The 106,056-nt window shown below is 40.4% G+C and overlaps 2 protein-coding genes, 1 long non-coding RNA gene and 1 other non-coding gene across 5 annotated transcripts; all 4 read left to right on the top strand.

The window, feature by feature from the left end:
* Nucleotides 1-22,453: 22,453 nt before the first annotated feature.
* Nucleotides 22,454-70,755, top strand: LOC113007639 (SH3 domain-binding protein 4). 2 transcript variants are annotated; one of them, XM_026144366.2, is made up of 5 exons: nucleotides 22,454-22,591; nucleotides 45,565-45,786; nucleotides 46,563-48,919; nucleotides 67,425-67,613; nucleotides 68,029-70,755. In XM_026144366.2, exons 2-5 carry the CDS (start codon nucleotides 45,663-45,665, stop codon nucleotides 68,251-68,253), a joined length of 2,895 nt encoding a protein of 964 aa, XP_026000151.2. In that variant the 5' UTR covers nucleotides 22,454-22,591; nucleotides 45,565-45,662; the 3' UTR covers nucleotides 68,254-70,755. The 2 variants fall into 2 exon arrangements, with proteins under 2 accessions (XP_026000151.2, XP_026000152.1); XM_026144367.2 differs by lacking the exons at nucleotides 67,425-67,613; nucleotides 68,029-70,755 and adding an exon at nucleotides 49,150-49,288.
* On the top strand, nucleotides 34,227-34,328 carry LOC113008544 (U6 spliceosomal RNA). The gene has a single exon (XR_003270036.2). It is a non-coding gene; the product is annotated as a U6 spliceosomal RNA (small nuclear RNA).
* A 12,483-nt stretch (nucleotides 70,756-83,238) lies between the features above and the next one.
* On the top strand, nucleotides 83,239-83,836 carry LOC145421154 (uncharacterized). The gene is made up of 2 exons (XR_013902469.1): nucleotides 83,239-83,355; nucleotides 83,558-83,836. It is a non-coding gene; the product is annotated as an uncharacterized LOC145421154 (long non-coding RNA).
* Nucleotides 83,837-102,603: 18,767 nt separating this feature from the next.
* Nucleotides 102,604-104,278, top strand: LOC113008406 (ADP-ribosylation factor-like protein 4C). The gene has a single exon (XM_026145781.2). It carries the CDS (start codon nucleotides 103,054-103,056, stop codon nucleotides 103,630-103,632), a length of 579 nt encoding a protein of 192 aa, XP_026001566.1. The 5' UTR covers nucleotides 102,604-103,053; the 3' UTR covers nucleotides 103,633-104,278.
* Nucleotides 104,279-106,056: the final 1,778 nt, after the last annotated feature.

Here is a 106,056-nt window from a genome sequence, read left to right as displayed (position 1 = left end):
GTGTAATAAATGTCGACCTGAATCAGCAGAATTTCCCCAAAAAGCTTCTGTGAATAAGTAAGTTTCACTTTCTGAGTTCAAAGGGTCAATTTAATGGTTTACAACAGCCTTTGAAGTCTGGCCAAGTTCATTCTAATTGGGAGTACAATTCTGATGGCAGCGGTTGCCAGCAGAGGGGCCTGTGTCAGACCATACTTTTGCCAACTTAATTTAATCAAGTGGCATAGGGTCTATCAGGGTCTCAGATCGCTTTTTGAAATTCCTAAATCTACTGTATGTTTTGGCAGACTTGCACTGATGCGTTGACTGGTTTTACTGATCCCAGAGTGGAAATTAGGTTACTGCAGCATCCAACATGCAGGGATGTAGTTTGTGACAAAGTCAAAAATAAGAGTGATGAAAAAAGACGCATAATAAAATATACTTGCTATCTAATCTCTGTAGATAGTAATGTACATCTGTGTTATGTGTTGTGTATATGTGTTGAAGCAATAGTGCGTATGTTTGTTTGTTTTTTAACTACTAATTTTGTACAACTGTCCGAAACAGCACAGGTAGTAGCTGAAATTTCAGTGAACCTCATTAACCAAAGTAAGTGTGCTATTTAATAGGACACAGGTTTAAATTGCAGTCACTTTTACCACTGTCTATTTCCCTATATCCAGATCATTGGGTCCAGTTCACTTCACCTCACCTAATGACATAAAGCAGCAGTTCCTCTGCTGAAAGAGTAATCAGTTCCATCACTGCCATGGCAGGAATGAGAAGAGGAAAAAAGCAGAAGATGCAAAAGAAGAAGAAGCTGAAAAAATATCACTGTTTCTGTGTTCTAGCACGTGTTCTCAATATCACCCTACATTTAGTCGTTTTGTATTTATCCTATTTCACTTCTCTCTCCTCAGCAAACTCAGTATGTTGGTTTGGCTTGATCAAGAATCATTTCAAAATCAGAAACTTCTATTAGAAACATGTAGCAAACTAAACCAATTGAAAACTGATGGGAAATTTAGCTCCACTGATTTTGGATGAGTTTTAATTCAGTGTGTAGCAAAGGTGAAGCTGAGGAAATGCAAGGACTGACCTCGAGCTTCTCAGGACCTGTGCTAGCCAGGTGTGTGTGTTCCTGACAACCTGACTCTGTTTCACATCGCTTCACTTAGCACCAGTTCATATAACAGTTACCTCAAGGTGCCTCAAGGTGCTTTATTTAGTGAAGTGAACAACCATATTAGAGGAAAAACCCCAACAATAACTGGGCAACAGTGGGGAAAAACTTCCTTTTTCCCCACTGTTGCCCAGGGCAGCCATCTATAATGACTAGTTGGGGAGGTTTGGGGAAAGAGAAGAGAAAAAATGAGAACATGGGGAGAAACAACAAAACTCAAACTTTAAGAGAGAGGAGACAAAAGTTAATGAATGTTGTAGTGGAGCATAAACACATGGGAGTGAAAACCAGTACCTTCATCACATCACATGTGATGCCATGGCAGGACCACAGGTGAAAATACCAACCTCATCTTTTAAGTGGATGATGTAATCATCTGCATGCTTGGATGTATTAGTGATGGGCTGGAGGAGAAGTACAGAACACTATTTGGTTATTATTTTTTGAGTAGTCTTGAAGAACTCATGACATGGTGATCAATTTCAGAAAGAAGAGCAAGCCTCTGAGGTCTGTACTTTGGGCCATTGCAGCACCTTGGCTCTTCTCTTTTTCAACTTGTTGCTGTGGTTGGGATCTTTGTTCTGCTACGTGAGCCAGCTTAGGCCAAACTTCAGCTGTTAAACAGCTAAATATTGCATTGAAATAAAGAGGAGTTTGTTGTTGACACAGTAACTGTGAGGTTCCCAGGCCACGAGGCTGCAAAATAAAAAGAACCCAAATTAAACTACTGTGCCTGACAGCTGGTATGAGGTGCTGATGTTGGTTTGGTTTTCTCCACATGTAGTGTTATGGATTATGTCCAAACATCTCCATTTTGGTCTCATTTGTCCAAAGGACATGGTAAATGGTAAATGGAGCGGTTCTTAGCTAATCTTAGCACTTAAAACACTTCATTGTCTCACCCATTCACACTAATTCATACAAGCACTTTTTCTGAGCTTTTTCTATGTAAGTGTTTTCCATTTACCATTCACAAGCATTTATACTCCAATGATGCATTAAAGAACAACTTGGGGTTAGTATCTTGCTCAGCGATATTTGCCATGCAGACTGGAGCAGATGGGGATTGAGCCATCAACCTTTTGATCACCTGCTCTGCCTCCCGAGCTACAGCCATCCCTCGTTTACCAATATGTGTGTGGAAACATTTTTAGTCTGTGCAAAAAATGAGTTTTCATGAAAAATTACTGTCAGATTTATGACGTATGCACCAGGCAATTTTGTTCTTACCGCAGTGCATACGTTGGCAACTCAGACTCATTTTAAATCAGCAGGCTCATGCTTGCTGCCTGCAGTTCGAATATCACCACCTCCATACATCCATTTCTCTGTATAAGTTTACCTCCAGGTGAGTGAGAAAAAGTGGTGAAGTTACAAAAATGTGGCGAGTAAAAGAAAGCAAAGTTTTAAACACCTTTACTACTGAAGAAATCGAAACAATCGTCTCTGAGGTGGAAGCAAAAAAAAGTTTTCCATACTTTTCAAAAGTGTTTCTGCAGGTGTGACGATGGTAAAGAAAAATGAAGCTTGGGCTACAATAACAGAGACAGTTACCATTGTATCCTCTGAGACGCAGACTGTGGCTCAAGTTAAAAAGAAATGGTTTAACGTTAAAGCCAATTCAAAACAGACACAGCTAGAGTACAAGGGCCATCTGATGTGTCAGACATAAATGAGAGACCTCCAGCATTTATTGGGCAATCATACACAGTGGGATATCACCCAGACATAAGGAGGAAAGTGGTGACAAAGACTTTCATCCACAGGCAACTTTTTCCTCATTTGCGATCTCCAATTATTATTTTTTGTGTAAATAATGATCAAAATTCAAAGACATGCAGTCAGTGGGGACAGGTTAATTGGTAACTCTAAATTGCCCATAAGTGTGAATGTGAATGCAAATGGCTTTCTGTCTCTATGTGTTAGCCCTGCGGCAGATTGGCAGCCAGGGTGTACTGCCTCTCGGTCTGTTAGGAAACATATATTTTCTAGCGCTTATTTGCTGTGTATTTTGTTTTATGCATTTAATAACAGGCCAGTATATTAAAGGCCACCTTTGAGTTATAAAATGTGTCATAGGTCATTAGATTGTTTTGCAAGACTGAAAACTGAAAACATTTAAAGGATTTAAGATATCTCTCAGTTCTTTGTTTGCAGGATTATCTTTCTGTCAATTTATGTCCTTTACATGACTCAAGTGACGTTGGGGGAACACATGCCTACAAATGGCTGTCCTTCAGTGGGACGTGGATAATGTCAACTTGGGTATTTCACACAGGCTCTTATTCATGTTTAGCTTTCGTCTGCTAACCTTGGAGGTCACTTGTCCAAATGAAACCTCTTGATGTAGTTAAAACTTGACAGCTGAGGACGGACAAATGACATCTGAGTGGTAGGAACTTGGTAGAAAGCCTGGTAGAAAACTTGATTAAACCCAAAGGGACTTTACCATCAAAAGGGGAGAAAACAAAAAAGTCCACAGTGAGTCCAGTTTATAGTGTACAATTAAAGACTAATGCCCTCAAACTCACATTCATTGAGCTGGAATATCGACTGAGGTACCTCTGAACGGTCTGAGAAACAGCTAAGAAAAAACCTCAAAAACATTCAGCTCCACTGCGCAAACATCCTTCGTCTAAAAGAGAACTATCACTCCTCACTCCATACAATAAAACTTATAAATATTTCAGCAATGCTGGATTCATTGTTCCTTCATGAATTTTTGAGTTAAACATCATATTGATCCAGAAAATATTTTAACAATGACCTGATGGATTTCTGTGAAATTTGTTTCTCGCAGGGTAACACACTGCTAACCTATAACGCTCTGTTGCTTTTTCCTATTTGGAGTTTAACGTGTTGTATTGATCTGTATCACAGTGAGTATGATTTGCCATTTCTGTTTTCTTTTCCCCAGAAGTAGATTAACCAGTGTGTCCAAACCGGCATATTAGTCACTCTTCTCATTTTTAGGTTTGATTCCATTTGAACAGCAAATATTAAAATTTCTTTGATCGAAAAAGCAATGAAACTGGCCATGAAGAGATTACAGTTGCTGGGCGGAGTGGTAGGGTATTTACACAAGTACTTTTGGCTGTGCTCTTATTTCCCCACAGGTTTTCACGGTAGATGGATGCAGGCAGTTGATGTGGCACAGATTTTATGCTTGATGCATTTCCTGATGTTACCCTCACGTTTCTCTGAGCTTGGGGTCAGTACTGGGAACACACTAGCTTATGACCCCCCCAAGGCTGGCTTTGTGTCTCTGAACCAGGAATCTTCTGCATGTAAGTGATAAATAAATTCTGCATGAAATCCAGATATTCAGAATCTTCTTATGTTTACATGTAGACTCAAAGGGATAAGTACTGAACAAATCAAATCAAACTCATGGATATATGGTCAAGTTAGTTCTATTAAATGTGCACATTAAAAAAAATCATATTAACAGATGAAAGATGTTGACTCTGTCTGTTTCCATTAAATGGACCTTCTTAGACGTCCTACACAGTGTGTGATGCTGAGACATGGCAAACTGGGATAGTAAGATCTTAACTGTTGCTTCAATTATTTAAGTGAGCTGGCCTTGAGAATGAAACTCGGGGTAAAAACTGGCTCCGGTTCCTTCCACATAGCAGTTATTATAGCATCCAAAAGAAGACACGTATACATATGCAACACATTCTCACATCCGGTGTTATGACTGTGCTAATGCTGGATGGCCATTGTGGAAACAACTATGCAAGAAGAAAGTAGTTTAAAAAGATCATCAGGAGCTATCAGAGAATGACTCCTGCTGGTTATGTGAATGAAGGGCCTGTCTCACTGTTGACGCTCACCATTTCTGTTCTTTATATGGGCTAATGGTGTGACTAATGCCATCAAACTGAGAGGGAGGAAAAGGGCCTGCCACACTGAGGTTCATAATAATTGGATTTTGAATAGAGTCTTCTGGTTTGTTGCTGAAAGAGAATGTTATTCACTGTTTCATCACCCATACTTAATCCTCATTGCTCACAAACAAAGTGGTGCACCTGCACAGAAATTACGCTCATCAGGGTAAAATGGGAATAGGAAAGCGTTGAACTGGAATTCATAGAAAATTAATGTACTTTTGCTCAAAAAGAAATTGTGTATTTTTCATCACCTCTCAGTGGAAAATCTACCTAATGAAGATTTAGGGACCTCAGCCAGAATGAGCTGTACTACAAGAAAGACTCCCGTACATATTCTTGTATTGATACATTTATTTATGTCCTGCACAGTAAGCACAACTAGGTTACATAGAATGGGCACTGGGCTGATTTATATTCCTTGTCCTCCAGCCTGTTTTATTATCTTCTGGCATGACACTCTTTTCTTTTGACATCAGCTATACTGGTGTTTCAAACAAACAAGAAAGACAACAATGCCAATACAGAAATAACCAACTGGTGGATCCAGTATCTAATAAGAGTAGGGAAACCACGAATGAGTATTCCCTTTTCTGACACTTAAAATCATTAAAATTTACAAAATGGGTTAATTTTTTTAATTCGACTTGACCCAAAATGAGTGATCTAGCCCAAAAACTAATGAAACTATTTGAAACTCTAAAGAAAGTGTTTGCTGAATTCAGGGCTGACAGTTGTTTCCCCATAGATTTCTATTTCATAGATGTCTTATTGCAACTACAGCCATCACCCCCTGGTGGCTACTAAAGAGAATGCTGCCTTGTCTTCACATTTCAGACCTGTAAGTTATATTCATCTTTTATACTGTCTATGCTCATCATACTCTGTTTCAAAATACCAAGATAGTGTGTGTAAAAATTCTTATTGCAAGGCTTCATAATGGGACATAAGCAACAGATTGCTACATCTTTACTGTCTGTGGCTGGGAAAGATGCTGTTTACCAGTAATATAGAGTGTGGGTGCCGGGGTATTAATCAGACTGGATCATAGTTGATGTCAAATCAGAAGCTCAACAGAAGATTTGTAGGAAAGTAAGCCACAGTGTTGGGAAAGTTACTTTTAAAATGTATTCCATTACAGATTACAGAATACATGCCCCAAAATGTATTCTGTAACGTATTCCGTTACGTTACTCAATGAAAGTAATGTATTCTGAATACTTTGGATTACTTAATACATTATCATGCTTTTTACAACTACGTGAATGCACTATTGCTGTGATTTATGAAGGGCTCCGAACCCGTAGTAAAGGGACCTCTGACTAATACGTCGGATTCCGTGTCGGGCTCGTAGCCGAAAAATAGCTTTACTTTGTTGTGTGGGTCAACTTTGCTTGCGAGAGACAGAGAGAGGCGTTGAAAGGCTGCTCCAACGGAACTTATTGTTTCGGAGGAAAACACGAACACAGCCTACAGTCGAGTCTTAATAGCTTACTTACAACTGGGCTCGTCAGGCACTCTTCTTGGCTGCAGTGGTTATTATTATATTTACATGCTTCCAGCTCCCGTTTTTCCTCGATGACAGCTCGTACCTTTCCACTCGCCTTTTTCTCCCTCCTCACGGTCACAGACACATAACGTGTATGGCAGTCCATTCTCCCTGCAGCACGGACTACACTGCCCATGATGCTACATTCTTTATAGTAGCATTCTGCCTATTAGCTTAGCACAACAACAACAAAAAGCCGCTCTCTCACCCAGGAAACACTCAGAGAAAGAGCGTCACCCTGTAACCATGGCAACCGTAACGCTGCCACCTGGAACGAAAGAACGTAGCTGTCAAACAAAACCCAAACAGTCCTGACCCGCGACAAAATGAAAGAGGAAAGTACCGCAGTGTAATCCATTTATCTCAACAAAGTAACTGTATTCTAAATACCACCTTTTTAAACGGTAACTGTAACGGAATACAGTTACTCATATTTTGTATTTTAAATACGTAATGCCGGTACATGTATTCCGTTACTCCCCAACACTGGTAAGCCATCAGTAAGTATTATGACACTGGCAGCAGTGATGACATATCAAAGCTAGGCTAATTGTCTGCCTGCCACCCTAACGTTAATCAGAACAAGAAGCCTTTTCTGCAAAGTTAGTAGCCTGATGTGGTTGTTATTTAATTAGTTTCAGTCTGTTTATACTGAGCTTTTGCACACATGTTACCGCTAATCATGTGACGTTAATTTGTCTGCCATTTTGGATGAGTGACAATCGTGGTGACATAGGATCAAGTGAATAAAGCCCCAGTCATGCAGACCTACGGACTGATCTGTGGAAACCACATGAGTGGAAAATGAGTGCTCCCCAACCTGTTGCGATTGGTTGCTGCAGGTTAATCGTGGTCACTGAGAAAATCATTTTCAAAGCCCATAAAACCACCTGCAGACTAGTCACTGGCCCATTGTACCCACCTGCTGGTTGGAAAAAGACTCCTTGTGACTGCTTTGGTCACCAGCATATGTTGTCATAGTTTGAATGGAAGTGATGGACTTGTCTACAAACACTGGCCAGCTACGTTCCAGTGTGACACACACTGGAAATGGAGACCGTTTGCCTTCAAAGTAACAATTGTGCCCTTTGAAACCTGTGGGATGCAAAGCTGAGGTACCAGTCTTTCTATGAAGGTGAATCATTTCTGGTTTACATCATACTTTAATCAAGATGTATTAGTGCTCAGTAGTAGGTAGGGAGTATTTGCTGATTTCATCCAGCAAGAGTTAGCAACCTCCAAGAACCATTGCCAACCAGTGGGGAAAGACACAAATTTTGTCTAGCAGCTGGTGGTTGTATCACTTCCACTATGGCAGACAACTTTCGAGCAATGTGCCTCAATATAAGGTTCCATTAGAGTATTTTATCTTATTATCTTATGCAAAGAATTTGTAAAGACACATTCAGTCGTACCAAATCGAGACCTTAACTCAAATGTGTGTCATAGTGTCCTCCTTTATTTTGAGGTGCATTTAGAGTAGTGCCTTTTGGCTACCTGGGCTACAAATGTCTTGTTGTCTTTTAAGAGAAACAGAAACATCAGCATGTCTGTGAGAATATGTTGCCATGTTTGTGATTGAATGTGCACAGCATGCAAGCAGAAATGCATTTGTGCACACACGTGTGTCTGAGCATACCTGTTGTGTTCAGAGGAGAGAAAGAAAAAGAATCTGTCTCTGTCTCCGCTGAGAGCACTTGAACTCCGGTGCTTTCTGTTGCTCTTCAGATTCACCTGTGAGCTGAATTTTAATGCCTTGCAGTCTGGTGCTAAGCTCCCAGGCATGTGTCATATCACCATTCAGCATGCTTATAAGTTTAGAATGAAGAGATTCTTGTGGGAGTAGTGGCTGTAATGGGTATATGGTGGATACAGAAGATATGTGCATTTACAGACAGACTGAGATTTTATATTGAGGGTCATGTTGAATTGCATTTCTGATGGGAATAGATGACACCTTCATGACAGAGAAGTCTGACATTAACATGCTGCAAAGCCCATCTGTTTTATGCTCCAAGAATACAGTGGATTTTCTCATTAATCTCCTTAATCAAATATTTATTATCTTTCTCTTACTTGCTCAAGTCCCTCGCGAAATGGAGAGAAGGAGTCATAAGCAGCTGATTGAATTTGTAATTTAGTTTCTATCTTGAAAATTTGATACGCCTGTGCAGTATTTCGGACTGTGTTAATGCAATGAAAATATGCAGCATCTCCCCCAGAGTGTTTGCAAGTTCTCCTAATAGATGATCTGTTTGTTTCTGCCGTGCATGTGTGGACAAAATAACTGAATACATCTTTATGGTGACAGGGCAAGATGTGGTCGTCAAACCTGCTATTTCTTTAGATTTTCTGATTCCCTGTTTCGTGTTCTTATGCTGATCATAAATCAATACTTTTTCCCAACATTTATGGGTGAAAAAAGTTTAAAAAGAGTTCAATTTCGGTAGGTTTCCTGACAATTTCTTTTCACCTTAAGGGTTAGGGTTAAACCCAGACAAGGATTTGGGTAATGAATCAAATCAAGAGAAAAGTCAACCTAGTGTTTGCTACTTACTTATCTGCACTGTGTAGGACAGTAGCATGCTTCCTTGCCTTGCATCTTTGCACCCTTCAGAACAGGTTTGAGCAGCCACCCAGCCCAAGTGACCAGCATAAGTCCTGTTATTTACACATTTAACCCTATAGTATACTTTAAAGAAATTTTAAAGAAATGCAAACATTTTTTGTCTCGAAAAACGTCAACAGTTTTTAATGTGCCATAGAATAATTGCAAGTTTTTATTTTCTAATTAAAAACGTTTATTTTCTCACCAGTTATTATTTTTTATTTCATTCTGACTTTTTCTTAGTTAAGTTTCATTTACTTTCCACAGTGAGTTCTCTTGTTTCAGTTTAGTTTTACTTTAGTTTTTGTTAGCTTTAGTGTTAGTTTTAACATTTTTTATTTTCATAACTTTGACTCACAAACTTGTAGACATCCAGGTCTCAAAAAAGCATCCATCAATTCCTTTTTAGCTACAAGTTAACCAAATGTTTTTCACCCTGTTTAACAGGCTAATGAGGTATCGGATACACAACTTTGTAAATGCAATAACTCGAGAACGAGCCGACGTAGGATTTTGAAATTGATACCATACTCAAAATCTTGGACAAGGTCAAGGTCAGAGGTCAAGTTTTCTTAAAATCTTGTGAATGTTATATGTCAAGTAGAAACTTACATAGGTTCTTTTCACATTTATACCATGGGTAGATCTACTGGGAGGCTGCTGGGTAGTTACGTTTTAGTTAACTGTAACAATCTCGCTGAGAGGTCAGCAATGTGGTGATGACCACAGACAAGGGTCAGGATTACAGAAGTGGCAGTTTTTACATCTACAGTGTATTTCATTATATGTAAACTCAGTGTGCTTACAATAGAAAATGTAAACATAAAAACCTGTGTAGGTTTACAAGTCCAAGCAGAATAAAACCTTACACACACACCTGTGCGAACAAACAGATTTTTAGTGCGTTTTTGAGAGCTGGCACAGAATTATTCCACACATGCACGAGAGGGACAAAACCGACAGAAGCTGGCAGCGGACAGAAAAGAAAGATGATGTTTTCTCCTGAAGCATGGGGAGAGCTACGACAGAAATAAATACCCTAAAGTTTTCAAAAATTACACACTGTCAGGTTGGATTTTAGGGCAGTGCGCAAAACACGACAAGGCATTCAGAAAATGAATGATGCAGCCATAAAACAAATCTCAGGGGGCAACAGGATGATACTGTGCACTGATGTTATTGCACATGATGATTTTTCTCATCTTCAAGCTGCATAAGAAGGAATTAAAGAAAGTACCTGAATACAACAGTGAGGGGTTAATTGCGGAGAAGTGCAAGTCAACTGCACTTTAAACTAATCAAACAGTGATTTCTCTGCCTGTTTTCTGTGTGCAGACGTGGGCCACTGCTGAATAAGGAGACCTTAAACTGAATGCTCAACAAGACACATGCCTGCTGCTTCCTCAGGTGGTGTTTGGTTGTAAGCAGCGGGTGTTTTCTGTCTCCTGTCTGATGGCGAGGACAGAATATCAATCATTTGGTTGAGGAGTGAAGCAGCGTGTTTGATAAGCTACAGAAAAGCTGATGTATGAAATGCAAAAAAGGTGAAACCAGCAGCTAGAATATACAGAGAAGAGAAGGAGAGTTTCATCTCTGCTTTACAAGTGTAAAACATAGCTGTGAAATAAGTGGGAAAAGTCCTGAAATGTTCAGCAGGTTTCTTTATTAAACTTTATTTTTGTGATATTTTTATTTATGACATTCTCATTTAAACAATAAAACAAATAGCAAAAAGAACTAAAAAGTAAAAAATTGAGAATCTAATAATAATTTTACAAAGACTGGGACCCAACACGCAGTTTTAGGAGTGTTTATTAACGCTGCACACATATAGTTTTCATGTTCATGCTCACGTTTCATGTTCATGGCACCTCGTCCACCAATGTTCCAGCTGACTGTACGCACTCCTCCTATCTGGTCTTCACTATAAAACAGCAAAAGCCCCCTTGAGCTCATTGCACCACCCCTCCCCTGCAGCTGAGTCAGGGACCACACCTCCGCCACAAATTTATACCCAGATAACTCACATTTACTCTGTTAGTTCTTCCTCATTAAAAATAAATAAATAACTAAATGCCTTAATCCTCTGAGTTGGCGATGGCCCTAACCTCCTAACCTTCACTCTAACCGTATATTTTGGAGAAGGGGAAAATGGCCATGGGAAAGAGTTTTTGATCTATTTCAGTTATAATAATTTTCTTCTTTTTATTTATTTATTTATTTTATTTTCTTCTTCTTTTTATTTATTTATTATTTAATTGTATTCTTAATGAATAATCTAAAAAACATAAATTACATATTATGATAGTTTATGGTTAGAGTTCTTTTTCCAAGTGTTTGTTCTGGAAAACCACCTTCAGGCATGTTTTAGAAATGTAACATTGTCTTCTCTGCTTTTGAGATTTCTACATTGATCAAAGAGCTGATGCTTCTGGTAGTGTTTACATTTGTGTTGTTCAGGCTGTAAGCATGATAGCTTGAGAAATGTTGAATGAATTCTAATAAAACTGTAGGGGTGTGGAGTGGGGTCATGTTAACAATCCATTCAAATTTGCCTTAAATCCATCAAAGTCTTTAAGGTCCACTTTACAATTTATTGGATAAAAAATGGCAAAAAGCCATAGAAGTGTGGCGTGTACTGTCAACATATAGAAAGTACTTATAAAGATTTAAAATATCATGCCATATTTGACCTCTGACCTCTCCTTAAACATTAATAAATTGATCTGAAGGCCAAAGTGATAATGCGATATAGAGATATTCAAAACTATGTTACTTACTACCATTGATTGTATTGTATTGATAACACATAGGGAATGATATGTGTGGACTCTAAATATCTTTGCATTATGCCTTTATTATGTACATTAAGAGGCTATGACCATTTATAGCAAAGAAAAATGTTCACTTTATAATTATTACTAAAGATTTAAACAATGAAATTAATGCCACTCATGTAGTGTATACACATATATTAAAAAAAACCCTCTAACTATACTTTATACTAATACGACGTATCTTAAGAACTTTCGTTTCTCTAAAGATAAGCTGAGGATATAATACAGCACCAAGTGATGCCCTTACTCGGCCAGTGTTTAAATGATAGATTCAGCTGAGCTTGTTTAAAGCTGACAGAGTTCTTTGCACGAGATGCCTAAAGACACAACAGCCCAACTAGCTCATTTATCCAAATAATTATTTGAAGCTTTTTATCTCCCAAATATTGTTTGGCTATCAGGCCTTTGTTTTGACACATATAGTTTATGGTATAGATGGATGTATCCACGAAGATGGAACAGTGAAGCCGGAACAGTACCACTAAGGTCCTGGCTGCTGTGGTTTCATATTCAAACAGCATCTGCTTCTCTCAGGAAGTAAGTTTTTAAGATTGTTTCCTAGCCTGATGAGAGATCGGGCTAGGGTTCGTTTTTGAAAAGAAAGCCCCACCAATTAAATATTAGTATTCAAATAGAGGTTTCCCAAATCAGCTTTGGAGTTCTACTCATGAGACCCACACTTTTGTCCAAACAAGGTGGCGAGGGCAAGGGCTTTTTTTGTTGCAGTGAAGTGAACCACCACTGGGACAAATCTGCCAGAGGGGCATTTTAAAGATGTTTTTTGTCCTTTTAGAGTAACACATTCACTGGGACTAATTACTGAGGCACAGTGGATGTGTGTTCAGCAAGAAAACACTTAAATGTTCCACAGAATGTACTGCATTTGTGCAGCATCAGTCCCCGTAAGGGAAGAAATTTACATTGCTATTCATCATTATCTCTCCCTAACTTAAAACCAAAGGCTGAGACTGATCGACCTTCAAGTCAGGCTGATTTCACTGTCTTTTAGGCCCATTATCAGCGGTTTTAAAATACCAACTTGGCTCTTATCTCCAACTTTCACAAGCGCTGCAGCTCCGTGTACACTTATAACTGGTATTTTTTGATGTCATACAGTAACTGCTGTGCAAGCATTTTTTTCTGGAAGCTACATAAATCTTAAGCATGACTGCATGAATTACAAGAAGAGACAATATGAAAGCAGGGCTGTAATTTTGCTCTCTGACACCACGGGGATGATTGCTTGTGCCGGTTGACCTTTGAGAGACCATCTAATTTGGTGCAGTACAGTTCAGAGTAAACAGCAGCGTGGTCAGCTAGACTACATGCTTTGAACACTTTGGTATGAGACACAGAAGTTTTTTGGGGTTTTTTTGTCACAGCACACATTTGGATTTGTCACGCACAGGTATAACTAACACTATCAATGACTGCTTTCTCTTTTCACCTTACGCTTTCAAGGACATTGCATTGTACCAGCTGGCTCAGTGTTATCACTGCTTACACCTGTGCTTCAGCTGCTGGGGTAAGTCAGCATGTGTGCTGTGAGAATTCATGGCAATTTTAGCGATTTCCAGGAAAAATGATTCAATTCGAAAGTTTGTTCAGCAGTCAGAGCCAATGTTTAGCATCAGCGCACCAAAGAGGACTTTGCATCCAAGCAGCTTGTTTTCTTTCGCAGCTTTTGTCTCTGAAAGCACACTGTGTCTGTTTCCAGCTTGCATTATGCTTTTTCAGTTTTCATTGCACACATTGGACAACGGGACAATGAATAATGAAATCGCTGTTTTCACCAAAGGTGACCCAAAGAAGGTGTTTTAACTTTGTTATTGAAGAATGACTGTTGTCAGTATTTATATTTGCATAAGTAGCCATTATACAACTGCAAACCAACAGTGGACCAGGAGAAGAATTTACCTACAGGTCGGTCCATAGGCTTTTTTATTTATTTGTAAAATGACATTTTTTAATAATAATTTTTGCCTCTGCTCACCAACACAAAGGATTTTTAACCAGCATGCAGGATGTGATTGCAGATGATCAGTTTTAATTGAAAGGGATTAACAAAAGCATTTTTTATTTTTTATGAAATACCCACATTTTTATACATAGCCCCCACTGTCAGAGGCTCAAAAGTAGGGCCTGCCCCCTCATTATTTCATGGCAAATTAAGCAATTCTAAGATCTGGAGCTGATTCCAAGTGAATCATTAAGTTGTATTTGTTGGTAGTTGTTCACTGGAGCTCTCAATAAGAGATGTCAGTGCAAGTGAAGGAGAGCACCGTAATACTGAAAGACCAGAATAAACCTATCAGACAGGAAAACTTTAGAAGCGACCAAATCAATAGTCTGATACTTTGTTAAAAAGAATGAATGCACTGACCAGCTCACAGACGACAACTCAAGTTTGAAGAACAATCTTGCGTAGGTGCGCACATCCTTTTCAAGGTCTGCAATCAAGAGATGTCTTCACGAATGCAACAAGGTCCAAACAAAAGGTTACGCTCAAGCCCAGAAAGGCCTGGTGAGATTGAACCAGAAAACATCTAACACATTAATTTGGAGCCTCTGACAGTGACTGACTATGTAAACCTGTGGGTAATTCATAAACAATTAATGCAATACTGCTGTTAAACTGAACATCGGCATGCCAGTCACATCTTGCTTGTCTGGTTTAAGATCTGCTGTGTTAGTGTACAGATGCAAAATTAGAGAAACATAACAAAAATGTATGTAAGTCATCCACGTGTTGCTCTTTCTTTCTGTGTCTACCCAGATCTTATGATCATAGGTGACAACAGAACAAAACTGGTAAAGTCAGACACTCTTTATAAAAATCAACCTGACTCTTCGTGTCGGTCAACCCAATAAGAGATTCGTAAATTCGAGCCTAATCTGCCGGTGTTTTTTTCTTAATTTGTCAAAAATACAAACATTAATAATTAGTCAGACTTTCTGTTTTGACAACAGTGAGTGGTCGACTTCAATCAAAACATTAATCGGATCTTTAGAGAGAAAAAAAAGAGTCTTTAGGCCTGTTCTTCACCCACGCTGTGAGTGAACGGGAGTCTCAGAGTGTGTTTACACTTCCTTTACCCGACAACAGCAAGACTGATGGCTCAAAGATGATTCGTTAAATATTTGATGCTGTTTTCAGAACGTTCCCTTTCATGCAGACATGCCGGCTGTACTTGCCGCTGTGATGAGAAGTTCATCTGTGGAGTCCTGTCTCAATTAAAGTTTTTACACAGCCTCCCAACTGCAGGGTTATTACAGTCTAAGTTTTTCCTCACAGGAATCACTGCTTTGATCCAGAGTATGTACTTGTCTGTCCTACAGCTATGCTAGTTTGTCTCTTAACTTAGTGTGAGGATTTAAACCCAATGCTACCATCAAGTCAGCTGATATTAGTATTTCAGAGTCATTTTTTTCTAATTGAGCTGAAGAGAAGAATTTCTCCTTTATAGTCAGAAGAAATTGCAGTCTTACGTACAACAAGGTGCCTTCAACATTAGATGTAGATGACAGATTACTTTTTGACTTTACAGCTTAAAAGTTGTATCAGAATTCTCTGATAGAGTAAATTTCACATAAAGGATCTTTGCTGTGCCCTATTTACTGTGCAGGAAACTGTTCTGACAGGTGAAGAGCTGGTGAGCCCGAGGCAAAATCTTCTTCCTGGACAGGGACTGAAGAAAACCACAGAGCCCTGGAAGGGACATAGAGGAAATAATTATAAATGTCAAGAAAAAGAAAAGCACTCTTTATCTCACAACAATATAATAACAACTCTCTAAAGTCAGGTACCATATGGTAGGGCTACACAGCCCAGTATAATGAGACAGGATGTGGAGCTGCAACTCTTTCATATCCATCCATCAGCCCAGTGTTCATTTCCTGGACAAAAGCTGACCCACATGAAGCCAAGAGTAAATACAAACGGATGTTGTAGTTTGTCAAGAAGCCGAAGGATGGCTTAACAATCTCTATTGGTGACACCATTCGAACAGCAGACACATGTTAGGAAATGAGCTCTAATTCAGGTTTGGTGGGAAGTGGAGGTAAACAAAGTTTGTTACATGTCAATAGTTGCTCAGAGGTTGGTTTTCCTTCTTTTGTTCAGCTACTTCCAGCATTTCTTCTAGAGCGACAGCTGGAATTAACATCTCATGGAGAGTAGGAGCTGTGCTGCACTCTGGCGAACCGCAGATTAATTTGCTAGTAATGACCGGGTTAAATGACTTACTTAGTTTAATGTTCATCTCTTAGTAATAGTCAGACTCCAGACGTTTAAGACCCCTAACCCTAAATGGAGCCATGAGACACCAAGAGGAAACAAACAGGCTTTCCAACAGTATGAGATTTATTGCCAAGAAGCACTGTTACAACAAAGAAATAAACCACCAAACACAGTTTTCCTTACTTTTGGTATTACATTTAGACCAAGGATAGTTACCTCTACATACCACAAGATAAAACTCATATTGTGTCGTGTGGTTCAGGATAAATGAGTTTATGGATAAACCTCAAACAGGTCTTGTAACCAAACTTGCAATAATCAGAAAATAAATAGTTATATTGCACCCTGTATCTTTGAAAGTGCACTACTTCACCTCAGTGCACTTTGCAATATAAAATGAACAAATGATCAGACGCCTCCTCTATGGTATTAGTAACGGCTATGAATTTAAACATCCAAAGTGCCCAAAACTTTTGCACAGCAAGTTCTGTATATAATAAAAGCTAATGCATTTTTTCAGTTCTACCACTGAATATAATTAAAGGGATTTTTTTGGTTTTACTCTTGCTGCTCACTCATAGTGAAGCTGTTTGTGTGTTTGCAGAGATAGAAGTCCGCTTATTTTCAGGTCTGTGAAACATAACACAATTTGTCAGGTGTTGTTAGCGATTATGTAGATCAGCTGTCAGCTCTATCGTGCTGAGTGTAATGTAATCTACTTTCATAGGCATGCTTTGGCTGCCTGCTTTTGTCAGGATGTGGCGACAGATAGGAACCCAGACTTTGATATATTGCAGACAGGAGCCTTACATTTCCACTTTGTCTTTAATCGCATTAATTGAAAGACTTATATTGACAATAAATACGTTATTTTTTAAAGCATAATAATAGCACTATTTTAGGGATGGCAGTGTTGGTCTGCTGTTGGTCCAGACAGAAACCTCTGTCGAAGCTAAAGTAAAGATTTCTCACCTTTTCTCCTCCAATCATAAATTATTCTTTCAGGCTTTTGGAATCTGTATCTGTACTTAGTGTCAATGTCAGACTTCCTTACAATTCTGTACAATGTGATGGTACTACAGTATATGGCTAACATTCAGGCTTGTCTGCTTTGTGCATTATGTCAATTAAAGTCATAGATGCTGATGCAATTGAACTTAAGATAGAAGCTGCAGTGCACCTTACAGTCTAGACTGTGATCTGTGGACTGGCACACTGTACGAAACATGATGCCAATACGTTTTTAAACCATGGGACTGATCAACTTTTGATTTTTATTTGAATCTGTGCTGGTCATTCCATGTTTTCAAGCTTACCATCTTGTTCTTTTTTCCTGATGCAGTTCTGGCATAGCTGGGACTTGTGTTTTAGGTCATTATCCTGCTGTAGGATGAACCCCTGACCAACTAGGCGCATACTAGAGGGTATTGCATGGCGCTGCAGAATACTGTGGTAGCCATTTTGGTTCAGGGTGCCTCTCACTCTGTACAAGTCACTGATCCCGGATCCAGTAAAACAGACACAGACCACCACACTTTCCTTCATGTTTGACAGTTGATGGCACACACTCTGGAACCATCCTTTCGCCTACTCAACTGTGTAAAAAGATCCTGAACCAAAGATTTCAAATTTTGATTCATCAGTCCATAATACTAGTCTTCAGTAGTCCAATGGTGGTGTTTCATGGTCCGGCAAGCCTCTTTGTCTTATTCTGATGTCTTAGTAATGACTTTCTTGCTGCAACTAGTCCTGTCAAACTTGCAGCTCGAAGTCTTCTCTTCACAGTCGAAGCTTAGACTTTCTTACTAAGACCACTATTAAGCAGTGATTGCTGTTGTCCTGTGAGCCGCCTATCAGGCAAGTTGTTAACTCTCAGAAACTTGACCTCTGATTCAGTTGTGGCTTTGGACCTGCCAAACCTCTTCCTGTCAGAGTTTAGTCCAGTTTCTGAGTGCCTTGTGATATAGTGAAGGAAACTGTACTCACTGACACCTTGACTTTCTTTCAAATTTCTTTGTAGGAAAGACCTCCATTGCTGCAGAACAGTTTTAAATTGTTAACCCATTTTGTGGTCCCTGACAAAGGCCTTCTTGTTCATTCTGAAATGTACGTTATTTTTCTGTTTTAGGTAACCTTACCCTTTTTCAACCTCTGGCAGTTCACCATTTACCTTTTTTACCATTTCAAGCTATTCATTGGACTTAAATGACTTGAATTGGAATAAATAACTGGGAAAATTGGGGTTTTCTAAAACATTTGACCGCTAGTCTGTATATACATTTTAGTTGTGTCCTACTTAAAATGATTATTTCATGTTTATTGAGGGTGAAAATCATATTTGAGTGCAATTATGGACGGTGAATTTGTCACGGCTGCGCTGGCAGCCCATGCAGATGAGGGAAAGGAGCACCCAAATGCAGGACTCTTCAATGCAAGCAGTACATTTATTTACAGTGACGTAAATAATACACAACAATAAATCCCCGTGCGCCCCAGACTCCCATGCTGTGTCTTCCTCCCAGTGTCCGTGCCCTGTGTCCTCGTTTCCAAGTGTCCATGCACCCCGTGCTTGCTGCCCTTTCGTTTCCAGTCTCCTCCTGGGAAATAACAGAGGCAGACGTTAGACACTTTCCAACTGCGGCAGGATTGCTCTTACTGATATGTTGAAAACACTGACGGGTAGTCACATAATGATCTAGCGTTGGCGAGAGCTCCACCACACTCCTAAGTAGCTCCTCCGATGAGGCTTGATCAGCTGTGGTGTGTGATGATCTTCAGGTGTGACCAACCACCTGGCAGGGCCACACCCACCAGGCCTGAAGGTGCCTGTCACAGCCGCACCCACACAAGCACACACACCTGCCTATATACACACAAGCGTGAACAACAGGGACAGCAGCACAGAGCAGCAAAAACACATGTAATGTGACACAAGTCCATAAGTGCTCAGTGACCCTGGGTTGCTCAGATCCAGGTCCCTGACAGAGTTAAAGAACAACAATTAATTGCTACTATCACGTTTAGATGCATATAATTTTTTTTCTAATCTTTTTAATTGATCTGAATTAATTTAAACCTCTGAATAGGTTATAGGTGATCAGTTTGAGTCTTGTTTGAGTCTAGCTTATACTCTGCTTGCCTTTTGGCAAAAGCACAAAGAGGAATTCAAATGAGGTCAATTCAATTCCAATCACAACAACAGTCACCTCAAGGCAATAATAGTAAAGAACCTGCAAGTGAGGAGGAGGGATGGATAGAGAGAATAGGAGAGAAAGAGGCCAGATCACACATGGATGGATCTCCAGCTTCCTCTTACAGTGGTTTGCAAGTGTTCGACCCCCTTGAACTTTTCCACATTTTGTCACATTACAGCCACAAACATGAATCAATTTTATTGGAATTTCACGTGAAAGACCAACACAAAGTGGTGCACACGTGAGAAGTGGAACGGAATCATACATGATTTCAACAATATTTACAAATAAATAACTGCAAAGTGGTGTGTGCGTAATTATTCAGTCCCATTTGGTCTGAGTGCAGTCAGTTGCACATAGACATTGCCTGATGAGTGCTAATGACTAAATAGAGTGCACCTGTGTGTAATCTAATGTCAGTACAAATACAGCTGCTCTGTGACGGCCTCAGAGGTTGTCTAAGAGAATAATGGGAGCAACAACACCATGAAGTCTAAAGAACACACCAGACAGGTCAGGGATAAAGTTATTGAGAAATTTAAAGCAGGCTTAGGCTACAAAAAGATTTCCCAAGGTGGGCGAATCTGTCCATGGGACAACTATTAGTCGTGCACTGCACAAAGTTGGCCTTTATGGAAGAGTGGCAACAAGAAAGCCATTGTTAACAGAAAACCATAAGAAGTCCCGTTTGCAGTTTGCCACAAGCCATGTGGGGGACACAGCAAACATGTGGAAGAAGGTGCTCTGGTCAGATGAGACCAAAATGCAAAACGCTATGTGTGGCGGAAAACTAACACTGCACATCACTCTGAACACACCATCCCTACTATCAAATATGGTGGTGGCAGCATCATGCTCTGGGGGTGCTTCTCTTCAGCAGGGACAGGGAAGCTGGTCAGAGTTGATGGGAAGATGGATGGAGCCAAATACGAGGCAATCTTGGAAGAAAACCTCTTGGAGTCTGCAAAAGACTTGAGACTGGGATGGAGGTTCACGTTCCAGCAGGACAACAACCCTAAACATAAAGCCAGGGCAACAATGGAGTAGTTTAAAACAAAACATATCCATGTGTTAGAATGACCCAGTCAAAGTCCAGATCTAAATCCAATCGAGAGTCTGTGGCAAGATCTGAAAACAGCTCCAGCTCAGTCAGATTAGATGGACAGCGTTTGTGAACAGCAAAGAAGAATGGGCAAGGACTTCAGTCCCTAGATGTGCAAGGCTGGTAGAGACATATCCTAAAACACTGGCAGCTGTAATTGCAGCAAAAGGTGGTTCTACAAAGTATTGACTCAGGGGGCTGAATAATTACGCACACCCCACTTTGCAGTTATTTATTTGTAAAATAATTTTGGAATCATGTATGATTTTCGTTCCACTTCTCACGTGTGCACCACTTTGTGTTGGTCTTTCACGTGGAATTCCAATAAAATTGATTCATGTTTGTGGCTGTAATGTGACAAAATGTGGGAAAGTTCAAGGGGGCCGAATACTTTTGCAAGCCACTGTACTTTTGCTTTCAATACACAAATACTTGTTTGCTTTATTTATTATCAGATTGCATGTTACAATCTGGTTTAATACAGTCTATGTGTGGCTGACCAGAGGTGGCTGGACACACACTTAATTGAAAGAAAGTAAACAGGAAGTCAAAGCTCAAGAGTTATAATTCTTTTTTCGCCATATCGACTGTGTGAACGGCAAAACTAATCTGAATACTGTAACTAATAAGAGTATTGATACATTATCAGAAACTGTTGCATAAATTTGATTGTGCTGTCGTTAACGGCAATCTGTTTTGGTTTGTTTTGTTTTGGATGTTGCAGAGAAAGACAATACTGCAAAGAAGAGAGGCAAAGCTACGCAGAGAGACAGCAGAGATCACACCCAAGAGATGAAACTGAGGCACTTGTTGCCACAGTAGCAAAGCACATCAAACTAGGGAAAAAAGAAAAACAGTGTCTGCGATGTAAAAGAGAATGTTTGTGACCCAAACTGAGAGAAGTTGTCCCAAAAATCCTCAGTGCAACTTTGGATTTAATAGTGATCCTTCAACTCTAACTGGCTTAGAAGCTTTTGTGGTTGGAATCCACATCTAGAGATGCAGCTTTTCGTTTTTCATTTAGGATGTTTTTGGCAACAGCACTTTGTAAAAAACTGGCCAAACACTTAAGCAGAAAAAAATAAACACCTGTGTATAAATCAAACATTTTTTGTGGGCACAGTTTTAAATTCAGAACAGCAAGAAATCAAATTCAATGCTGTTGCTGAACAGTAATACTCTGAAATGTCACAGACAGAAGAGTATATTAGTCACAATGTGAATATCACACAATTCTTAGATATGCAAAATATTTCCTGGTCACGATGTATCATTGCAGCCATAATCAGACAAATGTTCTAGTGCATCAAACTACTCTTCCAGTCCTCTTCACACATTATATTTATCACCTCCATCTGAAAATGGGGGAAACCACAGATATTGTCAGTGAATAATAAAGAGGCAGGGATTTTTCCAGGTGATGAAGACACTGAGTATTTTTATGTGTTAAGTTTGGCTTAAGTCAGCTATAATAACCTAAAAGTCCTTTTAAAATATTCAAAGACAGACAACGTCATAGTTTGATGTAACAATACTAACTCCGAGTTAAAGACAGCATCAGTGACGCTAAAAGTAAGCAACAAGCATATAATATCAACACTACATATATACATGAAGATAAAAGCATAAAGTGACACAACAACAGTCACAACAGTTTTTTAACAACAGTTAAAAAAGCACTTGGGCTTAGCCGTTTATTGACTCTAACACTGAATGCTGAATGTGGCTGTAGATGTCATTGTTGCTTCTTGCTGCTCTAGAAGAGTCATTTAAAGCAGCAACATCGTGACATCATGTCCTTATGGAAATGTCTCCCGGTGAGGCCCCTCCCTGTCCGGGTGACATCAGCCGGAGCTCGGCTGCTTTCCTCCAGGAGTCCTCGGTGTAACCGCACATACACGTCCAGCGCTGCCACCGGGAGAGCTCGACGGAAAGGGCGCCTGCTCGGCTTTTCTAACCGCTTTTCTTCATGGGACAAAACAATATTAATACTCCCCTGCCAGGTAAGCTTCCATCTTTCTTTCGTCTTCGTTTGCCTCCGCGTCAGTTAGAAATGATTTTTAAGAGACAATTATGCTCTACCTGAGGGCGGCAGTTTAAAAGCAGCAACTTTTTCTTCTTCTTTTTTTATGAACCTCAGCGTGGAGAGTGGTGCTTACATTTGGGCTGTTAGGGGAGAAAACGGCACTTTCTAGCTGGGTTTTAATTCCAAAATGTTCTCACTTAAACAGTTACACGGCTTTATTTGGCTTGTTCTCCCCGTCTCGCTGTTTCCTATCTGTGAGTGCAACTCTATCATACCTGCCTAATAACTACAGTAACGGGTCTTTCCGCCGTTCATGTAGCGGTTCTTTTGCCTCGTTTGCGCTGCTAAAAGTCATGTGTGACTCGTCTTCAAGTGTAAATCCGTCTGAAACACAGCTAAAGCCTCGGTAAGCTGTAATAACTGTCGGATAGTGAGCTGTAGCAGTGTTACAACCTGATAGTCTCACTGTATGCTAATGTTTAGTTCCTAGCTCAAATAGGGCTGTGGGTGCGTGTACTGTGGGTGGTGGTGGTGGTGGTGAGGGGGTCACACTGGTTTCCATGACAACACATTAACCACAACACTGATTGCGACTGAAGATTTGACACCAGCACCTCCACCACAATCATCATCCTCACAATAACTACAAGTTGCAGTTTTCTGGGTCAGAGCTTTCACACAATGCACACTGGGTCATCAGCCTTGCTCCTGCATTGGCGTCCCTGACCTCCAGGGCCCTACGTGCCCCATGTATCATTCCTCCACCTACTCACCACCTGGACCAGTAGATCAGAGCTTTACTGGCCCCCTTAATTTTCACTGGCCCAAGGGGAGAAAAATCCACCCCATCACTACAGAAAACATTTGACTGTAATGCAGTCCTAGCACTAGCCCCACTCTAGAGCTCCCATGGGTCATTAGAAACTCTTTTGTTTGTATAATTTTGTTGTATAAAATGTAAAAATGCTGCGTTTAAGAAAAGCTCATCACCAGTAGGATTCATTTTATTTATTTATTTAATTTTTAGAAAGAGGGGCAATACATATTAATGAACATTTTAACAAATGTAAATATGCCACATTATAGCCTTGGGCTAATTTCCATCTGCAGACCCTCTGGCAGGTTGGTGTTAAACACAAGTTAGTAAAAACATACAGAGACACTATTTACAGGTCATGTGACAAGGACAAAACCAGTGATCACATTATACTAGAACAAACAATGACAAGGAGAGTGGACGCATAGGACAGTATAGATAACAATAACGGAAACACATCAATTATATTGCACAAACCCCAGTATTGTACATGCCCTGACCATCGTGATATTGCGTTCACCCATTGCACTAACAGTTGTTTCCCTTTTTGTAATACACTAACTCTTTTTCCCTTCCAATATAAAACATGATTATTAAACATGATTACATGTTTGTGTGTCCCTCAGCCGCCCTTTTAAGTGACTCTTAAAGATGGGTAGACTTGTACTTTCCCTCACTGACAGTGGAAGACTATTCCAGAAGCTCACTCCCTGATATGACAGAGCATTCTGTGAAAAGGTGGTCCGCCTGAATGCCAGTTCACAATCACCTCTAACAGTGGCTCGAGTCAGTCGAGACCCGGCAACACTGCTAGACTTTTGTTTAATAAAATCACTCATTGGTGGAGGCGCCAGACCATGTATAACTTTGTATATTAGACAGGCAGATTTAAATAATTTGAAATTAGTAAAATTTAAAAACTTGTATTTTTCTAAAATTTGACAATGGTGATATGAAAAAGGTTTTTTATCTAATATTTTCAATGCTCTTTTGTAGCATTTGTACAGGTTTTAAAGCTATGGCAGTTTCTAGATACTTGCTCAATGTTGTCACCCTTTTGTTATCTGCATCTAGTGAAGCCAGTAGGTTCTAGGACACATACAGGCAAAATATGTCCTGTGCAAATCTCAGTCTGATGTCCAATGGAACAAAAATGAACAACCCACAAAAACATTAGGTGAAAAGCAGAGTTATGTTATCTGAATTCCAACAGAATTTAGATAACATAGTGCTGAATTCCCCACTTGTGTGTTTCATAAAGTACTTTATTTATACAGTAATGCAAGTCCATCCTGCAGTGGATCCTACACAAGTAAAAACAGTTTGACTGAAGTATTACAGCAGTAATAACAAAACAGAAAATAACTGGAGTTCATTCATATATGTACAGTATAAAGGATGGGTGTAGTTTCTGGGTATTAAAAGTAAAAACAATATGAAAGTGCCTTTTTAATTGCCAGCCGGGCCATGGGCTGTGGTTGTTTTAGTTCTCTATGCGTCTCTATGATGGACCTCAGCCCTGACTAGCGTAACCTCATTTTTTGTGGTCACCATTATTTCCGATCATCTTAAATAAAATGTGTCAACACTTGTTGAGCATCACTTCGAAGCTGTTTGGGAGTCATCTTGTTCTTTCAAAAATGCAGTTCGAATAAAATGCTTCTCGGGGAGTCCAAGGTTAGCTTAAGTTATTTAGCATCACAGGTGACTTTGTGATCATAACTGGTAGAATAATTGCTAACTTTACACATATTTTATGATCTCTTTGCTACATTGGGGCATTTGTTATCTGGAACCCAGCCCTTACCACCCCAGGTAAAAGTAGCCTAATCTTAATCTTGAGAAATATGTAAAGAATCTTGAGATAATTTAATATGCCAACAAAAACAGCATGCTAGCTTTTTCTGATCTCGAATCTGTATAGTATTAGTGAAAGACTGATCATCACTCACTCAAGACAGCTGAACAGACTTAATTGTCACAAAAATAAGAGATCTGTTTCTGACAGCTTAGACAATTACATGAAAAATAGATTCAGCGCTAAAAAATAAGCAACTACAGTTTACTAGCTCATACTTTAATAGTTAATAAAATAATTAAACTTTGGCAAATATGCATCCCAAAAGTCTCTGTAGAGAATTATTTTTGTTTTTGTCATTTTCTCCGTGTATACACAGTATATGAGAGCATATAAGGTGGCATGGTGTGTGATGTGTACATATATAAATGCACTGAGTGTGTAAATATTGAGCTCTCTGAGCTGATTATTTAAGCACACCTGGTGTGTAATGGGTTGATGTGGCACAGTGTGCTATTTACTTCTCTGTGCTGAGAGTCCGATCAGCTATTTACATTTCCAGAGTCACTTTGTCTGTGTGGTGTACTGGTGGTGGCTCCTTGACGTTCTTAACAAATGCCACTTTGTAGAATCACTCTCTTTTTTTTTTTGCATCTTTAGTGCTTTTCCCTTTTTGTCAATAGGAAGGCTGTTTTTTTTTTGTCAGTGAGTCATGTTTCAAATGAAATCAGATGATTCTTTTACTGGGTTGAAAAATCGCTACAAATGAATTAACGCCCACTTTGGATTTAAATAACACTTCAGAGCAGTCTTTCTAATGTTCTTTTGTAATCACTTGTACGTCACGTCTCAAAGCGCAAATAGTGTTTTACTCTGAGTGTGATTTCCTTGTCATCTGTTGACATCATGAAAATATAGTCAAATTTCATTCACATCTCTATTGCTTTGAGCGTCATACCTGCTGATAAGTTGATATAAAAATAGAGCATGAAAAGATCAACAGATTAAAAGAAGTCCGCAGAATAGCTCTGTTACGAAAGCTTGTTTTCTTTTTTACATATTTGGTTAATCTGTGAGCTGCTGGTACATGGATTTTAAAGCCAGTTGCCTCCTGTCTCCTGCTGTAATGTTCTCTGTGTAAGGAAGGGAAGAGGGTAAGTTTATTTACAAGTAAGGTTACAAGTTATAGTTTTTACACAGCTGAATAAACGTCAAGCAGACAGCTGATTATCAGAAGTGTGAGATGCTCGAGAATATACTCCGGTGTCCTGTTATATTTTAGATAGCAAGGAGTTTATTAAACCGAAACAATCTGCAAATTTCATTAAAATTTAATAAACTATCATCTTGTCTTTATTTTTAGTTAGCACATACCTTAAACACTTAAAGCTGTAAGCTAATGATAGTTATATAAGAGCAGATGCTGCTGGTGCAATAAGCTGTACGCTGTACGTCCAATGGATGCATGATCTGATTAGTCGACTAATCGCAAAAGTAATCGGTGACTAGTCAACTATCAAAATAATCGTTTGTGGCAGCCCTATTTACAAGTGCATTACATATTGCATTAAAACAAAAATTGCCCAAAAATATGAACTTTTTTTAGGACTGATGTTAGTTTACGAGACAGTGTTCATTGGGGCAGATGGGTTCCCCTCCCTGAACTGGGATCTGCTGGAGGTTTCTTCCTGCTAAAAGGGTTTTTTTCTTCCCCACGGTCGCCAAAGTGGTTGCTCACAGTGGATTGTTTCATTGTTATGGGTTTCTCTGTATTATTGTAGGCTCTTTATGTTACAAAATAAAGTGCTTTGAGGCAGCTGTTGTTGTGATTTGGTGCTATATAAATAAAATTGAATTGAATTATTCAGACTGCTACAATGTTTGAAGTTTTCTTTTTTTTTTCTCCATAGTTAACAAGTACAATGAAAGCACAGAATCCAACAGCGTATCAGTCCATCTTTAAATAGTCACTGACTACACTGCCCTGTCTGTAACTTTCCACTCCAAGCATACCACTTTCCCCTTATACACATTTCTCAGAGCACAATATAAAACCTTTATAAATATATAAAGCCAAATGATCTTTGTTGCTTTGATGAGAATATCTACCATTTTACTGGGGACTATTTTGAGTGAGGGATTAATGCATCTTTGTGACAACACGATGGGGTATGTGTGATTAAGTCAGAATAACTACTCTGTGTGTGTGTGTGTTTATCGTAATTAATGAACTTGTCACCCAGTGCAACATTATGGCTCACTAATGTATTTTTAATAGTTTTTGGATGATAGTGGAGGTCTGTTACACAGAGAAATAAGATATGCATGCACAATATTTAAGTATAAAAAGAGACATTTAGAATATTACCAGAAGTTTGAGAGGTGGAAAACAAATCTATGAATTAAAAAGGACATTACTGAAAAACTAAATATTTCTGTAATGTATTTGAAGTGTGCGGCTTACGCAAAACTAAGTAAACAGCATCCTCTACAGCAGCTTCTGAATCCGAAGCGACCATACCACGTGTGTTATTATTTCATTCCAGGCTACCCTTCCTTGTCTCAGACATTTCTGTGAGCCACACTGCAGATACACCAACAGTCATATGGCTGATTGCAGTGTAAATTTGATTTGTGGTGCGTGACTGAGGTTGACGTGGCTCAATGTCGTTTTGTTTGTTCTGGACATTTCACCCGGAGCAAAACTTACTTCATCTTTCTGTCACTGGGAGGCCCGGTCTTGTGTTTCAGCTGGACTTGTACGGACTTCATTGTGTGAATGAATACATGTGATTCCAGATAAGCGTCACCCCCACCCCTCCCCTCCTTCCCTCTCCCCTCTAGGGGTGAACGTGCGTGTCCTGGTGTTGCTCTAGCTCAGTTCCAGCTGATTACAGCATGAGTTATGACAGCATGGGCACTGCTGCTGTTGGCATCAGACAGGCAGCTGGTCCTCACCTCCATCCCCCACCCAGCAGCACAGGGCCACCATCATCAGCTTTACTTGTCAGGGATTGAAGCCAGCCTTTATATCAGGGGTGAGTCATACTGGAGCTCGGTCTTTTCCTAACTACCTCCCCTCTTTTCACGCTCAGCATCAGCTGGCGCTTAGAGTGAGTGTTCCACTGCTGCACGAGAGTCATCGCCACCTGTTATCAAGAAGGAAACACAGTGTTTATCAGATTGATTTTCTTCAAGGTTTTTAAACCGTGCTGTATGACAGTCTGTGTGAACATCAGTGTCCCTGCAATATTGTTTGGTATTCAGAACTGCAGCACATTAGAGGTGACTCCAAGGATGGCAGTGTCTGATGGTCAGACATTTGTGTTAGTTCTGAGAGGAGTGTGACATTTCTGACAGGAATTCAACAACATGTGAGGTACATGGCGAGTGTACAGAGATCTAAAACACCCTGTAAATCTGTTTAGATTACACAGTACTTTGTCTGATGAGATGCTAATTGGGCCTCATTAGAGTGACAAACTCTGTGTGGCTTGTTGATTTTCTAGCCTTCCTGAGTGGTTATTAAGACTGTAAAAGTTTTGGAAACTGTTCTTTTTTGTAGGAGATAACATGAACAAATGTTTTTCACAATAAACATTTGCTGTTGGCTTAATGGGACTTCACACAAGAATTGACTAGCAGCGATTTAGTGACCAGAGACCTATGGCCCTATGGCAGAGCTTCCCTGGTATGTCCTCTTTTCTTCCCGATATACACTTGCAGACCTGCAGGGACACGTGAGGTGGGCTAGATGGTCAGAAACGCCTCATAATGAGGGCACGCCACTGTCCCTCATCATGACCACATATTGTTTTCATTTGTATGTGTATATATTGTATTTACACATATATACAGCAAAAAAGCTCCATGGCGGAGTTTGGAGTCTGACTGTTTGAGGCTGTGGACAGGTGTCTTTTATACAGATGATGAGTTCAAACAGGTGCCATTCATACAGGTAACGAGTGGGGGACAGAAAAGCTTCTTACAGAAGACGTTACAGGTCTGTGAGAGCCAGAGATTTTCCTTGTTTGAGGTGACCAAATACTTATTTTCCACCCTGATTTACGAATAAATTCTTTACAAATCCTACCATGTGGATTCATGGATTTTTTTTTCACATTCTGTCTCTCACAGTTGAAGTGTACCTCTGGTGCAAATTACTGACCTCTGTCATCATTTTAAGTGGGGGAACTTGCACAATCGGTGGCTGACTAAATACTTTTTTGCCCCACTGTATCTTTTAATATCAAATGACCATATATACATTTAGTATTTATACTGTTTGTATTTATAGTACAAATACTGTAAAAAAACATAGAAATTACCATACAGTATTTGCAATATTTTGGTTGAATTCCTTTTTAATTAAAGGAAATTCTAATAGCCACCCATTTTGCAGTTTACAAGTGGACCCTGCTACAGCTAAGCAGCACTTTTTATTTAACATGCACTTTTACAACTATTTTTAAGCTACATCCATAACATTAGTAATTGTATTACCTTAGCCTGCTGTTTTACACAGTCTGGCCAGTTAACAGAGTTAGAAAATAGCAAGTTTCCTTGTCATTGTTTTCTAGCTGAAATTCTTAAAGTATCACCTCTCCAGGGACCATGGAATAAGTGGGAAATCTACACTTTAGCTCCATCATAACCACAACCCCCTATGAAACCCTACAACACAACCTACAGTGTAGAATGTAACTGTCGCAGCCTGCTAGTATTGTGATCGATCTGTTCAGTTCATCAATTAATACTGTGAGTGGGAAACATGACCAAACTAATAAACGATCATGGTGGACTGAAGGACTGTTTGACGTGTCCATCAGTGTGATTTTTAGGATGTGTAATATAGATTCAAGCTTCACAGCTTACATATCATTGGCTTCAGTCTGTGGACTTGTTAAAGAAAGCAAAAGGGAATGAAGTGTGTGTGTGTGGGGGTGTGTGTTGGGGCTAGGGTATATGGGTTTGTGTCTGTGTGTGTGCTGCCATTGTATTCAGGATCGTGACAAGACTGGTAACACTGAAAACAGCCCAGTGAATTTGCTGGTAAAGGCAGAGAGTGACAGTTAAAGCGTGATCTCTAACCTCGTCTTTGTCGTCAGAAGAATACATTTTCCTCTTTTTCTCCCTCCTCCTTCACTAGAATAGTGCATGATTTCATTTGAAGCTTGGCATTCCTCGCATTCCTCCATACTTTTCTTTCCTGCAGCTCCATTCCACCTTGGTGTGTTTATATAGTGAAGTGAAAGACTGGATGATAGAGGCATCTGCTGCAGCAGTGACACATCACACAGAATACTTTTGTGGTGTCAGAAGAAAACTGAACTGGTATCTACAACTAATCTTTATCCGTAAATATGTGCTTAAGAGAATGCACCCGGGACTGCCAGAGACAGAGGAGTTTGGAGTCAAAATATTCAAACATGCACGGTTTATTGCCCCTGGTCATCATCGCAGTACTCTAAGGAAAGTCTGTGAGCCAGCACAATCAGGCAATCAGGAGTTCTGGCTTGGAGAGTTCTGTTAGTCAAAAAACAGAAATAACAAATAGAGTTCATAAAACAAGAGTAATGACGGTATGAGACACCTAACTCAGTGCAGGCTCAATGAGTTGAGCAGATTCCTTCTTTGGTTTTTAGGTGATAGCTAAAACTGTTTCCAGACAAACGCTTTACTGCAGTTTGTCTGTTAATCAGCAAGATTGAAAGAAAACTACCAGGCTGAATTTCTTTCAACCTGGTGGAGTGGTGGAGCATCGGCAAGATGAGAAGTCTGAACCAGGGATGGTTCTAAAGTCTGAGTGCTGATTAGATCATTAAGCCGTTGGTTAACAGGAAATCCATTGACAGCTATTTATTTACTAGTAATTTGGTCATCTTCCTGGTTCCAGGAATTGCGTATACAAATTTAAACTAAAACAAGTGAATGTCAGGTATTTCCATTTCCGTTTCCATTTCTGCTCCACCTGAAAATCCGTAGGCAAATTAGATACCAGCAATTTTCACATCAGGAGCCAGAATTATCATGGTTTTTCCTCTGTGGTGTCTGATGCCTTTGAATAATGAATAAAACAAAAGCAGACTGTTTACTCTTGGCTTGTGCAGTATCTGCTAATGAACATTACTGCAATGGAACATAACTTATTTCCTCTTTTCAATGCTTTAACTTCACCCCTTCTTTTTCCTTGTTGCTCATGCTTTCCTTTTTCTCCTTTTCAGCATACATTAATTTTTTTGTATAACTATTGCTATAGATAGCAGTACGGCTGTTCGATACAACAATATATATTGGATGACGATATGAAAAAAGTCTTATTACTTCATATTATGCTATCGTTTGTTTCGTGGTGTTGTAAAATAAACTGTTTCTGGCAATATTTTTTCATCGTTTTGATGGTCACTGTAGAATTCCTTAAAGTTCTCTCTTTCTCTTATTTTATATAACCACACTACGGACTAACAAGCCATATGATGCAGCTTTCACACATTCACACATGTTTTTATGCATTGTTGTTAGCAGCAGCGACGATAAAACCATCGTGTGGCTCCACCGTCCACTTGTTTATTTTCCACATAAACCTTTCACAATAAAGCTGAAGAGCCTGTTGAGATTTTTCAAAATAAACGGAATCACGTGAAATAGTATGCAGAGTGTTTACGGATGAGACGCTAAAAAGAGCCGTCAGGTGCTAAAAAATAAACCTTAGAACAGGCTTTTCCCCACAGCACGGCATGTAATAAATACTCACAAAGAAATTTGCGGCCATTTCAACTTATGTAACACTCGACTCTAGGTACACAACGCCCAGCTTAAAACACTTCACGCAAGTTGAGTTGCCTGAGATTCACAGAATTTACCGAAAATGTGAAATTTTTGTGATATATATCGTTGTGGGGAAATGTCTTATATCGGGATATTAGATTTTGGTCATATCGCACAGCCCTATATATAGGAATGGGTATCATTTAGGCTTTATCCATTACCGGAGCGAAGCCGGTACTTTTGAAATGGTGCTCGAACCGGTGCTTAAAGAATGGAAAACACAAACTTTGTCCAAAAACCTCTCATGTTCAGCTGTTTTTTTGTAAAAAGATAACAATGTTAGCCTTTTCTGTAGCTATAGGGCATATAAGGTATCACTCCTGGCTGGAAGCAGTGCTTAAACAATGGAATAAACACAAACCTCTCATATTTAGCTGTTTTCCACTTTTCCTTTGGTCGTTTTAGCCTTTTTGGCCAGGGTGAAGGGAGTATCTGCCATCAAACAAGAAGACAGCCGCATGTAGCTATGATGATGTTTGCTAGTTCACCTTACATGCATTAATGTAATAACGTGGTTAGCCTACTCAACGTAAATTACACACGGACGACATTAAGCTACTCACCCAAAGAAGAACGGCTGCTGCTGCCATCATCATCCGTCATCATTTCTGCTACACTGGCAGGGCTAGGGGCCAGGACTCTCCTCTTCGGGTTCTTGGGGGATGTTGCTAACTCCGGGTCCGATAACAGGCACCACACCCGCAGTAGATGTGCTCGGTGTGAGGTCTTGCAGCAAGCTATCAAATACGGTGCATTTCTCAGCTTTTTTAAAAACGCTATGCGTTGCCAGGTGTTTCATCAGATTCGAGGTGTTACCTCCTTTGCACAGTATCAGCTTAAAGCACTTGTTGCAGGCTGCTGAGTTGGCATCTTTTGCTGTGAAGTACAGCCAGACTTTTGACCACTTCGCCTTGGGCATTTTTAATCTGTAGCTCTGCTCTAAAAGAACGTACGTACCTGGGCCCGCCTACTATCTTTGGAAAGGTAAAATGATTGGCTAGAATCCAAAGTGTACGACATCTCAGGAAAAAAAAAAGCACCAAAATAAAGCACTGAAATGTACGCTGCTTTTCGGTCTGGTTACTACTGTTTATGTCAGAACCCATCCCTACCTATATAGCAGCACTTTGTCCTAATTTCAGTAGCACAGAGCACTGCTTACACTAGTGTTATTACTGTATCTTTAAGCAGATTTCTTCGTGTGATGTAAATTCTAGTGGTCATTGTTACACCCCGGCCTAGGCAACCGGCGTGCAACGTATGAAAATAAAAATAAGAAAAAAAACACACGAGAAAAAAACTAAAGCTCTCCACCAAAATCCCAAAACGAAGGTGTCTCAAACGAAAATATTAACAAACCCATTCACAGCTATTTACAACAGACTATTTATTTACAACAAAACACCAAACTATTTACAACACGGGGGAGATCACGACCATGACCAACTGACACACAGGGCTTAAATACATAGAAGGAGCAATCAGGGAATGGACCACAGGAGGGAAACACAGCTGGGGCAAATTAGACCTGACGAGACAAGGAAACGTAAACTGAACACTCTAAGATAACAACAGACCTTCAAAGTAAAACAGGAAACACATGACAGTCACGCAAAAACAAAACACTGACAACACCGAAACGTAACAGTCATTTACTTTTTTACAACTATACTGAAAGGTACCAATGCAACGGTGACACATAATGGACTAAAAAGTTGTACATGAACAAACATCTGTCCTAGGTGTCCACACCTATCTGGATGTTTTCTCTTGCTTTGGGCCTTCCCATGTCAGCAACTTTTGCCTGTCATTGAGGTGTAAAATGTTAATTGCACAGGTCGCCAATCATTAGAGAAAAAAGTTTTTGTAACAACTGTCCTTTTTTTACTTGTTTCTATTTTCTATTTAGCATTACTCTTTCATTCATTTGACAACTGCATTTGTTTTCATTCAGAGTGAATTTAATCCTGTTTTAATTGTTGATGGTTGGTTGCCTGGACATTTTATCACCTTGTGGCTACTATCTATTGCCACTTGTGAACAATGTCGCACATATTTTTCTTTTTCTTTTTTCTCTTCTTCAGAGAGTATGGAAATTATAACATATCTACAAAGAACTGTACTTGAGTAAAACTGTGTTAAAAATAAGGACAAAAAATAAGGACACATGTTACTTCTGTAGCACGTGTCCTTATTCGTACGATACAGAGAAGATTAGCATGGTCCCTGCGCAAGGATGACACGCAAATTTGTGAAGCGTTCCTCTTTTTTTTTTTTGGGGCAGGGATAGCTCAGTAGGTAGCATGGTGGCCCCATGATGGGAAGGTCGGGGGTCCGAATCCACTGAATGGCTACTCTGAGGTAGAGCAGGGCAATATGACCAAAAATATTTATTACGATATACATTTGAAAATTTGCGACAATGATATAACTGACGATATAATTGACACTAGACAAAATACTTTACAACTCCACAACTTTATTAGTGCAAAAAAACCCATCAATGTATTTTCACTTAAACAAGAAGCTGTTTTTTTTATGTGCATTAAAGTTATATAAAAATGTAACAGTGTAAATTCTTTGCTGACAGTTTAACCAAAAGGCATTTCCAGTGGAAACTGGCCGACATATCCTCAGCATAACCATGTGTAATATCCACAAAACTTAAAAAAAGGTTATACACACACAATACGTTAATATTATGTTGAAGCACAGTACGTATCACTCCACGAGGCTCCTGCCTACGATAGCTGTAATGCTCCGACAATCCATCAAGCGGTGTGGCTTCGTAGCTTAGCAAAGTTGTACTAAAACATTGGACAGATTTTCGAGCGCCGTGTTCCACATAAAATCGTTTCGAGGTCAGTAAACACAACCAGAATTCATATATAAGGCACACGGGATTATAAGGGGCGCTCTACCAAAAATTGTGCTTTGTTGTGTATCTGACGGACGAAAGCTAAACCAGTTCCACACCACTGAAGTTGCAGCATTTTTACAAACCAATTCTGGTTCATCCGTTTCATTCAACGATCCGCTTTCGCCCTTCTCATTCTGATTTGCCGCCATGTGCTTATGTAAACAAAGGCACTGCGCATGCGCATTTTACCCATATTCTATTGCGATATTTCATTTTCCTTTCATTGCCCCAAATTACTCCGGTATTACCGTGAACGGTATGATATAGCCCAGCCCTACTCTGAGGTACCCCTGAGCAAGGTACCGTCCCTACACACTGCTCCCCGGGTGCCTGATTAGTGGCTGCCCACTGCTTAACTGAGTTAATGGGTTAAATGCAGAGAGAGTAATTTCCCCATGGGGATCAATAAAGTATTATTATTATTATTATTTTTTTCCCTTTTCTGTTAAAGAAATGTTTTTAACCACTCACCATTCAACATTCGACTCAATGGACAACGCTTCTTAGCTTCTGTGTTGATTGAGAGCTACACAGTGTTTATTTCAGCTGGAACCAAGATGCCCTTTCTTTTGTCTTGGGATTAATGAGCATCTCCCACTGGTTCTGGTTTTGTATGCTCACTTTTCTGGAGACTTTTCTGGAGAAAATCTCAGAGAAACAAACTCAGCGATTTCTTTGCCTCCTGTTTCGATGAGTCATGGATGCCTTCAAATGCCAGCATAAATGGGCTATAGTGATGTCATGAGTATCTTGAGACACAACCAATGCAATCGCCACAAATTAGGGTTGAGTTGTTGTTTGACTCTCTGCTTTTTATTGTTGTGTGTGTATGATGTCCCATGGTGGCAAACACTGGTGTTAACTCCATACCAGAGCATCCCATGTCCTCCACTATATTTATCGCTTTTCAGCCCCCCCCCCCCCCCTTTTTTTTTTGCAATTGTTTTCCAGTACCTAGTTTGAATATTTTTAAGGTGTAGTTGTGACAGCGAAGCATGACTCTCCAAATGCACAGAAACAGGTCTCCCTGACAGTTGTGTATACCCTGCGCCAGAGCTCTGCCTCGCTGCGGGACATGAAATACCGGAACTTTGTTTCCGCACACTCAAGGCCTCGGCAGTGTTGACTCAGTATGAGAGTGTTTGTGTTCTTGCATCTCTCGCAGGGCTGCTGCCTGCAAACACAGCAGCTGGGTTTCTCTCATTATCTCATGAATTCACAAGTTAATTCAAGGTCTGAGAGCTTGTTTAACAGCCAGCGCTCGTCAGCTGCCTCATCCTCCCTTGCTGGAGACACACTCAGATGGCTGTGCGTGTTAGTGGGTTTAAATGTGACGCAATGGTGGAGTCACTGTTGTTTCTGTTCAGTCCGTCTTTAGTCAGAAAGTAACTTATACAAGAATGTTTTGTTAACATTTCGAAATAAGAAAAAGCTTTGTGTTAGGAAAACCATAATATGATGCCCTTTTTTCTGCCATCTTCTTTGTTGGTGTGTCCTGAGGATCTATGATTGCAAGTGAGCAGATGCTATCAATGTATTGAAGGCGGCTCTTTGAAGGAAATGCAACAGGCAGGGAGAGTAAGCAGAGATCTGGCCGCCTCTCATCACAAAGGCATTTCCTCCTCAGCCACTTCCTGCTAAGGAGCAGTCGCCCTTAAAATCACAGCAGAGGCCCAGGCTACGCTGACGGTCAATATGAGGCCTGTCATTTGGTCATCGGGCTCCTTTTATTGCTGTGAGGAAAACATCTTTAACCTTGTACAGTAGGTGGTTTTATAGCCCAAAGCATCATTAGTGGCTATCCACTGCAGTCCTGTTCTTTACAAATGGTGTACTCTCCTTTTTAAAGTAACAGCATAAAAGGAAAAAAAATAATGAGCAAGCAGGAAGGCAGGGTCTGTTTCAAGCCACAATCTGTGATCCAAGTATATTCAAAATGCTAAATCCAATCTCACTGTTAGTAACAGCAAAACCGGATTTGATTTGTTTTATGAAGCTGGAATTAAAGAGTCACAGAGTAGTACACAATACAGACATTTCACCAGTCCAATGGGACATTTCATCTGTAATATGAATTGATTGGTAACTGTTCAAATCCACCCAAAAACGTGGGGCCAGAAAAATAATTTCCTACGGTTTTGTACTTGAAAAATAAAATAAATGTGTCATTAATGTAAAATCACAATCTGTCATAAGTTTAATTTATTAGCAGGCTTTGTGCCCAAGGCGAAGTCGTGTTTAATTAGCTCACCGTGCACAGGCTGGTGTTGGGATTTTAAAACCCAACACAGAAGATCCTGTTACCAGTGGTACTTGTAAATATGTGCACCCAGACGTTCTGAAATATTCATATTTTGTGACAGTAAACATCAAAGCAATAATCAGCCCTGTCTCTTTAGCCTTGGTTCTGCTTAACATTTAGTGCTAATTAACAAACATCAGCCTACTTAAGGTTGAGTCCACTCATAAAGTCACTCACGCACTTGTTGTCATGGTTTTGAAGCAGATATGTTGTTGCTAGTGAACGTGAAGGTGCCTTTGGAACCAACTTATATGTTTCCAAGTAAAACAGGCAGTGTTGGAGTTGATATTAGTTAATGTACCTGTCCTCTTATCCAGTGGTTGATTCGTCTGTTATCATTAACACTTGCTGCATTTCTTTGTCATTTCTGACAGCTCTACTAATCTAGGAAACTAATTTAAAATTACACATGCATAATTAGCATACTGGCATGGTCATTTATAAAGGCAAACTGTACAGGATTGAAATTAGTTTATGTTGCAGTACAGACGCTTGCTTAACAGCATATGATAACTCCACCCCAACTGCTGTGCAGGAAATGGATGCTGACACTAAAAAAGTTGTTGTGTTGTTTTTTTTTTATAGGTTTAATAACATTTCTGTATGCTACAAATGTCATATGGACATTAAAGTTAGAGAGTCTGGGAAAAACAAAACATTTCATAACTAAGAGTCACAGGGAGAGCACATTATTTCTAAACTGTGGGTTTTATCTATAATGAAGATGCCCACTGTGCCTTATAAGCTGTTCAAAGGCTCTTTGTGATTTCCCTGTGAATCTGTAATAAAAACCAGTTGGCACCAGCATTTTCCTGAGGGACATCCACCCTACAGGAAGTGAACGGCTGAATAAAAGGAGTGGCACGGTTGACAGCTTTGCAGAGCACTTCCTCTGCAGGGACCGTGAAGGAAAGGCTGAGTGACTTGACTTTTTCTTCAAGCTGAGATGTTCTCCCACGGCCGCTGCAGTGAACTGAAGTGTGGAAATCGGCTTAAGGCGCCTCAGCAGGGTCAACTATCTGCCGTTCCTGCTGCCTGCCTAAATTGACCACCTCACTGCCCTGACAGGAAATGAGAGCAGAGGTTGGAGAATGACGGATGTGATTATTATTCTATATTCATGGCCTTGGTTTGCATCGGAAGAAATCGTCTCACGCTGCAACGCAGTTAACACTTCCTTCTCCCACTCCCCCTTCTCCCACTCCCCCTTCTCCTCCTCTTAGCCCTCCTTCTGCAGACAGTTTAAAAGACAGAGCAGCAGACAGCCTGAGGGCGGCTGGGCTTTAACTGGGCTGACAGTGGATCAGTACCATTAAACAAGTACGCAGAGAAAGACAGCAAAACAAAAGATATGACCAAATTATCTCTCCTCGCTGCCTGCAGTACAGTCCACTACACCAGAGTTTATTGGACGATTTTGAACCTGTTAAATGGGATGTGTAAATAATTTAGAGTTTATTGCTTGTTGCTCTGTAAAGATGTATTTTAAGGATGTACATTTTAAAGCTAGAAGCTAAACAGTAGTTAAAGGCGACAAGAAGTCTCTTTTTGGACATTTACACTGGGGGAAATAATTAGTTGATCCCTTGCTGAGTTTGTAAGTCTGCTCACTTTCAAAGAAACGAATAGTCTCTTATTTTTATGGTAGCTTCATATGGTAGCTCGGAAATATATTTTGGGTCATTGTCATACTGGAAGGTCCCCCAATGACCTATCTTAAGTGTTCTAGCAGAATGAAGGAGGTTCTTCAACTCCAAACTGGAGTTGCTACTAAAGTTTCATTGTATTCCTGATAAACCTTTCTTTTGGTCATTTGGTCTGTGCAATCACAATTTCTTAAATTCCAAAAAGCTAGAGTTTTTTTTAAACCCTTGCAGGGTCCTTCTGTGTGTGGAGTATGGGTTTTTAGCATGTTTTTTCTCAGGGAGCTCCGGTTTCTTTCACCTTTAAAAACATGGTAAGTTAATGCTGTCTGTCTTGTCCCAGGACACAATCTGAAGTTCATGTCAGGAGTTTAAACTTTTCAGGTAAATGAAAGTTAAAAAAGGTTCCAGAAATTAGAAAATACATTGAAAACTGAATATTCTCACATGTATTTCATAGATGATGTAATACTTGCTGTAACTTTAGACAATAATAGAAAATGTATTTTTAAATGTCAATTAGATGAACAAAGCTGCCAAATTTGTTGAAAGTCAAGAACAGCCTGAGACTGTATACCCCCACCAAGGCTGGAAATAACCTCCACTCTAAGCATGAATTAGTTCCTGGATCCAGATACTCTTGATATTTTCTTGGAAACTGTCTCCCACTTTTTCCTATTTCGGATCTACTAACTCTATTAGCTTGCACTCATGCAGCTTTCTGCTAATATACTGTACATCTTCATCAAGTCTTTATTTGCTCAAGTGTTTCTGTCCACACACTTGGTTTGTGTGCATTACTCTTTTCAGAGAGCCTTATTTAGCTGAACTGCCTCCACAGTCAGGCTTTAGGTCTTTACATAAAATTCTTCACAATCGATGAAAATAAAAGACTGTTACTGTGTGTTCTCTGGTCACTTGTTCTGCATTCATCTGTGTTTGTTCTACTGTGGCTTAGAGGAGAATACCAGCCACAGCTTTCCTTTTTGACACAATCCTCCCAATGAGAAACATGAAATTGTGTGAAACTGTTATGGAAGTCAGTTAAAGCAGTTACACTTTGCAGAAATGTTATTAGAAAAAGTCTGGAGGGAGAGTTTTTGACATGTTGTTAGCAAAGAAGCTGTCTGAGCCTCATTATGGCCTCTCCAAGCGCCTTATTACCAGGCAGCATGTTGTGATTTGCATGAATAGAGTCTTCTTGTTGCGCTTTCTCAGATATACATGCCAGAAGGACCTCGCCCACCATTGTTTTACAGTGTTAAACAGTGCAGGGTGGTCCGGCTGAGGTTTGGATAGCTGCTGCTGCAGACCACCCAAAGTTTACATCTGACCTCACCTCACCCAGGTCTTCCCACTCATTTCAGATGAGATCCAGACAATATGCCATTGAGCAGAACATACTAACATTGGTTTTGAGTTAATAGTGAGAAAACTGTCTTTAGGGCTGGACTAATGTGGATTATAGTGATATTTTTGGATTAAAGCTAATTTTTTTCTTCATGAACCTGTTTGTGCAGCGGTTTATATTCAGAAAGGAGCTTTAAGGATGGCTGGAAATCCAATAGGACATTAGATAAAACAATAAATGGGGACACAAGTTAAAAAAATAATCAAATTAATGGTCAAAAACATGAAGCTGTACTAAAAGAGTGGATTTAAAATATGTATAAAGCTGTCACTACACTCTACTCCTCTCAGAGCCTCATCAGGCTGTTTCAGCAGCTCAGAGCTGCCAAGCAAAAATGTGCCCCACCAGAGGATTTTGGCCTGAACGTTGGAAAACCTAAAAACGGCTCGTGCAGATGACCCAAGGGACCCACTCGCTTCATCCAGCAAAAAACTCAGACATGGACTATATTTTGGCACATGAGCATGCAGTCTTGTGTAAAGTCATAAGAGGCATTCTTATAGCCGATACAATTACAACCAGTGCTACAGCTTTAATATTGGTGTAATGTACATGAGTAATCATCTTAATTAAAATTGCCTCAGAGCTGTTATTTTGGCCACTTGTGGGCAGCAGAAGTGAATTATGATAGCAATATTATATCACCTTTACTGGTGGCAAAAATGCTCATGAATGGGAATCTGATACTCACTTCATTTGGTTACCTCCAATACCAGAGAAAATACTGAAGTGTTTAGCTGGTCTACTGGCAGTTCACCTGAAAAATGTCTTTTAAAAAATTCTGGCCAGCAGAGGCCAAAAATGAATGTGCTAGACCTGCGTAAGGCTCCATTCACACAATTCTAGAGACTGGCTGGCGTGTACCTGGTAGGGTCGTAAGTATTCCTCAACTGCTTGCTGGCAGTTGCCGTGAAATCAGTTGTTAAGTTCCAGTCACACAGCACTAGAAACTAGTCAATCCCCCAGTAACTACCATTCATTAGTGAAAAATGTGTATTCCTCGGTAAATGTTTGTGGGATGTTGCTTGCTGTCACTTGGTGAAGTGGTCACCAGTAGGGCTGCAGCAGTTCGTTGCCAATATCGATGATGTCGACTATGAAAATTAGTCGACGTGAAATTTTACTGGCGACACGTCATATACTATTACCACGTAAATGTATTAGTATATAGTAGTTAATATTTTTTTTTCTGATGATCCTATTGAGTATTGTTAAAAACACATTTGATTATTTTCACATTCATATGTTTCCTAAGTCATTAATTTAATTTGCTGTGAGACGAGACAACAGGGTGATATTCACAGGTGGGCAGACCTGAACATGTGAGGCACTGGAGCCTAGAGCAGGAGGTTTGCCCGCAGGATGAGAGTTATTGAAATGATCGTTGACTAATTGACTAATTGAAGAAAAATTGGCAGATTAGTCAACTACCAAAATAATCTTTAGTTGGAGGCCATTTCTTTAGATGGAAGATATCTCCAAACACTCCATTTCGTGCTGTGCCTCTCTGAATCATGAAGTGAACATGCATGTATAAGCTGCAGTACCAGCAGGGGAGATCATATATTTAAAGCCAAGAAGCTCCTAGCGACCAAAGATAGTATGAAGTACAATCCTTCTATGCTAGTAACGATTAAGCTAGGCGGCTAATATGTATTTATATGTAAATGTGTTAATAATGTCTGTTTAAGCGCTTTCCCTTGATAATTTTCATTTTGGTTTGAAAGAAATATTTCCCTCTGCTGTTACTGAGCTTACTCAGCTTCTGCATGCGTGACTGTGTTATAAATAGGCACAGTGGACTGATGTATCTATTATATGCTTGACCTTAATACTGGTTTGAACAGAGACCGTTCATTAAAAGTTGCACATTTAAAATGTATCTGCTGCACCAGTGAAGTGTCTCTGTTTCTAGTATGTGTCACACTTTTTCGAGTTTCACTTAGGTTAGGTATGTAGCGAGTGTTTGCAAACAAGTCAATATCTTCCATGCAGTCTGCTAGTGACTTAAACAATCTCAGGGAGGGTTTTGGTGCAGCATTTTAATTCTGATTGTGACTCAGCGATGACCAACAGCTTCTAGCAACCACTCACCAACTGGTTGGAGAATGCACATTTTTTCCAGAGACTGCTAGGGAGTTTCCAACCATTGTAAATGAGGCCCAAGCTAACAAAGAATATAACATTTGTGGGCCAGACAACTAAAAGAGGCTAAAAATTCTAGTTAAAAAAAAGAAAAGTTAAAAAATCTATCCTAAATTAACTTACAGTCAGTAGATATGCTTACCTGTATTTGCAGCTCTATATGCACATAATTTCCATGTACAACCTTCCCACAGCAAACTGGCCATATTCTTTGACAAGTAATTTATCTTGTTGAAAACACTAACTAAACAGTCGCCCCACAAGAACGTGTCAGTGTTTAAACTAAAGACAATAAAGTAATTTTTATGACAGTAGTGATAATGGCCTTTGTTGCTAATGTGCCTTAGATTCCATTGCCCAGCCTGTGCTAATACTGAGAACATGGCACACAGATACAGTTTTAAGGGTTATAGCACAAAACAAAACCATACTTAATGTGCTAGAGAGTAATGAAGGTTAATCACGCACACCTTTATGCATTGCTACAGCTATAAAGTGAATCTTTGTCTCCCAGCAGGATAGAGATTAATCATAAGCTGGTATTTGTTGAGCCTGTTAGGACTCAGAAACCCTGCATGTGGTTTTATGGGGATACTATAAAGTAGCTGATGCTGCAGCTTTTATATACCAAATTAATAATTTTGCTTCAGTGAATGGGCTGTTAATGGTTTCCAAAGCATAAGACAGTAATTTCCCCTGATGTTCTAAATGTCAACAGCTGACAGTGGGAAGCTGTAAAGCTGTGACTTCTTGTTTTGGAGCTAAAATCAAACTTTAAAAGCAGAACCTAAAGCAGAACAGCTGTTTGTTTGAACCTCTTCCTATCCCCTTTGTGTCTGAAACAGTCTGTATATCTATGTTTTATGTGAAGCAACAGAATGAACTGAACTTGAATCTTTAAATGCTTCAATGAGTGTGATGTAAAGCAAAGAACATACATGTCCTGATTGAACAAATTTAAACTGGAGCGCTCAAACTTTAGAGTCCCAGTTTAATTAAGCAGTTACACACGTGGTGCACATAAGATTCAAAGAAGCCTGTAAAACTTTGGCTGCAGTGTTTTTGATCTAATGTTTGGTGTACGTGTGTGAGTTAGAAGCACACCAGGGTTGCATGCAGCTGTCTAAGAGGATCTCTTGCTGTTATGTGATGAAATACCCTCAGTCACCTTTTTCATTGCACATTGTATAGGTTTCCATAAACTGTATTTGTTTTCCATTAGAAATTCTGATTTAATTCAGTAGATCAATCAAAATAGTTCAAACTAAGATAACTGTTAACAAAGCAGAGAACAGGAAATTGGCTTTACCAGATTTTATGAAGGTGAATATTAACATCGTATTGATGTTAATGATAGACAAAGTGTGTCTGACATCTGCCAAAGTTAGCTGAAGCCAGAATACTGAAATGGTTCATATATGGTGCTTTTGTACTTGAGCAATCGAAGCACTTTACACAAGCTACACCTAAGTGCTTTCTATTTAACATTGTCACGCAGATGAACACATCAGAGCAAGTTCAGTATCAGGATTCTTTAGCATACAGACAGGAGCAGCCATGGATTGAACCACTAACCTTCAGATTAGTAGATGACCTGCTAAAACTCCTGAGCTACAGCCCAGTGAAAGACTGGATGTTTGCTTGTATAGTGCAGTACAGCTGCAAGTCTTCCTCGGCCTCTTCCTCCTTGCGCTTTATGCCATCTTTGAGCTGACTGTGTTATAAATTATGGATTACAGTGAAATGCCTGGTGTCTCTCAAACTGCTATGTTCCACTGACCCATATCTGCTGTTTGCATTTCTTCACGCTCCTGTTCTTTAAGCCTTGTGTTTATATTGACTGCAGTGGGTTTAAAGTCTAGTCTGATTCCTGGCAAGGACTGCAAGAGCAGACAGAAAGTTATACTAAACGTCGCATGATGCATCTACAAAAAACAAGAAATATTACAATGTGTGGAAATATGTGCCACGTGTAACTCACAAAGAGAAGATAAAAGTCCAATTATTCTATCCTAAAACTATATCAAGAGACATTTCATTCAATATTTGGTATTGCACTAAAGGATGTTGAACACAAGCTATGTTGTATCGTTCACATTTTCCTGTGTGAAAGTATAAACTGCTTCACAGACAGACACACAGTTACTACAGCAACTGAGCTCTTAAAACGTCTTTCTTTTTTGAAGCACCACAGACAAGCTGGAGCATCAAAGGTGAATGAATCAGTTTCTGTTGTTTCCACCTGTATAGAAATGCTGTTTACAGAATAGTTTCAGTTTTAAGATGAAACTATATTTGTAACAATTTTTTAAAGATTTGTGTCTTCAGCAGGAACCAGACAGCCTGGGGCTGAGAAACTAACATTTATTTGTTTTGGTATTTTTGGAGGATTTATTAATAGAAGGAAAAAATACAGACTACTAATCTTAACCTTTATCAGTGTGATAGTAATCACTTTGGAGGAAACACTGATCCTGTGTTATATTTATGTCTTTTAGTTAATTTGAATCCAACAGCTAAGAGTGGACAGCAGTGTGAGTTTGCCTTCTGTTGACCAAAGATGAGGGAATATTTTGTGTTTTAACTTGATCATATCTGGCAGCTGACTTGTCCCCTGAATATAACCCTTCTGCGTTTTAGATTTTAGAAGCTCAAAAACAAGATAATCTCTTTTTTCTTTCGAGTATGTTAATTATTACAGAAATAGTCTTATCACTAAGGAGAAGATTAGTCTGAATAAATAAGATAACATTTATGAAGATTAATTGCTATCATCGCCCAGGCAGCCAAAACTCATGCGTGTGCTTAATTTTGTATTCTACTGATGTTTATTTTCTGGGCTGAATCTGTACATGAATATCCTGAACTCCTGAAGGAGCATCAAAGAGTTTAGGAGACTTTAATCATCCAAATAATTTTGAACATCCACTATAGCTATACACACTGGTGTTTAGTTTGTCTTAAAGAAGACAGAAAACCAAAAACATTCAGATTAAAAGATTAAAAATCTTACTTTGAGAGGACGCATTGGTATATTCTAAATAATAATTAATAACTGCTGACTCAATATATTCTCTGTCTTACAGTGATCATGGGAGGCTGTTGACATCTGATCTCCCCGTTAGCTCAGAGGACGCTAGAGTAGCTCGAAAACACCGCCGGGTGTGCAGTCACTGGTCCAAACATGGCTGCCCATCGAATCAGAGCCACGACGAACAACAACGCTTCCCTGCCTCGCTGCAAATCAGAGGGAACGCTCATCGATCTCACCGAAGGAGTGTCAGAAGCCAGTCTCACCGATGTCAAAGGTCAGCAGGCCTGAAAAGCGTATTGAAATTAATGACACAAGAGTCATTTATTTCTTTTTTTCTGTTTTTCTCTCAGGTTTGAAGTACTTTACTTTAAATAAGCTGATTACAATTTTTCAGAGATAAACTTTGATAAATACTACTTTTAAGTGCTTTTTAGGGTAAATTTTTCAGTATTGTTAAAACTAGGAATAAAGTTTAAATAAACCCCAGACTCAGCAGTGAACTTCTTTAGATGCAGACTCTGTTTTGTAGTTGTGTTTATGGGGATTATAGGTACTATCTTTGATAATTGTAGAGCTCTCTGTAAAATCCTGTGTAAACAACTCCACAAAGAACATTCTAACTCATTCCGCATTGAGCCATCATTCTGCCATACATATTGTTGTTAAGTGTAGGTAAGATACACAGGAACCAAACCCCCCCCCCCCCCCCCCCCCCCAAAGAAAACAACAACAACAAAAAAAAAACAAAATAGGGGCATGAAATAGTGAGAGAGCTTTCCTTCCATGTCTGCACATCTGGTAGTGACACTCCATAGCTGAATATAAATGGCCCAGGTTCTGCATATGTAGACAAAAAATATTTAGTTCTTGAAATAATTTGTAATAAATAAAAATTTGTTAAAGCCCTATTTCTAGAATTTTAGAAGTTAACCCTACTTCTCTATAGAAACACTGAAAAGTTGATGACTAGCACTTGCCTTATATACATAATGATGTATTTCACCACAAAAATATCACACTTTCATGTTTTATTTATTTATTTTTTTCCAGTGCCTTCTCCCAGTGCCTTACGACTGGACACAACTGCCTCCTTTGGCACTGCCAGGGAGGTTGTTGCCATTAAGGACTACTGCCCGTCTAGCTTCACCACCCTGAAGTTCTCTAAAGGAGATCGCCTCTATGTTCTGGACTCGTCAGGAGGAGAGTGGTGGTATGCCCACAATAACAAAGAGATGGGTTACATTCCTGCAGCATATGTGGAGCCCATTAACTACAGAGACTCGTCCTTCAGCGACAGTGGGATGATTGACACTGTGGGAGACTGCAATGAGGAGGCAGCCAAAGAAATGGACCTTCTAGGCGAGTGGGCAGGAGTGATTCTTAAACCAACCACCTTCCAAAATGGAAATCCTTTTGCAACTAACCATACCTCTACAAATCCCTTTCTAAACGGGGGTCCCCAGAGCTCACTTGATCAAAACAGTAATGAAAAATCAGTTGATCTTCTTCTGTTTGATACCGTCACTCCATCGTTGCCCAAGTCCACCAGCAGCACTGTTGACATTAATGGTTTTGGCAGCGGTGTTATCAGTTTGAACCCTGTAAGTCCTGTGGGGGTCGGTCAGGTTATGCGCAGAGACAACCCGTTTTTTAGAAGCAAACGTTCCTACAGTCTGTCGGAGTTATCCATCCTGCAGGCACAGTCCGATGCTCCTCAGGCCTCTGCTAGTTTCTTTGGAGGCCTTAAAGCACCAGCACCAGAGCAGTTTCAGAGCAGGGAGGATTTCCGGACTGCATGGCTTACACACCGCAAGTTGGCCAGGTCCTGCCATGATTTGGATTCCCTTGGCCAGAACCCAGGCTGGGGCCAAACGCAGCCGGTGGAGACTAACATCGTATGTCGACTAGACAGCTCAGGCGGAGCTGTCCAGCTTCCGGAAACCAGCATCAGCATCCATGTACCAGAGGGCCATGTCGCCCCTGGGGATACACAGCAGATCTCAATTAAAGCTCTGCTAGACCCGCCGCTAGAGCTCAACAGTGACCGCTGTACCACTGTCAGCCCTGTGGTGGAGATTAAACTCAGCAACATGGAAACCAAAACCACTGTTACCCTGGAGATGAAAGTGTCTGTTGTGGTAAAAATGGAGAGCAGGCAGACTACTGAAGTCTTGTGTGTACGAAGTGATTGTAAAGAGGGACCTTACACTCCTGTTCCTCAGGCATACATGTATGGAGACACAGTCCAGGTGTGCCTGGATAACCTTGAGCCATGTATGTACGTGTGTGTCGTGGCTCAGGCTCAATCCTTATCTCCAAATTCCACAGTTTGGGAGCATGTGGTTAAGAAGATAACTTTGGGAGTGTATGGTCCCAAACACATCCATCCATCCTTCAAAACAGTGGTGGCTATGTTCGGCCATGATTGTGCGCCAAAGACACTGTTGGTGAGTGAGGTTGGCAAGCAGGCCCAGTCTGCACCACCAGTTGCTCTCCAGCTCTGGGGCAAACACCAGTTTATCCTGTCCCGACCGCAGGACCTTCGTGTAGGAGTTTATTCCAACATGGCCAATTATGAGGTAAAGGCTAGTGAGCAGGCCAGGGTAGTTCGAGGATTCCAAGTTAAGCTAGGCAAAGTCAGCAGGCTTGTCTATGTCATTGCATCACGTGCAGACGATGTGTCGGATTTCACCCTAAGAATCCAGGTCAAAGATGACCAAGATTGTATACTGGCCCAGTTTTGTGTCCAGACACCAACACCGCCACCCAAAGCAGGCCCAAAGACATCAGCGCAACGGCGATTCCTGAAGAAGAAGGAAGTTGGTAAGATTGTCTTGTCTCCTCTTGCCATTGCCACTAAGTATCCTGTTTTTCAGGACAGGAGAATAAACAACCTGAAGTTTGGAAAGTTAATCAAAACTGTCATACGACAAACAAAAAATCAGTACTTGCTTGAATATAGGAAAGGAGATTTTGTAGCTCTGTTAAGTGAGGAGAAGATCAAGCTGAAGGGCCAGTTGTGGACAAAAGAATGGTACATTGGATATTATCAGGGCAGAATGGGACTTGTTCATTGTAAGAATGTGCTAGTGGTCGGCAAAGTTAAGCCAATTTACTTCACTGGGCCTGACCTCACAACCTCATTGTTACTTGAGCAGATACTGAAGCCCTGCAAGTTCCTCACATATATTTACGCCTCTGTAAGAACTATATTGATGGAGAACATTGGCAACTGGCGAGCATTCGCAGATGCACTTGGATATGTCAACCTACCCTTAACGCATTTTTGCCGCGCTGAGCTGGACAGCGAACCAGAGAGGGTTGCATCAGTGTTGGAGAGGCTGAAGGAAGACTGCAACAATGCCGAGAGCAAAGAGAGGAAGTCCTTCCAGAAAGAACTCCTGACAGTAAGTTACTACCTTGGCATCCTCCTCTGTAGCAGTGACATAGCGTTTTCTTTGAGCAACCGATTTGAAGAAATGAAAATTGTTCTTTTCTGTTTTAACTTTTCAGTTTCATTTCGATACATTATGGCCTTCATTGGTCCAATTAGAGGCATTATTTGTTCTTTATCCCCTTGGTTGGACACTTGTTTCTTAAAGCATAATTATCCCTCTGCTGTGTTATCTTCCCACAGCTGCCTTAGGATTTAGGCTGTGGTCCAGTCTACTGATTCTGCTGGGAGTGCAGTCAATAACTGCTGTGTAGGCATCGGGGTCTAATCAGGACCGAGGAGCTATGCAGAGCAGCAGAATACTTTGTCCCCATGAGTATGCTGATCCTACAAATCCAATAGATAGCATAGACTGCACTTGTAATTTTTTTACTTTATGTGCAAATAAATCAAATACCAGGAAAGAAAAAAAAGTGTTGAGAGCTTAATGAAACTGGCTCTTACTCTGGTATGTACACTAAGACATTTCAGGAATGGAAACAATGATACTGAATTAATTAATTCTGTGAGGCTAACGTGTGATTGATGATGAGAAGTAACCCAAACTCTATTTTTTGGTGAAAAATGCATGTTTTTCATTTGTGTCAGTTCCAATTACTATGATTTTGACCAGTGGTTGTGACAACTTGGGAAACAAATCCCGTATTCTTAGGTTATCATTAGGGGTTAGGGTTAGCGATACAGCTCAGCCAGTTAGAAAGAAACACAGGTGCTTGTCAGCTCATAACAAAAACCCTTTTCTTTACGTCTCTTTTTTCAGTTGGGCTTTAAGTAGAATATCAAATGTGGAACGCTTTAGCGAAGTTTAACATTTTTAGGGATTTTACTGGGGCTTTTCTTCTAAAGTGAACAGATGTGTCTGAAGCCTGGTCATTATGCTTATGTATTGTGTTTTTTTCTTTTCAGTGCATTCAGCCTTTTTTTTTTTTCTCGGAGGGGGAAAGGCCAAAATGCTGAGCTGTGCTCACTGTAAATGTGCAAACCAGCTCTGTCTGGCACTCAGTTATACATCTTCTGTCATGGAAATGTGGATTTTCGCCTCAGCGCCTCAGGCTGTCTGGATATCGAGCCTCATCCTTACATGCCTAAACACACTGTTTGTGGAACTGTGCTCCGTAAAATTTGGCATTTTTCATTTTACGACTTACATTTTACATGTCTGTGTGCCCCTGAAATATTACTTTTTAGTGGGCTGTCTTCCCTTTTGACTTGAGGCACTGTTTCTACGCTTTGTTTCTGTATCAGTACATTATCCTCCTGAGAGTTTCTCGGAGGTCACAGACATCTTACAGCTGAAGTAATGCCGAGCAGAAACACTGTAATTTGCACAGGGTTGTAAACACTAGTTAGAAACATTTATAGACAGAGAAACTGCAGTATGGAAAAGAACATAATAAAAGGTGGTGACTGAAAATATGCCCTGCTTGGTAGTTTGAACATAGGCCTGTTTTTATGTTATTCCTGTCTGGATTACACATAAACTACTGGTTACTCTCAGGACAATCAAAGCACGCAATGATCACTCAGATTCAGTATCACGAACGGTTGTTTTACCAGCGTACATATTCTCGTTTGACCGATGTGCAAACACTGCTCCCCCCCCCCACCCCCGAAAGCAGAATCATTTGCGTGATCAAATCTTCCCTCCTCTGGAAATTGAGCTATTTTCTGTGTCGGGGGGACATTCTCCAACGATTCGCCTGTGTGCCATTTGACGTGCCATTTTGAAATCTATTTTTAGACGAAAGAGAACCAAATCAAAAGCACTGTGGCTGCACCAAAGAGCAGTCTTTGTGTTAAAATGTATGATGCTTTTTTAGTGTGCTTTGATTATTAGTAGAGAAAAGGAACATTGTATGTATATATGCACACATCCAGTCCTGCAATACATCTTCCTTCGCAACGATTATGAGATCCAGTTTAAGCTGCACATGTATTACAGAGGCACAAAAGGTATTATGTTATGAGATGATTATGTTATGTGCTTATATTGTAACTTGGCCACTGATGTATGCTGTGTTCCAGAGTCTGTGCTTAAGGTGACATCTTTATAAGCCATGTTTTGGTCCACCAACCGTCCAGAACAAATTTTCTGTAGTTTAGAACAGAAACTGAGCAAATCTTCACACTGGAGAGGCAGAAACAAGACAACAATTTGAGACTTACTTCTGCCATGTGAGTAACTTGCAGATCTTTTATAAACCGTAACAGGAAGGCAGAACAGCAGGGAAGTCTGTCACTCAGACTAATTCCCCATACATCTGCATGATGTTTTATTCAGGAGTAAAATCAGTAGGGCTGTACTGCTGTGCTCATATTCATATAAATCCATCAATTCTTTTCTTACATTTTTTAATTTCCACAACATGTTGGAGTGTTTATTACACTTCAAACCAATTAGCTGGTTTCAATTTAAAATATTATTTCTAATATTACGACAACCGCGGGTATTTTCTGGCGCCACCATCAGGTCAGGGTGTTCTTACACTAACTAACTTAGTGTAGCTAAGTTTTTCGTTGTTGTTGTTTTTTTAACAGTAGTCAGAATACTAAACTAGGATTAAAGTGAATTTTTTTTGGTTTGCTGAGAGTGATTTTCAAAGAGCAATACAGTGCATTCTAGTGTTTTTTTCCACAAGGTTTGTTTATATCAACAGGCAGGGACAAGCTTGACTTCTCTGTCGATACCTTGGGAGTACAGCTGGAGATTTATTTCAGCTGTCTCTGTGTGACTAACTGGAGTCTGTGATTTTTTTTCAGTCATTATGAAAAAAAATCTGTGTTATAATGCTGTAAAAATGTCTCATCTAAACAAAATAAGCATTTTCTTTCTCATAATAACACAGCCATAGATGGTAGATGTTTTAAAGGAAGTAAAGGGGAGACATGCTGTGGACTACATGAACATTTAGCATCCTAAACAGTGTAATAAATGGGGAGTGATTTCAGATTTATGGACAGCTCAGTTGGCAACAGAAAAATAAAGTGGCATTATGTTAAAAAAAAGAAAGAAAAGCATTTACACCATTAATGTACTTTCCCTTTACTTTGTCTACAAACCATTTATTTGTGGAGCAGTTTATACTCCACCAGTAGACGGTAAAAACACCATCATGAGGCAAACTCACAGGTTAAATCTCAACACACTTAAACTTGATGTTAATGGGGTGTGTTTATTATTATGCTCAATTTCACCCTTTTAGATGCTGCTTTGAGCTTTAGGGAAGTTTTAAATTCTAAAAAGTGCTAGACTGTTATTTCATTTAATACATCTTTTGTGGAATTGTTTCAGTGCGTAAATACAAATAGTGGTGTGAATATAGCTTCCATCGCACACGTAATAGTTTGGCCCTGCAGGACAGTCAGATGTGAGTTTTGTTGGTATGTAAAGAGAGTTTTGTTGTTGTTGTGGATAATGGAAATGATCCAAGTTATGTCTGTTGGATCTCAAACCTGCAGATGTTTCCTGCCTCATTGTTCCCAAACTAAACAGAAGATGCAGTTGTGGACTAGTAGGCGCCTGCAATCCATGCGACCCCATTGTCTTCCTTGACCCAGACCCTGCACATAGGACCAATTTGAACTTGTCTGAGGCAGGTGGATGATGTCTATGAACAGATTAATATTTTAACAGTAAAAATGAGCAACTATGAGAAATCACTCATCTTTGGAAAAGAGAGTTTATTACAGAGAAATGGCTCTTTCCAAAATAAAAGCTATACTATACGCTTCTTCTGGGCTATATTCTCAGCAGCATATTAAACATATCAGGTCCCCATAAGGAGAATCATGTGCTAACGGCTGTCTAAATGACTCGGGTAAAGTTTGTAGCATGCATGATTGTTGTTTTTGTCTGCTTCCACTTGTCTTTGCACTAGGATGATGTCGGCGTAAATGTGAAATCATATTCGTTGTGTTCCCACTAGTGCTGTCAGCATTAATCTGAAATGATGTTAACGCCACAACACGGCAAATCTCCGTTAACGAGCTACCGCGGATCGCCCCGTGCGTGGGGCTGGACGGCCAACACGTTAACGAGCTAACTGCGCTAACGCAGTAGTTCCCACCATGTAATTGAGCATTGCGTGGCACATCCGACATACTGTTTTACTTTTGTCCATGACGCGCTTACCTTCAGGGTCATACGTCACATGAAGACCAAAATAGTTCCAAAGGCCAGATCTGAATGCGGGTGGGGGAGGTTCAATTTGCCATGTTGCAATGAGCTTAGCTTCTGTCTTGCTAGCTTGCCCTGCGCTCAGTGGATCTGCGCTCGACAGTGCAGCCTAGGCGGAGTAGTCGAACGCAGATCCACTGAGCTCTCAACACAGACAGCAGTTGATAAAATAAATTCAAAATTTTGTATTGTTCGATACAAATGTGTACCGAACCGAAAGCACTGTATCGAGCGGTTCAATATCGATACGAGTATCTTTGCACCCCTAATATGTATATATATATATTTCGTTGGGGTGAAACCAAAAGGAAAGGCTAACCTAAGCACCCGGCATTTTACAAAAATCCTTGCACACCTTAAATGACTGACCCTCACAGTCTGAATTGGTGTCATTAGGAATGCTGGGAAGGTGAAAATCATGGTGGATCAATAAATTACCTATCTCTAAGCTGGTGAGCAATTTAGAAGGTGCTTTGAAGTGGAAAGATTTAGAAAATCTTAGACTTCAAGGATTACTGTATTCCCTTCAGAAGGACAGTAACAAAACCTATTCCAATGTAAGGGTTTGTTGGTAGGGAGGCTGGGCCATATCATACCGTTCATGGTAATACTGGTATAATGTTGAGTAATGATAAGAAAATGAAATATTGCGATAGAATATGGGTAAAACGTGCATGCGCAGTGCCTTTGTTTTCATGTGCAAATGGCGGAAAAAGCATGGCGGCGACGCAGAATGAGAAGGGCGAAAGCGGATCGTTGAATGAAACGGATGAACCAGAATTGGTTTGTAAAAATGCTGCAACTTCAGTGGTGTGGAACTGGGTTAGCTTTCGTCCGTCAGATACAGAACAAAGCACTATTTTTGGTAGAGCATGCTAGCGGGCCGTGGTTATTACCGTGTTTTTTGGAAAATACGGCACACTTAAAATCAATATTTAGATTTTTCTGAAAATAGACAGTGCCCCTTATAATCCCGTGTGCCTTATGTATGAATTCTGGTTGTGTTTACTGACCTCGAAACTATTTTATGTGGTACACGGTGCTCGAAAGTCTATCGTAGGCAGGAACCTCGCGGAGTGATACAACATAATATTACCGTATTTTTAAGTTTTGTGGATATTATACGTGGTTATGCTGAGGATATGTCGGCTAATTTCCACTGGAAATGCCTTTTGGTTAAACTGTCAGCAAGGAATTTGCATTTGCACTGTTAAATTTTTTATATAACTTTAATGCACGTAAAAAACAGCTGCTTGTTTAAGTGAAAATGCAGTGATTTTTTTTTGCACTGATAAAATTGTGGAGTTGTAAAGCATTTTGTCTAGTGTCAATTACACTGAACAAAAATATAAACGCAACACTTTTGTTTTTGCTCCCATTCCCCATGGGATGGACGTAGAGACCTAAAATTCATTCCAGATACACAATATAACCATCCCTCCCAAACAGTGGTCACAAATCAGTCCAAATGTGTGGTAGTGGGCACATCTGCTATATTGAGATAATCCATCCCACCTCACAGGTGTGCCACATCAGGATGCTGATCTGACATCATGAGTAGTGCACAGGTGTACCTCAGACTGCCCACAACAAAAGGCCACCCTGGAATGTGCAGTTTTGTCTCACAGCAAAATGCCACAGATGCCACAAGCAATGAGGGAGCGTGCAATTGGCATGCTGACAGCAGGAATGTCAACCAGATCTGTCGCCCGTGCATTGAGTGTTCATTTCTCAACCATAAGCCGTCTCCACAGGCGTTTCAGAGAATATGGCAGCACATCCAACCGGCCTCACAACCGCAGACCTCGTGTAACCACACCAGCCCAGGACCTCCACATCCAGCAGGTTCACCTCCAAGATCGTCTGAGACCAGCCACCCAGACAGCTGCTGGAACAATTGGTTTGCACAACCAAACAATTTCTGCACAAACTGTCAGAAACCGTCTCAGGGACGCTCAACTGCATGCCCGTCGTCCTCATCGGGGTCTTGACCTGACTCCAGCTCGTCGCCGTAACAGACTTGTGTGGGCAAATGCTCACATTCGATGGTGTCTGGCACGTTGGAGAGGTGTGCGCTTCACGGATGGATCATGGTTCACATTGTTCAGGGCAGATGGCAGCTGAGAATGTCCCAGTTCTTGCATGGCCAGCATACTCACCGGACATGTCACCCATTGAGCATGTTCGGGATGTGCTTGACCGGCGTATACGACAGCGTGTACCAGTTCCCACGAATATCCAACAACCTCGCACAGCCATTGAAGTGGAGTGGACCAACATTCCACAGGCCACAATTGACAATCTGATAGACTCCATGCGACGATGTGTTGCACTGCATGAGGCAAATGGTGGTCACACCAGATACTGACCGGTTCTGGGTCCCCAGACCCCCAATAGCACAAAAAACTGCACATTCCAGGGTGGCCTTTTGTTGTGGGCAGTCTGAGGTACACCTGTGCACTACTCATGATTATCTCAATATAGCAGATGTGCCCACTACCACACATTTGGACTGATTTGTGACCACTGTTTGGGAGGGATGGTTATATTGTGTATCTGGAATGAATTTTAGGTCTCTACATCCATCCCATGGGGAATGGGAGCAAAAACAAAAGTGTTGCGTTTATATTTTTGTTGAGTGTATATTGTCAGTTATATCGTTATCGCAAATTTTCAAATGTATATCGTAATAAATATTTTTGGTCATATTGCCCTGCTCTAGTAGGGTCCAGAGGTTATAATTGATCTGATGGGGGTTGTAGGAAAGATTTATTTAAGGCATAGACCGAGCAGGCTGACACATAAGAATAAACCTCCCTTTCCAGAGCAGACCATCAGAATGTTTGTTTAATAAAGTTTCTGGTTCAACTCACTCGAGGCTGGCATGCAAATCTCACAGCATTGAGCCCATTGGATTACTTGAGAGTGTATGGAGGAGGGAACATAAAGACAGTTGGGAGGGCCTCCTCCTATGTCTGGATCATGTTGTCTGGTCTTGGTTGACTGTGGCTTCATGTCAGTCTCTCCATGTTAGTTCACCCATATTTATGGGAGGAGCATCGGGACATTCTTTGGGAATCTGTGTCTGGTATTACATCCCTGGATTTCAAGCAATAGGTAAAAGGAAATTTAGAACACCCACAAACAGTCCCTACACAGCATGACAAGGACTCGACCTCTTAGAGCTGGGGTGTCAAGCTCCAGTCCTCGAAGGCCAGCATCCTGCTTGTTTTTAAGATATCCCTGCCCTACCTGCTGCTGGTTACCTGGATCAGGTGTGCTTTGCCAATAAGAAGGAACCAATGTTTCCACTCCCTCTGGGGCTAGCTTAATGGCAACATCGTTGTTCTTTTCAGATGAAGATAGACAGGATGTAGCTTACCATCTGAGCCAATGTTCTGGGAGATTGATTGAGTAAGGGAGGCATCTACATCAATAATCTAAAAACCTGGGGGAATAGACAGGTTTGGAAGTCTGTATCGGCTTCTGGAGACCAGAGAAAGGAGAGAGTTGGTGTGGTGAGCATAGCTAGAGGAGCCAGAGTTCTGCTGTTGTTCTGCTGCAGGAAAGCAGGGTAACTAACTGATAAGCAGGCGGGTAGGTTGATAATCAAAGTCCAATTCCAGTTTAGCTTGGAAGTCAGTTGTGAATTCTTCTTGGGGGCCACATGGGTATGAAGCACACACTAAGAGTTTCCTAAAGATGAAAACAGCGGGTATGTATTTGTGAAAAAACCAAAGCATGAAAAGAAGAGTCTAATGTTACAGCTACTGAAGCTGAACTTGCTGGGGAAGGTGGATGGGAGAAACCTGCCTTTAAAAGCACAGAAGTGTGATAAAGAATGGGCATGAGGTGTGTGCATCCAGCTGCTTCACAATCTTATTAACTTCCATGCACCAGGGCGGCAACCTGCACACACACGAGAACACTCTCCAGAGCAAGAGAGCGTGACACTAAGGGTTTTGTGACAAAGATATGTCGGGGGGAAAGATTGAGATGTAGAATGAAAAATGTCTGACACAGTGTAAAATCACAGATTTCTAACTTTTCTGATTTTTTTTCATGAAATCTGCAATTAGGTCCAAGTATAATCAAGTTTCTGTTAAAGGTTCTATAAGTGAGAATTAGAAGCCTGATATAATGTAGCGGCAGCTAGTTTTTTCCTATGAAAATATATACAGGAGCAGAGAATGAAGTCACTCTCCCTCTGTGTGTGTGTGTTGTAATCTGAGATTTTTTTATTATATGTTTTGGTAGCTAATCTGTGTGTGCATGTCGGTGCATGTGAGACCCTCCCTGTGAAACTGTTATGGAAAAGCAAAGAGAGAAAATGATGTGACGTGGTTTCATTTTCAGCTCAGTGTTGATTCTGCTGGTGTTTTCCTGTGCTTCACCCACAGCAGCAGGAAAACCTCAGCAGACGATTTCATAGTGTCGGGCTGGACACCAAATTCATTCAGTGTCATTTGGTTGCATTCTGTTCACGAAGAAATTAGATTAAAAAGGAATTTCAGCAGCTTGAGAGTTTCAGTCTTGTCATAAACTGTAGTTGTTTCTATTAATTTTTCATGCTTTGTTTCAAATTGTACAAAGCTATTATCAAGCAGCACTTCTTAATGTTCAATAAAATGCTGTAGATGCCATGCAAGCATTCAGATTTAATGTTTTGGGAGATACTACTGCTGTGAGCCTAAGAAAAAGAGCAGAAAAGTTGAATTTTGACATATAACCTAAATCATTTTATTTTTTAAAGTTGCAATGCTACTTTTCTAGGGCGTTGCAAGGGATTCACATACTTCAGACACATTAAGGTTTCCTGATAACAGTACACTTATATCAAAGAGCGAGACATCTCCCTCAGGGGTTAGTAGAGACCCACCCATGTCAAAAAATTGAACAATATTTATTGATGTTATAAGAAAATTACATGATTTCAACACTATGTTGCCCTAAACCGAGTGCTGTGTGATTGAGAAATTCTGGACAAGTTTTAACAGGCTCTCTCGGTCCTGCACTCCCCCTGAAGTTTCTTTTTAACTCACTCCATTCCTCTCCCCTTATCTGCTCATGGCCTGTTGTAACCTCAACATGATGTTTGGGCACGTTCAGGTTTTTACACTAAACTGTAAACCTGCCTGCTAGATGCTTACTCACTCGCCAACATTGATTTGCCTTTGCAGTAATAGTGTGCATTTTAATGGAAAATAGCTAAAGCAGTAGAAATATTAGGAAAATCTCTCTGCAGCTAAATCATAAAAGTCTGAGGGAATAAACTTGTAAATGTTTAATGTTTTTCTGACAAGTCAGTGTCATAACCTTTCTGTCTTTCTCTTCCACACAGAGGTGGAAACTGATTAAATCCAATTTTTATGATAATTTGCCAGCATTTGTGTTAGAAATATAAATGACAATGACAAAACATGTATTATTACAACTATTAAAATTCTTTTGCAAATGCAGTCATTTTATGTTATGACAAGGATTGGATGGTTAAAGGGAAATGTATAGACACCTAAGTCTATTACTTAAACACATTAACCTTACGTCTGAAAGACCCCTGGCTTGATTCCGAGGGGTACAAACAAACCCAGCCTGACTGGGTCTCACATTGCTGTAGTCCTAGTCCTTCTCCCAAGCCTGAGTAAAATGTGAGGAAGAGCAAAAACATGTGGCAAATCAACATGTGGATACATCCACTGTGGTGGCCTCTTGGGAAATAGGGGATCAGCTGAAAGTACCTTCTGTTGATGGTCATTTGCAGTAGTAATACAAGAGTAAATGTAACAGTGTTACATGCCGTTATCATCAGTGATCACTTTGAAGAAAGTAGTGGAGTGTGATGGACCTCCTGTGGTGCTCTTAAAATGGGTCTTTAAATGACTGAAAAGACCAACTCCACAGACTTTTTCAGTGTGGACACTGATGTGAGTGTGCTGTGGCTTTTCTGTGGCAGCTTGTTCATTTTCATTGAAAGAGTGAAAAAAAAAAATCTCCTTGCAACTTTGTGAGGTATTCCCAGTATGATGTGTAACATTTTTTGAGGTTTCTCCAGATATCCTCTGAGCATCATTTAAGTCTGATTAGGCTTTTGTGTTTCGATCTCTGTGGTTCCATCTCGATGGTGGCAGGTCAGTGCTGGCTTCCTCAGTAACACTGATGTTAGTTTTCTTTTCTTGTCAGTGGATATGCAGGACTTTCAAATGCATCTCTGATATTAGGATTCAGGGTTGCTCTGTGCCTGCTCAAAGTAATTGAGGTCTCTGGACCATATCAGTCTGGTCAAGATAAATGCCTCATAGATGAGTAGGGTACTTCCATACAAACTCAGGCAAATCTAAAAATGGAAAGAGTACAAAACTATTCAGAATCAGTTATAGTGAAGTGGCTTCAGTATATTTAACGAAGCCATGCAAAATGTTATTCTTAATACTGTAAAATTATAATGGCTGAAAAACATATTAAAGCTGTACAACCAAATAAGTTTTGAATTCAAGTAAAAAATTCAAGTATTGACAAAAATTCAAGTATCACAATATGGTAATATTATCGGTAATCTAGAGATTTTTTCAGGTCTTTTTTTTCTACATCCATTCACAGCAACATTGTCAAGAGATATATCATAGTTTCAATAACAAAAACATGACACTGGTTTCTATTACTGTTTGACATAGAGTAACAGAAACCAACGTCCGTACTGTGGTGTGAGAAATGATCAAAAAGTCGAAAATTTAAGTATTCTGATTCTGAATTTCATGGCTTATGAGAGCATGTGGGATAGGTGGTTGCTCAAAACAATTTATGGTATGCGAAAGGTCTTTGATGCCACACACATCTTCTAGCTTTCAATCCTTTCACACAGTACACAAAAATACTGAATTCCCACCACAATCAGTCCTTTATGATTTCATATGTTGGCCAGAGGGGCCGATGGCGCGATATGGCAGCCTCGCTTCTGTCAGTCTGCCCCAGGGCAGCTGTGGCTACAACCGTAGCTTGCCTCCACCAGTGTATGAATGTGAGAGTGAATGAATAGTGGTATTGTAAAGCGCTTTGGGTGCCTTGAAAAGCGCTATATAAATCCAATCCATTATTATTATTATTATGTCACTCATAATATTAATATTCTAAACATCCATCAGTCTCTATTGTTAACTAGTCCAGTGGGGATGAAGTCTGTCCCACCTGACTCTTGGTAAAAGGCCAAGTACAGCTTAGGTAAGTCCCCAAAAAGTCAAAGGACTAGATCAGGGGTCCCCAACTCCAGGCCTCGAGGGCCGGTGTCCTGCAGGTTTTAGATCTCACCCTGGGTCTACACACCTGAATCAAATGATTAGTTCATTAGTAGGCCTCTGGAGAACTGCAAGACATGTTGAGGAGGTAACGTAGCCATTTGAATCAGCTGTGTTGGATCACAGACACATCTAATAACTGCAGGACACCTGCCCTCAAGGCCTGGAGTTGGGGACCCCTGGACTAGATGAACCGTCTGCTGTGCAAGTAATCACTGATCAACCTGATCTCTGAAACTCTATGTAAAGCAACAAGGACTTTTGTAAAATAATTAAATTATGATGCATGTCAGTTTGAATGATTACTTTGCTTGCCCCCTGATTTCCAGACTTTGGAAGACCATGAGGGTTACGGTCACTTAGAGGTCATAGGATTAATCGTTTAAGCTCTAATTCTGACCCAACAACAGGAAAATCAAAAGAAAAGTTTCCATTGTTTCAACATAAAGCATCAAATACAAAGAGAATTTTGTATTGGCTCACTAAGTTTAGTATGTAATAAACACATTTCCTTCTGTCACCCTTAAAAAAAGACTGTGAGCTTTGCTCTTTCAGCTGAATGTCTTCTGTTCAGCACCAAAGAAACCCCACGTCCTGTTCTTCCTTTCAGTCAGATGCCGGTGTAGAAATTCCACAAGATCTTGAGGCGTGGGACCACATGGGGGGCGGGGGACCTCTGTTGTATCTCAGAGCTAAAAGGGGATTTTCATTTCAAAGCTCTCACTCAGTTCTGCAGCTGAACATCTGACCCCACTGAATTACTTGCAGTGAGATCAGTGGAGCAAATCGAGCTTGGGAATAATAATAACATCCTATTTCTGGAGGAAGGCTCTGAAAAATGGCGAGGCCCATTATATGCAATTTGCGCTCTGCTAGGCCATTTTTGTACACAGATCAATCTAGGGTTTTTTTCCCCCATCCCTGGCCTCCTTCCTCTTTTTTTTCCTCCCTCCACTTCCTCTTCCTCCCCCTCCTTCAGTGGTTGGGTGTGGTGAGTTGCTGCTTCTGGAATAACTGTCTGAACAACAGCTTGCTTACTCTCAGGAGATTCTGCCTTTTTGGGGGGAGTTACTTAAGAATTAGGAGAGTTCAGATGCAGGGTAAAAACCAGCAGCTGGGCTCTCCAATCTCTCCAATGTTTTAGTTTTTGAGGCTGATACCACTGCTCGCAAAGTGGTAAAGAGATGAGAAAGAACAGACAAGAAAGAAAGAAGTGTGCCAAAGATAGAGCACAGAGGCTGCAAATGGGTGAGGTGGAGGAAGTCAGATGGAAAATGAAGATGGGATAGAAAAATAATAAAGAGGAGATTGAAGTGGAGAGATTGACTGTCAGTTTTCTAGGTGAGGGGAAAAGAACTGCAACAGGACAATGGAAGAAACAAATCATTTATCAAAATTGTCATTGCTTTAGTTTGGTTGTTTTCTACAGGTCTAAAGGCACCCTCTCTCTCTCTCTGTGTTTGTGTGTGTGTTTTGGTGTGTAACAACAGACACCGAAACCACCCGCTTCGTTCGTTTCCACACCGCCGTTATCTCTGAAAATATGTCTGGAGGAATTTTCTTCTCATTTTGACAAGCAGATGATTTATGCAGCAGGGAGAGCTGCAGGGCTTCAGAGCACTGATTGCTGAGCTAGTGAAACAAACTCGGTGGCATTTAACAAACACACACACAAACATTCAGAGAGTCCTATAACACATAAAGCAGCTGACATTTTGGAAAAACGCAGCACAGTAGTTGATTCCTCTATAGAGGCAGAGTATTATCCCACTACATAGAAGCTTTTTAAATGGCAATAACGACAGTGTGCCCAGCTCGGCCTTCTGCAGTGCAATTATTAGTTTAGAATCAGACTCGGTGACTCGTGAGGGAGCCACGCTCTGTGATAAATACTTTACAACACGCCATCAAAAATTTACAGCAAGGAGAAGATTTCCAACCACCAAGACGCTCCAAAAAGAGACCAAAGTGCGGATCCACAGAACATCTTCTTTAAACTCAAACAGTGAAATAGACCTCATTACTGCAGGGAAAAAACATTCATAGAACCTGTACTGTGTCTGGAGCTGCTCCAGCATTACAGATCACATGTAAGATAGGGTTTGTAGCATGTTTACTTAAAATGCTGGTTTTTGGCTTACCAACATAAAACTTTGAAGCAGCAACATTCAAGTTTTACTTAAAATAACACTTAAAGTTTAAAATGTAAAGCAGAAAATCCTCACAGACTGAAGGATTACTGACCACTCAGTCCATTATAGGCATGATAATGCCTGTAATGGACCGGGTGGTCATTATAAGGACCATTGCTACAGCCGACAGTTATTACACCACTGTGCTACTACTCTAGAAAAGTGTGATAAGGTCTATCAGGTGGCCAGTAACCTGTCTAGTGTTAGATTAAGGGTTTTATTGTAATGCTGGAGCAGCTCCAGACACAGTTTTATTGGGTTTTATTGTTTTAGCAACATGCTAAATAGGCACATTTTCAGAAACTAGAAGATGTTGCATTTTGAATTAAGTTTCGGACTTTTAAAAAGGGGTGGTTGTTAAAGAAACCCTACCTCCAACCCTAACACATACTGGGTCGCCAATGGTAAGGAAGGTAGCACCAGCAGGTAGGCTGCTTCAGTCATTCACATTCAGTTCAGATGCCCCTGTGGAACAGCAAGTGATTAGCTCACTCAGCATTGCTTTGTAGCTGATATGTGGTTGCTAGGGGACAATCCAGACATACAGTAAGCAGCCTAGGTAACCCCCTAATCTATATACCAACCTTTCATATGTCAATCAGCAGTATCCTTTACTCTTGTTGGTAGTTGCTTCAATTACTTGACTTCAAGCTATGAAAACATTAATTCTGGAGCCGCCCACTTTGCGCTGACAGCAGTTATTTCATTCCCTGAAGTTGCGAAAGCCTCTTTTCCATTAGTACCTACTCGACTCGGATCGACTGGTTTTCCATTACAACCCAGGAGTACCTTGTTTGCATGCTTGTCTGTGCGTCCCGCGACACAATAAATGTGCAAGATGAACGCTACAACAAAGGTGGATATCGAAGCGAATATATACCTGCTGCTCAGTCTGTTGCTTTTCGTCAGACTCAGGGACCACAGCGTTGTTTTTTGTAGCCATTTCCCTTGTCGAGTTTCAAAATTGGTTTTCGTCAACGAGACGCTCTCATGACTCATCGAGTGACACTACTGACCAGCAGAGATGGGCAGTAACGCGTTACTTGTAACGTGTTACTGTAATCTGATTACTTTTTTCAAGTAACGAGTAAAGTAAGGGATTACTATTGCAAAAACTGTAATTAGATTACCGTTACTTTCCCGTAGGAACGCTGCGTTACTGCGTTACTAAAACCGTGATTTTTTTGCGAGAATGTCTCATGACAGTGACGTAAGCGAGTGCGCCGTTAGTGACAACAGCTGTGTGCAGATCAACAATGGATCACATATCGATTGTGGGAGAGAGTATGAGCGTGCAGCGTTTAAAGCGTGGAAGTACTGACCTTACTTTGAGTTTGATTCCATAAAAAGTGCGCAACGACGTAATGGGAAACTCACAGAGAAACTCGCGGATTCTTCAACTGACCGCGGCACACCTGCACCAGGGTAAACCTCCGCCTACCGCAGTCCTGCTTTACAGGTGAAAATAGAGCAACAGGACCGCTGAGTCTTTGACTTTATTTATTTTCTGCTGTGTTTTACGTGCATCTATTTGAAAGAGTGAGTGTAAACACAAAATTTTTTTTATTTTATGTGCTGGAATGTGCAGAAAATAGGTTTAAATGTTAAACTAATTTATTCAAGTCAGAGAATGTTGCATATAATTAAATTTTTGCTTGATGCATAAAGTTAAAAGATTAAAACTGATAAAACAAGTTAAAAAAAGAGACTTTTCCATTTGATTACATTTTGTATGATTGATTATGTAGAAAAAGTAGAATTGGGCTGAAAGATCTATCGCTTTATCACCTATTCAGGTTGTAAATCGTGTTTTTAAAAAGTAACTAAGTAACTAAGTAATTAATTACTTTTGAAAATAAGTAATCAGTAAAGTAACGGGATTACTTTTTGGGGGAAGTAATCAGTAATTAGTTACTGATTACTTTTTCAAGTAATTTGACCAACACTGCTGACCAGCCAATCAGTGCCATGCAGTCTGATGACGTCAGAATTTAGTACCTATTTGGATTGCTTGGAACCCTAGCTGAGCAGGTACTAAAAACGACCTCGTCCCAGGTACTGTGACCTAATGGAAAACCCTGAAAACCGTGGCGAGTTGATCTGAGTAGGTTCTAATTGAAAAGGGGCTTAAATGTCGCTGACTTGTATGGTGTGTGGTCACCACGTCACTGCATCAAGTCATCCTGTGTGAGCGCCCCTTTAACCCTTTCTCCACAAGTAAAGTCATTTTCTTATTAGCCATTGCTGTGTAGCTTATATTTGGTAATAAAGTGACTGTTGGTGACCCTGTTGTACTGGTAGTTGCTTCAAGCTTGCAACCTCAAAGCTGAGATTCGTCTAACTTGTGAGCCTTCATTGGAATTCCTCGGTCCCTGGTCACCGCATGGCTGTGTGCTCTGCGGCAGGACACAGGGTGGTGTGTTAGCTCATTGTTCTTGGTTTTTGTGCTGTTGCATTTTTATCTTTTTAGTGACCACTCACTTCTTTTTATATTTATTGTGTCATGTGTTTATTTTCTGTTCTTGTGTGCTTTCATAAAGTTCCTTGTCCAGAGTGGGAATGCTTATTCTCTTTTATTGGAAATACGTTAAAAAGTTAAACATTAAAATACCAGTATACAGCAAAATAATAACATCTCAGTTAAACTCGCCTTGTTAATAAAATTAAAAACTCTGAACCTACGAAATACAATAAATATGTGTTTATTTTCCTAATGTTTGCTGGACTTTGTCAGTCCAACAGTTTCTGCCTCAGTAAACAAATTCTAATATTGTTAGAGACTTAAAGTTGTGTTGAGACAGGAAGTGTTCTCCTTTATTTTGGCAGGAATTTCCTGTTGTTATCTAGCAAGGAAACAGGTGCTTGTATTGCTAAAATCCTCTTCCCCTTAACATTCACAAAGATATCCAGAAAAATACCAAACAAACATTGCGTGATTCTGTCTGTCACTCAAAGTCCAAATCAAACTTTAGCTGCAGATTTTGTCCAGAAGTGTCTGATCGACTCAGTTTGCTTCTCTGTCTTTGATGTAATGTGGCGACAGATCAGCAGAACAGCAGAACAGCAAAACGCCGTCTGATTGGCCCCCAGCTGCCGCTATCTCATCCTCTGGTCTTCTCTCAGAGCGAGAGAGGCTGCTGGAGCATGACATCTGCATTCCTTACCCCCTCCCCCAGTCTCCCGTCTCCCCCCCCCCCCCCCCCCCCCCCAATATCCTGTCGTTCCACACATTCCTGCACATCCAGCTGAGGTCCAAAGTGGAGCTTTAAACTCACCTACGCTCTGTTGAGCCTGCAAGTCAAAGGCTGCATCCGAGTGTGTGCTGACACTTCTGTCTTTGTGAGAATAGAATAGAAAGTTTTCGTTCCTCATTTGGTGATATAGTCTGAAACAGTTTCCATGCATTTCTATCAAAAAGAGATCAGTGTTGTTGGCACAAACCTGGAACCAGCACGGCAACATCAAACTGTTGGGCCTAAAGTTAATATCAGTGCTGTTGGGCCCTCTAGCTTCTGTAAAGGGCAGGATTCAGACTTAGTTCTTAACTTGCACTGCTTGAAGATTAGCACTCCAGGTGTAAAACCCCCCCCCCCCCCCCCCATGTGGCGACCACATGCCACACTGCTGAGAGCGGCCCGGGTTCGAGTCCAACCCGTGGCCTTCTACCACATGTCTTCCCCTGCTTTCCTGACCCTTCTTCACTGTATCTATCAAAATAAAGCTGAAAAAACACTTTGCAACTCATTTTATGAAAATTTCTCCATAAATGGATATAAGCCTCTAGAATACACTGTCTTCACAAGTGTACTCATAAAGTCAGCACACATTAGTGGAAATGCACTTATTTGCATGAGATTCATTTGGATTTGCAAATCTGCTCTGACGTGCTGCAGGTCCTCTCCGCCGTAGGAACACAGCGAGTCTCCGCAGTCTTTAGTTTTCCCACAATCACCAGTCATCTGGGCAGAATTGACAGAGACAGAGAGGTTGCAGGGGCTGATGGGAGGGGCCGGGCTCCTGTCCAAACCAGTTAAATTCAAACAAACAGGAGTCACTTTAGCATCATGCATTTTTCTTTCCTAGTTTGTATTCTCTCTGTCCTCAGTTGTCCTATTTTTGGTTAGAAGAAAGTCAGATAATTACTGTTCATTTAGACCCAACTACATCATGAACGTGGTAAAACACCAGAGACATTTTTGACCAGACTGGGGAATTTTGTAAGAAAATGTTGGGACACTTTGGACATCAGACATTGTTGTGTACTGGATCTCATATTGGATCCTGTGTGTATCAGTGTTGAGCTGCTGCATTCCTCATGTCATAAATATGCTACTGAAGCAACACAGGGTTCTTACTTCTACATCCAACACGAAGTTCGTAAAAATTGCACAAAGCTGAGATTTGCAGTGGTTTAGAGAGGCCAGCTGTGGAAAAAACTGAAACCTCTAGATGTGCATTTATTTATTAATTGTATCTTTGTAAAGGGTGACTTCTGTCTGGCGTCTGGTCACTTTGCACCTTAAACAGACTTTTTGTGAACACACTGTATGTATGTTCATGTTGTGTGTATTATTGTAGGGTCTACCTTACAATATAAAGCGCCTTAAGGCAACTGTTGTTGTGATTTGGCACTATATAAATAAAATTGAATTGAATTGAAATGAAATGAAATGAAACACTGATTCCAAACCAGAATTCTTCAGAATCAGGAATTGATTCTGAATCGACCTCCATCACTCAAAGGTGAATAATTTATTTAGAACCCACATCTGAAATCTTCTCCCTCTCCTTTCTCTGCAGGCCCTGTTGAAGATGGACTGTCAGGGTCTTGTAGCCCGACTGGTGATGGACTTTGTCCTGCTCACCACTGCCGTGGAGGTAGCCGGCCGCTGGAGGGAGATGGCCGAGAGGCTCGTCAAGATTTCGCGCCAACAAATGGATGCTTACGAGGCACCACACCGTGACAAGAACGGGGTGGTGGACAGCGAGGTATGCGTGTCCTAACATCCCAAAAAAAGATTTCACACAACAACAACTTCAGTTGCAACTGGCAAAAACAACAAATCCATTCTGTACAAGCCTGATCAGCTTTATTATGTTTTAGGACTGAACATTCAGTTATTTGCTTGTCTGTTTGAATCTGTAACATTAAGACATTCATGTTTCTCAGAGGATGAAATCAGCTGACCTAAGCAGCTGAAGGTGTAGGTGATTCCTGACCTGATTATTGTGTTTTAAAGGAACAGTGACACATCTTGAGAAATACAAATGTTTCACTTTTCCCTTCTGTCAAAATCACAAGTGGACCGAGTGCATCTGTATCATTCTGTCAGCCGGTGACAGTTTTCCGACATGTCAGTGTCACAGGAGATCATGACACGTTTGTTTCTCTCCTTGTCTGCAGGCCATGTGGAAGCCGGCATACGACTTCCTGGTCACGTGGGCAGCTCAGATTGGCGATAGCTACAGGGATGTGATCCAAGAGCTTCACATGGGCCTGGACAAGATGAAGAACCCCATCACCAAACGCTGGAAGCACCTGACCGGCACGCTCATCCTGGTCAACTGCTTGGATGTCCTGCGGAGCTCCGCCTTCAGCCCCTCTGCTCAGGATGACTATGCCATCTGAACCCAAGCATTGCCCCACACCAGCACACCTTGCTCTTCAGGAGCAATTTTTTTTTTTTGAAATTGCAACGTTTGAAATGCTGCATATCAGCTGTTTGCTCACTCTGAATGCCACTACTGCTGTCGTTCCTGCAGCGTTGCCTTCAGCTCTTCGTGCCCAGGGCAACATCACCAGACAGGCCCCATGTCCCCAGCAAACAATACAGTGCTCTATGGAGCTTGCAGTATTCACAGAGACTCTTTTAATAGCTTCAGTCTTGCACAGTTATGTATTTTTGTAGTCTTATTATGGCACAGCAGTTTTTTAAGCAACCATTTGGTTAAGATCTGTGGATTGAATGCCAAGACAGACATTTTTATTAAGAAAAGACATTTTTAGATATTGTATCCTCGTATCCTCACGTGTCAGATCTGTTCTATTTATTTATACATTAAGAAGAAGAAGCATCACCTTTGGTCTGTCTTCAGCTTCTCCCTCACTGCAGTCCTTCAAATTTCAGTGATCCAAATATTTTGGTGTCCTCTATTTTCGAAGATCTGAGACTGAAGATTCTACACTCAGTTTTACACTGAAACGCGCAGTGTTTTTGTAGAACATGAATCAATGGATTTATTAGATTTAAACTGATAATTTAGTTTCAGCAAAATTTAAAACCCTTGTGTCAGTTTTAAATCATCTTTTGAGTTTTGGCCTCCTAAAAAATGTTATATTGTTTTCTGATTAAATTTATTGTAACAAACTTGACCTTCTAAACATCAATTGATAAATCACCCTCGACCTGAGCCATACTCACTTTGTTCTAGTTCACTCAACTTGTCCCAACCTTTCCAAAACTCAGAATGTCAGACATGGACATCCACAGTCCATGTTTGACTTAGAATGCACTCCCGTTAGGCAATTTGAGCATGCTTAACCCGCCACAGTCCAGTTTGTGTGAGGAGTGTGAATGCATCGTGCCCGCCTGTGGGAGAGAAAGGTCTCTCAAAGAGTCCTGAATTAAAATCTGTGCAAAAATTGTGCAGCAGACAAGATGGTAGTAGAAGTCAAACTGTGGCGGGCTGTTTAAAACATTATTTTCGGACAGAATCAGACAGAATCATTTTTTAAATCAAGTGGGTAGTGTAGTGTTTATTCCCTGCAGATCATTGAAATCTAAGTTAATTTAGATAATCCACTCAAATCTTATGGATCACCACAGCAGGTCTTTTGCCTCTATCTCACCCAAATAAGTGCCTGGAGGCATTTCAAATGAATTGTTAAGTTATGAGACTCTCTTTTAAAGGAACTTTGACAGGATGCATGTGACTTGCATCTGAAAATCTCTGTTTCAGAGTGGACCTCATTTAATTTCAAGTAGCATTTCGTGAGTTCATACATGGCCTTTCTGCAGCCCCTCAGTTCCTCCTCTGTCTGAAACAAGCTACTTTTGCTCTCTGTTCACCTCTTTAAGCCAACTTTCCTCTGATTGGCTGCCCCTCATAAAGAAAGCATGAACAGCAGATAGGTGGAGCTTCTATCCTCATAGCCTGAGATGTGAGCATATGACATTAAAAAAGCACCAAAAGTAAAAATAAAATGTCTGAAAGAGTATTTAGAGTAGCATGACGCCTGAGCTTTTGACACACAGGGATTCCTTCTACATATGCTGACCTCATTATCTGAAACCTTGGCCGTGTTCATTGTTAGTAACGACCACTTTCAAAGAAAAAAAAGGGAATAGTATAATTGGTTCACCTTAAATAACTGCTAGGTTTGTGAGAGCAAACTTTGTAACTTTGCTCCAGAATGACTCAAAACAGAATAAATTTAATGAGCTGCATTGCATTGTGCTTTGGGAGAGTGCTTTTGTTCTACTAAACGGTAGTATCATGATGAAGTGTGTGGTTCTGCAAGTGGGGTTTAGATGCTAATTTTATTTCAGGATAAAGTAAAGTTGAGGAGAAGAGCACTGGCGAAATTATGGGGAGAAAAGTGAAGCATGTTTAGCCCTAAAAGCACAAAGTAGAGAGATGGAAGGGGGACAGTGGAGATGGGGCATGATTCACTGTGTCCTGCGTAATGCGGACCTTAAACTGACTGGCTGAAATATGGGTCACAGTAAACTAAACAATCAAGAACACTGACTGAGTGTCCATTGGTCCATCAAGGATTTATGTCTTGATTAACGATTACCTTGAGCCTGTACCTCCATATAGTAACCAAACTCGCACCTCTTAGTTCTGAACTCTCTCATCTTTGTTATGCAAAATCTGTTTTTTTTTTCTTTCTGTGTTTTTTATAAAGCTTGCCAAAAATAAGTAGAGCTCCACACAAATAACCATGTACAATGTTGAGACCACTGTTGTAATGACACTGTCTATCAAAGCTTCTCTAGCTTTCGTCCCAGTGCTGCATACTGTATAATGTGCTAGTGACACAGCCAGTGTTGAGTTGAAAACCTTTTTTGTGACTGCATACTTTTACGGAAGAGACTCTAAATAAAATGTAAATATTTGTACACGACATTCGTGAGAATTGACTTGCTGCTGGCTGCGCAAACAACCCCCTCACCCCCACCACCATCACCAACAAACGGCACCACAGTCAGGAAACTCCTTATCTGAAGCATGGGAGACAGGCCGTCATGTTTCAGGTGTTATCAGTGCTCTGTTTGTGGAAAAAAAAACAATGGCTGAGAAAGTGTGCAGTTGAAGGTGGTGGGGATGCAGGAGAGATTCTGGGTAGTTTCTGGCTATACATTGCAAGACCAAGAGAAACTAGAAGGGAGGCTCAGGTAGCATGAAAAAGGGTCGATGATATGTACCAGTCCCTGTTCTCATTGTTGAACTGCTCTCATTATACTGTCCATTTTCTTAAAGATGGAGGCTGGAGGTTCTTGATCACGTGCATAGAGCAAATCACCAGTGTAGATGACCAGGAAGGCTTTTATAGTTTCCACAACTGCAAATTTACTGGGGTCCACTTGGGTCAGTATGAAATTAATTTTGTCATCAGTTGATGAGTGAGTTTTAGCAGCCATCTGTGAAAAGACCATAGTCTGCAGTGACATGCCCGTCTTGGTAATCAAGTGTAGTCCCCACCAAATAAAAGACTATCTGGACTGAGGATTTTAACTAGAGACTTTAAAGGAGAGGCATATAGAACTCAAAAATTCCTCAACATAAATGTACTGGAGAATACTGCAATTTTGGAACGGACGGCACAGACTTTATAAGTATAACTTCCTGGAAAGTTACTTTGGTGGTAAAGGTAAAGTTTTTTGATTTTTCTGCCTTTTGCTGTTTTACGTCTCTTTGACATCTGAAACTTAAGCTCATTTTGATAAACTGCTCAGTCTTCCAAGAATGGTAAGATTCTTGTCTTGAAGAAAACTGACAGGCCTGACAGCATGTGTGCAAAAAGTTGGGAGAAGATGGCTAATGCTAAAATGGTGCATGGCAAAGCTAAGTTCTCAGTCAGTCAGGCCTAGATCTTTGTGTTACCAATCTCATTCAGCGACAGCACACAACCTCCAAAACCACTTGCAAACCAGTTGGAGGAATGCAGTTTTTCCCCCCTAGCAACTCGTGGTGAATATGGGGAGTGTCACTGATCGGTGCATGACTCAATTAGCAATTAATTTCATAGCAACCATCAGCAACCACTACATCTGTTCAGGCAATACTTAATTTTGCCTTGCAACTGGTGGTAGCGAGGCAGTTGCCAACCAGTCTCTAGGCCTGTGTGATTGGGCTTAAAGAGTCTCTTGGAAACTGGCATCTCCTTTGAGAGAAACTTTATGGACTTTAACCCAGAAACAGCAAGAGTGATTGTGCCAAGGTGTTTGATCAATTCTGTGAATTGGTGACAAAGAAATTGCAGCTGCCTTGCTAGACCCAGATGCCATAAATGTGCTGTCAAAAATATAATGTTATGCAGAATATTAGACAGAAATAAAGCAGTGCCTTTTAGTTTTAGTTTCAAAGCACATCATGTGCCTTGGGCACTATACTTTTCTAGACAACCAGCTTCTGTGTCTCCAAAATTCACAGGTCATATGTTACTAATCACTTGTCATATATAGTAGTATAGTAGTGTTATGTTGAGTTAAGACAGCTAATTATAGAGCAAATAAGCAAAGAGCCACCAGATCTTGACTAAGCAAAAATGAGTGTCTCTGCTTCTTTACTCAGATAATTGAGAGGATTTCCATATAAAAAAAAGGTCTGTAACTTTGTATCTCATTTTCTCTTTCCATTCCTTTCTCTACCCCTTTCTCTGTCTCTCACTCTCTGTGCCGTAAAAGCAAGCAGACATTAATTAAATACACAAATTAATGGAGGATAAAAAAGAGCCAAAAGGAGTAGAATTAATTACAGTAGGGTATGGGCTGACAGGCTTCAAATCCCTGCCTGGAGTGCCAGTAATGAGCTCCCCAGGGTGACAGGGCTTACAGAACAGCACACAGCTCTGTACTTAGCTTCAAAATCCAGGGATAATCTGTACAAAGAGACGACTCACTCGACATGTTGACTTTTTTTATTGTCTTTTCCGACGTGTCCGAGATGTTCGTTCGCTGGGGTTTAACATTTTTAATCATTGCACGCAATAGGCATAAAGCTTTGGTTTCCAGAGAAACATTCTACTGTTGAATAAGTGGATTATAGTCTAAGCCTCATAAATGCCTACAGGTTCCACAGTATGCACAGGTACGAACCAGAAAAGACATGTTAAAAGCAATGATCTGCTCAATTTTTGCACACTTTGTACATTTTCACTGGGGTTTGAGTCTTTATGTCCTTGCCTCTCTTTCTGCTCATGCTTGCTGAATGATATTTCCATTTCCATAATGCTGCTTCTAAATTTGGACCCATTGTGGTGTGGCGCATGATGCAGGAACTCAACGTTCTCTAAAAATGTAGAGAAGCCATCCATTGCCTAAAATCAGAAATCTCTAACCCTTTTTTACCACCAAAAAGTTGGGACACTGTGAAAAATTTAATTAACTTATACACAGTAGAACATAAAAAACTCATTTTGAATTTGATGGCCAGCAACACATCTCATGCAGGTTGGAAGGCAGGGAAAGAAACAGCTGGAAAAGTTAGTGGTATTAAAAAAAAAAAAAAAAGCAATGTAAATATACAAAGACTGAGTATCTCATCATCTACAGCAGCAGTCCCCAACCACTGGGCCTCGGAGTCCGTGAGTCGTTTGGTACCGGGCCGCAAGAGTTGAGGCTCAGGTGTGAAATGTATGGTTTTCAGGGTTTTTATCGGTTTCTAGCGTTATTTTGTTATCGTTTTTATCGTTAACTCGGTTTTCCTGGGTCTTTTCACGTGTGTTATGAATAAATCTTCTTTTTTTTCGTGAAAATATTGTTGGACATAAACCGGTCCGTGGCGCAAAAAAGGTTGGGGACCGCTGATCTACAGAACATAATGTCATCAAAAGATTCTGAGAAGCTGGAGAAATCTCTGTCTTCTGAAATCAGTGGTGGATGTTTGAGATCTTTTAGGTCTTCAGGCAGCACTGCATTAAAAACAGACGTGATTCTGTATTGGAAATCACTGCATGGAATCAGGAAACGTTCCAAAAATCTGAAGTAACTGGCCACGAACAGAGACGTAAAGCTATGAAGATGAAGCCATATTTGAACATGATCCAGGAACAACGCTGTGTTCTCTCGGATAAAGCTTAGTTAGTTAAAATAGACTGCAGCAAACTGGAAAATTGTTCTGTGGTCAGACAAATCGACACTTAGATGGAATCTGTGCTCTTCGGATTACAGAGCAAAGCTTTTAACAAACTTGCGGCTCGCTATCAGCTCTTATTTCAAAAGCCTGCATCTCTGCTTATAAGCTGCCAGTTCAATACAGCTTTTCGAATGGGCGGCTTGCATTTGTCTAAAAGCGCCAAAGGTATGTACAGGTTTCAGAGAAGCATGTGCTCCTATCCACACTTTGTTTTGTCTTGTGTATTTCAACAAGACCATGTTAAACTGATTACTGCATCTATTTCAAAAGCATGGCTTCATAGCAGAAGAGTCTCATCATAATATTGGGAGCATCATGACACCAAACATATAACATAGGTGACCCAGAACTGTTAAGCAGTTAGAATCCCATATCAGAAAGGAATTGGACAATTCTTGGTCCTAACTTTATTCAGACATGTGGCTGCCACAAAATTCATAAAATGGGCTAATGATCTTTCAGTCAGATAATATTTTAGAATTCTTTTATTTTATTTATTTATTTTTTAGAAAGAGGGGCAATACATATTAATGAACATTTTAACAAATTTAAATATGCCACATTATAGCCTTGGGCTAATTTCCATCTGCAGACCCTCTGGCAGGTTGGTGTTAAACACAAGTTAGTAAAAACATACAGAGACACTATTTACAGGTCATGTGACAAGGACAAAACCAGTGATCACATTATACTAGAACAAACAATGACAAGGAGAGTGGACGCATAGGACAGTATATCTAACAGTGGCTCGAGTCAGTCGAGACCCGGCAACACTGCTAGACTTTTGTTTAATAAAATCACTCATTGGTGGAGGCACCAGACCATGTATAACTTTGTATATTAGACAGGCAGATTTAAATAATTTGAAATCTTTCTAATATTCTTAAAATGGTACGTTTTCTCAGCTTAATCATTTGATATGTTTCCTGTGTACTACTATGAATGGAATGAGATTATGCCATTCGGTCTGTAAACATGATAGATCAAAAAGTTTTGAGATAATACTGATAAAACTTTGTGTAGAGTGGGCTCATGTTAACAATCTATTACAATTTGGTGTACGTCCACCAAGGTCTTAAAGGTCAACTTATTGGCAGAAAATAGACAAACAGCCTCATAACTATGTGAAAGAACAGTTGGTAGCATTCAGAGGCAGGTTCAGTTTCAGGCAATACATTCCTTCTATACAAAGTAAGACATAACTGTGATCTCTAAACCCCTTCTTATACAATAAAGACTGAAAACTATAATTATAACATTATGGAATTTGTCACAGATAAAGGAATGATACACTAATACACACTAATTTAAAAATCCAATGAATGAATCCAACAAGTTCAAGTCCATCCAAACCACACTCCTCAGACATTTTATTAGCTGTTCCTGGCCAACCGATTGTTAACCTAAATATCGAATCAGCAAATCATATGGTATCAACTCAGTTAGTTTAGCCATGCAGGTCAAAATGACCTGAAGTTCAAACTGAAGGAAGAAAGATGATTTAAGTGACTTTGAACATGGTATGTTTGTTGGTGCCAGATGGGCTGGTCCAAGTGTTTCAAGAACTGCTGATCTACTACACATCCTTTTTTTTACAAAACCATCCTTAGGATTTAGAGAGAATTGTCTGAAAGGGAGAAAATATCCACAGAGCAGCAGTTCTCCAGGCAAAAATGCCTTGTTGATGTCAGAGGTCAGAGGAGAATGGAAAGACGGCTTTGAGCTGATAGGAAGGCAACAGTAACTTAAAATAGCCACTTGTTACAGGAGCAGAAGACCACACCATGTGCCATTCTCGTGAAGAACAGGAAACTAAGGCTATAATTCACAAAGGCTCACCAACACTGGACAATAGAAGATGGAAAACCATTGCCTTGTCTTATGACTCTCTATTTCCACTGCAGAATTTGGGTGGTAGGGTTAGAATTAGGCACAAACAACATGGAAACCTGGATCCATCCTGCCTTGTATCCATTGCTCAGACAGGTAGTGGTGCTGTAACTTTCTTGGTCATATTATCTTTGCTCACTTTGGGCCACTTATTACCAGCTGAGTATTGTTTAAATGCAACAGAGTACCTGGGTATTGTTGCAGCCTGTGTCCATCCCTTTGTGACCACAGTGTACCCATCTTTTGATGGCTTCTTCCAGCAGGATAACATGTCTGAAATCATCTCAAACTAGTTTTGTGAACATGACAAAATGGCAAAATGGCCTCAACACTCACCAGATCTCAATCAAATAGAGCACTTTTAGGTTGTGATGGAAGAATTGTTCATGGATGTGCAGCAACAATGTGATGCTATCAAGTCAATATGGACCAAAATTTCTGAGCAATGTTTCCAGCACCTTGTTGAAACTAAGCCAAGAACAAAGCAGTGTTGGAGGCAAAAGAGGGTCCAGCCCAGTACCAGCAAGGTATACCAAATACAGTGTTCAGTGGTATGTAACAGCCTATCTGTCACAAGGTATTGTTCTCTGCAAAGTATTTCTAAAGGGAACATATATAACATTAGAAAAGCCAGTTAATAACATGAACCTAATGCCAAAGCTTTACACTGCAGCCTTATTTAAGAAATGAGAATGTTCTTAAAATGCACATTGAAATTCAGACAGCATGAAACACCTATTTACTAGAAGAAAGAAAGTGTACTTTATTGGTCCCCGTGGGGAAATCCCTCTCTGCATTTAACCCATTCACTCAGTGAAGCAGTGGGCAGCCATTGGGCGCCCGGGGAGCAGTGTGTAGGGACGGTACCTTGCTCAGGGGTGCCTCAGGGTAGCTGTTCAGGGGAATCGAACCCCCGACCTTCCGATCATGGGGCCACCACTCTACCTACTGAGCTATCCCTGCCCTGCCCTTACTAATGCACCAAGACAGCTCAGTCGAGACTTACTAGTTCTTGATAGACTTGACAGTTGGTGGGTTTTCCTTTGAATCTTTAGAAACATTTTCATTAGATTCTCTAACTGGTCACAAATTTTTTTTTCCTCAGCTGAATGTAAACAAAGAAGTCAAAGACTGAGTCCAGCCATCTCTGACTACAGCGATTGTGCTTTTTTTCCCCTCGCCTTTCCATAAAGTGCGACGGCTCCTTCTGTCAACAGCAGCGGCCAAATGTCAGTTTAACTACAGCTGAGTCTGTGACAAAGGCTTTGACGTTCCTGCCAGTTGAAGAGGAGCTCAGTGTAATTCGAGTCATTTTTTATCATTGTGCTGTCATTTTGCTGTGGCAGCTATCAAGAGCATCAAGGAAAGGTCAAGGTCTGAATGAGCCACTCAAACAAGGCTCTCACAGAAGCTTGATGGATCTCTGTTCTTGTGTATCTAAATACTGAGTCATGAAAATGAGGAGTTAGCTTTTAGTTTTGTCCTGCTGTATGAACCACAGTTCTCTTCTCTTATTTTAGAGGTAAGTTTGTCTACGCTTCTTAAACTGACAAACCTTCACGCAATGCAAAGTAAAAGACTGTTTGTTTAGATTTTCCGCTTTCCTTTACCATCTTGCAATAAATACCAAAGCAAATGACAGATGTATAACCTCTTGCATTTCATTGTGACAATCGTGTGAATATACTGGGAATAGAGATTAGATACGTTCTGCTGTCTCAGATCTGTACATAAGAAAGTGACTGTACAGAACTGATACTTTCACCACTTTAGTTTCAGTGTTTTGATGTGTCACAGTCATTTTAACTAAAAAATTACTTACATGATTTATTAAAGTTGTACCATCGGGCCTAGGGTCCTGGGTGGGTTATGGGGGACTCTGTTATAGCAAACATCAATCAAGATTTTAAATCATAATGGATTAAAAAATGGTACAAAAAAGGTAAAAATGGCAAAAAAGGTATGTTTACTGAAAATTTAGGTTGTTTGCCTATGCAAGGTCCTAATAGATTCAATGAATTAGGTTTTAATTGTCAGCTTAGTTCAGAATAAGTTACATCTAACTATAATGATGGCCTCCTGTTTTTCCTCCTCACGTGCTGCCATCACTGACAAAAATACATGCAAGAAGTGTCACGGGGTGAAACGGGACAAGTTATTTAGAGTTTTATTGTGCATGTTTTGCAATGTTTTATCTATTTTAATATTGTATATTGGGTTTGTTTGTATGAGCTTTATTGCATGTTTTTATCTTATTTAAATTGAACACCTGTCCTGGAAAGACTCCGCCCCTACCTGATAATAAACTGTTCACACCTGCGAGAGATCCCAGAGAGGCCAATAAGAGGGCCTGGCAGACCAAAGGAAGCAGTTCGACCGAGAGGCTAGAATGACGGCCAGGAGTAAGTGGTGCCAGGCGGCGGCGGCGCCTGCAAGCCGAAGGGGCTGGTGGAGCTGGGCGTTAGGGAGAACGGACAGTACCAGCGCACAGGGCACCAGCGCACAGGGCACCAGCACACAGGGCACCAGCGCAGAGGGCACCAGCGCAGAGGGCACCAGTGCAGGACGGACAGCACCAGCGACTAGGGACGCGGAGCGAACAGGCGGACGGCAGTAGTAACGAGAGCCCAGCTTGTGCACTGCGGGAGAGCAGAGGCGGCGAGACAGCTGGTGCCGACTTGCAGTTTAAAGAAGCGGCGGGCGGAGTTGAGAGCTCTGCCCACCCGGGGTAAGTCTTACACTTAGCCCCTTTTATTGAATGAAAATTGCCGACAAGAATAGTGACTGCCGCTCCCTCCCTTTCTTCAGCGTACCAGGACGCGGAATGCGGGGAGGAAGGTGAGGACTCCGCTGGGTTTCCCTTTTACATCACTTCGCTGGACTTTTTTAGTTCTTTGTGACTTTTATATCGTGGCGGATGCCACTGGACTTTTAACGTTGTGTTTTATTGCTTTTTATTGTGTTATCCCTTGGCCAAGGTTGTTTTAATTTATCTTACATTTTTAACTATTTAAGTATAATAAATTATATTTTAATTCTACAGTTTTTTAATTGTGTGTTTCCCTTGGCGGCTCCACTGCTCTGCCCGTTTTTAGGAAGGTCTCCTTCCTTTTAAAAACACAAAACATCTTGGAAATAAATCAGCCTTTCCGCTCCGTTACAGAAGTACTAAAATCTGCACAACCAGTTCAGTACCCACGTTTTAGCCCTGAGGATGAATCCATTTTCTTTTCCTTCAACCAAAACAAAACAAAAAAAAATGGTTTCCATCTAAAAGCATTTGAAAACACATTTGATGCCACAGAAGCTTAGACATGCTATGTGGACCTATAATCTATGATGTTGTCAGGACATGAACATTGAATGCCACAAAATGACGTGCCTATTTTGGTTATCTGGACGTGAAAAACTGAGAAGAAAAAATAATTTAGTATACTGTGATTTTTACACATGTAGTCACCCTGACTTGTTCTTTACACATGAACACGTAACTTAGATGTAACGTCACTGTTCGTTCTGACATCACTTACCAGACATAATATATTTAATAAGAAAGGATTTCAGTGTTATAAAATATTTCCCAAAAGCTATACAGATGTTGTCCTGGTACCCAAAATAGTTTATATAATTAAGTTTCATCCAGATTAATGTGTCTAGGAGGATTTAGGGAAAAGCCATTCAGATATATTTTATGATCATCATAGTTAGATTGTTATTATTATTATGATAACAAACTTGAAGTAGAGAAAATCATTTCTGACTTCAGAGACCTAATGCTCTGCCTTTATATCACTCAGATAGGGATGAAGGCTTTTTTAGGAAAATAAAAGTCATTTTTCCTTTTTATTAGCACTGGCCTGTGGTGGTACAATCCAGTACAGCTGAAAAATCATTTACTAAATTGATTACATAACTTCCTTAGGGATTAATAAAGTATTCTGATTTCAAAATGTGACTTGAAGTTGTGCACTCATGGACTGCTTTTTCCTGCTCTACTTTTCCCTGTTTTTTGGTGGAGATTTCAGGGTTCATACGTAAATAAAAGGTTGGCCAGCATGTTCACAAGCGTCGGTACTGCAGCAGGAGTTTGTGTCTTTGCCAGCAGGAACAGAACAGAAGTCTGTTTGTTCTCATAGTAGCTCTCTGATGAGAAAGGTGAGTAAGATCGAAACCTGGAAGGGAGGCCGAGGCTCTGTTTGCTCGGCACCCGTCAGCCCCTTCCACAAACCAAAGCCTCTTCTGTTCACTCCCAATCCTTATGTGTGTGTGTGTGTGTGTGCTCGCTAAACACAATCAGGTTTTATAGTTTGAAGGGAGATTGGGAGCAGCAACAAACAGGGAAGAGAGCAAAGAGAAAGATGCTGACAGATTAGACTTCATCAGAGTTTAGAATTAAAGGTAAGTCACTTCTTTTTACGTTTTTTTTATTATGTGCCCCAAATATATTTTGGGTAAGTTTTTAAAAATTATATTCCTGTGTGATACATAAAACATACAGGGTATCATTTCTGTTACTCTACATTATGGACATTAAATTGGTGCAGCTATGATATAACTATCCTGCAATACTGGTACTGCTATAGAAAATTATTATGCTGGACAAAAGCAAGAAACATCTCAAACTGATTTGTTTGCAGTTTTAAAACAATTTAAATGGGCTCTTCAACCCTTAAATTTCATGTGACTATCTCTGCTACTTATCAGAAGTCAAAACCCAAGCATTGTCTTCCCTGAATATACTACTGTTATTGTGGGGTCCACCTATTGATTTTGAACAGATTGAGCTCTTTGTTAACCCTCTACTGCATGACTTTTTAATTTTTTGGGAAAAAAATATTTCTCCCTATTTTGGGGGAGCTTTAGGGCCCCCCCCCCCCCAAAAAAACAAACAGATATTGGTTTGTTGCTTCAAGGCAACACTGTGCGACAAGGGTAGTAAAATGCCAAGTTATCCTATAATAAGTTGTATTAGTACAACAAGGATGAACAAATAAATAAACAACAAATAAACAATGTAAACATTTCACAGAACAATAAAACACCAAAATACATCCAACATTTGACCCTAACCCCACACGCACACACACACACACACACACACACACACGCACACACGCGCGCACACGCACGCACACACACGCGCGCGCGCACACACACACACACACGCACGCACGCACGCACGCACACACACACACACGTTGTGTTTCAATCACTTTTGGGGACATTACATTAACTTACATTCATTTCCTGGAGACTTATCCTGACTCTACCCATCACAAGTCCCTGCCTGAACCTTACCCTAACCCTGACTCAAGCCTTCACCCTAAAATTAAATGATTTACCTTGCAATTTGTCCCTATAAAGTAGGCGAGACCTCACAATGGGAATGTGTAAACAAATTTGTGTCCCCACAACAATAAGTAATACACGTCCACACACACACAGCAAAACTGGTATGGAACGGATCTGGCCCACACAATGTGCTTACACATAGCCCGCATACCGCAAAGAATGACAGCCCCTTGGTGGCCAAGACCTAGTTTGCCAGTGGTGGCCCACACATGGGCCAGTACAAGGCCAGTTTCAGACACACTGGTGGTCCTGTGCTGGCCCATGTGTGGATTACATCTGGCAAACCTGATCTGGGCCACCAAAGGGCCGTCATTCATTGCCGTATGTGGGCCATCTGTAGGTGGTGTGCAGCCATGGGCCAGTTGCAGACACACTGCTGGCCCTGTGCTGGCCCAGAACGGTTTCAGCTCTGGCCCCAGATGTCAGCCTAATGTGTACCTTAATCAAGCCATGTAATAACAACATGCGCCGGAACATAATAGTGCAAAAGTAACATGCCGAAACTCTGTTCAGACAGTGAATGGACTGATTTTTATATAGCGCTTTTCTACTCTCCCAGATTACTCAAACTGCTCTATACAACATGCCACTTTTGCTTAACTGAGTGCTTCCTAACTACATGTCATGGTCCTGGGTGGTGTGACCCAGTGTTTTGTGTTTAACCTAATTTTGATGATTATCGTTTATGGTTTGTTTAGGTTCACTAGGTAGTCCAGCCAGTTGTATATATTAAGTCTCCCTTGCCCTTCGTGTGTTTATGTCAGTGTGTCTTGTATTGTCAAGGTCATGCTGTCCGTTATGTCATCTCCCCTGTACTACGTCTCCCCGGGTCATGTGTCATGTCTAATCTCCATGTTTCCTGTTTTACTTTGAAAGCAAAAAGCAAATATGCTTCTTAACATATTCATGCACATACAAGTATTTTTAATATACATTTATTTCACTATAAACATGTAAAATAGTGATCTTTATCTTGCCTCCTAATGGAGATGTCCCTCATGTAGTGCAGCTTGCAGAAAGGGGTCCCCCCCCCCCAAATGAAAGGCACACCACCTTCAACTCATCATTTTATTGGAAAGAGATGTGTCTGGTAGCATTATTTGAAAAAAAAAGTTTTTTTTTTTGAAGGGCCAGTGTAAGGCATGAAAATGTGGTTTGTTACCTCAGGGCAACGCTATGCTATGCCCAGCTTTACAGCAACTTAAATATATTTACAGCCGCACTTACAGGGTTTGGTTTCCATAAGAAAGTTTATTGGAACTACTCCAGTCTACAAATCTTTGAAAGTCTGTGTATTCAGAGGAACAGCCATTTAATATAGAAACAGTTTATCACTCTAAAAAATAAAAAAAATAAGAAGAAGAATTAAGACTTCTAGGGTGGACTATTGTAATTCAAAAGTTGATGTAATGAGATCACTGATAGGGATCGGAAACACAGAACATATTTCTCCCACATTGGCTCCTTGTTAAATCCAGAATCAAATTTCAAATCCATCTCCTTTTGACTAAAACCACCTTATCTTAAACACCTCATAGTACCGTATCACCCCAATACAGCACTTCACTCAGACTGCTGGCTGTGAAGTGCAGCCTCCCATTCTACTTTTAAACATCCTGGGAACGTTTAACGGTAGAATGGGAGGCAGAGCCTTCAGCTTTCAGACACCTCTTCTGTGGAACCAGCTAGCCTCTCCTAGATACGATGCTGGACGATTCCCACGATGCACTGAGTGTTTCTTCTTCATTCACCTCATTTGAGTCTATCTGGTCATTAGATGGCTGCCTCTCGCTGAGCCTGGCGCTGTTGAATAAATTCTTCTTGTTAAAAGGGAGTTTTTCTTTCCCTCTGTCACCAAATGCTTGCTTATAGGGCTTTGTCTGATTCTTTGGGTTTTCTCTTAATTACTGAAGGCTCTGTTGTTGTGATTTGCTGCTACAGTATACAGAAAAATTGACTTAAACAGAATACAAAATGAGTTAAGTTTGTATTATGTTACATGCTATTATTCCTTCTCGCCTTTAGCACGTTAATTAAATTACACTGACATCACTTCTGATAATTATGTCCATGAAATGCTTTGCAGAGCTGGAGGGTATTGACTGGATGGAGGTCTCACCCACAGGTTTGAACCCTTGTTGTTTTTGGGGTAGGATTTGCTGTTAAAACTCGTGAGGGTAAAATGTAAAAGAGGTCAAAGTTCTGACATAATGGTCAGAATATCACTCATTAAAGGCATCACCTCTGTGTCAGACAGTGTACTATAGCAGCTCAGTGGAGCCTGCCTTTTTCTCTTGCCATTTACTTTCTCTTTTCTCGTCTCCTAGGAAACCTCATCTGTGTAAAAACCTACTTGGTTTCAAGGAGGATACGTTTGCCAGAGATAAAGGCATTTCATCACATTGCACCGGAGACCAGGTTCAAGAAACTGCCTTTTATCAGCAGACAGCAACTGAGCTGAACATTTCTCAGTCTTCATATATTAACCTTATTTTTCCCTCCAGTCTTTGAGTCGGGAGTGTGTTTCTAGTATCTGATTGTTTGTATTTAAACCAGGATGAAGAACAGTCAGGCTCTCGGCAAACAGAATAAACTATTCTTTGAACATACACCGAAACAGGGAGGAAATCTTTTGGTGCTATTATCTAAAAATGTGAAGTCATGTTGAGTGTTAAAATAGATTCGGATGACTAGCCTGTTCTCTGTGTCCCTTCTTCAGACTCTCCTTTAATGTGCACCACAGAGGGCAGAATTTTTAATATACAGCTTTGAAAAGGGAGACCAATGGTAAGATGTTGTGATAAAACTGAAAAATCATATATTCCTTATTATGCAGCTATAGCTCAGCACAATGCTGCTCTTTTCCTTTGAGTATCCTCATTGGCGCTCATAGCCACTTCAATGATGCTTTCAACAGGCAGATCATATCCATAAACCCACGCCTTTCTCCCCTCACTATCAGTCTCACCCGCGTCCTCCTCTCTTTCGATGTCAGTCATTGCGATCCATTTCAGGAGTCTGTAAACATCCAGCAGTGTTCAACAGCCGCAAACTTAAACTGCTTCATTCTGGTGGGGGCAGAGAGATCACCGTGCCAACAAAACACCGGTAAACATTGGTGCCATGACAACCTCCAGAGTGCAGGACGCAAATCTCCATGGCAACCTTTGTGTGTGTGCAAGGGGGAGATGGAGCCAATGATTGAAAGACGTCAAGACGAATGATTATATTGTCAGCAAACAGAAAATATATTTATCAATGTGCTAATGCTACAACTCTGACTGCAATATCCAGGAGATGAATAATGTGAGAACCTCAGGGCAACGAGGGGTAAACAACAACCGCAACACAATTCCCTGATGGAAAACATCTCTGACAGATCTAATCGCCGCATCACTTTTCATCCACTGTGAGGTTTACGAGGTAATAAAGGACTACAGCCAAAGCACAGAACTCAATTTCGTAAGGACTTTATGCTTGCAGAGAACGGGTTGATGTTTCATAGGAAAATGACTGAAGAAATTCAACTTTACTTTTTACCAATCAGCCATGAAAGGCTGACAGGCTTTTGTCATCACCCTGCCAGGTGGGTGGTGTGGATACACAACTTTTTGAACATGATGATGTTGGATTTTCAAATTATAGGTGCATCTACAAAAACTCTCAGACGTTTTAAATCATGGTTAAGGTCAGAGGTCTACTATCTTGTGACTCTTTGTGGAATCAAGAAGAAAGCCACATAGGATTTTCACACTTATACCATTAGTGCATCTATTCAACTCATTTCAGTATTATTCACTGTTGTTGTAAGGTAGACCCTACAATAGCCTTGATGTGACTGTGGTTGTGATTTGGTGCTGTATAAAGTATAAATTCAATTGAATTCAATTGAATCATATGACCCCCGAAGAACAAGCACTCTGGGACAGTGGGAAGGAAAAACTCCCTTTTAACAGGAAGAAACCTTGGCAGAACCAGGCTCATGGAGGGGCGACTATCTGCCGTGACCGGATAGGTTGAGAGAAGGATCTACTAGAGGACTGTGGGGTAGCACTGATGGCTGCCAGTGTTTTTGGTATTGCCATCAGTTCCATAGTCTTTTCCTGTTGTTGTCTGTATCATGTATCTGGATCTGTTCTTAGACCATCTTGTAGTTAACGTTAACTCCTCCTGCAGCCTTCTGTGTTTTTACTTCCCACTTTTGTTCCTTTTCCCCGTCCCCATTATTTTCCTGATTCACCTGGACCTTACTATCCATCGCCCTTGGTGTGTGTATTTAATTTGAGAGTTCTCCCAAAGTCTTCATTGTGAAGACAGATTATTCTGTGTGGGTTCTTTTACTAGATTCTCTTCCTATGTCTGACTTCTAGCCCCCCTTATCTGCTCTGTGCAGCGTTTTGCGGTATTCTTAAAAATATAGCCCAACACTATTCTTAGCACCCTGCTTCTGAGATGCAGAATCTCAAGTATTGCCTTGAGTGGGCACAGCCAGGGTCGGATTCAGAACACTGGCGCCTCTGCAGAGCCAGTTCTTCCTTGGTGCTTTTTGAGAACCAGTCTATAATTAGACTGGTTTGGAAACTGAACATTGTCTGGGGGAAAGTTCGAGTAATTATTTTGGGAGGAAATCATGCTGGATAGAATCTGAAGGTTGCATCTGCAAATCACTGGTTTATTGCTTGCATTGGTCACTGATGACAGTGATTGACACTTTCTTGTTAATGCCAAAAGAAATTCAAAATTTGCTGGGCCTATTTTCTTTCTTTTCAGTGGGAATGCCTGGAATTGGATCAAGATCAGGGAGCTGCTTCTGTACCATGTTGTTGTAATCTACAATCAACAACAACAATCTTTATTTATAGAGCACATTTAAAAACCAGCGGTATACCAAAGTGCTTAACATAAGAGACAGAGAAGTAACACGAGTATTATAAGGCCTTAGCAAAGTATCAAATATACTCACAGGTCAATGCCACTAATACACAGGGGTAATATAAAATGCATATTAAAATAAAAACATAATAAAAGCACAAGCCATAAAAAATATGTATAAGGAAAAATAGAGTAAGTCTAAGAGTCAGGTGCGAGCATTAACAAGCAGGAAAGGCGAGATTAAACAAATAGGTTTTTAACCATGATTTAAAAGATCGAATGGAATCGGATGCCCGGATCACAATAGGTAATCTAGTTGTAAGAAAATATTAAAGGTGTTTTTGGTTATGACCTGGGATGCTGCTTAATATTCTGAAAAATGTTGCAAATTAGAGCTAAATAACTTTGTGTAGTCAGTTGTGCTTTGTCTTCTGGGATGCAGCAAGGTACTATATATATGTGCAAAGGTCTGTATGGGCTACTAGCCATAAATTCTCTGTGTTCTCCAATAGTCCATAAATCAGCTCCTTCTTCCTGTATTTACTTTTGCCTGGCTAATAAGCAGACTGAATATTCCCACGTCGTGGTTTGTAGCGACACATTTTGGTTCGCTTGGATATGATAAATATACTTCATTGTCCCCTTTGGAAAATTTGTTGTGGACTTAATTATTGTCACAGAAGTTGCCTTCACAGAGTCAACGGATTAAAAAATGTTCACTTGGATTTTTCTCTGTGTGAAAAGAAACCGAATCATGGGAAAAAGCTGCAAGTTTACAAACTCATCAACTGATTTGGACCAGAGGAAACAAAGTACAGGTGTGAAATCGCTCTCACAATACCCCAGTCTCTCTGACTCCATCTCCACCTCTCCAGGCTCTCTTCTACCTGCTCTAAATACACATCACATTGTCTTCCATCTGTTATCTTGCTGTGCACCTCACCACTGTCTCCCTGTCCTCACCCTGACATACTTCTCTGCCACTGAACTTCATCATGCACTATCACAGTTCCTCTCTTGTTACTATACCTTGTATTATCTCTGTAACACAGTTCAACCTGTTCTCTATACTTCTCTATTAACAAACTGAAAGTAAATACTGCATCTGTAGTTCTCTTTCTCAGCATGAAACCATACTGCTGCTCGCTGATCACCACCTCTCTTCTTAGCTTGGCTTCAACAACTCTTTTTTTTTTATCTTCATGTCATATAGTTACTACAGTTCTGCACATCATCTTTGTCCTTAAAAATTGGTGTCAGTATACTGATTCTCAGGGATCCTCTGACTCTACGAGATTGTGTTAAACAGTCTGACCAAAAAGTCCACTGCCCTCTCTCCTGGACATCTCAGGTATGTCATCTGAACCATCTGCCTTTCCACAATCCTCTGTATTTCATGATTCACTAACTTTCCTCCATCTGTCCTCCTTTCTCCCTCATTCACTCATGAACTCCTCAAAATACTCCTTCCATCTTCCCAGTACGCTCTCTTCACTTGTTTACATATTTCCAACTCCTAAATCACCCTAACCTGTTGCACATCCTTTCCAGCTTAATATCTCTATTTAAAAAATTGATACAAGTACTTTTCTTTGTCTTAAGTATCTAGCCTCCCATGTAATTCATCATGTCTTTTTCTTTAGATTTGCCACCTCTATCTTTGTTGTATGCCCAGCCTCCAAGCCTAGCCTCCTTCTCCTTTGAATGCTTTCCTGCATTTTGTCATTCCACGACCAAGTCTCCCATTTCCTCTGTCCAGATGATACACAACACCTTCTTGGCAGTTTCTCCTCCCACTACACCACAGAAAGGGCAGTGAAATGTACAATATCATTTCTGTTTTAAAAGAAGAAACAAAGAAGAAACAAATTATTTTAACATATGAAAAGTAGTCTTGAATTAACTAGCTCACCAGTTCTCAGAGTTAGTTCCTCTAGATCAGCAGTCCCCTAACCTTTTTGGCGCCATATCTGACAATATTTTCACGGACCGGCCTTTTTTAAGGTGCTGCGGAAAAATACAACAAAATAAAACAAGTACAGCAACCAAAAAAGGAAGGATTTATTCATAACACATGGGAAAAGACCCAGGGAACCTTGAAGTCCCTGAAAACAATAAATTTCACACCCGAGCCTCAACTCTCGCGGTACCAAACAACTCACGGACCGGTACCAGTGGTCTAAATTTCTTCTTTAATGAGATGGTGCAGACCTATTCATGTGGAACCACAACTTGGGTGCACTGACACTTGCTGTAGTTACAACCAGCCACCGTCTGCTGTCGCTGACACTTCTCCACGAGTAAGAGGAAATGCAAATGTTACTCTAAGCCAGTGCAAATTGTCAGTTCATCCAAAGTTTTGGACAGTAATGCATAACTTTTTGCAAAGTAATATAAAAGGTAATACCAAATTCTTCCAATTTTTAAAATATATTTTTCTCATAATATTTTGAAATCTGTTATTCATTTATGTTTAACTTGTTTAAGTTGACAGCTGGGATAGGCCACCTCCACCCTGAACTGGATAAGTAAGAAAATGGATAGATGGATGTTTAAGCAGCCCTACTTTCTCTGGATAATTTGAGTGGATGTGGTGACTGTTCCTTTATTAGCCCAAACACCCAAATATACATAAATATATTTTGACCAAATCCCAAACACACCTTTGTTTCCCCCCAGATATTCACTACCAAATGATTCATTCACTGTGGAAAAAACATCACCAACTTCCTGCTTTTTGTTAAAAGTTAAATCATCCTGTTGCAGGTAAACCGTGACAGCTGAGGGCTGCAGGCAGTGTAGGCAGTTTAATAAAGCCTCAACAGATGGTTCAACTCATTGTTGACTTTTGTCTATGAAAAACAGGGGGAAATATACAACATGCAACAACACACAGTTTTACTACAGGGAAGGGATGTTCGTAATTGCCTGCAGGTTTCCAGAGGCTGTGACCTGCAGCTTGTAAATTCACTGTTACATCATTTGCATCAGTTAGTGTTACTGCAGGGACTTACAAGCCAGCAGATTGCCAGAAGAAAAAGTGCACCTACAAACAACTGAGTAAGCCAGAGATCATGTAGAGAACCCCTGCAAGCACAGGGGGAACATAAAAACTTCACACAGGCCAGCAGGTGGTTTTGAACCCAGGACCTTTTTAGTGAAGGGAACAATGCTAACTGTGTCACCAGGTTTTCTCCCCAACAGATATGGATACAAATGACACAATAACTGCTAGTTTGGCTTAAATGGAAAATCATTTAGGTAAAGCAACTTAAAACAATATAGTGCAATAACAATGTCATAAATTATTGAACCTACAGAGAATTTTTAGTTAAATCTGGAGCTCCTCTGAAATGGCCTCCTTCTGCAGTGTCATTTTTTTGCTGCACCAAAAGTCTCTTATTAGAGAGACAATATGCTAGAGACTGAGCAGAAAACAGCAAGATTATTAAGCAGAGCCAGTGGTAGTAAAAACCAAAAACAGATCTAAAAGAGCCTGAATACTGGACATATATTTACATAGAAGTGCCTTTAAAACACATGCAGTCTGAAATTTATTAAAGCAGAGAGGCATACAGTGAAGGAATTAGATAATATCCTCTAAATTATATTAAGCAAGTAGAAAGTGGATAAAGCAGATAAATGAATCAAATTGGCAACAATTAAATGTATCAACAATCTTTAAGTGAAACAAAACAGAGAACATTAAAATGAACGAGTGTAGGCTTGTCTGAGTTTGAGCAGCAGTCTGCCTGCCTGGTACAAAAATATACTTGTACATTTGCACCACAAGGTCTTGTACTCTTATCACAGATGGAAAACTAGGAACAAAGATCCATTTACCTGTTTTCCTGCTTGTTGCCTCTCACTCTGTTAAAAATTAACTGAGGAAACAAGTGTGTGGCTTCAGTCAGTAATGGATGGAGAGGAAATATACTGCACATGTCCACTAGATAAAATCAGATTTATGTGGTCATTTTACATAGTTGATTGATGATAATGACCTGCCCACAGCAGCTTATTTGATTAAATGCAATCTTGTCATTACTACATATACACTGTGTAGGAAATATCTGGAGGGAGGAAGCTATTTCCCTCAGTCTGCCAGAACAGTACACTAGCTTTTCTTATTTTTATGTATAGAGACAAAGTAGCCTAAATTGGCATAAGGAAAACAACTACCAGTAGAAATCTGAATATTTGTGACTGAAACAGAATTAATAAATGTGTGGATGTGACAGTTTTAATTATGAATGATGACATTTATTGACACTGGTCACCATTACTTACTTAAACACTGCAGACCAAGCACAGCTTGGCAAAGCAGGTTCATTTGCCCTTTGGCAGAACGGTGAACTCCAATTGTCCCCAGTATGTGCATGAATGTTAGGCAAAGTACTTTTAGACTAAAGCACCGTGTGACTGGGTCAGTGATGCTTGTGGTAAAAAGCGCGTTGAGTGTTAAATTAGAGTAGAAAAGTGCTACGTAAGTACAGCCCATTTTACTAACCACACTCACTGACAGCAGCACCTTATCTTAGGAGAACATTTTGACACATCAAAACCACAAAATTGCTAAGGAATGGCTCGAACAGCACAATAAAGAGCCTGGATCTGAAAACTCTCCATTGTTCAGGAACAATACTCAGAGGCTCTAGTCTTTAATCAGTAAAATCTAACATTTAATTCAGCTTTATTTATCTAGTGCCAAATCACAACAACAGTTGCTTCAAATCACTTTACATTGTAAGGTAAAGATCCCTGATAAAAGTTTACATTTGTTGGTGATTTAATTTTTTCTTGTAAAACATTATGTAATGCATTCATAAATAAACATACCCCCTTCCCCCCCTTACACAGAGAAAATCCACTTACAGCAGCAGACAGGAGGTAATTGGCTTTAAAGCCCACGTACCAACAGCTCTAAAGCTCACTCTGGACCCAGCTATTCAATACTAAAAGCTTTAAAAACCCAATGCACATACAGTTAAACGTCCAAAATGTATGCGCTCATTCAGATTTTCAAAGGCTGTCCAGTCTTTGTCGGCCTGATTCTGGCCCTCATACTTCATGTTTGACACCTCTGACCTATGAGCAAGCCCTCTGTGACAGTGGGAAACACAATCTACCTTTTCACAGGAAGAATAGAGGACAGACTGAAATGAGGGGAGTGAAACAAAAACACTCAGTGCATCATGGGAAGCTCCCGCAGCATAGACTTATTGCAGCACAATTTAAGGAGAAATTAGGATCACCTGATCCATCCCTAACTATATGCCCTATCAGAACAGGACGTTTTAAGCCTAATCTTAAAAGCAGAGAGTATCAAACAGCACAGGACAACCCCAGAGGTCATGTGGACCTGCAGAGTCATAATCAGGTATTTTTGTTTATGTCAACCCTGTGTTAAAAACAGGCAAATTCAAAGTCAGATATCTTTTTACTGCAGCCTCTTTCCTCTAAACATAATCAATTTTGACCACTCTCTCAAACTGCTTCAAGCAAAGTCCTGAGGAAACCCTTCATCTCATTTCAGCCCAGTCCCAATTTAAAATGCTCTGTTTTTTTCTCTTCCCACATTGATCTTTATTTGTCTGAAATAAACGGCTCATGAGATAACAGTGAGATTCAGGGAAAAAAATGATTGCTTTATAAATGACCAGACACAAAATGAGAAATCGGTTACATTCCCTCTGAACTGTGTATTTTATTTCTGCTGTATTCTTGAATAAAAAAAGAGGTTATTTATTTCTTTGGAGACTGAGAAAGGGCTGTTACGAGCAGCAGAATTTTCCTCTGGGTAGAGAGAGAGAGGAAAAACAACACTCCACTTCTAACAAAAGCACTCGAGTTGAGATGTGAAGCATGAAAGTCGAATTCAGGCCCTCTCTCCACTTTCTCTGTCTTTTTATCTGAATGGCTGCTAGAGTCCAGATGCTCTCTTCAGGGAGGTGAACCCGTCTTGTCGGCTTCCATTATTCCATTCTGCTGGAGGCACATTTGATATCGAGAGCTTCTGGCTTTATCTCCCCACAGCAGGTTGAAGGAGCTGCTAATACAGAGCACACTTGTCTCACGTTGGGTAACAGAAGACATGCAGTGCACCTTGCAGCTACAGCAGCAATCAACCTGCTCCACCGACAACCGCCTACAGTTTACAATGTTTCCATTCAGCTGGAAAACAACATGTAGCACCACTTCTGGATATAAAAAGCCTTACCTATGAATAATGAAAGTTTTCTGCTTGGGTCTTTAAAAAATTGGCAAGATGATCTACATTTAAAAAGGTGATTCATTCAAGCTGCTAAATTTAAAAGGCAAACATTCGGATTTCTGATCCTGCTTTGCTGGGAAGCTCAGTTATGTTTTGTAAGAAAATGATCACAAATACTTTTAAGCAAATATTAGTAGTCTAACTATAACTTCTCAAATTAAGTACCGCAGCTACTTCTGTTTCATTGGAACCATTACTCATTACATCTTGTGTTTATGGAGCCTCATATTCTTAGAATATTATCATTTTTATAATCAGAAAAAAACATCTCTTAGCACTCTCCTACCTTTAACTATACAGTCTCTGTAACATTAACAGAGCTACCCAGTTTGCTCACAGGGTTGCAGCTTTTCTAGTCAAAATGAAAACAGATTAAATATACAAGCCAGTGTGACAGAACATGTGTAATATTTTAGCTAACATATTAGGAAATAAGGTTAGATGGAGGCAGATGAATGTGCTGTGGTGACCCTTAAAGGTAGTACTTAAAAGAAGAGGAACCCACTGTTTTTCATTTCAAACTGGGAACTTCACATACCCACTCTGGAATGTGTTATATTAATGGAGAAGTGCATTTCATTAAAGTGAGAAAAATATTTAAGTCGGCAAAAGTAGAAATGTTCAACATTTTTTAGCTAGTGCAACTTTTTTTTAACTGCTGTTTGGTGAGCTGTGACTAGCTTGGGAGGTGCAAAAGTCCTAAATATTCTCAGAGTTTGGTTTTACAGTGGAGAGTTTCACTAAATTTAAAAGGGAGCTCATATCATACACATGAGTGTAGAGACATTTCCTGATATGCTCCCTTGGCAGAGCTTTGAATAAAACCTGACATGCCCACGAGTCATTTAGCACGATTTCGCAGTCAAACACCTCTCTTACATCAGTCATCTTTTATGGCAGCTGCAGTCTGATTGTCTACAGCCTTTCTGACAAAACCAGACAAAGAAGAAACGTTTCAAACACCAGCGTCATTAAAAATGGCTGGAAGTGATAGCCATAGCCTTTGAAGCTGATCTGACATGTTTTACCATGTCTTCATGGACACGGATCCTGTTTCATGTTTGTCCTTGAGAAAAAGTCCAACATTCATTTTATCTTTATTATTCTTTCATAAGTTCGTTACTACGCGTCTGTTTGCAAAGTGGTAGTTATAACTGTGAGGCAGCTCCACATCATTCATTTGAAAACATTCATTCTCTGTATGCTGCTTCTACCCATGTGACCCACTTTGAGCCTTTTATGCGAATGTTTAATATCCTCTCGCAAATCAAAGTTATGTTTAGTAGAAACACAAGCATCAAATTAACATAACTCTGCGGAGCTGTAGCCGGTCTGCAGGAGAATTTTGACACACCCATGAAACACTAGATAAACATACCAAGATAGATACAAAGTAGCCCATCAACTCCCACCGAGAACATGAAAGTGTTTCTGAAAAACATTTCTAATGAAGTGAAAAAAATCATGATTTTTAACATTTGGTGCATACACATGTGGGCCCTTTGGATGAAAATCCTCTTTTACTTAAAAACAAGTAAGTATGTGCTATAAATTCCAATGTGATCAATAGATTCCTGTCAGGGTCCGCTGAGAGTGTGAAAGGCAGCTGGCTCAGAGAGTCTACTGAATAAAATCATGTCTGGAAACAGAAACAACATGAGAGAAGTCCAGCTAGCTTAGCTGGCTATAAGAGTTCAACCCACAATACCAACTTACTGCTTCACTGTCATTTATACTACACTGGAGCTTTCTACAACAATATTCAAAGAAAAACATTTTAACACAACAGCTATTTAGAAACAATTTGATGTTATGTATTTTATTAGTTTTTACTTATTAGTTTTTACATACGTGTGTGTGTGTGTGTGTGTGTGTGTGTGTGTGTGTGTGTGTGTGTGTGTGTGTGTGTCAGATAAAGATGTGTATTTTGTGCCCTTAGTTTAAAAGAATAGAAACAATGTGGGTGTATTATCTGTATGTAAACACTAACAATGGTCAGTGCTCCTGCACAGCAGGGTGACTTTGTTTTCTCATGTGTGGGTGCTGGTTTAATGGCTCCACTGTGCTCCTGTGAAGATAACGATATCCAGCAACAGGAGAGCAGATATATCCTGACTGTCATTTCAGTTTTTTGAGAGGCTGCAAAATAGAGTTTATTTACCTCCAGTATACTCCTGGTGATAATGTCCCAGGAAATAAATCAGGCTTCAGGGAACACATGCAGTCAGCAGAGGGCTCTACCACATACAGTAAAATGACAAAGCTTGTGTGTATGATTTGTGTATGTGTGAGTAATGTGTGTGCATTTAGAGAGAAGAGGAGAGGTGGAGGGCGGAGCGCTTCTCCTGCAGGTATCCTCTCTAGAATACAAAATGAAGGGGCTGGAAAACGTGTATGCACATGTTCCCTGGCTCTTCTAACATTTAATGTCCGTTTCGTGGAACTGTGTGATGTGTGTGTCCGTGTTTTGAGCCACCTTTATTTAAAGCTGCTGATTATGAGTACCCTGGGCAAGAGGACACTTTATTTTGGTGACTTTTAAATATGAACTATTTACTCTTCCACAATCACTAAGTTGCTCTGACCACCAGAGCCTCTCTGACCTATGACAAATTTACCCATTCTGTAGTCCAGCTATGTTACATCCAGGCTAATAAATTGGTGAAAATGCACTAAAATAAAGATTAGGCAACATTTTACTTGATATTCATGTCACATCTCTTGAGTCAAATATGTTTCATATGAAATATAGATATATGACAGCTGACTATAGAAGGAAACCTCTTCACAAGTTTTATTGTTGGACTTTGCCATCTAGTGGAAGAAGTCTGTACTGCACATTGTTATAAAATAGTATATTATAAAAAGCGGCATTCTGTTTCTTTTAAGATTTTTTTAAACTACCTGTTAGGCATATTGGTATACATATAGATTTATCAGAGAACCTTTTTGCTACAGCATGTTTACACAGGCTATTACAGGCCTGTACACATATGAGTTACAGTAAGCATAGCTACAGGTCTTACATAAGTGCTCAGATTCTATTAAAAATTGGATGACTGACAGTCTTCTTCAGCTTAATGAAGAAAAAACAGAGGTCCTTGTTTGTGTCCCCAGACAGATTTGTGCCAAAGGTAATGGACACTGTAGGCCCCCCTTTGCCACATTTACTAAATCTTCTATCAGAAACCGTTGGGGGCAACTTTTTAAGCAGCGTTCCTTTTAGATGATCGTGTTAAATCTCTGGCTCACTCTTGCTTTTTTCTCTTAACACATCTGTTAAGAGTGTGTGTAACACATATCACACTCTGAATTAGAAATTGCTGTTCATGCCTTTATTTCATCTTGTCTGGATTACTGTAATTCCTTGTTCTCTTGTCTTGACTAACCCTCCTTGGAACATCAGCAAATTGTTCAGAACGAAAATGCAAGACTTTTAACAAAGTCTTCTAAGTACTCTCATGTCACACCCTTGAACATCCAGACGCAGGTCCTTGAGGTCTTGTGATCAGGGTCGGCTGGCTGTGTATCTTACAAGGCTGAAAATTAAGGAGAACAGAGGTTTTGTCCAGATTCTGGAACTTTCCCCATTTGAGCCTGAGATCTGTGGACCACATAGTGAAAAACACATCTTTTAAAACTTGTTTTGATGTAACAATTGCAATGATAATTGTAATAATTCTTCTTTAGAATTTCTTGTTGTAGAGCACTTTGTGATATTTCTTGAAAGATGCTATGTCAATAAAACTGATGTGACAAGCTACTGTAAATCAAGGGAGCAGCTGAAAATTGTTGTTAAGATGTAACGGGGGTGGGCAGGGTTTTGTCCACAGGGGGGAAACAGTTTTTGGAGAGCAGTGTCAGTGTTTTTTTGCACATGCCCAAGTTCGGTTGTTACATCCTGTGAGGCTGTGGGCATGGTGTTGTCCTCTCCCTCTCTTCCTCCTTCTCTGTGCCCCTGCCTTCTCCTTTAGGACGCACCTGCTGCTCATCCGCCCTCGTTTACCACCAATTACCCTCCAGAGGTGATATAAGCTGGAGGAGCGCAGTGCGGGTGTGGGTGAGGATTCTGGTGGATTTCCTCTGTGCTGGTCAGTGTGTGATTCTGGTCTAGGTGTGGAAAAGGCCTGGTGTGTGTGTGTGTGTGTGTGTGTGTGTGTGTGTGTGTGTGTGTGTGTGTGTGTGTGTGTGTGTGTGTGTGTGTGTGTGTGTGTGTGTGTGAGTGAGTGAGTGAGTGAGTGAGATTATAATAAAGATTTATTTTGTGTTAAACACCTCTGCCTGGCATCCTATTCATTCCAATCCGGATCCAATTGTTACTGTCCCCCACCTTCTTCGCCTAGCTTTTATGTGGGGACGTAACATCGGCAAATAAAGAAATGACTGAGGTCTTCCTTATTGCACAGGATATCACAATTGTATTTTTGTTGGGTTTTTTTTTTTTTTGCACTGTAGTGACACTCCTTACCACACGGTGGCGGTAATGCATCATGGGCCACATATGTGTCTGCCGGGACACAAAGCAGGGTAGCCAACATGCATACAAGTGGCCAGCGTCATTACATTTATACTTGTGCTGGTGCATTATATGTTAAGTACCTTGTGGTTGTGTCAAAGTGCTATATAACAATAGTTGGAGTGGTTACGTTTCTAAGAGGTGCACGGCAGGTTATGCCCCCCTGAAACCCTACAATGTAACGTATACAGGAGGGGTTTCTGGTGTTCTGGCAAAAATTGACTGTGGGAAAACTAGTGAGAGATGTGTCATGAGTGAATGACGTAGCTGAGTCAGGAATTTTAGTCTAAAAGAAGTTAATTACTAGAACTCTGCACAGGAATGAACTGTGGGGTTCCCGACCAGGGGCGATTCTAGGATCAGAGCTTTGGGGGTGGTGAGCACCCAGAGAGCTGCCCAGCCAGGCAAGCTAAACCTGTCTCTGTCAGTCCCTGCATCCTTAAATGTTGTCCCAAGTTCTCTCTGACTGTCTCCTTGGTGCATTTAAACCCCTGTTCCTCCCTGTCCTCATCATCTGTTGTCTTCAACTCCGTTATCAGTCATCAGAATTTTACCATCTCTGTGCACGTCTGCAAATTTCTTTATTAAATCATAAGATTCTTAAATTCATCAAGTCTCTCTGTGCCTGGGTCCTCGGCACAAAACATGACATCACTGTTTTGTGCATTTTAACACAATTTAATCCCACAATTGTGAAAGAAAAGCAAAACACTTTTTCAAAAAGTCTGTAACAAAACCATCAAATCTGATAAAGATTATTTAAACGCTGCCAAAGAAGAATGGATTGGAATAGAAAAAATACATTTCCTAACCTTAATTACTGGAGGAGAATAATGAATGATGCTCATAGTGAGTAAAAACTGAGTGCATTTTTTGGACAGATTCACTTTTAATGTGTATCTATAATATAATACAGATACATAAAAAAACACTCCCAAAACAGAATAAATTATTACAAATAAATTATTACAAAATATTAATAAAAACTATAAAAATGGAGGCAACTTTGCCTGTCGTAGAATGTGAACAATGTATGAAAAAATCTTTATTGCAGATACTAATTTTACTAATTTAATAATAATAATTTTGTGTTGTAAGATTTATGACTTTCATGCATTCATAGTGGTACTTAAGAGAGCTTGACATTTTTATCAGGTGGTACACACTGTAAAAAGTTTGAGAAACACTGATAAGCGTATGTGTGCTTTTGGAAAACATTTAAAGCTGCTGTACAGAATCTTTGAAACAAGCTTAAAACATGTTTAGAATATAAACAGAGCATCTGCTTCTCTTTACAGCTCCTCACTCCACCAGGGCTGTTTGGCACTTTCTGATAGTGTGCAAATGTGACGTATGTACTGCACCAGTCATACAGACAACTGGACGGTCCAAAAGTTGGCCTACCTATTACTGACTGAGGTTTCAGTAGAGTTGTGGCTGAACCACATAAAAATATATCATTAATTGTAATCTCCCCAATTATAATGTTATGTTGGAATGTTGTTAAAGAGGGTCAAAAATGTTTCAACCCAGTTTGTTTAGCAGATTCTGTACAGCAGCTTTAATATAGGGAGAACACAGCTTCCAGATTATATGAGTTTTTTTCTCTTTGTCAGTTTAACAGTTTGTGTTGTGCCTGTCACTGTTCCCTGTCTGTTTTCTTACCTGGTTCTTCCTGACCTTGCCCTTTCTCCTCATGTTCCCCTCTTTCCTCTCTCCCTCTTCGGACTGACAATCATACACAAATAGATTGTATTCAATTAGATGAAAAATTACATTAATATGAAAAAAATTATATTAAGATCACCAACAAAAAGTCCTCTCTCAGTGTACTTTCAACCAAAAGGCAAATAACCAAAGCACATGAACATCTAATACAAGATATAAATATTGAAACATTGATCCAACATTATTCTTGATTGACGGATCATTTGATTTTACACTTTTACCTGAATGTGGCTCCTTTTTTTGAAAAAACGTCCTCATATCCATTATGAACCTGGCTGTCTCTCTGTGTACACACACACACACACACACACACACACACACACACACACACACACACACACACAACCGGAGTTATAAGGTTAATGGGCATTCAGTCAGTCAGTTAGTTAGTATCCATTTCAAACAGGACAATTTAAAGTTTTAGATTTTAAATAGGCTGTATACATTTCAATGGGAGCAACAGGACGGTCAAATGTCGCTGAATTTACTACAGAGCAGGACGGATTGTAGGGTAGCAAACATTGTCGGAAAATTTTCAACACTGCAGGTTACCTGGTGTAATGTTTTTCAGCTAAAAAGAAACATGGCCTGACTCCTACCTAATTATATAAAGAGTAACTGAAGGTTAAATGTAGCTAATATATCCTGTTTTAAGCCAGACACTTACACCTCCACTCTGCTGAGTCTCAGCCACCATTGCTGTAGCAGCAAGAGCGCTAGAGCCAGAGCAGGGGAGAGCCGAGCTGGAACAAAGCATTTTGGGAGCGAGGGTTATCTATACTGTTGTTGTTAAACAACAGTACTGTATGCTTTTTATATTTTTAGTAGTGTGTCACACAAACAGCAAATATTGTCAAAAAAGTAAGAAAACTTTTTTGTAAGAAAGTAAGAAAACTTTTGGGGGTGCCTCCAGAGAGGGGAGAGGGAGGGGAAACAGGAAACAGGAGGACAAAGGAGGGGGGAACAACTAAGCTGTAGTGCCTCTTCACCTCACTGTACAATACCTTGTGCAATACTTTTTGTAAATAGTCAACAGTGCAATAGACTCAATACTTGAAATGTGCAATTCACTTGTATTTTTATTTTTTATTCCTATTTATTCTATTTATCCCCTTCGTATATTTTATTTATATTTGTCTCTGTATTTATATATGTGTGTGTGTGTGTGTGTGTGTGTGTGTGTGTGTGTGTGTGTGTGTGTGTGTGTGTGTGTGTGTGTGTGTATATATATATAACAATTCTGTAACTGTAACTTCGGTCGTTGCTGTGCTTTTTGGAAGTCGAATTTCCCAGAGGAACCCACCCGAGGGATTAATAAAGTTCCATCTTATCTTATCTTATCTTATCTTATTCAAAATCGCCCTGTTCCCGACCAAGAAAATCTAAATTTCTGCAGAAGAGAGACCTTCAAGCCAGACTAAAGTATGGTAAGGACAACCTGGAGAAAGATCACTTATACTGGAAGTTCTCCCTTTGGTCAGATGAGCTGAAAGTAGAGCTTACTGGTCACACTGCTTATATTTGGAAAAAGCAAGGAGAGGAGTACAACCCAAAGAACACCGTCCCTACACTAAAGCACGGTGGAGGGAGTATTACAAGATATCACAGCAAAGCTTGTAATACACATGCCGGTCCACTGTGTCCATTTCATGCTTTGCCTCTCAAAAACCTTAAATGTAAGTTGCAGTAGGCTGCAGTAACAGCAGAGGTGTCATGGTCCTGGGTCATTTTGACCCAGCGTTCTTAGTTTTCTTGTGTTTTTGTATTTTGTTCTCTATTTATTCTATGGTTCCTAGGTTGTTTAGTTTATTAGAATTCCCCTCATTTCTTTATCCCGTGTCCCCCTCCACGTATCTGAGTTCCCGTGCCTCGTTTCTCCTCCTTGTGTTTTATTCCATGTTTTCCCCAGCCCGTTTTGTCTGTGCTCTCCCCATGTTCTCTCCTCCCCTCCTGTCTGCGCCTCTGTGTACTTTCTGTTTTACTTTGACAGTCTCCCGTCAGTATGCGTCATGTTGTGTTTGCTCCTGCCCTGTCATGTTATGATTATCTGTGTCAGCTGTGTGTTCCCTCGTTAACCCTCTGCGTATTTATGTCCCGCGTCTCCCTCAGTTCTATGTTGCGTTCTCCTTGATCGCTGTGCGTGATTCACCCTGTGTCTCCTGGTGCACATTGTAATTAGTTTTTCCCAGTTTAGTTTAGTGTTGTTTGTATGATCTGCTTTTGGGTCGTTTGGGTCCATCCTGCCTGCCACACAGCCGAATCATGACAAGAGGGAGATACTTTATTTCAAACCAGCATGAAAATAATCACAGGAAGGTGTTAAAGCAAACATTATTAAAATATTTACACGTATGCACATATTAGCACATATTAACCTTAATCGTTTATGTAATCTCCATTTCCTGCTTTGAAGAAGCAAAGCAGGAAATGGACACAGTGGACCGACAGGTCTATACTTTGCTGTGATGCTGAGTTGAGTATTATGCTGTGAGGATTCTTCAGTGTGTCTGGAACTGGGAATCTCGTCAAGGTGGAAGGATCATAAAGAGAGGACTATGTGAAGATTTTAAAAGAAGACCTCAAGCAGTCAGCAGCAAAACTGGGTCTGGCTCGACAGCGACCTGAAATACATTTCTCCTGGTGAAGAACTACCTCCAGAAGACCAAAGGGAACGTTATTGACTGGCCTGCACAAACCTCTACAGCACAGAAGGAGGGCCTGGAGGGGTCAGTGATGAACATGAGGTTATGCAGAAATCAAACTGCACCCACGAAACCAGGGAGACTGAAAGCAATAACACATGTTATAATACTTTTGTTCATGTTAAGTGATAATGGCATTAAATGGCAGGTCATTAAGTGTAAATATGCAATACTTCAATTTGCGATTTTGTCATTTTAAGTAAACAAACAAAGAAAAAACTATAATTTTCCACGAAACCATGGCACAGATCCTTCAAAGGAGGGTCAAAGTCATTTCAAACTGATGTGCATAACAGCAAACAGCACAGCTCGTTTGTGCTCACACTCTTAACCCAAAGGTTCAAGTACAAGTGATGATAAAAGGGCTTCCTGTGAGCAGTCTAGTCCTGTAAGTGACACAGAGGTGACCTAGGTCTCTGTGTGAGTAAGACTTCCTCCTTTTAGGGTGGAGCCTTATGGAGGCCAGTGTTTGAGACCAGGTGTAAGAAAATGTGTTCTTATTCTGTTTTCTGAAAGCAATGCAGCAGACTATAACTATGTTCACTCACTTACACCTCTGATGTCATGGAACATCATCAAATTTCAAGAAATGAACAGATGACAGATTAATAACTACTGTTGTATTGTTTATTTTTTCAAGATCACGTTTAAAGAAGACATTTTTAATGTCAGTGAGACTTTTTAGCTGGACAAATAAATACATTCTATATAAAAGTGACCTTTCCAAAAACTTCTAGCAGCTTCTACTTTGTGATGGGAAAGCTGTTTGTGGCTCAACATGACTTGTATGGAGTATGTTTCACATATTAGAGCCAACAAGTCATTTACACGAGCTTAAATACGGGCAACCTTTATTATTTATTTTACACAACAGGAAATCTTTATTAACGTGAGACTGAAAGGTTTCCTTTCAGCTTTTGCATGCCTCCTGTGCCTCCTGTGTTTCACCAGAAGGTGGCGCACCTGACTATGACTGTTTCCATGCGATTACTAAACTACGCCCAGTTTCTTTAACATGTTAACGCCGTTGATCTGCACACCTTCCTGTTTCATTCCATCCATTTCTGCCTGTTTGTGTTTCTTTCAGTCAGCCTGATAATTCAAATAAAACAAAGCTTCATGCACAAACACTCCTCCACGGCTCTATGAACGCTGGCTGTGCATGTTTGTCAGTCTCGCGTGTCTATAGTAACCCGATCGCCGCAGAGGCTCGCCCTCTCATTGGCGCATGTCCCGGGTGGGTGGAGCGTAGCGGGGCGCTTCTGATTTGTCCGCCTCACACAGCCTCACAAAACCACGGCCACGGAGAGCGTTGCGGGTGTAGGAGTGTTCTCCAGGAGTGAGTGAATTAAACGGTGGATGTTATTTTCTTCCGCACAGGTGCGGACCGCGGAGCTGTTTGTGCGCAATTTCCAGAGAGATCGTTGGGCTGTTCGGTGTCATCCTTGTTGTCTCTGGAGTGTTCTTACAGCGCAGCTTTCCTTCGTCGCCAAATGGATGCGAGTGTGTGAGGAGAATACTAATGAACGGAGCTCTGCGTCCTCTGCTGCTGCTGCTGAGGGCCACAGCAGAGCTCATCGGTCATCCACAGCGCACCGGGGCTTCTCCGCTCTCCACTATCCCAACCTAAGGATTTTTTTTACCCGTGAAGTGGAAGGCTCTGAGCTTTAGGACTGTTTTCTTCCCCTTGAATCGGGAGATAAAACCAGCAGCTGCAGAATAAATGCCATAATGGGCAACAGCGTTTCCAGCATCTCTGCCTTCCAGTCTCTTCACATCGTCATGCTGGGTTTGGACTCTGCTGGGAAGACCACGGTTCTTTACAGACTTAAATTTAATGAATTTGTCAACACGGTCCCCACGATCGGCTTCAACACGGAGAAGATCAAGCTGAGCAACTGCACTGCGAAGGGCATCAGTTGTCATTTCTGGGACGTGGGGGGGCAGGAGAAGCTGAGGCCCCTGTGGAAGTCCTACAGCCGCTGCACTGACGGAATCATATACGTCGTGGACTCGGTAGATGTGGACAGGTTGGAGGAGGCCAAGACTGAACTGCACAAAGTCACCAAGTTTGCGGAGAACCAGGGCACGCCGCTGCTGGTCATCGCCAACAAGCAGGACCTGCCCAAATCCCTCCCGGTGGCGGATATCGAGAAGCAGCTGGCCCTGCACGAGCTCACCCCCTCCACCACTTACCACATCCAACCTGCCTGCGCTATAATAGGCGAGGGGCTTCACGAGGGCATGGACAAGCTGTATGAGATGATTCTGAAAAGAAGGAAATCCTTAAAGCAGAAAAAGAAGCGGTAACAGCCGCCGGACATTACTGCAAGGAGTTCGGGTTTTACCAGTATTGCCCTTAACAGTGACTTTTTTTTTTCATTTTTGGAATAAAGCTGTTCAGCCACTGAAGTCCTGCTCAGATGCTTTTGCGGGCAAGAGTATGTAGGACAGAAAACACACAAGGATAACCAAAATCAAGACAGGAAACTTGACTGGGCTGTTTGGAGCTGCAGCACTGACAGAGAGAGAGAGGAACAGATAAACAGGCTGGCCCATTTATCTGTGGCTTTATCTCAGACTTTGAACACGCTTTAACTGAAGCTTTGGCTCACCCTGGGCTCTTTTTTTTATTATTATTATTTCCACCCACAGGACATCTTTGTGGAAACGAGTTTGATTTTGCACGTGGCTCGGGTCACTCGTGCCCCTGCTCTTTCTGTCTTGAACACAGACATCTGTAGGATCAAGGTTTGATCTTGACTGCTTTTGGAGCATTGAAGTAGCCTTTCCTCTGCGTGGTGGACAGAAGACAGAGTCCACTACTTTGCACTTTTCATTTGCTAACAGACAGTAGAGAACTACACTGTATTATTAGAGGAGCAGTTTCAGGTGATTCATGTACTAAGAAGCCAAAATTGAAGTATTTTGTATATTAAAAAGATTTTAAATCAAAGTTTTGGGTCACGTTCTTCATTTACACACTGCTGAGAAGTAGAGGTGATGTGGAGGTTACGGTGGCAGCAGGATGTGTGGTGGGGAGAAAAAAAGGCGGACATGACTGCTGACAGTAAGTCAGAGATAGTGATTTCTTCATCAAGATACAATCACAGGTGGGGGTCAACGATAAGTCCGGGGTCACAGAGTTCAGGCAGAGCTAATAACAGCCTGACCTCAGATCTTTGTTTTAATCATCTGCACATGAAATAAATGTTTGGAGGAAAGCCAGAGCTCGTTTGTGAAATTTATGGATCTGCATTGCGGTGCTCTGTTTACAGCAGCAAGCGGTGATCAAATTAGGCTAATGTGCCCTAGGACGGTATAGATTTCTGTCCCAAATATTTCACATCACTCTGTAACTAAGATGGGCATTTATCTTGTAGTTTATTTAAATATTTCCTCATCATACAAGTCACAAATTGTGGGTGGATGTGAGGTATTTGGGCTAAACTGTTTGAAAGTAACTGTTTATATAACTGATTAATCTGCTCATTATAAAAATACTTTGCTCATAAAATGTCCACCACATTCAAAGAAATATCTTCATATATGTGTAATTCTTCTGGATATATCTAATAGCTGCTGTAGAAAAACTCATGTTTGAACACCTGTGATCGGTAACCGGAAGTACTGAGTGTAAAGAAGAGCAGAGCACACAGGAGAAGAGGTGCTTTTTGCAGAGAAACGTTCTGAAGACCAGGCCACCTTTTTACAGTGCTGTGCACTGTGATGCAAAGAGATGCATAAATCATGTAAACAAACCCTGAGGAAGATATGAGGGGCTTCAGTTTCAAACTGGAAACCATTGAGGTAAACTAGAGAAGTATGTAAGTGAGTGAGTGTACTTGAGTAAAATATCTGAATCCACCGTGAGTCAGTCTTGTGTGTTTAGAGGTTTTCTGTTCGTTTTGTGTGAGTAAATTACTCCAAAGTTAATCACCTTCCATCTCTGCAGAACAAGAACTTCATTACTAAATAAGGCAGAAGCAAACTGAGGACTCTGTGAGAATAATGAGAAAACGTGCGAATATTCTTTGTACCGCGTGCTTTTTCACTTTAAACACAAAACACATGTCTTACCTGAATCTATCCAAGCTGCATGGTAGCTTCTAAATGCATCACACTGTACATTGACTGTGTTCTTGTTATGTTTTAAGCAGCAGCATTTCCAGGACCAAAAACAAGACAGGGAGGGTTCATAAGAGAGCAGAATGTTTGATCAGAAATTCATACAGGGTAGGAAGCTGCTGTCGAAAACACTGGATATCGTTTTAAGACTCATTTGAAGCCCTGTGTTATAACACTGATAGCACTGCATCAAACATGGCGCCGATGAAGAGTTTAAATGCTGTTTTGTACTGACTAACTATTTTACTCTGTGTTAGATGATAAACGTTCTAATCCTAAATCTTTAAATAATTCTGGGTAGCTTTAAGAACAATAATGCATATGCATACTTTATATTTCTTTTTAAGTGCATTAGAGAATATTAATATTTGGAAATCTGCAAAATTTGGAGCAGGAAGGACAATATTTGCTTCCAAAATACTGTGGAGTGCATGCAGAAAATATAACGTTTAATCATTGTTGAAATACCTAAAGTACATTCAAACTGTGTTTTGGAAAGTAGTGTGTGCAGAGGTGTTTGTGTGTGTTAGTTACAGTTACAGTGTGTTACAGTGCAGTCCTGGACCAGAGAAACACTATAGATTTAACAGCAATAATTACAGACAT

Source organism: Astatotilapia calliptera, chromosome 16 (genome assembly GCF_964374335.1).
Source record: "Astatotilapia calliptera chromosome 16, fAstCal68.1, whole genome shotgun sequence".
Lineage (NCBI taxonomy): Eukaryota > Metazoa > Chordata > Actinopteri > Cichliformes > Cichlidae > Astatotilapia > Astatotilapia calliptera.
Note: the sequence above shows the minus strand (reverse complement) of the source record. Positions and strands in the feature narration are given on the sequence as shown.

Bases quoted from the DNA above. Each gene is read 5' to 3' on its own strand.
- LOC113007639 (XM_026144366.2), top strand. From the start codon at position 45,663: ATGGCTGCCCATCGAATCAGAGCCACGACGAACAACAACGCTTCCCTG. The intron at 45,787-46,562 runs GTCAGCAGGCCT...ATTTTTTTCCAG, and splicing joins CAGTCTCACCGATGTCAAAG to TGCCTTCTCCCAGTGCCTTA. The intron at 48,920-67,424 runs GTAAGTTACTAC...CTTTCTCTGCAG, and splicing joins TCCAGAAAGAACTCCTGACA to GCCCTGTTGAAGATGGACTG.
- LOC113008406 (XM_026145781.2), top strand. From the start codon at position 103,054: ATGGGCAACAGCGTTTCCAGCATCTCTGCCTTCCAGTCTCTTCACATC.